The following is a 144179-nucleotide window of genomic DNA, read 5'->3' on the forward strand; positions in this document are numbered from 1 at the left end:
AACAATATGTTGTTTACAAGAAACAGACTTGAAACAGACACACATAGAGTTAAAATAAGGAGCTAGAGCAGAATCTATTATTCTTCAGCTGATGTAAAAAAAGTTAGATTACAAGGAATTGAGAAGAGATGCAAGTATTATGGAAGGAGAAGCACTGAGTCATGATTCTAAGAGTTTGTCAGCAACAGGGAAGAGAGATATGGGATGAGAGCTTGAGGGGGTGGTAGGGTGAAGCAATGGATTTCTTTTTAAAAGAGAGAGTAGATCTGAGCATATTCATATACAAGAGGGAAAGAGCCAGTAGATAAAGAGCAAATGAAAGTAAGAAAGAGGGAGTGAGAGAAACCTAGAGAGAGACAGAAAGCGATAGAAACAAAGAGACTGAAGCAGCAAGGTGCTGAAGGAGATGGAAGAGGATTAGATTAAGGACACAAACAGAAGTGGTAGCCTTGGCAAGAAGGCTGGAGGAATAGAAGAAAGAATCTGTCAAGATGCAAAACAGTTTTGAGGTATGAAATAGGGGAGACGGGGCACTCAAAACAGATGACTTTTATTTTCTCAGCAAATATAAAGCAATATTATCATTTAAGAGATATGAAGATTGAAGTAGTGTTGAGGACTTGAGGAGAGAAAAGTATGTCTGGAACGTGGGGTTGTCTTCAAGAGTTAATAAAAGAAGAATCAAAGGATTATTTTGTAGCAATGAAGGTCCAGTTAATATTAGATAACATAAATGTATAGTGGACCCAGTCATCATGTTTTTAAGATTTTCTCCAGTAGCATTTAGTAGTTTGTGAGTATGAAGAAGACTGCCCTATTATTTCCCCATTAAAAAGAAAAAATCTTTGCTCAGTTATTTACCAAATTAAGTCATCTAGGCCCTCTAGCTCTGATCTCAACCTATATTTCTAATCCTTTTCCATTTAGCATATTACTATTTATTGGGGGTACCCAATTACTTGATGATTTGAATTGTATTTATTAATATTTGACTAATACAAATGTTTACAAAGGGCTAGCTTTGTAGCAAATTAGATCTAGTATTATTGTTCATTTTATTCCCACTGACAAAGTAGATAAATCAAGAGGTGATTATTCACTTTTCAAAGAATCACCACATTTATTTCCTTTAAATAGCCAGCTCTCTTACTGAATTTCAAATGTGAACTGATAGATAAAAATTCATACTTCTTACGAGCATGCCTATGTGTCTGGAGAGGTACTATATTTAGAAGTCATTTACAAAGAGCTTCAAATGGTCTTAAATCTCAAGGAAGCATTTCTGCATATAATGCGTATCGATTTTGAAAGAAGATGTCACCTGTCCTTGCCACAGTTATCTTCAAAGGATGGCTGTGAACTCTGGCACCCTAGTGCTGCTGCTTTATCATACTTTGTTCATAGCAACAGAATAATGGTTAACTAGAACTGAGAGTACCCATAGCTTGCCTAACCCTGATGGTCTGTCTCTATTTCATCACAGGATTCAGAGACAATAATAAATCCCTAGTGTGATGGCTGGCAAGTGGCATGGTACCTGTTAGGAGTAGATCTGCTAATAAGAAAAAATTGAAAAAACCCTTATCAACATATATTTATCAATTCCCTATAGCATACAATGAAGCATGTGAAGGGTATTGTGGAAGAACAGAGGAGGTTAAGAACCAGATCCTCATCTCAGAGATTTACTGGGTAGATAAGACCAAAATACATGAAAAATTAAATAACAATACAACAGTTGACAAAACAGTATAAAAAAAAAAGATGAGGTAAAACATACTTTAACTGTTAAGTGAAATGCACAGAAAATAAATTCTATTCAGAGGAGAGTGAGATTACTTTGGGTTGGATTAATATGACAAAGCTACCTGAAGGAGATGGGATCCAACTAGCCCTTGAAAAATGGGTAGGATTTGGATACTATAATGATTCCAGTATCTTCCCCACCCTATAAGCTCAAAACCCCTGAGTGACTCTGTCAGAGTAAGATCAATACTAATGTGCCAAAGCCCCTTTTGGGAGGTAGACAGTATGACTAGAAACCAATTCCCTACCCAAATAGTATGAATTAGGCCCAGACCCCAGGACCAAGCTCCTTGCTCAATTCCCCAAATGCTTGAACCTACTTGACCCAGTGAAGACTTTATTGGGTGGGCATGTCCCAATTCATCTGGGACCCCATCAGAGTGGTTAATTCCACCCAAAGCCCCTGAGCTGACCCATTTACACCATTCTCTCTGGCCATCCCTCATAGTGTGAGTACGTCTTGTATGCATGCTTAATGTTTTCTTGTACTTTATCATGGTTTGCCAAACCTTTCTAACTCTGCCTTAAGAGAGGTAGATTGGGGTGGGAAAAGAACATAAAAACCGGTTAATTTCCATTGTACTTTATTGTTACAAATCAATTTCATATATCATATCTTATTTGACCTTTAAAATGCACCTATCAGGTTGACAGTTCAAATATCGTTTATTATACAGGCACTTTACAGATGAGGAAAGTGGAATTCAGAGATCTGAAATAATCTGCTCAGGATCACCCAGCTACCAAAAGGCATTAGGACTCTCATCCAGGTCCTCTGACTGCATGGTTCTAGGGCTTTTTTCAGTACACCATGTATTTAGGTGAGAAAACAGGCATTTTGGGTGACAAGTTTGGCTGATCCTCATGAGACAATAAAGCAGGCTAGAAATGCTGGAGACAGGCTGGGGAAGGGCTTTCATACCAAACTATATAATTTAGATTTTATTTTGTAGGCAATGATGATGCCAAAGTGGTATGTATCTGTTGTGGAAGATTTGTTTGCTGGAGAAAGACTAAAGGTTAGGGAGATAGGAGTGCTATCTAGGATGACTGAGCTAGGGTATTTTGGTGAAGACATTTTTTGTTTGTTTGCTTTTGACTGGATTTTGACGGTGCTTCATGAGTATTATAAACACTTAGTGAGGAAGTTTTCTTCTTTGGCTAGGGTGATGACAGTGGTAATAGAAAAGATGGACTGGATCAATTAATCAGTCAGTAAGAGTGTGTTAAGTACCTACTATGTACTAGGCACTGTGGCAGGTCTTGGGCAAATTAAAAAAAAGGAACAATCCCAGCTAACAAGTTTATATTCTATTGGGGGAAGACTACGTATCTATAGTATCTATCTATATGTGTACGTATGTATGCATATGCAGAATTTAAATAAATATAAATGTAATCTGGAGCTTAAGCCCATTTGCTCAAGACTCCCCTTGTTGGTGGAGATTGATTACTACTCTGTGCCTGCATGAGGGATGAGTTTGTGAAAGCTGGGGAGAGGAAGGATCCTTGTTCTGCTGACTTCCAGCGTCAAGGGAGCAGACTCGATTCGTCATTCTCTTCAGAGAGGGGTCCGCAGAGGGAAAGAAAGCCTCTAGGAAGAAGCTCACAAAGTCATTCTTTAAAAAGCAGTTAAGGAAATATTTGTGAAGAAGGTGGTGCTTAAGTTGCACCTTCATGGAAGACAAGGATTTTCTAAGGCAGAAAGAACTGGGAGTGTCTTCTGTGCATTTAGAGACAGCATGTATTGTGGATGGTGTGTTTGATTTAGAGTTTTGAAGACTTGGGTTCAAAATTCACTTCTGATATTTGCTAGCTGTATGACCATTTAACTTTTCTGAGCTGTAGATTTGTGCATCATTCACACTGAAGTGATAGTTGAAGGTTTGAAAATAGACTATAGAAAGAAAGGGAGAATAGAGGTGAGCCCTGGGCTGTAAAGACCACTGTTTTGGGGGATCAGGAAGATGAAAAGTTGGTGAAGGAGACAGAGAAGGGATGGTCAAAGGGGTAGGAGGAGAATTAGGAGAGTGATTTTATGGAAGTCAAGTCAGGAGAGTTTCAAGAGTGACTCAACAATGTCACAGAAGTAAAGGAGATTAAGGTCTGAGAGAAAGGCCATTGGATTGATGATCAGGTCAACTGGTTTAGGGACCAGGGTATGTTCAGGGTATGTTAGTGCTGTATCCTTGCTGTGATCACTGTGCTGGTAGCCTGTAGTTTTCTGTGACTTTCAGCCCTACCTTTAGCCCTTGCTGATATCTATCACAACCATTTGATCTGGGGGACAGGCAGCTCTGAAAACCTCAAGTCAGAATTTGCTTCTCAGCTGTGGTTCTTTTCCAGCTGTTTGCCTGCTTTGCCATAGCACTGCAGCAGTTTATCCAGTTTCCCTTCCTATGACTACTCCCTTAGCTGATTTACTGCCTATGGTTATCTATTCTCGTATACTCTTTCTCACATAGCAGATATGCCGAGGTTCAGGCTTAACCAAACAAGCATTGATGATGCTGTGAGACCTGAGCTTTGAAGGAGTTTTCATGGCCACAGACTCCACTAAAAATTGGCCAGCTGTATTAGAAGTATGCACTAAAGGTCACAAGGTATACCACATGGGCAAGTGGGAATGGACCAGATCAACCCATCACCACTACTGAAGAAAGTAATGCAAAACACAAGTTCTTCTGATGGTAGGTCACTACAGCCAGACAAGACATCACCCTCAGGATGTCACTGCTTCTCTAAGCATGAAGGATAAACAATGAATAGAGCCAGAGGACACTACATATGCATCTAGTATATGCAGGCTTACATGCTAACTCCTGGCTACCTCTTGCCTCTTTAAATAGATTGGTTTTCATGACTGCTTAGTAGAATATCTTCTTTTCCCCCTGGATTTATTCTCTGTATGTTAGGATTCCTTTTTGTTCAATACAAACTGAAACTGTCAGTCTTTGGACCAATATCTTTTCTCCCTCAGAGGCAGCAAATACTCTAGCCAGAAACTATTATCAGCCACCTGCTCATTTAGAGAAAACAGGGCAATTCATTATTTATGGGTACATTGACATGGTTTTTATAGTTTTACTCAACACAAAGGAAGTCTGGTAAGACCACACTCATCAGTTTAATATTTACAGAGCAACCATAATGTGAAAAATGCCAGCAGGCAACTGGCATTGGATTCTGAGGATCCAGTGAGCACAGGCCTTGGATTCTGAGGATCTGTCTGGGTGTGAATCCTGGTTCTGGCCTTTAACATTTCTGTTACTAAGGGGATGTCACTTGCCTTTTTTTTTCTTTTGTAAATAGTATTTTTCCCCCCAATTACATGTAAAGATAGTTTTCAACATTCATTTTTATAAGATTTTGAGTTCCAAATTTTTCTCCCTCTGTCCCTCCCCACCCCCCCAAGACAGTAAAAATCTGATATAGGTTATACATACACAATCATAATAAACATATTTCCACATTAGTCATGTTGTGAAAGAAGAATCAGAACAAAAGGGAAAAACCACGAGAAAGAAAAAAGCAAAAGAAAAGTGAAAATTAGTATGCTTCAATCTGCATGCAGACTCCATACTTCTTTCTCTGGATGTCATTTACCTTTCTAAACCTAACTTTCCTCATCTTCGAAATGGGGGTAGTGATTCTCCCACCTCTTACTTCTCAGGGCTATTGCAAAGCCAACATTTTATAAGTCTTACAACTGTGAGGTATCATATATAGTTTATACATATTTCCATACATATATTTTTGGCCATATAATTTCTTGTAGAATAAGACACTGCATTGTAGAGGACAGAGAACTAGGCAGATCTGAGTTCAAAGTCCCATCTTTGAAATAGACTCACTCTTTGACCCTGGCTAAGTCTCACTTCTTAGTGCTATTAGGCACTAAGAAACTAAAAAAGGCCCTCTAGCACTAGGAAACTGCTGAGCAGCTGATGGGCAAAGAGCACCCTAGCCAATGAAACAACAAATCTGCCTTTCCCCCTTCCATTTTTTTTTTATTCCAGAAAATAGCCGGACGTTGAGATTCCCTTCTAACCCAACAACATTTCCAGGCCTCAGATGATCTCATCCATAAAATGGAGGGTGGATTCAACTACACGAAACCAAATACCTGCTGTTGCTCTATCTTACAGCTTCTAAACAGCACCTCCTATTCTCCCTCCATTTGCTCCATTCTATAGTATGAGGTAGCTCTTCTCCTGGATGAGGCCAGCCTCTCTCCATGTACCCTTTATCCCAACCCTCCTGTCTTCTCCAGCACTTTGTCCTCACTATCATTTCCCTTCTTTGCAATCCTTCCCAGCTGCTTCCAAACAAATCCAGGTTTGGCCCATCATCCTTAAAAAAAACCCTTCACCAGGCCCCACCTTGATTCCTTCAAGCTACTGTCCTATATTCCTCCTGTTTCAACCAAAATCCTAGAAAAGCTATTGATACTGACGACTTCCATTGTTTCTCCTCTCCCTCACATTTCAGCCCTTAGCAATCTGATTTCAGAAACTATCATTCAACTGAAACCGCTTTCTCCAAAGTTACCAATGATCTCTTGTCAAATCCAATGGCCTCTTTTCAGTCCTCATCCTTCCTGGCCTCTCTGTGGCATTTGACACTCTCATTCCCTCCCTCTGGATTCTCTCTCATCTCTGTACGATTTCTCTTGGTTCTACTACCTCTCTGTTCCTTCTGAGTCTCCTTTGGTGTACCATCATGTATATCATTTCCCTTACTATGATAAACTCAAAGGCTCTATTCTAAGCCCTCTTCTCTTTACATACTTATCTGGTACAGCTCCCATAGGTTTAATTATCATCTTTCCATAGATGAGTCCCATATACACACATAGCCAAATATGACATATAATGCATATGTATGCATAAGTGTATATGCTCATGTGTGTATACATATGTGAATATCTATATTTATGTATAGGCCCCAGTTTCTCCAATCCAATCCAATAAACAATTCAAGTGCCTACTATGTGCCAGGTACTACTATGCTAAGTGCTGCGGATACAATTAATAAAAAAAAAGACAGTACCTGCTCTCAAGGAGCTTACAGTGTAATCAGGGGAGACAACACACAAAAGGGGCAGGAAAGGGGTGTGTGATCAAGACACCAGGGGGCATCTTGTTCTGTGGAGCTGAAACCAGGCAGAGCAGCAGATGAAAAGTGGAGTGAGCTGAGTCCAGTTCCTTTCCTCTATAAAGAATGGCACTGGCTTGGTAATTTTGGAATTTGGCTACTGTATTCCTTGGCATTTTCAATTTGGGATCTCTTTCAGGAGGTGATCGGTGGATTCTTTCCGTGACCATTTTATTCTCTGGTTCTAGGACCTCAGGGCAATTTTCCTCGATGATTTCTTGAAAGATACCGTCCAGGCTCTTTTTTTTCATCGTGATTTTCAGGTAGACCAATACTTTTTAAACTGTGTCTCCTGGATCGATTTTCCAGGTCAGTTGTTTTACCAATGAGATATTTTACATTTTCATCTATTTTTTCATTCTTTTGTTTTTGTTTGACTGATTCTTGCTCTCTCATAGAGTCATTAGCTTCCATTTGCTCAATTCTAATTTTTAACAAATTGTTTTCTCCTATTAGATTTTGTACTTCCTTCCCCATTTGGCCAATTGTATTTTTTAGGGATTTGTTTTCTTCAGTGTACTTTTCTTCCAGTTGGCCAATTGTAGTTTTTAATGACTTGTTTTCTACGGTTAATTTTTGTCCTTTTTCCAAGCTATTGACTCTCTCTTGCATACCTCTCATTTCTTCTTCCATTTTTTCTTCTACCTCTCTCATTTGACTTTTAAAATCCTTCTTGAGCTCTTCTAAGAAGGCCTTTTGGGCTTCAGATCAGTTCATATTCCCTTCTGAGGTTCCAGATGTGGGTTTGTTGACAATGTTGTCCTCTTCATAATTTCTGCCTTGATCTTCTCTCTTTCCATAATAAGAATCTATTGTATGTTTCTTTTTGCACATGGTGTTTGCTTATTTCCTGGCCTTTAAAGAGATTGGCCTCTCCTGCTGGGGAGCAGAGGGCACTGACCCAAGCTTCTTGTGTTGGGAGCCTAAGGCCTGGTCACTGGCAATATTGTAAGCAGCCAGCAAGAAATAATTTAAATATCATGGAACCAGAGTCAGGATTATACAGGACCTTGCAGCTTCTACATTAAAAGACTGTGTAGGGCATGGAATATGATATTCCATAAGGCAAAGGAGCTTGGATTACAACCGAGGATCAACTACCCAGCGAATCTTTCAAGGGAGGAGATGGATATTCAATGAAATAGGGGCCTTCCAAACCTTCCTGATAAAAAGACCAGAACTCAAAAGAAAACTTGGTCTTCAATTACAAGACTCAAGAGAGACATAAAAAGGTAAATGGGACAGAAAGAAACATGTTATTAATAAGGGCAAACTGTTTACATCCCTACAAGGGAAGATGACACTTGTAACCCTTGAGAGCTGTATTGTTATTATACCATGTTAAAGGGGTATACATAAAGGGGGTGGGTATAAGTTGACTTTATGTAATGATAAAAAAAAATCTATCAAGTGGGTTAAATGGATCCAATGTAAGTGGATTAATCTGATCTAACTAAGAAAATGTACTGAGAGAAAAGGAAAGGAGGCAGACAAGGGTAAATTACATTACAGGAAAAAGCACAAAAATCTATTACAGCGGAGGGAAAGAAGGGAGGGAGATGAGCATTGTTTGAACCTTACTCTCATCATATTTGGCTCAAGAAGGGAATAACATAATCAGTTAGGTACTAATGTTGATAGACTTAACCCTTCTCAGCAATACAAGGATCTAAGACATCTCCAAAGGCCTCATGATGGAAAATGCTATCCACATCCAAAGAAAAAAATATGGAGTCTGAATGAATATAGAAACATACTTTTCCTTTTCTTTTGTAGTTTTGTTTTATTGCTTCATTCTCATGGTTCCTCCCATTAGTTCTAATTGTTCTTTACATCATGACTAATGGGAAAAATGCTTAATATGAATGTATAAGGAGAGCCTATATCAGATTGAACACCATCTTGGGGAGAGAGGGGAAGAAAAATTTAAAACTCAAAAGCTTATGGAAGTGATTGTTGATAAATCAAAATAAATTAATTTAAAAAAAGTGAGCTGCATGTAATCAAGATTTATATAACCATATACAATCATATTTTCCTGATCTACTTTGTATATAGAAATGCTTGTTTGTTTTTTGTGTTTTAAGTGTAGAATAAAAATTAAATTAAATTAAAAAAGAAAAAGAATGGCATTGGGAGAAGTTTGATTCTGCACCTTCTAGCTCCAGGAGAGGAGGCGGAGGGAGGTGGTATCAATTGAGCTTTGAGTTAGCAGCTAGCAGGGAGATGAGATTACAAGTGATGAGCTTTTCCTGGGAGGGGCATCTTGTCCCCTGGGGGTAAAACCAGGCAGAGCAATAGATACAAAGTGAGTAAGTTCCTCTCTCCAGTCTCACATCACCAATTGCCTTTATACTATTTGGAACTGGATTTTCCATAGGTATCTAAGACTCAACATGTTCTGGACAGAATTTACTATCTCCCCTTCCCTTTATCCCACCCCACTTTTGAACTCCTCTGTTTTAGTCACTCAGCTTTACAACCCTGAGGTCATCCCAGAGTCCTCACTCCTCTACATAGGTAGCACAATGCATACAGTACTGGACTTGGAGTTAGGAGGACCTGATTTTGAATCTTGCCTCAGACACTGACTAGCTGTGTGATGCTGGACGAGTCACTACACTGCTTTGTGCCTCAATTTTCTCATCTGTAAAATGGGGATAATAATAGCATCTACCTCCCAAGGTGTTATGAGGATTAAAATGAGATATTTGTAAAGTGCTTTGCAAATTGTAAAGTGCTATGTAAATGCTATTATTATTATTATTACTATATCCAATCAGTTGTCAGATCTCATTGTTTCTTCCTCCATATCTCTCACATCTGTCCCCTTTTCTCTACTTACACAGCTATATACCATCCTAGTTCAAGGCTTTATCATCTCTTGTCTTCACTACTAAAGTAGCATTCTAATTGGTCTCATGCCCCAAGTCTCTCCTCGCTCCAGTCCATCCTCCAAAGAGATCCAAATATCTGCCAAAGTAATCTTCCTAAACCACAACTCTGACCTCTACTCAATGAACTCCAGTGGTTACCTATTACCTCCAGAATCAAATATGAAATGCTCTCTATGGCATTTAAAGCCCTATACAATCCCTACCTTTCCAGCCTTATTATACTATTTTTCATGAAATGTATGGTCCAATCAATCTGGCTTTCTTCCTGGCCCTCACCAAGAGCACCATATTTTTAGTCTCTATTGCAATGGATTTTTTTTTAATTAAAAAAAATTCTTATTTAGTATTTTCCCACAGTTACATGCAAAAACAATTTTTAACATTCGTTCTTAAAACTTTGAGTTCCAAATTCTTTGTTCCTCCCTTCCCACCCCTCTTCATTATGGCTGTTCTTCATGCCTGGAATGCACTCCCTCATTGCCTCTGACTCTTGGGATCTCTGGTTTCTTCTTTCTTTTTCAGTGAGGCAACTGGGGTTAAGTGACCTGCCCAGAGTCTCACAGCTAGTGAGTGTTATGTGTCTGAGGTCACATTTGAACTCAGGTCCTCCTGACTCCAGGGCCAGTGCTCTATCCACGGTGCTGACTCAGCTCATGTGCCACCTTCTAAACGATGCCTTTCCTGATCTCCCAACTGTATTCTCCTCCCCACTTCTTCTCTCATTACCTAACATCTATTCTGTATGTACCTATATATGTATAGGTAGGGTAGCCAGGTGACAAAGTACAAAGAGCACAGGGCTTGGAATCTTCCTGATCCATTTCCTGAGTTCAAATCTGGCTTTAGACACATACTAGCTGTGTGACCCTGGGCAAGTCACTTAACCCTGTTTGCCTCAGTTTCCTCATCTGTAAAAATGAGCTGGAGAAGGAAATGGCAAACCACTCCAGCATCTTTGCCACGAAAACTCCAAATGGGGTTATGATGAGTCAGACATGACTGAAATAACTGAACAAGGACAACAACAAAATTATGCATACCTGTGGTTCCCTCTGAGATGTAAGTTCAAGGGTAGGGACTGTTTTGCTCTGTTGTCATTGTATCCCCAGCACCTCCCACAGCCTAGTACATAGTAGGTGCTTCATAAATGCTTGGTGGAGTTTACCTCTAACCTTCTATAATTCCTCTTTGGGAATATTCTTCTGACAGGACTACCTGAGAAACAGGACAGATTCAAATCGATAATTGTGATGACGTTACTTTGTTCTTTCAAACCCTTCCATAGAACTCCAAGAGTATTCTTAACACTGTCTTATTAATGACTCATTCTCACCTATGTTCCTATGAATTGACGTGCAAGAAGGAGCTCCCATTGTACAGATCAGGAATCTTTGACACGTAGGAGGTATTGGCTTCTGGTCCAAAGCCTCCCGTGGCTCGCAGGGTACGGCCAAGACTAGACCCTGCCAGTCACGACAGCAAGGTGTCATGATGGGGCAGAAACTGAAAGCCTGCAGCTTGGATGGGACGTCATGGAGGCAGGCCTTGGTTGGGCAGCTTAAAAGATAAAGTTTGCCACCATGTCCTTTCCCCCTCCCCCTTTTACCATCCCCTTTCCCCCTTCCTCTCCCCCCCGCCCCCCCGCCTCCCCGCCTTGTCCCTCCTTTCCCCCCTCTCCTCTCATTTCCCCCTCCCCTCTCATTCCCCCCTCCCTCCTCTCCCCCTCCCGGAGCAGCTCGTGGCTCCGCCCCTTCATCAGACTCAGCTCGCGCTCCGTCCTCTCTCCCCACACCTCCGCCCGCCGCCACGCCCGTCCCGCTGCTGCCATGGTAACCATACGCGCACTTCACGGACTAACGGAATCGTCGTAATCGTTGGTACGGACCTGCGGCCCCCCACATCACCTGGACCAAGGCACATACTGTTCTCCGGGGCGCGACGTTTAGGTAAAGAGACTAGGGGAGTTTGAGGACTGCTGGGAAAGCGGGGGTGGGGTGAGGGTGGGGAGGAGAAGGTTGATCCCTCCCTCGCCTCATCATCGCCCAGGCCCGAACTCCGGGCCATAGTCCGAGGGTGCTGCGGGGTTCGGGGCTCGGCTTTGCAGGAGAGAGACAAGCGCGAAGGCCTCGCACTGCATCGTGGGAAATGTAGTTCGGCCTTTCTTCCGTCTCGCGCTCTTTTGCTGGGGGGCCTAAAGGCAGAGGACTACAAACCCCAGCGGGCGTGCCAGGGCGGGGGCAGCCGACGGGAGATGGCTATGTAGGGATAAGCATTCCCATTTTCTTTTTATCCATCTTCCTAGTGTCTATTTGGATGGTCATCTAATGCTTTAAAAAGGAAAGGTGGAAGTGGGACCTGGGTTGCTCCTTAACCCCTACTCCCTCATCCCTCCATCCTCCCATTCCACCGCAGTGGTTCTGCAGCCTCCCCTGGGCCACCGCCCTCCACACTACTAAATGAACCTTCTCCCTCCCCTCCCCCACGCCCCCAAGTGCACGCACTTGGGCCTGCCAAGAAGCAGTGACCCCTTTTTCTGTTTGCAGAGCCTTAGGTATGTCCGTTGTTGGAGGATAGAGGAAGACAGGATATATTCAAGGAGGCTTTTTCTGATATTGCAGCAGTTTAGTAGCTTACATTTGTTCTCAATTGCTTAAAGCTTTTCTAAGTATTGCTTTATAAGATTTAATAATAATCTGCTTAATAACCTGTGCCAGTCCCCGTGCCCAGACGTGGGAACAAAAGGAGAGACAAAAACAAGCAAAAAATAATAATAGCTTTTATATAGTGCCTACTATTCGCCAGACAATTTAAAAATATCATCTCATATCCCAACAACTCTGGGAGCTACATGCTGTTATCCTTATCTTACAGTTGAGGAAACTGAGGCACACAGAGGTTAAGTGGCTTGCCCAAGGTCACACACCTTTTAAGTGTGGATTTGAATCCTTGTCTCCCAGATTCTAGGCCCATCCATTCTACTGTGTCACTTAGCTGTTCACCAAAACATTTCCTAGCTCTCAGAGAGTTCAGTCTAAGACAACATGCAGACAACCACGTACAAACAAGATAATACGTACAATATAAATTGGAGGTAATGTACAGAAGGAAGATAAAAGCAGTAAGGAAGGTAGGGAAATTTCAGAGCTAGAAAGACTTTGTAGGTCATCTAGTCCAACCTCCTTCATTTAAAAGATAAGAAAACTTGGATCAGACAAATGACTTGTCAAGGTCACACAGCTAGTAGATGGCAGGTTTAGTACTAGACTTTGTCTTTCATGACTTCTTGTCCCATCCTCTTTCCACACTTAACTTTATTCCTACCAAAAATAATCATTGCTAGAGTAGGAAGGTTTGAGAGTTATTGAGTTTTCCAGGTGGTGGAATACACAAGAGATAGAATAGTCTGGTTATTAAACAGTGAATTGGTATTTTCCATCACTTTACATTAAATGAGATCACAGAGCCAGTTAGGGAGTCAGGAGAAATAACACAAAGCTATTCAGGGAATGTCTGAACCTATCACATGTTTTATCTGCTTCTGGAGCTCATATTGGTGGAGACTTAGGATTGGAAGTCAGGAGTCTAGATTACAGCCCTAACTCTTGGAACTAATAATAAAAATAACAGCAACACTGATAATTAGTAGTAGTAGCAGTAGTAGTTATTAGATAGTGCTTGACATTTGTAATATGTTTTAAATGCATGATTTCATTTGAGCTTCAAGAATCCTGTGACATAGGTTCTACAGATATTGTTAGCTCTATTTTACAGATAAGGAATAAATGAAAAAGCATTTATTAAGCTCTTACTATGTGCACTGTACTAAGTAAGTGCTGGAGATATAAAAGAAAGACAGCCCCTGCTCTCAAGGAGTTTACATTTCAATGGGGGAGACAACACTCAAAGGGGGAGTGGTGGTAAGTTAGAGGCATTTTGGTTTAGAAAGTTAATGGATGGTGATTGAGATCACAGGGGAGTACATCACAAAATCACAGAATTTTAGAGGGGATAAAGAACTCAAGAGGCCATCCAGGCCAACCCATACATTATAGGAATACTCCTCACTATGAAAATTGGACAAATTTTTTCCAGTCTCTGCTTTAAGATCTCTGAGGATGGCCCCCCTAGTCAGCCCATTCCACTTTGGGACAGCTTTATTAGGAAGCCTCAAATTCTTCTGTGCAACTTCCACTTGCTCCTGGTTCTGCCCTCTGGGGCCAAAAAGAACAATTACAGGTGCTCTTCCACATGACAGCCCTTCACATACTTGAGGAATTGTTGTAACTGCTCAAAGTGTTCTCCTCTCCCAGAGAAAAGTTCTTATTTCTTTCAACCAATGCTCATATGACATGGGCTCAAGACGTTTTACTCTCTTGGTTGCCTCCTCTGGACATTCTCTAGTTTGTAAATATTTTTCTTAAACTTTGGTGCCTAGAATGCAATATTCTAGATAAGCTACAGGACAGAGTAGATTACAGAGTACAATACAGGATAGATCTTTAAGCCTGGAGTCAGAAAGACCTGAGTTCAAGTGCTGTTTTAGATGCTTATTAGATATGTGGCCCATGGCAAGTTACTTAGTCTCTGTCTGCCTTGGCTTCCTCATCTGTGAAATGGAGATATTAATAGCACCTACCTCCCAGGGTTGTTGTCACATTATCAAATGAAATAATATTTATTAAGGGCTTAGCATAATAGTAGGTACTTAATAAATGCTTGTTCCCTTCCTTGACCTGCTCATTTCTGGAAGTTCTGCCTCTCTTTTTTTGGGTAGGCAATGGGGTTAAGTGACTTGCCCAGGCTTGCATGACTAGTAAGTGTTATGTGTCTGAGGCTGGATTTGAATTCAGGTCCTCCTGAATCCAGGGCTGGTGCTGCATCCACTGAGCCACCTAGCTGCCCCAAAGTTCTGCCTCTCTTAATGCAGCCAAAGATGTCATTAGCTTCTTTGGCTACCATATCACACTGCTGATTCATATTGAGTTTGTAGGCCACTAAACCCTCCATGTCTGTTGCAGAACTGTTGCTGCCTCCTGCATCTCATACTTGTCAGGCTGATTTTTTTTGTACCCAATTTCTTTCTTTTTTTTTATTAACTTATTTTGATTTATCAATAATCACTTCCATATGCTTTTGAGTTTAAAATTTTTCTCCCCCTTCCTCCCCACCACCCTCCCCAAGATGGTGTACAATCTGATATAGACTATACATTTACATTCATATTAAACATGTTTTCACATTAGTGGTGTTGTAAGTAAAAATTAAAACCAATAGGAGGAATTTTGTACCCAATTTCAAGACTTAGATTTACTTCTGTTGAATTTCATCTTGTTAGAGTCAACCTAATGCTCTAGTCTGTCAAGATACTTTTGGATGTGTTAGCTGTTCCTACTAGCTTTGTGTCATCTGCAAATTTGATGAACCATTATCCAAGTCATTGGTGAATTTAAATAGCACAGGGCCAAGTACTAATCTCTGGGGTACTCTCCTGGAGATCTCTTCCCATGTTGGTATCGAACACATCAATAGCTACTTTTTGAGTCTAGCCTTCTAACCAGCTCTGAGTCCATCTAATTGTATTATTATATTACTATTATATCTTGCTGTAGTCTAGTCTGCATCTCTCCATCTCCTCCATAACAATAGTGTATGAAATACTTTATCAAAAACTTTGCTAAAATCTAAGTAAAATCTATTTACAGTATTTTTCTTCTGTATTAGTTAGTAATCCTGTCAAAAAAGGATATTAGATTAGCCTGGCCTGATGTGTCAGAGGCAGCTAGGTGGTGCAGTGAATAGAGCTCTGGACCTGGAGTCAGAAAGAGCTTAGGTCAAATCCGGCCTCAGACATTTATTAGCTGTGTGAGCCTGGGCAAGTCACTTAACCACTGTTTGCCTCAGTTTCCTCTTCTGTGAAATGGGGATAATAATAGCACCTAACTTCCGGGGTTGTTGTAAGGATAAAATGAGATAATAATTGTAAAGTGCTTAGTACAGTGCCTGGTACATAGTAGGCATGTTGTAAGTATTAGCTATTATTATTATTATTATTGTTACATATTCTTGGTGAAGCCATGCTGACTTTTTCTAGTCACTACTTCGCTTTGTACATGTTTGCCAGCCATTTCTTCAATGCAGGTGTTCTTAATATGGGGTCCTTAAACTTGGCTGGAAAAAAAATACATCTTTATTTTTACTCAGCTGAAATTTAGCATTTCCTTCAGGTAAGGTTAAAAAAATATATTCTGAGAAGGGTTTCGTTGGTTTTACCAGGCTGTCAAAGGGTCCGTGGATGACAAAAAAGGTTAAGAATCCCTGCTTTAATGATTGAAATACCCATCCAGTAACGATGGTAGAGTTGATTTGATCATGGTTCATGGTTCCAAAAAAGTGGAGTGAGGAGAGGGCAAGAGGAAAGGGTCCATGGAAGTGTCTAAGGCTTCTGGTGAGGCTGTGGAGGATGGGACCAGAGAGTAAGGAGTGAAGAGAATCAAGGTGTCTGGTGCTTTCCTTGAAGTATTCTCTCTATTCTCACATAGAGAGGGGACATGCACAGAGATTGTTGCTTTTGAACCCAAGACAGGTAGTGATAAGCTGATAGATACTCAGCTATTCTTGGTCCCTTAGAATAATGGAATCCTAGAGTTTAAAGTTACCATTACTCTCCTGCAGTACCCTGTCTGCTAGGGCACCCTGTTTGGGGATCATGTGTGTAAAAGATACATGTAAATATGTAGATTACTTTTTCTCCTTTATTGGGAACTCTTAGGTCTTATCATCAGGTCAGAATAGGAATTACAGTAAAAGTATGGATATGAAATTTAATTTCTAAATATTACACACTTTTTTGGACATAGTATCAGTTCAGTATTTTGAAACATATCATCTATTACTGAGTATACTAATGTCCATTCACATTTTGTTGAAATTTGCAGAATGTTAGCATGCACAAACGTCATACATACCAGGGGCCACATTCCAATTTCTGTGAAAATTGTTGTGCTTTGCAGAATATTTCTGGCTTATTTGGGCAGAAAGGAGGCAATTAAACATTCTATCATAATAACAGTGCTTTTCATCCATGGTGAAATGTCAGCAAGTATATCTGTGACTTCTTCAAAAGCAGTTTTCTCATGCTTTCTAAGACCATATTAGATAATGTGTCCTGATAAGGATTTTTTTTTTTTTTGGCAAACATCTGGCTTGACTAAGAGGTTGTTCATTCATGGAATAGTTTTCCAAGGCAGGCTGTATAACTTCCTTTGATAGTATTTAAGATTCCCTTGTTTTTTGTTGATGTCACCCTGTCTAAAAATAGGGAGGTAGACTAAATAACCTTTTTAAAGCACATTTCCAACTTTGTAATTCTGCACATTATTAATTGGTTATCAAAAGTTCCTCTTAAGAAGCCAACTGAAATATAAACCCTAACTTGAAAGCTTTGTTTACATTAAACCTTTTCTTTGGTTCCTTTTAGTATTTTCCATAAACACTTCCTCTTTATGGTTGCCAAACTGTTTAGGTGTGGCAGGTACCCTTTGCATCATTGCTCATTAATGCTTAGTTACTAAATGCTGACTCAGATTCACTTCCAGATTAGGGTTTTTTAAGGGCACATACTCGAGGCCTTTAGCATGAGAATAGTCCAGCTCAGTATCTTGTCCATAGTAGACTCAGTTAAAATTTGTTTTAAATTCCCTTTGACAGACTTCAGCACAATGTAAATGTAAACACAAAAATAAAAAGTGTTTGTTTTACTCTGAAAGAATAATGCTTTATCTCATTTAAGCTTCACAGCAACCCTGTGAGGTATATACTACAGATGTGCAAAATGAGGCTTAGAGAAGTTAGGGACTTGCTCATGGTTGCATAACTAGTAAGTATCATCGGTAGAAGCTGAACCCAGGCCTTCCTAATTCCTGCACCCTGTGCACTGTGAGACAGAACACTACAACATACTGTCTTTCTAAGAATCCTTGGTGAACATGACATGGAATGATAGAGAACTTTAGAGGGGGAAAGGATTGTGGAGATCATCAGATGTAACAACTTCAATTAGTGTGTCAAACAAGTCAGTACAAAATTAAGGGCATTTAATAAGGCAACTTCAATGTTAGAGAGTCCCTATGTTATTATTATTGGTAGAAGGAAATAAAGTAATTTTTCCAAATCAGTTGCTTCTCTGATGATGACTGAAACAGACTAATTCTGATGAACTCTAGTGTACACTAAAGGGTATCAAGATAGAATTTCCTTTAAGATATGTTCATATCTATATAGATGTATATAAATCCAACTTTAGCTCATGCTATCATCTTTCAGATCTGATTGTACATTCCAATAGCCATTTCTAATTTGGGATCTTTCTATAATAATTGATGGTTTTGACGACTTTCTTTAATTCTGGATACTCTGCTGCCTTGACTACTGGGACAAAGCCACTTCTTCTTGGTTCCTTTGCTGGTGGCTGTCTCCTAAAGTCTCTTCTGCTGTCTTCTCTTTCTACATGGTCTTCCTTAGCAATCTCTTCCACTTATATTTCTTAAATTATTATCTTTATGAAGATGCTTCTAAAATCTGTAAATCCAATTCTAGCCTCAAGCCCAGGCTCCATTCCCACAACTCCAATTGGTTATTAGAAATATCAGCCTGAATGAAAACTTAGGAGACAGCTGACAGACATTTATTAAGCACCTACTATGAGCTAAGGGCAGGGGTGGGGAACCTGCAGCCTCGAGGCCACCTGTGGCCCTCTAGGTCCTCAAGTGCAGCCCTCTGACTGAATCCAAATTTCACAGAACAAATCCCCTCAATAAAAAGATTTGTTCTGTAAAACTTGGACTCAGTCAAAAGGCTGCACCCAAGGACCTAGAGGGCTCCATGTAGCCTTGAGGCCATAGCTTCCCTACCCCTTAGCCAGGCACTGTGCTAAGCTCTGGGTAAAGAAAGGCAAAAGACAGTCCTTGTTCTCAAGGAACTCAGTCTAATGGGAGAGACAGCATATATACATACCCATACACATATATGTTAAGTTGGAGAGAATAGAGGGAAGGCATTCGAATTAAGGGGGATTGGTATAGGTTTCTTATAGAAGATGAGATTTTAGCTGGGCCGTGAAAGAAGCCAGGGAAGTAAGGAGGTGGGGATGAACAGAGAGAGCATTCTGGGCATGGGGGCAGCTGGTGAAAATGATGTAAATTTAGAGATGGAATATCTAGTGTGAGAAATAACAAGGAGACCAGGTCGCTGGAATGCAGAGTATGTAGGGTAGAAGGGAGGGGAGGTGTACATGGTAAGAAGACTGAAAAGGTAGGAAGGAGCTAGGTTGTGAAGGCCTTTGAATGCCCAACAAGGGGTTTTATATTTGATTGTGGTGGTGATAGGGAGCTACTGGATTTTGTTAAATAGTAGGGGGAGATGACATGGTCAGACCTGTACTTTAGGAAGGTTAATTTGACTGCTGAGGGGAGGATGGATTGGAGTAGGGTGAGACTTGAGGCTGAGAGACTGACCAGAAGGCTGCTGCAGTAGTCCAGGTGTGAGGTGACTAGGACTGTCACCAGAGTGATGGAAGTATGAGAGGAGAGAACTGGGAAGAAATGTTACAAAGGTGAAATTGACAGGCCTTGGTAACTGATTGGATATGGGGGATGAGAGAGTGAGGAGTCAAGGATGATGCCTAGCTTGTGAGCCTGGGGTCCTGGAAGCATCGTGGTGCCCTAGACAATAATAGGGAAGTTTGGAAGGGGGAAGGTTTGGGAGGAAAGTAATAAGTTCAGTTCTGGATGTATTGAATTTAAGATGTCTATAGGACATGGAGTTTGAGATGTTCAGTAGACAGAGATGTGATATTGGAGGTTAGGAAGAAAGATTAGGACTGGATAAATAGATCAGAAAATCATCAACTGAAGGGTAGAAGAAGAGAAGAGGGTCCAGGACAGAGGCCTGGGGGTTAGCAGGCATGATGCGGACAAAGATCTAGCCAGAGGGACGAAGGAGTGGTCAGAGAGATCAGGAAAACCTAGAGAGGAGAGATTCAGGGAGAAAAGGGGGCAGTGTCAAAGACTGCAGAGGGGACAGGAAAGATGAGGACTGAGAAAAGCCATTGGATTTGGCAATCAAGAGATCATTGGTAACTTTAGAGGGATCTATTTCAGTTGAATGATGAGATCTGAAAGCCAGACTGCAGAGAGTTTAGAACAGTGAGAGGAATGGAAGATGGCCTTCTGAGGAGTTTAGCCACAAAAAGGAGGAGAGATAAGGGATTAGTGGGGATGGACAGATAAAGTGAACATTTTTGAGAATGGGGGAGACATGGACATATTTGTAGGCAGTAGGGAAGTAGCCACTAGACAGGGAGAGATTGAAGATAAATGAGAGAATGGGGTTGATGGGGGGGCAAGGGGCAATCTGTTGGAGAAGTGCTGTTAAAACTGAATTCCTTGTTGCCTTTAGGGTAAAATGCAAAAAATGCAAAAAAAAAAATGCAAACTGGCATTTGAAGTCTTCAGCTGACTGAATCCTACCAACCTTTCCAGTTTAATGTCAGACTGTTCTCCTTCATAAACTCTCTGTCCCATGCACACTGAATTAATATCTGTTTCTGAACCTGAGTATTTATCTATTACCTCTGTGCTTTCATACTGCTGTCCCTGATTCATAGAATTCATTCTCTCCTCACCTACACTTTTAAAAATCCTTGACTTTTTTCAGAGATCAGCTCAGGTGCTACCTTCTCTGGGAAGCCTTACTTCCATTTAGTGCTCCTTTCCTTAATTTACTTTGTCTTCTACTTAATTTTTGTAAATGAATGCCTTCAGTAGAACTTATGTTCTTCGAAGGTAGGGTTTTTTTTTCTTCTTAATATTCCTGGTAGTTAGGTCAGTACCTTTCATGTAGTAGGCAAAACAAATATTTATTGACTTGAACTTACCATCTCCCCTAACCCCAGAAAACAACTTGGCCTTTCCGCTAACTCTTCAAAAGATGAAAGAGTATAGCCTGCAAACTCTAGGCCAGTGAGCTTGAATTTGATTCCTAGGATTGGATCATCAAAAAGATGATTGGTGAACATCTTAAGAGAAAACAAAGACCCCCAGCACAGCTTCTTTAAGAATAGGGAATCACAGGGGCAACTAGGTGGTGCAGTGGATAGAGCATGGGCCCTGGAGTCAGGAGGACCTGAGTTCAAATTTGGCCTCAGACACATAACACTTATTAGCTGTGTGACTCTGGGCAAGTCATTTAACCCCCAATTGCCTCACAAAAGAAAAAAAAAAGAATAGGGCATCGTAAACTGACCTCATTTCTTTCTCTCTTTTCTTTCTTTCTTTTTCAGGATTACTAAACTAGTAGATGGGGGGAATGTTGTGGATATAGTTTGCCTAGATGTTAGCACTGTTTTCATGGAGAAAAAAGGTGGGGAGGCATCATACAATTGGATGGTTTCAGAGCTGGTTGGAGGACTAGTGGAGTACTCTAGAGATCTGGGCTTCGCACTGTGCTATTTAACAGGTTTTTTTTCCCCAGTGATTTGAATAAAGGCATAGATGACATGCTCATCTATTTTCAGATGACACGAAGCTGAAAGGGTTGGCTAACACAATGGATGACAGAGTCAGGATCTAAAAAGATCTTGATCATTAGGTTGCATCTAATAAAATGAAATGCAACAAAGATAAGGTAAAGCCTGATACTTGGTTATAAAAAGCTTCACAAGTGCAAGATCAGGGAGGTGTGGTTAGAGATCAGTTCTAAAAATGGACTGGAGTTTTTAGTGCATCTGCAAGCTCAATATAGATCAGCAAAGCTGATGAGGTCTTGGGCTGTGTTAAAAAAGCATAGCTTCAGGGGCAGCTAGGTGGTGCAGTGGATAGAGCACAGGCTCTGAAGTCAGGAGGATCAGAGTTCAAATGCGGCCTCGGACCAAACACTTGACGCTTACTAGCTGTGTGATCCTGGGCAAGTCACTTAACCCCTATTGCCCAAAAGAGAAACCAAAAACAAAAACCAAAAAAAACCCCATAGCTTCCTGGAGGTGGTGGCTTCAATGTGTTCTGCTATTGTGCTCTTGTGAAACCTTGTATAGAGTACTATGTTGAGCTCTGAACACCATGGTTTAAGAAAGACATGATAAACTGAAGAGTGTCCAGAGGAGAACCATCAGGATGGTGAGGGTCTTGATCCTATGTCATATGAGCATTGGTTGAAAGAACTTGGGGATGTTTCTTCTGGAGAGGAGAAAACTCATAGGGTAACAATTGTCCTTGAATATGTGAAGAGCCGTCATGTGGAGGAGTGCCTGTACTTGTTCAGTTTGGCCCCAGAGGGCAGAACCAGGAACAGGTGGAAGTTGCAAAGAAGGAGATTTGGACTTGATGGCAGGAAAAACTTTCTTACCAATTAGAGCAGTCCCAAAGTGGAATAGGCTGTGTAGAGAGGCATTGGGTCCCCCTCTTTGTAAGGCTCCCAGTGGAGGCTGTCAGGTTTGTTATACTACACATTAGTTCTGTCATGTTGGATTATATCTCCATTGAGGTCCCAAACACCTCCCAGATTTTATGATTCCTCTCAGTCGTACAGGCAGGGCATTGAACCCTCATGCTTGAAAGAAAAAAATCAGGAAGATTAATTTGACTAAATTTAAAAAAATGAAAGAAATTTCATCCTCCCCATAACCTCCATATCCAGGCATTTACTAAAGCTTGACATCTGACTTGTTCTTTCTTTTCTTACCCTAATCACTCTAGGATAAGTCCTTAGTTCTTTTTGCCTAAGCTATTATAACTTCCTAAATGATTTCACTTGCCATCCTTTACACATTTGTTTGTCAAATTATTTTCCCAATGTAAAGGCCTGTGTTTATCACTCCCCTGCTCAAAAATCTTCACTTTTCACTGTTGACTGTGGTAATGGTTTCTAGTGTGTACCATGGCCCTCTGGGGGACTGAAAAAAAATTTTTTTTAAGGAGTCTAGAATAGGGATAATAGAACCGTGATTTCATTAGTATGTGGAACACCCAGGAGGAATCTCCCTTGTCAGTGAAGGTTAGCACCTTCTCTGAAATTTAGTCTTAGAGAGCTCCCTGTAACGTTGAGAAGTTAAGTGAGTTGCTTTAGGTCTCCCAGCTAGCATGTGTCAGAATCAAGACTTGACCTGAAGACTTCTTGGCTTTGAAGCCAGCTCTATTCACTGTATCACGCTGCTTCTCTTTGTAAGGAGGCTGTGAATCCACAAATAAGTAAATGTATTTTTTGTAGACTGAATAAATAACACATCTGTGCTATTTAGATTAGTAAGATATGTTAAATATTTATGTAAGTCAATTCATTTGTAAGTGCTAATGTTTTTGGTCATAATTTTTTTTAATCGTTGGATATTACTAATAGGACAATTACTATTGTGTGGTTCTAAATTTTTTTTTAATATTAAAAAGATTGGGAGCTACTGGGAGCTAATATCACCTTTAGCATGCCATTTAAGGAACCTATATTGTCAGTTTTTTAAAATAATATTTTATATTTTTTCCCCAATTACCTGTAAAAACAATTTTTAGCATTTGCTGTTGGGTTTTTTTAAGTTTTGAGTACCAAATTCTGTCCCTCCTTCCTTTTTCTCCCGCCTCCCTGAGACGGTAAACAATCTTTATATATGTGTAATAATGTAAAACATTTCCATATTAGTCATTTTGTGTAAGAAGATTTGAACAAAAAAGAAAGAAAGAAAGTGAAAAATAGCATGCTTCAGTGTGTATTCAGACATCATCTCTTTCTCTGGAGGCAGCGTTTTTCATCATGAGTCCTTTGGTGTCTTGGATCATTGTACAGTTATCCCTTCATGTTGTGGGGGTTGGGGGTATGGTGCCCCTTAGATCTGGAAAATCCATGTAAATTTTTTTGGCCCAGAGAAGAAGTCTGAATTTTTTCTCTTTCTTTTATGGAGTGTTTACAGTACTTTATTGTAAAATTTGGGTTGATAATATGCATATATACATATAATTTATGCATTTCTGAGTTTCTAAACTTTTTCTGTGTCATCTGCTGGCCTTCGCACGTTGCCTGTGGCTTCTGCAAAACTCCCTCAGAATTCCCATCTACTTTCTTATGCTGACCTGCGATGTCAAAACTGAGATGGGGAAAGTTGCAATATGGAAGGGATAACTGTATTGTTGAGAATAGCTAAGCCATTCACAGTTCTTCATCGTACAGTATTGCTGTTATTGTATACAGTGTTCTGGTTCTGTCACTTCACTTTGTATCAGTTCATATAACTCTTTCCAGGTTTTTCTGAAATCATCCTGCTTGTCCTTTCCTATAGCACAATAATATTTTATTACAATCATATAACACAACTTATTCAGCCATTCCCCAATTGATAGGCATCCCCTTGATGTCCAATTCTTAATCACCACAAAAAGAGCTTCTTTAGATATTTTTGTACAAATAGATTTTTATCCCCTTTTTAAAAAAAATCTCTTTGGCCTTAGCAGTGGTATTGCTAGATCAAAGGGTATGCATGATTTTACTATAGCCTTTTGGGCATAGTTCCAAATTGCAAAACAGTTCACAACTCTACTAGCAGAGTATTCATGTCCCAGTTTTCCCACATCCCCTCCAACATTTATTATTTTCCTTTTTTTGTCATATTAGCCAATCTGTTGGGTATGAGATGGTACCTCAAGAGTTGTTTAATTTGCATTTCTCTAATCAGTAGTGATTTAGAACATTTTTTTCATCTGACTATAGATAGCTTTTCTTTGTCTGAAAACTGCCCGTTCATGTCCTTTGACTATCTATTGGAGAATGACTTGTATTCTTATAAATATGATTCAGTTCTCTATATATTTGAGAAATGAGGCCTTTATCAGAGATACTTGCTGTAAAATTTCCCCCCAGTTCTCTGCTTTCCTTCCAATTTTGGTGGCATTCATTTTGTTTGTGCAAAAAATTTTTAATTTTATATAATAAAAATTATCCATTTTGCATTTCATAACACTGTCTCTTATTTGGTCCTAAGTTCTTCCCTTATTCATAGATCTGACAGGTAAACTATTCCATGTTCTCTTGTTTTGCTTATGGCATCACCCTTTATGTGTAAAACATGTACCCATTTTGACCTTATCTTGATATATGTTGTGAGATGTTGCTCTATACCTAGTTTCTGCCATACTGTTTTCCAGGTTTACCAGCATTTTTTGTCAAATAATGAATTTTTGATCCAAAGGCTTGAATCCAAAGGTTTATTGAACACTGGATTACTATAGTCATTTACTACAATATATTGTGTATCTAATGTATTCCACTGATCCATCATTCTATTTCTGTCTTGTTTTGATGATTACCATTTTATAATACAATTTGAGATCTGGTTAAGGCAAGACTGACAGTCTGGTTTTTGTATTTCTTCAGTATTTTTTTGGGTCTCCTTTAGCAAGCTGTTGACTTGTTTTTCATGATTTTCTTGTATCACTCTCAGTTTTTCCTCTACTTCTCTTACTTGCTTCTCAAAATCCCTTTTGAGCTCTTCCAAGGCCTGGGACTGAATCATATTTTTCGTGGAGGCTTTGGATGTAGGAGCTTTGGCTTTGTTGTCTTCTTCTGGTTGTATGTTTTGATCTTTTTTGTCACCAAAGTAAGATAATATAGTCTGAGTGTTTTTGCGCTGCTTACTCATGATCCTGGCAAATTACTTGAGTTTTAAACTCTTTGTTAAGGTAAAAGTATGCTTCCAATGTGAAGAGTGTACTGTCCCAAGCTTCAGGGGTTTGTACAGCTGTTTTCAGAGGTACTTCTAGGGACCTGTAAATTTTCAGTTCTTCCAAGGTGCTATGATAAGGGGCGAGGTGTTTCCTCTCCACTGCCACACCAACTAGCTTCACCACGCCAGCGCTCCTCCAGGACCACCCCTCAGAACTGTGACCCAGATACAAGCACTGGTAAAGCAAGAGATTCCTGCCTCAGCACTGGCAAAGAGATCCCTGCAGTCCCCCTCTGATCAGTCACTGGATTCCCCCTCAGTCTGTTGGCTGGAAGCTCAGGCTCAAGACTTGGAGCTGAGACCTAGCTCCTCTCTCACCGTGGTCATAGACTTTTCCCACTGACCTTCCACATTGTTCTTGGCGTTCGTGGGTTGAGAAGTCTGGAAACCGCCACAGCTGCCCACGATTCAGTCCTCTGAGGCCTGCTTCAGGATCGCTGTGGCCTGTGTGCCCACGCTGAGCTGTGCTCCTCTCCCCTCCCAGCGCTATATACCTTTCCGATCAACCATCCAGGCTGTCTTTGGCTAGGAATTTGTTTCACTCTGTCTTTTTGTGGGTTCTGCTGCTTTAGAATTTGTTGAGAGCCATTTTTTTAGGTATTTGGAGGGCTTTGGGAGAGAGCTCAAGACAGTCACTGCTTTCCCTCTGCCATCTTGGCTCCGCCCCCTGATTCTTGTATTCCATCCATGTAGATGACTAGCTCTTCCCTGCAGTCTTTCCTTCTTCCCACTTTGTGTTCCTGCACAGGCTGTGCCCTCTGCCTAGAATTCACTCCCTCTTCCTCTCCAGCACCCATCTTTTTTCTCCTCACCTGAAAGTGATGTCTTCCCCTCAAATATTCCTAGAGCACTTAGGAGCTTTCCTTCTAATGGAATTGTAGAAAGAGCACTGATCCTGGAATCAGAAAGAATGATGAAATGATTTCTATGTGCTAAGAACTGTACTGGGGATTCAAATAAAAAAGTGAAACTTAAAAAAAATTAACAAAGGAATCTCTACTTTGAAGCATAGCAAGAACAAAATGCAGATTTTTTCCCCAACACCTTGAAGGCCCACTCTTCCCTCGTAGCATCCTAGTTTTGCTCACTCTTAGCATAGTTCCTACATAATATTGGTCTCACCAAATTCGTGTCCAGATATGGCCTGACAGTCTCATGAATCCTTATTGGCTGTCTCTGGCCTAGGTCCAGAATGTCATTCCCAAGTTAGTTTAGGGCAGTGATATTAGACTGCCGCAGAAAGCTCTTGCTGGGAGTCTCCCATGCTCTGATGGCAGAGGTTTGTTTGCCTGATCTTTAGAAACTCACAAGATTGTAACTTTCATGTTGTTCTCCTTCATTTAGAATGGAAAAGAACAAATGATCAGGTAAAAGAATGAAGGTCTGTTTTCAGAGGGCCACATGTTGTCCTCAGCAGGAAGGCTTAAGGCCTTTGCCCGTATAGCTTTGTCTCTTGCTGAATGCTGCCTTTGAAGGAGTCAGGGCAAGAGCAAACAGACAACAAGAGCTGGCACTTTCATTCTGGTTTTACATTCTGCCCCTGAATCAAAGGAGCCACATTCAAATCTCTCTTCTGATGTTTTCTACCTGTGTGACTTTGGGCAAGTCACTTCTTAATCTGTAAAATGAGGGGCCCCTCTGCATCTAGGATGCTTTGATTCTCCTGCTGTCCAAATCCTCATTCCTTCATAAAAACTCAGGCCATGAATAGTTATAGTTTTAGTTGGCTTTTCTGTTATCTCTGGGATTTTGGTTAAGCAGTATTCTTCATTTTTAAAACACTTTAGTACATGATAATTTGTCACAGAATAAGGTATATATGCTAAGCAGAAGGCAATGAGGCTTGTGGATTTCAAGATGAGTTATTCTAGGATATATAGCTTTCAATGGAAAATACTTTATTTCTATTTTAAAAAATGAACATAGACCCTAGGGGTATATTGGTACCATGGAAAAATAAAAGGATGAGGAAACTCTCTCATCGGTGTTAGGTAGATCTTTTGTGGGGGATTTTTGGAAAAGTATGAACAGCAATTGCATTGGCATAGGGAGATTGCCATCTACTTGATGAAGGGCATATTCATAGTGATGAAATCACAGATTTTTTTCACTGTATCAAAGTAATTTGAGATATTGTGAATATATTATAAAGCTTAAAGGATTTGTGAAGATAGTCTTCATGAGGCAGTGTTGTTGAAAAAATTTATTACCTAGAGGCCACATCTCTGGCAATGAGCCTCTGAGAGCTTAGTTTGGCTATTTCTTTTACGATTGACCCACAGCCTTTGGTGAGGACTCTACACAAAGCTTTAACAACAATAGCAACAATAGCCTAGCATTTATATAGCACTTTAAGATTTACAAAGTGTTTCATGTTCTCATTTGAGCCTCACAACATCTCTGGGAAGTAGTATTATCCCCATTTTACAGAGGAAGAAACTGAGGCTGAGGGAGGTTAAATGATTTGCTGAGGCTCACATAGCTAGTAAATGTCTGAGGTGGGAACCCAAGAAACCAGGATCTTCCCTACTCCATGATAGTAATTTGGATAGCTAATAAATTGGATATCATAGTCAGTATTCTAAAAGATCTGGACAGATCTGATAGGTCAAACATGATAAAGTGAAATCAAGGAGGAATGAATGTAAAATCCTTTCTTGAGTTTTTAAAAAATCAAGTGCACAAATAGAAAATGTTGTGGGTGTGAATAGACAGAAGTTCTTGTAAAGCCAGCATGAGGTTTATGGTTTACTGCAGGCTCAGTTTAAAATGAGGGCAGCTAGGTGGCTCAGTGGATGGAGTACTGGGCCTGGAGTCAGAAAGACATCTCTTCATGAGTTCAAATCTGGCGTCAGACACTTATTTGCTATGTGACCCTGGGCAAGTCACTTAACCCTGTTTGCCTCAGTAAAATAAGCAGGAGAAGGAAATGGTAAACTACTCCAATATCTTTGCCAAGAAAACCCCAAATGGGATCACAAAGAATTGGACACAACTGAAAGGACTGAACCACAATAATAGCACTCTAAAGTGAACAGTGACATGGTACTTGTATGTACCACATGGTAACCAAAAAATTGAACATGATCTTAGGATGCATTAATAAATGCATGTACCCCCAGAGCCTAACATAATGCCTGGCACATGCTAGATACTTAATGAATGCCTATTGATTATTTTGATGGCTTACAACCATGTAGTTAATGTCAGCAACAACATCAGCACATTCATGTTGTACACAGTGAAGAAGGTCAAAAAGGATTTAGGAGAATTAGGATACTATGAGTACTATTACTTTAAAGTCAATATGCAGATCTTTTGGTGGTAAGGTTTATAATCAGTAAACTAGGGAATTTGGGGACACACTATGATTACTGGAAATGCATTTGTTGGTTTCAGCTTATGTGCTTTTTAAATTCTCTTTTTCATATGTTTGAATAACTATACTAATCAATGGGAGTCAAAATAAATTTTACATGAAAAATGTTTAATAAAATTCTTTTATAAATCAGTCTGGATTTGGAGTTTTTTGTTTTTCCCTTCCTTTACTTTCTTCGTTTAAAGTCATAAATACATAACAAAACGACTTCTATATTCTTTGTCTTCTTGAACTCCTTCTATGATGATTTTAGAATTTTGAGGGAACACTTGTATAATCTTCTCTTAATAGAATATAAACACTTTATCCTTGTATGGTCTCTTCACATTGCTTACTTAACTTTACCTTTTTATGTTTCTCTTGACTCCTGTGTTTGTATTTTTTTTTTTGACAGTCAAAGATATTTATGGTAAGTAAAATTAAATATGGCAAATGTGGCCTATAACAGGATAATTATGCACACAACACTAAACAAATATAAGGCAGAAGCAGGGTAAGAAGTGTCCATTCCTCACTCAGCTGGTTTATCTCAGCAGTTCCTGTGCCCTCATTAAAACAGCCATACATATTTCTCCACTTGTCCATTTAGGAGCCCCATGGTTCCCATGATCTTGAAGAAGGAAATTGCAGATGTGGCCCAAGTCTTGCTTACTGACATCAGACAACCACCATCTCTCCCTCCTCCATATTTGGTTTTCTTTGTGCATCACCCAAATTCCTACCTTAGTAGTAAAAACCTCATTCATGCATTCTGAGGGCTGAACTCGCCATTAATTTCCTCTCTTCCCCTGTGTTTGTATTTCAAAGTTTCTACTTGGCCCAGGTCTTTTTATTAGGAATGTTTAGAAGTTCTCTGTTCCATTAAAGGTCAGCTTTTTCCTCTATAAGATTATATTCAGTTTTGTTGTGGACAAATTATCCTTCATTGTAAGCCTTTCTCATTTGCCTTTTGGAATATTGTCTTCCAAGGCGACTGCTCATTTATGATGGCAATCGCCAAATCTTTTGTAATCCTGACTTGTGGCCCTTAGTTCTTAATTTTTTCTTTTTTGGTACTTAAAAGTATTTTTTTTTCAACCTAGAACTTCTGGATTTTGTCAGTGACATTCTTGGGAGTTCTCATTTGGGGATTTCTTTCAGGAGGTAACCAGTGGATTCTATTTTCACATTTCCCACTGGTGTTAATAGACCTGGGGAAGTTTTCCTTTATACCTAGGCTTTTTTAGACATGGCTTTTAGGTAGTCCAGTGATTCTTAAATTATCTTTCCTCCACCTGTTTTGTAGGCCAATTAAAGATATGAAATACCTTATATTTTTCAATTTTTTAAATTAAAAAATATTTCGTCTCATGGAGTAATTAACTTCTGTTTGGTTCATTCTGATTTTTAGGGTATCTGTTTCTTGGATAAGGTTTTGTATCTCTTTTGCTAAGCCTTTAACTCTCCTTTCAAGTCTTTCCTTCAGTGCTCTGATTTCTTTTTCATTTTTTTCTTTTAGACTTATCATTTCATTTCTAATATAATTTTTAACTCTTAAAATTTTTTGCTCCTTTCAGGAATTCTAATTGACCTTGTGGACAAGCTTTGTTTTTCTTTGAGACTTGACTCGTAGGTATTTTGGAGTTATTTTCTTCTTCTGGGTTTGTCTTGGTCATGCCTGTCTCCATAGTAATTCTTTATCATCCGTATATTTTTTCCTGGTTACTCATTTTTCTAGTTTTTCTGAATTTGGATTTTGTGATAGGGCCAGGCTCCGCACACTTCTGAAGGGAATGATGGGTCCCTGTATGGCCCTGGTCTATATTATCTGGGATCCTCTTGCAGTATTCTTCCAGTACAGAGTGCTGCATCCTTTAAGGATTTCAGGGGTGGCTCAGGCCAGGGAGCGGCAAACTTTCAGTGTGCCCTGAGCGGTTTGATCTCTGGCAGTCCGATTGCTGCCTTCCTGGTCTAAGTTTTTTAGGCTTTTGACCCCAGTTTGGGTTTGGACAACACAACTGCAGATATGCCGCAGAGAAGAGCACAATTTGACAAATCCTGGCCCCTGCCACCGTCAGTGAAGCTGGAATACTCTACTAGTCTGATTAACTGTGGCGTAAAGCTGATCTTGCCCTTGTGTCAGAGTGCAAGCCCTGCTGGTTTGTGCCAGTGAGTTGAGTTTGAGATCCTCCTCCAAGGTCAGAATAACAACAGGGAGGAGGCCTGCCCCTGCTCCTTAGTTCCTGCCCTGTCCACTTGCCTGTGAGCTGAATTTGTGATCTTTGGCTAGAAAAAAGATCCACTGTGCTTTCTCCTTGGATATTCCCATCACTGCTTTACCTGGTGCCCTTCCTAAATCTTTGTTGGAACAGTTGTGGGAGAGAGCTGAGCTGTTCTGTTCTTTCCTTCTTTGCTATATTTACTGGGCTCGAGGTATTTTCCATAGGGGTTAATTTGTAGCTTGTCCAATTTCTTTTTTTGAGGTTAGAATCAAAGGATCATAGATTTAGAAATAGAAGGTACTTCAGAGGCTACCTAGTCCAACTGATTTTGTAGAGGAAATTGAGACCCAGGGATGTTAAGTGGCATGCCCGAAGATTGTCCAGCAGTAAACAACAACGTTCATATTTGAACCCGAGGCCCCTGAATTCAGAGCCAGAGCTTTTTCCACAATTGTCTATAAGTTATTTCCTATCTTGTTAACTTTGTATTTATATCCCTTTTAAAAAAATATATATATACACACACACACATATGTGTGTGTGTGTGTATATATATATGTATAAAATAGAAGCCATTGAACATTAATATAACTAATTAAACTCTCCAACTACTTACATTTAAATAAATTTCTACCCATAAAATATAACCTTTCAGTCACTCCATGAAAGTCTTCGTCAGGATTTTATATTTATCTTTGTTTTTTATAAGAAGTTCAGGACATATTATCAACAGGTATTGGGGTCAAAGGATATGATTATTTTTGTTACTTTTAACTGTGTTATCACATGCTACTTAATTAAATTTCATATATTTCGATATTATATAAATTGTTTGCAAAAATGAGAAAAAAGAAATTCTTCCACACACTTTCTATGATACACATACAGTCTTGATACCTAACCTAGAAAGAAACCAATCAGAGAAAGAAAACTGTAGACCAATATCCCAAATGAACTTGTCTCAAAAATATTAAATAAAATATTAGCAAAGAAAGCATAATAGCACATTTAAGAGACTATACATGATGACCAGGTTGGATTTATACTGGAAATTCAGGGTTGTTTCAATATAAGAAAGCTATGAAATAATAGATTATATTAATAACAAAAGTAATTTAAAAGTGATTATATTGATAAAAACTGAAAAAGCTTTTGACAAAATCCGACATTTATTTTGTTAAAAATACTAGAAAAGAGGAATAAATGAGCATGTTCCTTATGATAAATACTATCTATATAGAATCAATAGCCAACATTTTTAGTAATGGGAGGCTAGAGACTTTTCTTGTAAGAGTAGGGATAAAGCAAGGCCATATACTATCTACCATTGCTATTAGTTCTAGAAATGCTAGAGACGTTCTAGAAATTGAGGCAGTACGCATAGGTAAAGAGGAAACAAAACTCTCACTTTTTATAAATGACCTGATGATGTATCTAGAGAAACTAAGATAATTAACTATAAAAAGTTAATGGAAACAATCACACCAAAGTTGCAGAAAATAAATTCACATAAATCACCAGCATTTCTATGTATTATCAAGAAAATCCAACAGAGAGAGATAGGTAGAAAAATTCCTTTCATAACTGTAGAATTTATTAAATATTTGGGAGTCTATCTGCCAAGACACAGGAACTATATGACTACAATTTTACCATATTCTTTACAGAAATAAAGACAGATATAAATAATTGAAGTATTTATTGCTCATAAATAGACTATATATAATAAATATGTCAATTAATTTACTTATTCAGTACTATACAGATCACACTATCAAACAATTAATTACTTTACACAGCTAGAAAAAAATAATAGTGAAAATCATCTGTAGGAATAAAAGGTCAAGAATCTCAAGGGAAGTAATGAAAAGAAAGATGGTGTTCTAACGGTACCTGATAACTTCATACTCAAAGAGGACCAATGACATCACAATGTTGGGGTCAAGGTACATTGTGTTCGACAGTGGCTGATCAGTCCAATACAAGCTTGGAAGGCTCTATCACAGTTTAGGCACAAATAGTTCGTTTTAAAATTTGGGATGGACATGTTTCTAGATTTGCGCATCTTATGTTGCCTTTTCCTATTGCAGTTTTGCTTTGCTCATAGAGCACAGTGCCTTCTTTGATGTGGGCATGCCATGCTGGACACTGTGCCAGTGTCTCTCATGTCTCACAATTGATACTAAAGTTCTTCAAAGACCTTGAGAGTGTCCTTGTATCACTTCTTCTGACCTCTGTGTGAGCACTTGTCTTGTGCTCCATAAAATAATCTTTTGGATAAACATCTGTTTGGCATTCGGGCTATGTGGGTAGCCCTTTGAGGTTGCACTTTCTGCAGCAGAATTGGAATGCTTGGCAGTTCAGCTCAAGAGGACCTTAGGGTCCAGTACCTTAGCTTGCCAGATGATCTTCAGAATCTTCTTAAGACATTTCAAAAGGAAGTGATTTGATTTTCTGGCATGGCATTGATAGATTGTCCAGGTTTCACAGACATACAACACTGAAGTCAGCACAGTGGCTCTGTTAGACCTTCAGCGTGGTGGGCACCTTAATACCTCTTCTCTTCCACACTTTCTTTTGTATCCTCCCAAACACTGAGCTAACTTTGGCAATGCATGTGTTAACCAAACCAGCCAGCATGCACCATCTTTACATGGAATCTTGGTTATAGCAAATGGAGAAATTATGAATGCTATGAATAAATTCACTTACTATGGCAGTATATTTTCTAGAGATTTCCACATAGATCTCAAAATATACAACAGAGCCATAATCATCCAAACTATTTGGTATGGGTTAAAAAATAGAGAGGTTAATCAGTGATCAGATTAGGTACACAACATACAGAAACATCAGACATAGTCCAAAAACCCCAGTTCTTGGGGTAAGGACAAAAACTTCTCAGAAAACTGGAAATTGATCTGGCAGAACTTAGGTAAAAACCAGTATCTCACATGGTATACAGAAATAGACTCCTCTGATACATGGCTTTGATATAAAAGACCATATCATAAACACATTGGAGGAGCAAAGAAGAAACCTTTTGCAGAGTATCACAGAAGTTAAAATGGACAACTTTTATTACATAAAATTAAAAAAGTTTTTGCAAAAACAAAATCAGTGCTGTCAAAATTATAAGGGATACAGTTAACTGGGGGAAAATCTTTGTAGCACGTTACTTTGATAAAGATCTCATATACAAGTCATATAAGGAACTGATTGGGATTTATAAAAACAAGAACATTCCCTAATGTCGAAGGATATGAACTGGAAGTTTTCAAAAGAAAAAAAACAGAAATTATATATGAAAATATGAATATGAATATATGAAAAATTCTCAAAATCATTGATAATTTGAGAAATGCAAATAAACCCTGAAGTTCCACCTCACACCCATCATACTGACAAAGATGGCAAGTGAAAATGACAGTTATTAGAGAGACTGTAGGAAAATAGGTACACTGTTGATAGATGTGAATTAGTCTAGCTATTCTAGAAAACAATTTGTATTGATTCCCTCCAACCACTAAACTGTGCAAACCTTTTTATCCAGTTATAAGTCTATTAGGTCTCTAACCCCAAAGAGATAAAAAAAGAGGAACCACATGTACAAAAAATATTTTTATCATTTCTTTTGTTATAATAAAGAACTGGAAACTAAGGGGGTGCCCATCAATTGGGAATGGCTGAAGAAATTATGCTACATAGGTACAATGTAATATTATTATGATATAAGAAATGATGAAAGAGATGGTTTCAGAGAAACATAGAAAGACTTGTAAGGCCTGATGTAGAGTGAAGTGAGAAGAACCAGTAAAACAATTTACATAGGAACAACAGTGTTATAAAGAAAAGTAACCTTGAGTTTTGCTTATTGCAGTGACCAACCCCAATTCCTCAAGAGCTGATGCTGAAACATGGTACCCACTTCTTGATTGAGAGATGGTGAACTTAAGCAAAATAAGACAAATTTATGGATACAGCCATTGTGTGGATTTGTTTTGCTTGACTATATATGTTTGTTACAGGTTTTACAGGTTTTTTTCCCAGATGAGAGGAGGGGTAGAGTGGACTAACTATAAGGTAGCAAAAAAAGAAAAAAAAAAGAGAATCATTTGAGTATTTTTTAAAAATGTGAGAAGAGTACAGAGGAAAGGTCAAAAAGGATTCACATATAAGCAGGATGACTTTGAAAGTTATATATTGATTTATTAAGAATTTAGAATTTTTTACTAAAAGCTAGCCATATATTATAGAGACTCCATATCATGTACAATTGTCTTTTTTTTTCTGTTCTGTTTTATATATGGGAGTGCCTATTTTATTTGGTGTTTGTTAAGTTCAGAATAAAAAAAAAATAGGTGATTTTTTAAAAATAAGGGAAATACTGTTTGTTCTAAAGCATGCAGTTAACTGCCAGGAGTGGAAAATACATATTTTGGGTTTAAAATTTTAGGTTAATGTCTAAAATCTAGATGTCTAAATAAATGTCTAAAAAGAATAGAAATTAACACAATTTTTTGTCACTAAAATCTTATTTAATTATTTTTTCTTTCAGATCTATGAAAAAAGATGAATTTGGCTGAGATTTGTGACAATGCAAAGAAAGGGAGAGAATATGCGCTTCTTGGAAATTATGACTCTTCAATGGTATATTATCAGGGGGTAATACAGCAGATTCAGAGACATTGTCAGTCAGTCAGAGACCCAGCTGTCAAAGGCAAATGGCAACAGGTATGATAATACGCTAGTAATAGTCTTTTCTACACTGTAGATTTTAATTAAAAAATTTAAATGATGTTTTGTAGCAAATTGGTATAAATATAAAATGTTTACATTTATTTTTAAAATTGTCCCTTGAATTTTTTCATAACATGCAAGTTGTTGCTATATAACTGATATTTATGATAATATATTTTATGAGACATATTTGAGAGATTTTTATTTGTAATTCTTCTCTTGTTATTTCTTTTTAATTAGTTTAATTGTATGTGACTATATATTTTGGAAGTATATGCAGTTAAAAATTATTTTCACCTGCAGCATCAGAATTGATGGTATTGTTTGTCCAAATGATTGTCATAGATGGGTTTGATTAGGAAGCATTAATTCATTATTTCTTTTGTGCTTTTAAAAGGAAAGATAAGACATTTAGTTAATTGGTTTTAAAAACAATTACTTTATTTTCATTTTTGGTCTTTTAATGTATAACAGTAGCTTATCTTTCACTCCTCTTTTGCAAAAAAGGTAACTTCGACCAAAAAAATCTGTGTCATAGATACAGTACATACAGTTACAGTGCAATTTTTATGAGACTTGCCTCCTTGAGAAATTTTTCCAGTCTTGTGAAAGATTTCAAACAAATACAGTGAATGAGACAGTAATCTAATAAAGTAATTGCAGTCTATTTGTTTTTGTCTATTGATTGTACAATAGTGCAAAATTAATCAAAATTTGGTCTTTAATTTTTCCACTAATCCTTACATTTAAAACCTTTTAAAGTTAAGAGAATGAAGTCAAGAATTTTAAAACATTTTCCATTAAAAATAATGACAATAGTACAAAATTAATCAAAATTTGGTTTTTAATTTTTCCACTAACTCTTACCACTTAAAACCTTTTAAAGCTAAAAGAACAAAGTCAAGAATTTTAAAACAGTTTCCATTAAAAATAATATGACTTTCAAGCTTTTTTCCTAATTTTTCCATGTGGCAGAATTGGATGCTTTGAGTTATGGTAGTACTTTGTTGGGTCAAATTATTTTGGTTGGAGTAGCTTTAGTCAAATTAGATTTCTATTGTTTATACTTTGAATACTTTATCTGTATATTATTGATTATGTGGTAAGATGGCCCTTCTACCTTTTTGAAAGAATTGTAGTTTTTTAGTCATGTATGACTTTTCAAGTCCCTATTTGGTGTTTTCTTGGCAAAGATGCAGGGGTGGTTTGCCACGTCTTTCTCCAGCTCATTTTCCAGATGAGGAAACTGAGACAAATGGGGTTCAGTGACTTACCCAGATCATATAGCTAGTAAGTGTCTGAGGTGAGATTTGAACTCAGGAAGATGAGTTTTGCTGACTTCAGGCCTGGCCCTGTATCCACTGAGCCCCCTACCTCCCCTAGAGTCAGGAAGACCTGAATTCATATCCAGTCTCAGACATGTACTAGTTGTGTGGCCCTGGGCAAGTCACTTAACCCTATTTGCCTCAGTTCCTCATCTGGAAAATGAGCTAGAGAAGGAAATAGCAAACTATTCCAGTATCTCTGCCAAGAAAACTCCAAGAGTCAGACACAAGTGAAATCACTGAACAACTACTACTCTTGAATTTCACCCTTGTCCTATTGCCAATCATCCCATGCCAAACTTCAGGCCTGGATTATTCATTCTGTTCGTGCATCCTTTGTTCTTATCCACACATTGCTGAACAGAACTGGAGGAAGCCACATAGCCATGCTGAGTGTGTACATTATAAATTTATGTTCTCTAATTTCAACTAAATCTTAACTGCAGCAAGACAATCTTTTGTTCCCTCTCTAATTGATTCCCTATCTCATTCTTCATAGAGAATTTTTTCGAACCTTGTCTTCTGTTCTTAAGCCTCCCTAACTTCCCATACCCCTTCTCAGCTGAATACTTCACTTTTTACTTTACTGAAAAAAACTGAAGACTTTCTACTTTCCTTGTCTGTGACAATGAGGTAGCCCTTCTGGCCAAGGTCAGGCCCTCTGCTTGTGTCCTTGAGTGCATCTCCTTTCGTCTTTTCCATCCAACTGAAATCTGGGTATACATTTCCCCATCCCCTTAACCCTAAAAGAAACAACCTTCACTTGTTCTGACCATTCTCTCAGGTTATCCTTCTATATCTAGTTTCTCAGTAAAACTCTTAGAATTAACTATCTATGCTGATTATGTCCTTTTCCTCCCCTCCCACTCATTCCTTACCCTTTGGAAATTTGTCTTCTTACCTCATAACTCGATCGAAATTACTCTCTCCAAAATTATAGCAACAGTCTCTTAATTGCCAAATCTTATAGTCTTTCCTGGAGCAGTTAGGTGGCACAGTGGATAGAGTATCTGGTCTGGAGTCAGGAAGACTCATTTTCCTGAATTCAAAACTGACTTCATTCACTTATGAGCTGTTTGACCCTGGGCAAGTTACTTAACCCTGTTTGCCTCAGTTTCCTCATCTTTAAAGTAAGCTGGAGAAGGAAATGGCAAACAACTCCAGTATCTTTGCCAAGAAAATCCCAAATGGGGTCACAAAGAATAGGACATGACTGAAACGACTGAACAACAATAGTCTTTCCTCAATTCTCATCCTTCTTGATCCAGTGCTGGATTTCAGATTAGAAGATCTTGTTCTACCATTTAGTAGTTCAAAAACCCTTTTAATAATGCTTTGTTAATTTTTTATATAACTCTTACTTGCCAGTGACTTCTCACATAGAACTCTCCCTTGTAACCTCAGGTATGCTGGCAGATGTTTAATTAGCAGCTCTCCAGAAAAAAATGTGCTTATTATACACTTTCCAGTTTAATCTGTATTATTGACATTTTCTCCATCACTTTCTTCAGTATAGACAATCAACAAAACAATAAATCAAGCTGTGATTACCGTGTGATACAATACAATACACATTTTCATTCTTTCAATTTCTATTTTGCCCTCTGGTTCTGAAATATCAGGGCAGTTTTCCTTGATGATTTCTTGAAAGATTATGTCTAGGCTCCTTTTTTGATCATGGCTTTCAGATAGTCCAATAATTTTTAAATTCTCTCTCCTGGATCTATTTTCCAGGTCAGTTGTTTTTCCAATGAGATATTTCACATTGTTTTCTAATTTTTCATTCTTTTGGATTTGTTTTACAGTGTCTTGATTTCTCATAAAGTCACTAGCTTCCAATTACTCTATTCTAATTTTAAAAGAAGTGTTTTCTTCAGTAATCTTTTGGACTTCCTTTTCCATTTGGCCAATTTTGCTTTTTAGGGCATTCTTCTCCTCATTGGCTTTTTGGACCTCTTTTGCCATTTGGGTTAGGCTATTTTTTAAGGTGTTATTTTCTTCAGTGTTTTTTTGGGTCTCCTTTAGCAAGCTGTTGACTTGTTTTTCATGATTTTCTTACATCACTCTCATTTCTCTTCCCAGTTTTTCCTCTACTTCTCTTACTTGCTTCTCCTTTTGAAGCTCTTCTAAGGCCTGGGACTGATTCATGTTTTTCTTGGAGGCTTTGGATGTAGGAGCTTTGACTTTGTTGTTTTCTTCTGGTTTTATGTTTTGATCTTCTTTGTCACCAAAGTAAGATAATATAGTCTGACTGTTTTTGCGCTGCTTACTCGTGATCCTGGCCAATTACTTGAGTTTTAAACTCTTTGTTAAGGTGAGAGTCTGCTTCCAATGTGGAGAATGTACTGTCCCAAGCTTTGGGGGTTTGTACAGCTGTTTTCAGAGGTACTTCTAGGGACCTGAAAATTTTCAGTTCTTCCAAGGTGCTATGATAAGGGGTGAGGTGTTTCCTCTCCACTGCCACAACAAGTTCCACCATGCCAGCACTCCTCCTCTTCCCCGCCCCTAAAAACTGTGACCTAGATCCAAGCAGGGGCAAAGCAAATGGCAAAGATATCTCTGTAATCTCCCTCTGATCAGCCACTGGATTCCCCCTCAGTCTGTGGGCCAGAAGCTCAGGAGGCAGCCACAGCCCAGGGCCGTGCTCGGGAATTTCGGCTGAGACCTAGCTTCTCTCTCTCACCGCAGTCACAGACTTTTCCCACTGACCTTCTAAGTTGTTTTTGACATTCTTGGGTTGAGAAGTCTGGAAACCATCACAGCTGTCTGTGATTCAGTTCTCTGAGGCCTGCTTCAGGTTCGCTGCAGTCTGCACTCCCACGCTGAACTGCGCTCCTCTCCCAGCCTGGCATGATATACCTTTCTGATCAACCATTCAGATTGTCTTGGGCTGGAAATTTGTTTCACTCTATCTTTTTGTGGGTTCTGCTGCTTTAGAATTTGTTTAGAGCCATTTTTTTTACAGGTATTTGGAGGGGTTTGGGGGAGAGCTCAAGCAAGTCACTGCTTTTACTCCGCCATCTTGGCTCCACCTCCCCAAATTCACAATACACATTTTCAAAGTATCTATTATGTGCCAGGTACTATGCTAAGCACTGGGCATACAAATAGGAAAAAGAAGGGCAGGTCCTGTCTTCAAGGAGCTTACAATCTGTTGAGGGAAGACAGCACACAAAAGGAGGCAAGAAAGTGGAGGTGAGGGGGTTGAGGTCACCAGAGGGTACCTGGCATGGGGGCATAATGTTCTGTGGAGTTGAGACCAAGGAGAGCTGCAGATGGAAAGTAGAGTAAGCTGCCAAATCCAGATCCAGCCCTCTATAAAGGAAAGCTTTGAGTGGATTTTAGTGCCCCACCCTCCAGCCCTCTAGTCAGAGGGGAAAGAAGGCTGAGGCAGGTGGGAAGGCATTGAATATGAGGCTGAATTAAAGAGCATGATGAGGAAATTATAGCATTTGTAGATTTCCAATGAAAGAATGCCCACACTGAAAATTTAACTATGATTGGTTGTAGTTGACTCAAGCACACTCTTACTTGTCATAAGTAAGTACAATTATTGACATTAATTTTTGTATCACTTGCTAGTATTGTTACCTTAGGCAAGTTGTTTACTTCTCAGTTTGTTTCCTTATCTATAAAATGAGGGAATTAGACTAGACGATCTCTAAGTTCTTTTCTAGCTCCCTGAATTCTATCCCCTTAGGATGTTAAAGGGAACTGATTTCAACTAGTTTAGAAATCATTTGTATTACTGTGTTCTCAAAGCTAGTCTGTTTCCAGCCAAAACACCAATAAAGAACCAGCCAAACTCTTGGACCTGTTGCAGTTTGAGAGGTTGAGACCCCTCAAAGACTGGAGTACTGGACGGGGTCGTCTGGAATGAATTCACAGACTCAAGCATTCTTTAAGTCAAGATGGCAAAGATTTATTGTTATGCTTTTCAGTGGGCAAGAATTCTTAACGAACCTGCAAAAGACTGAGGATGGAGCTGGGGTTTATATGGAAAAGGGCATGGGAAAGGAATGCCAGAGATACTGATGAGGTAATCTAAAGGTCCAGGTGTCTTTGGGGAGCTATGGATGGGAGAGTACAGGGAGTATACCAGACAAGGGAGGGAGATGACAGAGGTATGAATCTTTGGAGTCTGGCAGGAGGAAGAGTCCTTGGGCTGGGCAAGGCACCCCTTTCTCCCTGTCTCGATGAGAGAATGCTCTGCAACATGGGAAAGCTTTCTCACAAGACAGGAACTTACTAAGGAATGGGAGGTTTCCAGAGACATGATCTGAGGGCTGGGGCCTGAGCAGCTCAGCACTCTCTCACCTAGCTTTGTGTAGCTGGGTGAGAGATAAGGGTCATGCTGGGGCCCATGCATGAGTAATTGCTAGGCACAGTGTCCTTGGGCTGGGGAGTGATTGTCAGAGACAGTGTTTCAGAGACAAGGGAGAAATTGGGGTCCAAGTACAAGCACAAGCACCCAAGCACCCATCAGACCAACTTGGACAAGCCATGTTCTAAGGACCTTGAAGATTGGTTTAGATAGGTTTGTTTAGAGTCTTCCTCTCAAATTCAGCCTCTTCTCTCCCCAAGATCTTTGAAGATTCAGAATTATTGTTTGGTGGGTCTTGAATGGTCTCAGGGTGTCTCAGAATACGAACTCCAACCCTGGGTCTGTAGGGTAGCAAGTATGTACACATGTTGAGGATGCTACTTTTAAAATAGTTTCCTTAGGAGATTCTACTGCTAAACCTATACTCTAGAGCATATACAAAATAAGTACAAGGTGATGGGGGAGGTGGTCAGGAAGGGCTTCATGTAGAAGGTAGTCCTTGAGTCATACCTTAAATATACCTAGGGATTTATACCATACCTAGGACACTAGGGATTCTAAGAGGCAGGGGTCAAGAGGAAGTGCCTTCCAGGGATGGGGGGACAGCAAGTGCTTCAGTATCCCTGTATTATCATTGCCTAGGATAAAGGCACAGATGGCATGGTTTTCCAATTTGCATATGACACAAAACTGGGAAGATTAATGAGCGAAATGGATGAGAAAGTCTGGATCCAGGCATCTAGACAGACTAAAACATCAGTCTGAATCTAATAAAATGTAGTTTAACAGGGATAAATATAAAATCTTCTACTTTGGTTCAAAAATCAACTATACAAATGCAAGACAAGAAAGACACAACTGCACAACAATTCATCTGAAATAGATCTGGGTTTTTTTTTTTTAATACTTCAAGCTCAATATAAGTCAGTAATACAGTATTGTGTTCACTTGTATGGGGTGTTCAGGGAGGATCAGCATCTCTGATGTGAGGACTTGCTGAGCCCTCTCAGGGCTGCTTACCCGTTTTTGGTGTCCACCTCCACCCCAACTCTCACCTCTGGCTTCAGGGAGCCATAGCATGTGCAGTGGCCATACTCTGATAAAAGTGTCTTGGCAGATAGGCCAGACCAGTTTGAGGGTAACTGATGGGCCTCAAACACGTTGGTGATTTGAGGTATGTCCATCCCAAACACGTGAAGACTTCCCCCTGTGGGAGTGGATGAGAACAATTTGTTCCAATGGCCGTGAAGGTGGCTAAAGCAGGCAATGTGGAACTCTTAGAGCTTGGTCATATATTGAAGAAGCCAAGGTCACACACTGCATCCTCTCAGTCATCCTGACTTTTGTCTTGCCGTTGGACTTTGATGACTGGAAAAGAGAGTGAGGCTGGTGACTGTGCAGCTCTGTTTCATTTCAGTCCAATTCATGTGCAAGTCAAGACATCACCCCATGATGTCATTGTCCTCTTTGAAAATGAAGGATGAAAAGCAGCACTTGCTTTCAGTAGAGCTAAAGTAAACTTGGGGGGAGTAATTGAGGAATAGTGAGGTGATTTTTTTTATTTGGTCCACATTTGTGATTTCATCAGTGTAAGGACCTCTCAGTGAAGAACTTTTTTTTTAAATTATTATTTTTAGGCAGCTAGTAAGTGTCAAGTGTTTGGTCTGAGGCTGAATTTGAACTCAGGTCCTCCTGACTTCAGGGCCAGTGCCCTATCCAGTGTGCCACCTAGCTTCCCCAAGAACTTCTACCAGTGCAGATTGTAAGTGCTGAGGGCCCTGAGACATTAAATGATTTGGCTAGGTTCACATATGATTTGTCATCAGTGAGACTTGATCTAGCTCCCAGTCCACTGTAACACTGCCTTAATGAGGTGATGCTCCCATTTTCCTCTATTCTGAGGTCAAAACACATGTAGAATATTTTGCTCCATTCAGAAGTACATTGATAAACTGGAGATTATCCAGAGGGTGACAACTAGGATGGTGAAGGATCATGAGGGTTCTTAGGGGGAACATGAGAGTTATCTTCAAGTATTAGGAGAACTGTCCTGTAAAAGAAGGATTAGACTTGCTCTGCTCCAGATAGAAAAGGTAGGAGTGATGTGTGGAAGCTGTAAAGACATACGTTTTGTCTTGATGTAAGAAAAAATTTCCTAACAATAAGAGCTCTGCAAAAGTGCATTTGACTGCCTTAGGAATCAGTGGGTCCACCACTCTTGAGATCTCTAAATCAAGGTTAGGGTAACCAGCTTATCAGGTATAGGGTGTCCTTCTTCTGTGTGGGTTGGACTAGATGTCCCATGAAGTTCCTACCACTTCTGAAATTATATAATTTTTCTAGGTCAAGGATGGAGAGAGATTATTCAGTAGGAACAAATGATCAATAGTATCAGAAGCTGCTCAGTGGAAGTAAGATGGGAGGGAATTAAAGGCATATATAGAAGCATAGGCCTTGACAAAAAGAAAAGCCACCCCTTTGTTGGAGATTGGAACAAAGGAGGATAAAATGGGGAATAATGTAGAGGGAGTTTTAGGTGTAGAACAGGAGCAAGATGGAGCTCGTGACAGATGGCCATTTTGTTATTGAAGTAGGAGGGTGAATTATAGGGGAAAGCGATGTTAGGAGGCTTGCGGAGATAAAACACTTGGAATAGCTGTGGAGGTGGAGGAATTGTTAATCAGAGAAGAATAAAAGTATTTCCGTGTTGTAGTGAGGGCCCAGTGGAGATAAGAGATCACAAATTTGTAGCGGAGAGGTAATGGACAGTGAGGATGGTTGTGACTTTGAAGGAGTGGAAAAGGTAGACGGGGTAACTCAGAGTTAGAGCCACATGGACAAGGCATGCCAGAGTTGGTGATAGATGAGGGGGTTAGGAATTCAAGGACAGAGGACAACATAGAGTTGAGCTGGTTAACTATAGGGTCAGAACTTCAAAGAGAGGAAAGTGAGACCACAACAGTGCTGATGAACTCTGAGAGCCAGGAAGTGTGAAGTGTCTTCCTCTTTATCTGTTTCTATTGAATGCCCTGCCATCTTTCCAGTCACCTAGGTTGGCATTCTTGGAGTCCTTCCCCACTCTTCTCTCTCTCTCACCTCTTAATGTCCAGTTGATTGCCACGTCATATCTCTTTTGCCTCCAAAATACATCTCTTCATTGGTCCCCTTCTTTCCACAGCCACTCTAGTTCTAGCTCTTTATCTCTTTCCTGGACCATTGTAACAGACTTTTAATTGGTCTCCTCCCTGGTCTTTTTCCTTTCTCATCTGGCCTTCAAAGAGGAACTAAATTGACAATCCTAAAGCACAGATCCAACCTGTTACTTCCATGCTCAAGAATCTGCAGCTTCCTATTTCTTTTTAAGATCAAGTACAGACTCATCAGCAGCATTTAAAGCCAATCATAGTCTGACTCCTGGCTTATCTTCTTTGGTTTATTGTACATGACTGTTCTTCATGCCTTCATTGTTCTAGTCAGACTGGCTCTTTACATTTCATTGCTTGATTGTCTTCTGGAATAAATCACCTCCTCACTTATTACTAGGAGAATTCCTAGCTTCTTTCAGAGCTCAGTTCAAGTGCTGCCTCTTGCATTCTGACACCAGTGCCCCTCTTAGGTAAAAGTGCCTCTCTCCTGCAATTATTTTGTTCTTACTTTACATCTATTTACATTCATTTCTTTGGGTTCATGTTGTCTCAAACCCCCCTGCCCTACTAGAATATAAACTTCTTGAGAACAGAGTCTTCTTTTTCCTTGTCTTTGTATCCTCACCACATAGCACAATACATAGAATTGTAGGTCTTGTGTTGGAAGTGACCTGAGGACCATCGAGTCCAACCCCCTCATTTTATTTATTGATGAGGAAACTGAGGCCCAGAGAGTTTAAGTGACTTGCTGAAGGTCACACAGGTAGGATAGGTCCTCTGACTCCAGAGCCACTGCTCTTTTCACTATACCACAGTGCTGTGATAGCAGATACTTAACAAAAGCTTGTGGAATAATTGAATTACAGGTTTAGGAAAAGTGAATGAGAGATGGAAAAATAGGAGACTGTGGAAAGAGGAATTCCAGAGTTTTGGATCTTGAAGTTGGGACAGTTATGGGTGAGAGTCACAGCAAGGGTGTTCCCCACCACCTCTATGTATGATGGAAGTAGAATAAAAGTATAGGTTTTGAGAGCTGAGGAGTCTGATGAATTGGAAGGTAAGGGTGTACATTGTATACATTGAAGTCCTTAAGTATGAGGGCAAGAGCTGGAGTGGAGAAGAAGACTGTGAGCCCTGAGTATTAAACTTTTTGAGAACAGAAAGGAAATGATCTTGGGGATGGTAAATAACTGCAACAAGATGATATAGAGGAATATCATCTCAAACAGGGAGAGGGTGCTGAGTGATGATGGCAGAGAATAGTGGGTGGGAAAACAGTAGCCATGAGGAAGGAGCAAAAGGTATGCTTGCTCCTCCTAATGGCCCACTGTGTAAGGGTACGTGAAAGATGGTTTTTCCAGTCTGTGAGCAAAAAGACAAAAGAATGTGAGAACAAAGATGAAGGGAACTGTGTTAACAATAGAAGAGGAAAAATTTAATTTTTCATCATATTTTATAGGTACATATTTATTCATCCAGTTTTATCTCTGCTGTAAGATCATTTTGGTTTCTAAACTACTTTTATGTTTCCATTCCTGTGGAAACTAGCCTGTGTCTTCATTTACAGATGAATGACCTTCTGGGTGGCACAGTAGATAGAGTTTTGGACTTGGAAGCCAGGAAGACTGAAGTTCCAAAACCATCCCAGACCCTGGCAAGTCTCAGCCTTAGTTTCCTCATGGCACCTACCTCCCAGGCTTGTTTTAAGGACTAAATGAAATAACATGTGTAAAGGGCTTTGTAACCTTAAAGTACTATATAGCTAGCTAGTTATTATTCTTATGTAATAGTATTAGCTGTACTAAAAATTAATCCATAAATAGTATGTCTTGCAAAATATCTTTGAAGACAGTGAGCCTGGAGCTCAAAGGAAATCATAGTGAGTTTTGAAGGCTATTAGAGTATGCCTTAAAGAAATGGCCTTGGGAGGCAGAGCCAAGATAGTGGAGAAAAGGCAGGGACTCACTGAGCTTTCCCAAATTCCCCTCCAAACAACTTTAAATGATGCCTCAAAATGAATTCTGGAGTGGCAGAACCCACAAAAGGATGGGGTGAAACACTTGTCTAACCCAAGACACCTTAGAAGGTTGGCAGAAAAGGTCTGTTGTACCAGGGTGAGGCAATGCCCCCAGAAAGGTAGTAACAGGCCTTGGGGGCAGTTGATTTTGTGGTAGTGGCTTTCAGAATCCTCAGCCCACAGACAGTAAGTGGTTCAGACAACTGGTCAGAAGGAGATTGCAGGGGTCCCATTTCTGGCACTAGGTGTGGGACTTTGTTGCATTGCCCATATGGGTCTGGGTTGCAGTCCCAGGGTGAGGAGAAGCATTAGTACACCAGAACTTGCTCAGCAGGGGAGCAGAGAACCTGGTCACAGTTCCAGGGTGGAAGAGAGTGCTTATGGTACCTCATAGACCAGAGTACAGGCCAGTAAAGTAGTAAACACACCTCTCCTTGGATCATGCCACTTTGGAAGAACTGAAAACTTATAAACCCTCCCCTCCCCACAGAACTATCTCAGAAAACAACTGCCCCAAAACCCTGAAGCTTGGGACAGTGCCCCCTCTACTCCAAGAGCAGAGCCTAACTTAAACGTAAAATTAACAGTCAGGAAATAGACTGGAAAAATGAGCAAACAACAAAAAAAGAACTTGTTCATAGAAAGTTACTTTGGTACTAGGGAAGATCAAAACACACACAAACTCAGAAGACAACAAAGTCAAACCTGCTATATCCAAAGCCTCAAAGAAAAATGTGAATTTGTCTCAGGCTCAAAAAGAATTCCTTGGAAGAGGAAAAATTGGGAAAAGAAATGAGAGTGATGCAAGAAAATCATGAGAAAAGTCAACAGCATGATAAAGGAGGCACAAAAAATACTGAAGAAAATAACACCTTAAAAAAACAGGATAGGCCAAATGGTAAAAGAGGCACAAAATTCCCCCCCCCCCTTTTGAGAGAACTTTAAATATTTTACAGTTTGGGCAATCAGTTTTTAAACCTGACTTGGTGGCAATGTCACATATATTTATAAAATGAGGTAGCCATATTTTAGGAAAACAGAAGAAAAACTGGAAAAGGAAAAGCCAATAAGCAGACTTGAACACTGAAGCAAACTTCAAGCATCTCTTTATTTTGATTTTTTTTAAATAAGGATGACTACTCAGATGATCAGGAATGTATGTAATTGAATGAAATTAAGCAAAAGAAATGACTATGCATTTATAAAGGATGACATGAAAGGAATTTTGTAGCAGCACCTAGGATGAGGCTAAAGGAAGTACAAAAATGTAGCAAAAGGAAAGAGACAAAGTAGATTGTCATCCACAGTAAACATTTTCGAATGGACATTTTAAAAGAGAACAGGATTATTACAAGCAGTCTAAGTGAATGCAAAAGCCTTGGCTTTGAGAGCTTTGTATTTTGTAGATGGGACAAAATATGACAATCCCAAGTAATTAGGCAGAAGAACCAAATCACTTGCATTTGATGCATTTTGTTTTTAAAATGAGGCCTTGTTTTTTTCAGCTTCTTCTGCAGTTCTCTGTGAAGATTGATAAATCAGTTTTTACCTGTTTTCTTAATAAAACCTGGTTTTGATATCTTGAGTTGATGGTTTAGTGATTTAGATGGGCAAAATGTCTTTGTAACAGAAAACTTATTTATAAAATTTTTAAGAAGTTACATTCTAAAAAAAAAGAGGCATAAGAAGAATTGGCCACATGGAAAAAGATTTGCAAAAATTCACTGAAGAAAAGAATTCCTTAAAAAGTAGAATCGGGCAGATGGAAAAGTAGATACAAAAAGCACACTGTAGAAATACTTCCTTAAAAATTAGAATTGGGCAAGTGGAAGCTAATGACTTCATGAGACATCAAGAAACAATAAAACAAAAGGAAAAAATGAAAAAATCAAAGAAAATGTGGACTATCTCACTGGAAAAATAATTGATCTGAAAAATAGATTAAGGAGTGATAATTTAAGAATTATTGGACTACCTGAAAGCCATAATAAAAAAAAAGGAGCCTAGACATTATCTTTCAAGAAATCATGAAGGAAAACTGCCCCAATATCTTAGGTCCAGAGAGTAAAGTAGAAATTGAAAGAATCTACCTATCACCTCCTGATAGAGATCCCAAAAAGAAAATTCCTAGGAATTTTACAGCCAAATTCCAGAGCTCCTAGGTCAAGGAGAAAATATTGCAAGCAGCCAGAATGAAATAATTCAAACATCATGAAGCCACAGTCAGAATAACGTAAGATTTAGCAGCTTCTACATTAAAGGGCTTGCAATATGATATTCTAGAGGGCAAAAGAACTAGGATTACAACCAAGAATAACCAACCCAGCAAAAATGAATATAAATCTTCAGTATTGAAAGAATTGATATTTAATGAAATAGGGGACTTTCAAGCATATATGATGAAAAGACCAGAGCTGAATAGAATTTTTTTTTTAAGGCAGTTGGGGTTAAATGACTTGCCTAGGGTCACACAGCTAGTAAGTGTCAAGTGTTTGGTCTGAGGCTGGATTTGAACTCAGATCTTCCTGACTTCAGGGCCAGTGCTCTATCCATTGTGCCACCTAGCTACCCCTTCTGAATAGAAAATTTGAGTTTTAGATACAAGACTCTAGAGAAGGATAAAAAGGTAAACAGGAAAGATAAATCATAAGAATTTAATAAGGTTAAAGTTCAGGCTACAGATTCCAGCTCTTGAGTTAAACCATTTACATTTCTATTGCTGTTGTTAATTGTCCTTTGTTCTCAAAGAGGACCAATGACATCAGGAAAGTGGGAGACCTTGGCCTTTTTAAGCTAAGGTTTTTCCCAGGAGTCAGTTTGTCTGAGGCAACACCCATTCAGTGAATTAAGGCTAGGTAAGAAATGATGCAAAAGATGGCCTAGTTTGACTACTCAAAAAAAAAAAATCTATCTGGGAGGGGAAGACCTTCAGGGTTTCTATGGGAAGGTGATACATGTAACTCCTAAGAACTTTATTATCATCATGATGGTAATTAAAATGAGTTACATAGACAGAGGGGCATGGATGTGAGCTGAATATGATAGAATGTTATCTAAAAAAATAAAATTAAGGGATGAGAAAGAGGAATTTATTGGGAGAAAGGGAGAGGGAGAAGTAGAATGTGATGAATTATCTCACATAAAAGAGGTGTGAAAGAGCTTTTACGTAGAGGGAAAGAAGGGGATGTAGATCAAAGAGAGAATAACATACATACTCAGTTGGGTATAGAAATCGTATATTACCCTACAGGAAAGTAGGAGGGGAAGAAGATAAGAGAAAGGTGGGGTGCTAATACAAGGAAGAATGGATTGGGGGAGATGGTAAAATAAGAGCCATTCCCCAGTTGATAAATGGTCAACGGATATGAACAGGCAGTTTTCAGATGAAGTAATCAAAACTAGAGTAATATGAAAAAATGCTCGAAATCACTGTTAATTAGAGAAATGCAAATTAAAACAATTAAGGTACCATACACACTTATCAGATTGGCTAATATGACAGAAAAAGAAAGTGACCGATGTTGGAGGATATGGGAACACTGAGACACAACTGCCCCATTGGTGGAGTTGTGAACTGCTTCAACCATTCTGGAAAGCAATTTGGAACTATTCCCAAAGAACTGTAGAACCATGCATACCTTTTGACCCAGCAATACCACTGCCAGGTCTGTATCCCAAAAAGATAAAAAACAAAAATAATTATAGCAGCTTCTTTGCATGGTGGCAAAAAATTGGAAATTGAGGAAATGTCCATCAGTTGGAGAAGGACTGAACAAGTTATGGTATATGATTGTGATGGAATACTATTGTAGTATAAGAAATGACAAATAGGATGCTCTCAGAAAAACTTGGAAAGATTTACATGAACTGATGCAAATGAAATGAGCAGAACCAGGAGAACATTTTTAACAGCACTATTTTATGATGATCTACTGTGAATGACTTAGCTATTCTTAGCAGTACAGTGATTTAAGACAATTTTGAAGGACTTATGATGAAAAAATGCTATCCAACTTAGAGAAGAACTGATGGAGTCTGAAAGCAGATTGAAGCATGTAAAAAACTAATTTTATTTTTTTGGGGGGGGTCTGTGTTTTCTTTCATAATGTGACTAATATGGAAATATATTTTGCATGACTGCACATGTGTAACCTATATCAAATTGCTTGCCTTCTCAGTAAGGGGGAAGGAGAAGGAAGGAGAGAATTTGGAATTCAAAATTTTAAAAAATGGATGTTAAAAATTGTTTTTATATGTAATTGGGAAAAATAAAATATTAAATAAAAAAGAAATGACCCAATTAAAGATAAAGTTAGATTAAATTAAAAATTGAAAATGTAATTCACAGTGCTAAAATTTGGGGTCAACAAAATTTTTTTTTCCATACAAAGTTTATTTAAAAGGTTTGCGAAGTTTTTAAAAACAAATTTCTTATTTCACTGGAAATTGTTTATCACTGCTCAATTATTTACTTATATTAAGTTGTACTTTATGTTGAGTTGTGTATTAGTGGTTATTATATCCTTTGGTAGGTAGTGGAGGCATTAAATTTATGATTCAAAGTATATTACTACAATATGACTCCCATTGCAAAGTTGCACAATTTGTTTCACTGATGTTTTATTTTCATCAGTGATGAGAATAAATGTTTATTTTCATCTTGATTTATTTTTAAACTGTTTCTGTGGACTACTATCTTATTTTAATATTAATTTGTGTTTTTCTTTTATTTATTTTAGTTTTCAACATTCACTTTTATAAGATTTTGAGTTCTAAATTTTCTCACCCTCACTCTCTTTCCCCCTCCCTAAGACAATAAGGTTATACATATACAATCTTATTAAATATTATTCCACATTCGTCATGTTGTGAAAGAAGAATCAAAACAAAAGGGAAAAATCACGAGGATGAAACAACAAAACAACAGCAACAACAAAAAGAAAATAGTATGCTTTGATCTGCATTCAAACTCCACAGTCTTTTCTCTGGATGTGGATAGCATTTTCCATCATGAATATTTTGGAATTGTCTTAGATCATTGCATTGCTAAGAAGAGCTAAGTCTATCAAAGTTGGTCATCACACAATGTTGCTGTTATTGTGTATAATGTTCTCCTGATTCTGCTCACTTCACTCAGCATCAGTTCATGTAAATCTTTCCAGGTTTTTCTGAAATCTTCCTGCTCATTATTTCTTATAGAACAATATATTCCATTACGTTCATGTACCACAACTTGTTCAACCATTCCCCACTTGATAACCATCTCCTCAATTTCCAATTCTTTGCCACCACAGAAAGAGCTGCTATAAATATTTTTGTACATGTGCGTCCTTTTCCTTTTTTTATGATCTCTTTGGGATACAGATCTAGTAGTGGTATTTCTGGGTCAAAGGGTATGCACATTTTTATAGCCCTTTGGGCATAGTTCCAAATTGCTCTCCAGAATGGTTGATCCCTAACAATGCATTAGTGTTCCAATTTTCCCACATTTTCTGCAACATTTATTTTCCTGTTTTGTCATGTTAGCCAATCTGAGAGGTAAGAGGTGGTACCTCAGAGTTGTTTTAATTTGCATTTCTCTAGTCAATAGTGGTTTAGAGCATTTTTTCATATGACTATAGATAACTTTAATTTCTTCATCTGAAAACTGCCTATATATATTTGTATCTTTTGACCATTTATCAATGGGGGATGTGGCTTGTATTTATTCAATTATCTGTATATTTTAGAAATGTGGCCTTTATCAGAGACACTGGCTGTAAAAATTGTCTCCCTGCTTTCTGTTTCTCTTCTAATCTTGGTTGCATTGGCTTTGTTTGTGCAAAACTTTTTAAATTTAATCGAAATTGTGTGGATTACAATCTTAACTGAGAAGCATGATGGGGTAGTATAATGATCAGAATGTGGGACTGGAGTCAGGAAAACCTGGGCTTAAAATCTTTCCTCTTGATGCCTACCAGTTGCCTAGTGGAGAATTTAAAATGAACCAATATTTTTGAGCTCAAGATAACTCTTAAATTAGGGAAAAGTTGGGAAATTACAGATCTTGATATATTGGTTGTCTGAATGAGACAAAAATATTTTCTAGGGTTTTTGAATATGTCACAATGATTTATATAATGCAGTTTTATTTTTTAAATTAACAGAAATCTTTTCTCTCCCTCCTTGTTGAGTTGTTTCAGTCATGTCTGACTCTTCATGACTCCATTTGGGGTTTTCTTGGCAAAGAATTGGGTTGGTTTGCCATTTCCTTCTCCAGCTCACTTTATAGATGAGGAACTAAGGCAAACAGGGCTAAATGACTTGCCCATACACCTAGTAAGTATCTGAGGCTGAATTTGAACTTAGGTTCTCCTGACTTTAGGGCTAGTGCTCTATCCACTGTGCCACTTAGCTGATCTCTCTCCTTCCTATCCCCACCCTATTGTGGGGGAAAAAAAGAAAAAATTCCTTGTAACAAATGTGCAGAGCAAGATAAATTCTCTCATTGGGTGGTTTCAAAAAGTATGTCTTATTCTGTACCCCTGAGTCCATTTCCTCTCTGTCAGGAGGTGGGTAGAAAGTTTCATCAGTTATTTGAAATCATTGAGGGTCATTGCATTGATTTAGGTTTTTACAGCTTTAAAAGTTATTTGTAAACCATTTTCCTGGTTCTGCTCTTTACATTCCTCATCAGTTAACAAAAGTCTTCAAAACTGTTTTTCTTATATTGATGTTGTAATATAAATTGTTTTGGTTCTTACTTTAGTCTGTCAATTCATACAGATCTTCCTATGTCTCTTTTAAATTACCTGTTTCTTCATTTCTTACACAAAATAATACTCTATTACACTTGTTTAGCCTTTGCAAAAAAAAAAACTCTTAATAGAACTGCACTTTTAGAAGTTTTGTAAATTTTAACACGTATCAAGTCTTATAAAACAAATGTTGTTTTTTTTTTTTTAAGGTTCGACAGGAGTTGCTAGAAGAATATGAACAAGTCAAGAGTATTGTCAATACCTTAGAAAGTTTTAAGATAGACAAGCCCCCAGAATTTCCTGTGTCATATCAAGATGAACCATTCCGAGATCCTGCGGTTTGGCCTCCTCCTGTTCCAGCAGAACACAGGTAGCCGGTGGAGCCTTCATTCTATGCTTTTCTGATTCTTGTTATGATTAATGACTGCTTTTAAGGATGAAAAGGATATATGTCTGAAAAAAAGAATGGAGTAATACTTTTTGATATTATTGTTAGTAAAAATGCCTTTTTTTGGTTAGCAATTTCATATATACATATGTGTACATGTGTATATATACTGTATATATTTATCATATTCACATGTGTATATATGTATGTTTATCAGTTTGCTGATTTTAAAAAGATCCTGGTAAGAAGGTGTGTTAATCATATAAAAGTGTTATACTGTTCATATTGCATACTTTTATAGGTGGTCCTTTTGTAAAGGCAAATCTTGCTTTGAGTATAGTCACTTAGCCTTATTTCAGCTGTATTAATGTGATAAAGAACTATGCTGAAACAATTTGCTTATCTGATTATCTTACTTTGAATACTGCCTCTTTTTTTGACTTGGAGATCCTCAACCATAAGGTCCATGTGTTATGGAATAAGCCAGAGTCTTCAAAGATCAATGATAATGCAGCCTGAAAAAAATCACTTAATACATGTCACTCTTTCTTTTTCATAGATTTTTATGAAGTATCTTTCAAATACCTTGCTACAACCCAGACCTAATGTGTCTATGGTATTTCTCAATCTGCTAGTCTAGTGGCCCTATCAAAAAGGAAAATTCGGTCAGATTGGTATGACTTAATAAGCTCATAGTGTCATCTTTTTCTCTAACTGTTCAAAAACCATCCCTTTATTTTTTAAATTCAGTTTTATTTTCAGTTCCATACTCCCTGTCTTTCCCAGCACCCTCCCCTGTCCATTGAGGAGGCAAAAAATAAAAAACTTATTACAAATATGAAGTCCTACAAAATAAATTTCTGCATTAGCATGTTCAGGAAAAAATAAGAAAAAGAACAAAATATGCTTCAGTCTGTAGTCTGAGTGAGTCAACTGTCCATCTGGAGGTAGATAGCGTGTTTTATCATGAGTCCTTTGGAATTGTGGTGGGTTATTGTATTGATCAGAGTTACTAAGTCTTTCATAGTTGATTATCTTTACAGTATTGTTGTTACTATGTAAATTGTTCTTCTGGTTCTGCTTACTTCACTCTGCGTCAATTCATACAAATCTTCCTAGGTTTTTCTGAAACCATCTCCTTCATCATTTCTTACAAGTCAACAGTATTCCATCACAATTATATAACACAGCTTTTTCAACCATTCCACAATTGATGGATAGCCCTTCAGTTTCCAATTCTTTACCACTACAAAAAAGGCTGCTGTAAATATTTTTGAACACGTGGGTCATCCCTTTAATAATGGGTTCTCCAATGTTTTTAACCAGAAATTTATATCAAGCCTACCAGTCTATGAATTAGAGCATCTGTCTTTTTCTTCTCTTTAAAAATTGGGACATTTTCTCACCTCTAGTTGCTTGGAGCCTATTTCATTCACTTTCTCTTAAGGTCACCATTGTTTAGCAGTTAGATCTGCAAGTTCTTTCATTACCGTGGAATGTAATCTGTTCAGCCAAGGTGATTAGAATTCCTTTCTAGGTACCAATTCCTCAGTTACCTTGGTTTTCAAATTTTATGATGTATTTTCATTTTGTTTTTTAGTCTGAAGATTATTCTTCTTGGTAGATGAAACAGAAAATTAGAGTTGAATATTTATGCGCCTCTCTCTCTCTGTCTTTTGCATAGTCCATTCTCATCTCACCTGTAGCAAGCAAAGGTTCTGTCTATTCTTTTTCCCTCCAACATAATTCAAACCCAAACTAAACAGACCCTTTTTTATTGTCCTATTTCTGATGTGTCCTTGTGGCATGAAAGTGACGCTGGGTTCCTGCAGGTTATGCCAGTAGAGCACAAGCTCTAGCAGACTCCACATGCTCAGACTTTGAGCACAGCCCTGGAGACAGTCTTGAGTATGCTGTCTAAGAACTGACTTAGCTAAGACCAGAGACACTTGTAGGTTGGTTTCTGGGTGAGAAATTGTTGATGGTATGCTTCCCCAGTAGTGGTGGTAGAATTATGGAAAAGTGAGAAGGGGCTGCAAAACATAATATTTTTTTTGTTGATCTATAAACGTTACTTTAGTTGTAGAGACTCTGAATGTGACATCTTTGTTCAATGACCATTGAATTGATATACTTTAGAAAGAACGAAACAGTAGCAGTAATAACCCTTTTGATAAACAAAACCAAAAGATTGAAGGAAGTTGCAGCCATTTGGGAGGCTAGCTCCTAGGCTGGCCTTGGAAAAGACAACAAAGAAATTGGTGGAGTTGTTCTTATTGTAGAACAAGAAGCATCATTTCATGGGATATATGGTCACCTTAACCTGTAGTCCTCATGGAAATCATAGACAAGAAGGCACCATGAAGATAATCACAACTAATATACTGGTATCTACTGCAGAGGATACAGTAGAAAAAGTCTGCTAACAGTTTGACAAGATCCTTCAAACCAAGTCAGCACACACTTTTTTCTTTTAAAAAATATTTTGTATTCTTCCATTATAGTCATTTCCCATTATATCATTCTCCTCAATTGAACTCTCCCTTTTAACTAAAAAACCAAGTAAATAAAACTTGCTGACACGGTGATGGCATTCAACAGTGTTTAAACTTGGTAACTTTGATTAGAAAGCTGGCACAGAGGAAATGATGGAAAGTATTTTGGAAATTTCTTGAGTTTGAGAAATAACTGAGGCCAACTCAGTAGCTTCTCCAGTTCAGTTATTTTTCATTTGTGTCCAACTCTTTGAGACCCCATTTGGGGTTTTTTTTTGGCAAAGATACTGGAGTGGTTTGTCATTTCCTTTTCCAGCTCATTTTACAGATGAGGAAACTGAGGCAAATGGGGTTAAGTGGCTTGACAGGGTCACACAGGTAGTAAGTGTTTGAGGCCAGATTTGAACTGAGGAAGACGAGTCTTTCTGGCTCCAGGCCCAGCACTCTATCCATTGTACCCCCTAGTTGCCCCTATATATTCTGTCTTCTCACCTATGTATTATAAGTACTTTCTTCTAGACAAGAGTTGAAAGATTGTGGACATGGTAAGCACCACACAACCTCATAAATAATAAAATGGACTTCCTATTTTCTTATTTTCATGAAAATGAATATCATTGTCTATGTTTAAAGATGATATATTATTTAATATTACAGTGCTTCTTTGGTGAGATAAGTGATTACTGAAAAGATAATTGACCTAGTAATCCATATTAAAAAAAACTGGATGTGTAAAAATGTGTTTTGTCTTGATTATGAAATGCAACTGGATGGCTGATTCACTATATCTGTATATCAGTGTGTATATTTGGGATAGGCACTGTAGATGGGCAGGGACTTGGGTCGGGAATTAAATAGGAAAGAGAGATTAGATTTGATTTAGTTTTTTGTAAATTGGGTAGTGTTTTTAATGATGCCAAGCTGCTCTTTGGTATAAAGACCTGTCTTTTCAACATAAATGTTCTGTGATTGTAAATCTTGGAACATCAGTTTTTGATGCCTTACAGGTGCAAATGTTATTCAGTAATATTTTCAGTATTATTCAGTAATTATTAAATTATTCAGTAATAACCCACATGCAGGAACTATAAGGATATGTTTTAGGAAGTACAAAACTGGAAGAGGAAGCAGACAGTCACATGGAATGAGAGAGATGACAGGTGTGTAACTCAGGTACTCCATTAGTAGGTGCCCTGAAAAAGTAAGGTTTCCAGCATGTTGGGTGCAACCTACCCGGAAAGTATAGAGAGTAAATGAGCAGACACAGTCAGCTTACAGCCTTTGGCCCTGGAGGGAATACTCACAGTGATGGGGTCACAGACTGAGTATAGTTTTGAAGTAGAATTTCTTCTAAGTCATGCCTCTTGGTGGGCTTAAGCTTCCCTGATCCTCTTCTTAAAAGACTTTATTCCTCTTTTGTATCCATTTTCACTCGCATGTATGCTCTCACATTCATGTTTTTGCTTTGTCCTTTTGAAAGCTGATTTGTTGATGAACTTTCTGTAGCCATATCGATTGGTCTTTTAGACACCTTCCATTTTTTTCCTCCTTGGAATTGATTACAACTCCATCACTGGAGCTTAATTTGTGAGCGCCTTTCATCTTTCTGGAGCTGACAATATTTTTTAGAACTCTGTGGCCTGCTTAGTTTCTGAGTTTTTTGAAATGAAGTTTAGAAGAGCTGCTGTGAATATTTTTATACCTGTAGATTCTTTTCCTTTTTCTTTCATCTCTTTGGGATACAGATCTAGTGGTGGTATTACTAAGTTATAGGTTATGCATGTTTGTTTGTTTTTTTAGCTCTTTGGATAAAGTTCCAAATTGTTCTCCAGAATGGTTGGCTCAATTTACAACTCCACCACCAATGCATTAGTGTCCCAATTTTCCCACATCCCCTCCTACATTTATCATTTTCCTTTTCTATCATGTTAGCCAACCTGATAAATGTGAGGTAGTACCCCAGAATTATTTTAATTTGTATTTCTCTGATCAGTAGTAATTTAGAGCATTTTTATGTGACTGTTGATAGCTTTGATTTCTTTTTCTGAATACTGCCTGTTCATATCCTTTAACCATTTATCAATTAGGGCATATCTAGTGGCTTTTGGGAAAAAAAATTTCTGTGTTTATTCAGATCAGTAAAATAGTAGATGAGAGTAAATACTCGTGACTTGAAGTGGATTTAAACATTCAATTACAGGCTTTAGATCCTATTTTAATTCTTTATTTACACTTTCCCCCTTTAATTTCTGGTTGTATTCTCAGAACATTTTAAGTTTTAAGACTAACTAGATGGCAAAAATGACAAAATATTACCTGTAATGAAATTGATCATTTTCTTTTGCTGTTTAGAAACTGACTTAAACTCTGTCATATGTTGTGGGCATTATCTGTTCAAAGTGGCATTGCTCTAATATCAGAGGTAGAGTGCAATGCATTGTCAAAGAACTCACAGGAGAGAAACATTAAGCCATAGGAAAAAAAAAAAAGCTGAGAGGACCAGAGAAAGCCTAGTAAATAAGAATCTTTTGAAGAAATATTGAGCAGAGAGCTAATAGAGAGATATATTAGGAAAATTGTGCTGGAAATCCAGTTCCTTATTTTCTATAGTTCTTTGATGTGAAGACTGCTTCTTTGACAGAAGTCTGTTTTGACTTCTAGAATTATGGAAGTACAGTGTGCCATCCATGAGACCAACTCCTTTTCTTGTTTAGCGTTTCACTAGAGGCTGAAGTCTGGCTTATTAATAGTCTTATCTCTTCATTATCCAAACACTCATTCTTTTAACTTTTGGCTCCAAGCACAGCTTGAGAAGAATAGAAGAAAAAGTGCCACATTTTTGGGAAAAAATAGACTTTAAAATACTGTTATTTAAATGTCGTAGCTTTAAGTGGATAGTCCCAATTTTTTCCTTAGCGGAAAATTTTCCTTTGTTTAGATATTTACTTCTCCAGCAGCCTAAAATTTTTAGTGATATATTCCTTGAATTTCCCTGTTACCTCATTAGAAACTTTTATCCTTTTAATGAAAAATGACTTTAAAATGTGGTACCTGGCTTGTATACCTCTAGAATATTTAGATTATTTAGAACTTATGGTTTACATTAAAATGTTAAATTACCTTATAAGCATTAGTTATTTTAAAAAAGACATAAAACTCCTCTAGTCACCAACATACCTTGCTGGTGCCATAACCTTGCAATAGACTCCTTTCTTCTTCCCTTGTTTATTAACTCAAATTTTTGTAAATTGATACAGTTTCTACTTTAATGTCTAAGTGACTTTACCCTTGCAGTTGCTGTTTCATCTTAGTGACAGTTGTTGATAGAAGTTATTTGGTGAATATCCTGTGTATCCCTGGCTCATAGGTTCATACTGGATCACAGAACTAGAGCAAGAAGGAAACTTAGAGGTCTAAGAGGTCAGCCTTCTCATACTACAGTTAAAGAGGCCCAGAGATGTTAAGTGACTCGCCCCAGCAGATTCGTGATTTGAATTCAGATTCTTGGAACTCCAAGTTCATTGGTCCTTTGTACCATAATGTATATTGATGTTCATCTTTAGTAGCAAGAAACTTTTCTAGGGGAGCACTTAAAACTCTCTGTTTTGCACACACATCTGAAAGCTGTCACTCAGTTCTTAATTAATACTTTGTCCAGTGATCCACTGATAAACAAAAGAGATAAAAAACTGAACCAAGAAGGCCACACATCTTCTGGGAAGCTGACAGGAGCTGGTGGGTGTGTGATCAGTATCTACCTCCAGCCAGACTGAACCAGAGATTTACAAATTTGGCATGTTCTCACTGTTCAGCAACCTGAGACACCAATGGATGAGATATCTGTTTTCCCATTTAATACAGTTTAACTCATATAGAGCTGGATCTTAGATATTCACCCCCTGAAGAGGAAACTGACATTCAGAGAGGTTACCCCTGGTCTTGTGGTAGTAAGTAGTCTTCATTTATTTGAGTTCAGGTTCTATGGCTTCAAGTGCAGTGTTCTTTCCACAACATTACCCTGATGAACATTAAGTGGCAAGATAGGCTCACCTGACAGAAATAGAGTCTGTCTATGATAGCATTAAAGCAGTGCTTATCACAGGCTGGCTCTGTTGGTGTGAGGAAGAGATGGAGCAGTATATTTAACTAGTTGTTTTATAATTCTGTGAGGTGGGACAGTCACAAGTGGAAAGGGCAGAAGAAAAGTTTCTGGATTTCAGTGAAGCACATCTTTAAGCAATAGGGCAAGTCAGCTGACCACTGGGATAGCATGGCTGCTGACAGGCCAGTCTAGCACATAACTCTATGGAATAGAGTCTCCCCTTTGGAGCAGACTTGAGCTGGGCTGTGAAACTAAAGGAAGGGGGAAGATTCCTTAAGAATCTGGCCTGCTTGTATTGGCGTCACAAATATGGCAGGCTCACTAGGAGTCTGGCCCACTTCTGTTGATGTTACAATAAATTCACTACTTGGACTGAAAGAAGGCTTCAGTGGTTGAATTCTTTCAAGGCAGACTCCCATCCTGTACCCTTGCATTTCAGGGTTCCTAGCACTCCTAGACTGCAACAGTACAGAGTAAGTTTGATCCAAGATCAAACTATGGCCTACAATCGTCCAGACATAAAATTAATTTGTAACAGCTTAAGAACAACATCTAATAGATGTTGTCCCACCAAATATCTAGAATCTTCAAGCTACATGGAATAAAATGTTTCTACAACAGAGAACCAGTGAATATATCAAAAGAATATACAAATAGGATGAGGTCTCAGAGTTGTTACAAGTATGCTTTTGGTGATGTTGAGGTTAAGGGGTTCAGGAGTGCTGGGACCCCAATATCACAACATGCAGATCCTGCCCAAAAGAATTTGACCTAAGCCTTCTTTCAGCCAAAGACAAGGTTTATTAGAATATCCGCCATATTGGGCAGACTCTTAAGGAGTCTGAACATGGGTAAGCAGTGGCTAGATTTTGAGAATCTAAGTGTCTTAATGGAGACAGGATGGACACCATGGGAGGGATCTAGGAAAAAAATGAAGAAAAAAATAAAAGAAACTAAAGGAAGAGCTGTGGACAATAAGTGACCCTTGTTAACTTGAAGAACATAAGGTGCCTTATGTGGCGGAAACTTACAGATCAGTGTGAGTGATCTTGGAAAGTGGTTGGAAATAAACTGTTAAAATAATAATTTTTTAAATAATAACTTTTTCCATCTTTCAGAAGAATGTTAACCATTTGAATCCAAACCCAGCACTTGATCTTTTCTAGTAATTAAGTACAATTTGAAACACTAGCAATAGGACAACTTAACATTTTAGTGATGTTCCTTGTATTTCCTAGTTTATTAGAAATTTTATTAGAAATTTTAATAATTTTAATGAAATACTGCCTAAAATCTAGTATATAATAGTCAGTAGTAAACATTTATTGATTGCCTGCTCTTGTGCCAGGCACTGTGCTAAGCACAGGGAATACAAAGAAAGGCAAAAGATAGAAACTGCCTTCAAGGAACTTACAATCTAATGGGAGAGACAGCATGTAAGCAACTATGTACAAACAGCTATATACAGGATAAATTGGAAGTAATCAACAAAGGTAGAGAGCTAGAAGTAAGGGCGATCAGAAAAGGATTTCTGTAAAAGGTGAAATTTTACCTGGGACTTGAAGCCAAGGAATCCAAGAGGCAAAGAGGAGGAGGAAGAGCATTCTAGGCATGAAGGACAGCAAGAGAAAATGCCTAAGGTTAGGAGATGGAGTATTGTATGCGAGGAACCACACGGAGGTGAGTGTCACTGGATTGCATGATGGAGGGTGGAGAAGGGAGAGATAAATAAGATGTAAGAAGACTGGAAAGGTAGGAAGGGTCCAGGTTATGAAGGGTTTTGAACACCAAACAATGGATTTTATATTTTGTGAGGTGATAGGGAGCCACTAGAGTTGATTGAATAGGGGAATAACATGGTCAGACCTGTGCTTTTGAAATATCATTTTGGTGGCTGATGGAGACTATAGTGGGGAGAGACTTGAGGCAGGGGCATTAACCATCAGGATATTACAATGGTCCAGGTGTGAGGTGATAAGGGTCTATGTCAGGGTGGTGGTAGTGTCAGATGAGAGAAGAGGGCTTATGTGAGAGATGTTACACAGGTAAAATCAACAGGCCTTGGCAACAGATTGGATATTGGGGGTGGTGGGGAGAGAGTGAGGTGTCAAGGATGATACCTAGTTTGTGAGCCTGGGTGACTGGGTAGATGGTGGTAGGAACATTAGGAAGAAGGGAGGGTTTGGGGGGAAAGATAATAAATTCAGTTGTGGACATGTTGAGTTTAAGTTGTCCTGCATGAGATGTCCAAGAGGCAGTTGTAGATGCAATATTGGAAAATAGATGTTAAATCTGCATAAGTAGATTTGAGAATCATTATCATAGGGAGGATAATTGAATCCATGGAATTTCATGAGATTACCAAGCAAAACAGTGTAGAAGGAAAAAAGAATAGATTTCAGGACAAAGCCGAAGCCTAAAATTAGTGGGCTTAATCTGGATGAAGATTTATCAAAGGAGAACTGAGGAGCAGTCAGACACATAGGAGGGAAGCAGTAACACGAAAACCTGTCAAGGAGTAGAGGTGAGTGACAGTGTCACAGGCTTTCAGAGAGGTCTGAGAAAAGGCCATTCTCTTCCCCTTTCTCTTCCTTTTCCCCTTTTCCCCCTCTCCCTTTCTTTTTCTCCCTTTCCCCTACCCCCTTTCCAAGTGATGGCAGGAACAAGAGTAGCTGTGTGTAGCTGAAGTGGGGTGCATGAGTAGGTCATTGGAAATGACCAGTTTGAAGAAATGGGAGACTGGAATGTTTGAGGGAGTAGTAAAATGTATATTGAATGGGGCAGCTAGGTGGCGCAGTGAATAGAGCACCGGCCCTGGATTCAGGAGGATCTGAGTTCAAATCCGGCCTCAGACACATGACACTTACTAGCTTTGTGACCCTGGGCAGGTCACGTAACCAAAAAAAAAAAAAAAAGAAGGAAATTGAAGTTCCCTAATAATGAGGACAGGAGTTGAGGCAGAAAGACTGTGAGCCAGTCATTGAGCTCATTCAGGAAAGAAGGGACATGTCCTGGAGGTTGGTAGACAACAGCTACCAGAATTTTTGGGGGGTGAACTCTAAAGGAAGAGAGGACACTGAGTGATGATGTTAGAGAGTCTGGAAGTAGTGACAAGGAGCAGGGAGTATTATTTGACCTTGACTTTGACCAGAGAGTTGGGGGGAAATGAGTGAAAGTGTAACCAGTGCTGGAAAGGATGATCATGTCATCAAGGAAGACTGTGTCATCAGGAGGGACCCAAGTCTCAGGGAGAGCTTGAGCAAAAGAGTGGAAAAGGAAAAGCCAGGTTTGTTTCCTACAGAGCAAGTATTCCAGAGAACATAGTGGGAGGAATGGGTGGCGTGAGAGTACTGCACGGGTGGGAAGAGGATGAGACTAAGGGGTCAGTGAGTGAGTAAGAGAATATGGTCTGAATAGTGACAATTGGAAATTCAGTATCCCTGGTGTAGTGAAAGTGTGACCTGGTCGGAATTTGTTAATCTAGATTTGCTAGCTAGATCTAATTTACTTTAAATTGTTTACTTTAAATTGTTGAAATCCCTTATATTCATTAGATGGTTATTTTAAAAACATTCAAAACCCTGTAATTGTTAGTTTACCATAACTTTGCAAATAGATTCCACCCCAAGCTATTAGATTACTAGTGCATACAGTATTCACTATTTTATTAAAAATGGTTTTGGGGTGGGGCAGCTAGGTGGTGGTGTGGACAGAGCACTGGCCCTGGGGTCAGGAGGACCTGAGTTCAAATCCGGTCTCAGACCAGACACTTGATATTTACTAGCTGACCCTGGACAAGTCATTTAACCCCAATTGCCTCGCCAAAAAAAAAAAAAAATGTTTGGAGAGAGAGGATTCTGGGAAGATGGCAGAGTAGGTCAGAGAATTCCAAGCTCTCCAGATTTTTCCCACAAGCGAGACAAAATAGCACCTCAGGACAAACATAGAGTGGTAAAAATAAACAAGAGTTGAGGCAGAACAGTAGTCCTCCTGGGACAACTGGAGGAGAACTGAAGAAAAATCCCAGGTCTGAAGTTTGGTTCCTATGTAAACACCTCCAGGCTAGTTCTACTGAAACAAGTTGTGAGCCCTGGGGCTAGCTGGGTTGGGAGGTACCCTCGGCCCCAGCCACAGATATTTTCAACTCCTGGACATTGTGGGGAGTTGGGTGTCTGAGCAGGGGAAGATTGAGGGAACCTCTGCTGATAAGGTTCTCCAGGCCCAGCTGTGCTGCCAAGAAGTGGCCCTGGGCAAGAAGGGACCAGCACATCCCAGTGAACGCAGAAGCTGTGGGGCAGGGATGCTGCTTGTTGTGGACACTTACAAGAGGGCAGAGTTCTTGGTCTTGATTCCAGGCTAGAGGGGAGAACTGGAGGAGGACTTGAGGCCAGACGCACCATTCCTCATACCCCAGGACTAGAGGTGATTACAAAAAGTTGCTATATCAAACAAAAACAAAAACAAAAACAGATGAGCAGGAAAAGGAGAAAGAACGCAACCATAGAAAGTTACTTTGGGAATAGAGAAGAGTGGGGTTTGTCTTTGGAGGAGGATACTGAAGCAAAAAAAGCCTCTCTTACCCCAAAGAGTAATGTCAGATGTTCACTTGCCCCAAAAGAATTCATTGATGAAATTTGAAAAGACTTTAAAAATCAAATGAGAGAGATGGAGGAAAAATAAAAAAAGAAAAATCCAATAAAAACAAGATTATGAAAAGAAAGTTAACCAACTAGAATTGGAGATCCAGAATTTTAAGGAAGAAAATGATTCCTTAAAAATTAGAATTGGGCAAGGGGAAACTAGCGAAGTTATAAGAGACCAAGAAATAATAAAACAAAATGAAAAGAATAAAAAATAGAAGAGAATGTGAAACCTCTTATAAGAAAAACAGCTGATCTGGAGACCAGATCACGAAGAGAAAACATTAAGAGCAATCGAACTACCTGAAATCTATAATCAAAAAAAGAATCAATACTGTAATACCAGAAATAATTAAAGAAAATTGTCCCGAAGTGTTAAAACAAGAGAGGAAAGTAGAAATAGAAAAAATACACTAATCATCACCTGAAAGATCCTGTGGGGAAAACCTATAGGAATATCACAGCTAAATTCTGAAACCCCCAGCTCAAGGAGAAAATATTATGAGAAAAAAGAAAAAAAAAATTACTTATGGCAGAGTCACAATTGGAATCACACAAGACCTAGCAGTGGCTACATTAAAAGACCACAGATCTTGGAACACTATATATTGAAGAGCAAAAAAACTGGGATTACAGCTGAAAATATCATACCCAGCAAAGTTGAGCATAATCCTGAATGAAAAAATGGACATTAAATAAATTGCCAGACTTTCAGGACAAAAAGACTTGAACTTAATAGAAAATTTGACCTGCAAAATCCAAGAGAAACATCAAGGTAGACATCAAAGGTAAACGTCAAAGACTAATTACAAGGGACTGAAAAAGGACAGACTGTTTACTTTTTATATGAGGAAATGTATGCTGTCTCTAAGATTGTAATTAGTAATTGGGTAGTTTGAAAGAAAGATTGGAGTAGAGCTGACTATGATGTGATTTTAAAAAGTAATACTGTCTAGGAAAAGGTAAAAAGAGGAATTATCTTATACAAACCAAGTAGGAGAGGAAGAACTCACCCAGAGGAGTTAAGTGGAGGAGGAGGGCTAGTAGTTCTGGAACCCTACCCTACTCTCATTGGTAATGGGTTAAAGAGGGAACAATACATATATATCTAGAAGGGTATAAAGGTCTTTTAAATTCAGAAAGAGGTAAAAGGCTAAGGTGATGGGGGGATTTTTAGAGGGAACCCTACTCATATCAGATCTGGGTTAAAGAGAGAATAATGTGTACATTTAGAAGGGAATAAAAGTCTTCTAAATTTATAACGAAATAAGAAGGTAAGGGAATAGGATAAGGGGAGGTATAGAAGGGTGTCCAGATTAATGGGCATGAGATATATATTTGGAAGGCTATAAATGTCTTATAGATTCAGTTAGAAATGAGGGCAAGAGGAAAGTGGGGGAGAGGATAAGGTTAAATGATATGAAGGCAAGATAGTGGGTAGAAGTAAAGTAGAGGAGTCAGGATGGATAGGAAATAAGAGATACACACAAACATAAAATAAAGATCAGGAGTAGAATTTATTAGGGGAAAAAAAGCAGGGCTAGTAATCATGATCTCAGACAAAGTTAAAGTTAAAATGGATTTAATCAAAAGAAAAATAGGGAAACTACACCAAATGTCAACCACATTAATCAATGTTGGTTTTGACTATTTAAAATAACTAGACAGTGTAAAGTTGGAATATTGCTCTGGTGTAGGAAATGATGGATCAGTGGACTTAGAAAAATATGGAAAGACTTGGATTTAAAAAGAAAGATGTTATCCACCTTCAGAGAAACAGAGCACAAACAAGGATAGTATGGTCTTACATAGATACATATGAATATATATGTGTATGATTATACATATCTATGTATATATATGTATATGTAAGTGCATGCATGTATGTATATCTATATGTATGTCTTTATGTGTTTGTGTGTATATATGAATGTGTATGTTATGTGTGTGTGTGTGCACTTAATTGTAGCCTTCTTGGGGGAGGGGAAGAGGAAGGGGGAAAAAAGGACAAAGCATAGCAGAAAACAAAATAAAACCTACAAGGAAGTAAAGAAAAGATGGACAGCTGTGAACATAATGTGTAGTATTTATTATATAGGATTTCTTGAAATGGAAATTTATTGCTTTATATTTTGAATTCTGTCATGTTCTGCTGTGCACATGGCGATTTTTTTTCTTTTCTTATTTTGTATTTAAGTTTTGGTATTTTAAGTTTTTTTTTCTTTTTTTTATGTTGTATTTAAGTTTAAAATAAAAAAAAATTAACAAAAATGGTTTGGTTTGTGACAGTGGGCTTTAGTAATCTGAACAAAAGTGCTATGTTGGTGTCTTGGGTCAGTTTGTCATATATTTTATGTATATTTTGCTCCAAGGATGTGCCTTTTATAAACTTCTCATCTGTTCCTCTTGCTCCATTCATTGAAGAGTGGCATGTTTGTACTCACATTCCAGGCCCTAGGCAGGGAAATGCTCTGATGTTTCTGCAAGTGAATTAAAGCTCCTGGCTAAAAGAGGGGTACCAAGGGCTAGTGCATGAGAATGAAGTGGATACACATGGGATCAAAAAAACATAGATAGAGGCAGAGGCAACAGAGAGGTACTGATGATAGATGTACTCAAAGAGAAACACAGGCAGAGACACAGAGAAAGGCAGAACCAAGATAGAGTAGAACAGAGAAACAGATTCATTACTGAGAGACGAGGCCTCATGATTATACTTATTAGACTTGCAGAGATGTATCAGAGATGTATTTCACATTACACAAAATAAACTTTGCTTTTTTGTACCATTGGTTATTAAAATTCTTGGTTTAGTTTGAGAATTTGTGTTAATTTGAGGGGTGGATATGCTTTGATTTTTACAAGTGATAAATACGTTTATTTGACTGTTCTAACTTCCCCAAACCTCAGAATGTGAATTTTATTTACTTTCCATTTTTAATTTTAATTTTAATGTTTTTAATTTTAATGTTCCCTCAACCTCAATTCCCATATCTAATCAGTTGCAAAATGTTGTTTATCCTTCATTGACCACACGTCTCCTATCAGTTACATTCTTTCTACTTACACAAGCCCTCATCAGCTCACCTTTGGATTTAAAAAAAAATATTTATTTTTAACATTCATTTAAAAAAGTTTGAGTTCCAAATTCTTTCCTCTCCTCTAGCCTCTTCCCTACCAATTGAGAATGCAAATGATATGATATCAGTTGTACATGTGGAATCACAAAAGACAACTTTCTATAATAGCCATGTTGCAAAAAAGCAAGAAAAATGAAGAAAATGAAAAAATTATACTTCAGTTTGCACTCAGATTTCATCAATTCTTTCTCAACAGATGGATAGCATTTTTCATAATGAGTCTTTTGGAATTGAGTTGGATCATTTCATTGCTTAGAGCAGTTGATCAGCAATACGATATTGTTGCTACTGTGCAAAATAATTTCCTGGTTCTGTTCTCTCACTCTGTGTCAATTTATATATAGTTCTTCCTAGATTTTTCTGAAACCAGTCTCCTTGTCTTTTCTTATACCACAATAGTGTTCCATCACAATCATATAACAAAACTTGTTCAGCTGTTTTACAGCTGATGGGCATCCCTTCAGTTTCCAATTCTTTGCCGCCACAAAAAGAACTGTTATAAATACTCTTGTACATATGAGTCCTTTTCCTTTTTCTTTGATCTTTTGGGGAAACAAACCTAGTAGCTGGGGTCAAAGGGTATGCATAGTTTTATAGTCTTGGGCATAGTTCCAAATTGTTCTTCAGAATGATTTCACCTTTGGATTTTTTCAGTAGCTTCTTAATTGATCTTCTTGTATCTGGTTTCTCACCTCTACAACCCATCCTCACCCTGCCGACCCCATGTCTCCCACCTCTGCTACTGGGGAATGTTCAATGGCTCCTTTTTGTCTTCAGGACAAAATGTAGAATCCTCAGCCTGGCATTAAAAACCTTCCGCAGTACAACTCCTTTCTTCCTTCACATTCTCCATTGCAGTCAGACTGGCCTGCTAGCACTTCTACAGTGTATCCCATTGCTCCTTGGTATTTTTGGACAAGTGATGTTCCATCCCTGAGTCTAAAGTGGACTCTTTCTTCCTTTCCACTTCTTAGAATCTCAGATTACTTGGTATTTATTTACTTGTGTACATGGCGTGTGAACCCCAGGACAATGTGTAAGTGCCTTGAGAATGGGGCTGTTTTGTTTTTGCTGTGTGTCCCTTTGATTGTGTAGCACAGTGTACTGCACAGAGTGGAGACTTAAAACATATTTGTTGAATGAATTCAATAGAAATGCTACCATTTGGCATTTGACTAAGGAAATTTCTGGGCTTACTCTTAACAGTGGAGAAGAAAATCACCTACTTTTAGTTATTGGGAAGAGTAAATGTGTAAATTGTTCGTTGATTGTTCCCTACTTCTTGTCCTTCTGCAGTTTTTGAAGCATTCTTTTAAGTTACATACTGTTGGTTTAGGAAAAGACTGAATAAAATAGGCTTCCATGGAGCCATTAAGATTATTTAATAGGGGAGAGTTAACTTTGTCCTCAATAATAATATGATTATAAATTAGGTAACTGTCTTCTTTTGGTCTGTCTAATGAATGTAGCTGTTTGTATTGAAAGGACTTGAAAGAAATTTTCTTTTTAAAAGAACTTTTAAAAAATTCATATTCCTGACAGGTATGTACATGACTTAATAGAAGAGAAAGACATAGTTGAGATATTGAGTGTATTTAGTAGTGTTATTAAGATAACATCAAAGATGCTTTAAAAATATATACATAATATATATTTTACTTTTACTAATGCTTGTTTTTCTCTTTGTCAGGGCTCCACCTCAGATAAGGCGCCCAAATCGAGAAATGAGACCCCTGAGGAAAGAAATACCAGGAGTAGGGCCTCGGGGACCTGTAGGCAGAGCACACCCTATATCAAAGAGCGAAAAACCCACCTCCAGTAGGGACAAGGATTTTAGAGCAAGAGGGAGAGACGACAAGGCAAGAATATATTTTTCTAGTGATCTCACTGAAAGCCTGTGCCTTTTGGTAGATAAAATTTACTTTTATTAGCTTCTTATGGGTCTCATAGGTTCTCATGTTTGTTGCTTTTGTATAGGTCGAGTAAAAATTGTGGTTTGATTATAAGCCCCAAGAGGGCATTGTAATTTGAATACTGAGTTATATTTCAAGCACTTGAAAATTCAGTGAAAATATCTTGAAATGGAATCCAAAGAATAGAATTATAAATGGGGAAAATAATTTCCAAACTTCTGTTGAATATGGATTCTTTTTCAGCATATACTTAACATAAAGGAGAAAATGAATTTTTGAAAAATATTTGCAGAAAAAAGTATTCTGAATTATAGTGAGTTGTAAGTGAAAAATAATTGTAGGAAAATAATTTTTAGGAAGAAATTCATCTATATAAAGAATAACATGAGAAAGATGATTAACAGATTTTCATAGCAAAACCAGGAATTTTTTTTCTAGTTGAAGGAATTTTATTTGCTTGAAGCTGGTTTTATGCATTTGTTTACAGGAGAAATCACTAGTAAATAAACAGACTGCTTCACAGCAGCTTTTATTGTCCTGCAAATGAACTTGTGAAATCTAATTCTAATGGGAGGCAGAACAAAATGGCCCAATATTCTATTTCATCACAAGTATCAATAATTCTATATGAAAAAACAAAAGTATTAAGGAACAACAGTCTTTATTGTCATTTGTTATTTATTTAGTCTTTTAATAACTTAAGGAGGTGATAAGAAAAATTTAAGCAAACTTCCAAGGGACTTCAGATTAGCTATAGTTACCATGTTTTTTAGTTAGGATTTATTTTTTCAATGGGGTAGGAAAATACCCCTGTGGAAACAGTACCTTTCCATGATTCAGTTGAGCAATTGATTTGGGATTTAAAGTCTTAAAAAGTTGCCTTGGACCAGAGATATTAAATGATCTGCCTGTGGTCACATAACCAATGTATATTAGAGGAGGCACTTGAACTCATGTCTTGATTTCAAGACCTGGCTTTTCTTCAACACGCTATACTATCTTTCGGTAATGCTTAACTATGGAGAAAGAATTAATTGAATTTTTTTTTTTTGGCTAGGCAATGGGGTTAAGTGACTTGCCCAGGGTCACACAGCTAGTTAAATATCAAGTGTCTGAGGCCGAATTTGAATTCAGGTCCTCCTGACTCTAGGGCCGGTACTCTATCCACTACACCATCTAGCTGCTCCTGAATTTTTGATGCATGAAAAATATTCACGAATGCTAACAGTGAGGCAAAAGACCAAAGTTGGTTAATATATGTATTGACAAGAAGTGTTAGCAAATTCATCAGTTATGATCCCTTTTTACATTTCTTATCAAGGGGAATTATTGACTTAAGTTGTTTTTTCTGCCTTAATTATAATTTTAGTTGTATAGATGCATTTTGTCTTATATCACGTTCATTTCTTAATATATTCTGTATATAAAAATGTTGCTATTTCCCCCTCTTAGCCAGCAAGTCTTCCCTTGTTTGCAGTAAAGATAAAAAAAGCAAGTTCAGCCAAACCCTCCTGCATATCTGACATTATCTATTCTGCCTCCATTTAAATCCTTGTTACCCATAAGTAAATGATAATGTATTTGAGTCATCACAGATATGCTTGATTTTCTTAGTTTGCTAATAATAATAAATATTCAGGATCAGTGTCACTTCCATATGCCTACACTGCTAGAGAAAGTATAGCTTACTTACATGAACAAATAACTAGCTTTCATAATTGAACTATAAATAATACCTTAATTCACAAATCTATTCATTGATTGTTTCTTTAGCTGGTCAGTATTCAAGCTCTTATTTTATATTTTTACATATGAAGAATGGTAGGGACTGGACCAATGATTTCATTGGTTTAGAGAACTCCCAGGTGAGGAAGCTTCCTCTGTACAATCCAAGTCAGCACCTTTTCTACAGCATTTTTGTCTGAAGTTATTTTTAGGAACAATATTGATAGAAATAATATTCTAAAATTTGTTTCAGTGCCTCACTGGGGCACTGAAAATAAATGAAGTAATACTGTTTATATGCTTGTAAAACACTATATTCAATCTGTTGTACTCCATGATAATGATTATTAGTATTATTATTATGCCCATGTTTCCCTTTTGAGGCAAAAGTCTCATAAATAAAGATATACACAACTTCCTTGTGCCGCCTAATTTTTCTCCATGTTCTCTAGGGGTCATACAGCTGGCCTTTGCAGCTGGGAAAAGGGGCCTAAGTTAGACTTGCCTCTGCTAGTAATCTTTTGGGCAAAAGGCAAGGCCTTGTAGCACGACTGGCTTTAGAACCCTCCAGGCTTCACCTTAATTTCATCCAACTTGAGCCAAGTATGAATATGCAAACTCCTTTAAATTCCTCGGACAAATGAAAATAAAAAAAATCAAGTTTTCCACTCCAGGCCCTATAGACCTTAAAAAGCTGATGTGAACAGAGAAAGCCAAATTTTCTTGGAAGCTTAGATATTTTAAGCTTCTCTCAATTATGATTAACTTTTTCTGCCCAGCCATTCAGATTTTGAGAGTTACCAGATACCATCATTTACTACTGTGAGACTAAGTCCAAGCTTACTTTCAGTAGAATTTTTCAGTGGGTAAAATTTCCTTGTTCTAAGCAGCTTTTGTATATGAACTAGAGAGCTACAGTTACATCATGTATTGATCTATGGTTTTTTCTAGTGTCATAGAGTCAACATAGAACCAATTTACATTTACAACACTTATGAATCTACTTTATTTTTATGTTCTGGGAGATTTGTGTTCATTATTTTTTTTGATTAATGTTTGGAAGCCAGTAGAGAAATATACTTAGAAGTAATACACTCTATTACTTTTCTGAGATAAACTGTAGAAAAAAATCAGATGGTAGGTGGAATAAGGAAAAGTGATTACTAGATTCTTGGAATAAATGATACTATATTATAAATATAAAAAATTAAAATGATTATTTATGGTAACCATATTGGTTTTGGGCTATTTATTACTTTATGATTAATTAAATCTTTGATATTTTATGGTAAAATGGGTGGCATTTCAATTATAATATGATGATTGAAACTCCTATATGGTTTAAAATAAATTTCATAATATAGTTTACTGATAATGTACAGTTATGTTTGGAAGGAACCTGCACTACTCAGCTTCAGAGACCATATTTATTATCCTCAAATGGTTATTTGTGAATACATGTTTGTCTAAAGTAGTATTTTTTAGTGGTAAGTGTACTTAAACTGGAGGAGTTCTTTTGGCTAGATTGGAGATATTTTCCAAGAGTGGAAGATTAGTGCCGTTCTAGGACATGTACAGACTAGGCATGTCTTTTTATCTATTCCTAGAAAGACCTTATTTCATACATTTAGTCTTAAATTGTCTTCAAGATTTTATCACTGGTGGAAGTCTTTCAGATACCTATTCTGATTTGCATTCCTTTTGGCATTGAATTGTTAGGTTAGATAGTTTCTATGTTCAAATAGCCCTCTGATTAAATTTCTGATTTTTTCTTAGTAGACTTAAGTATAGGATATATTGGAGTGAGGAGAGACTTGAGGCAGGGAGACATGGAGGAGGCCCTTGCAGTAGTCCGTGCAAAAGAGAGCTTATGAGAGCCTGAGCCTGAACTCGGAGAGAAGGGGACAGATCTGAGAGATGCTGTGACATTAGAAACAACATTTAGCAGTGCGTTACATACGCAGAGAGAGAGCAAATGAAGTCAAGGATAAGACTAGGGATGTCAGCTTGGGTAACCATGAGAATAATGGTGTTCATGACATGGGAAAAGGGGCTAGTTTAGAGGGAAAGATAAGAGTTCTCTTTTAGACATTTCAGGTAGGAGATGCCTCTAGTACAGCCACTTTGAGATGTCTAAAAGGCAGTTGGTGATATGAGACAGTTCAGGAGAGGCATTCGGGCTAGATGTCTAGATCTGGAAATCATTTGCATAAAGATGATAATTGAACCTTTGGGAGCTGATGACATCACCACTTGAGATAGTATAGAGGGAAAAGAGAAGAGGTCTGGATAGAACCTTAGGTGATTTCCTGGGTGTGACATTGAGGAAGAGCTAGCAAAGAGACCGAGGAGTGGTCAGACAGATATAAGGAGAAGCAGGAGAGAGTAGTGTCATAAAAACCAAGAGAGGAGAGAGTGCCCAGGAAGGGAAGGTGATCACAAAGCATCAGATGCTGCAGAAAGGTCAAGAAGGCTGACTCCACATAAGATTCAGATTAGACTGCAGTCTTGCACCATAAAGCATGTAAGAGAAAACATAGCCCTGAAAATTTTTAGAGGTGTATATAACCAATAAGCTACCTCTACCACACCCTAGTGGAGCACAATATGTACCCCTAATGAATTGACCTATTATATGAGATTGTTTGTAATAGCTATTTAAATATTGCCAAATGTCTAACAAGTACACGCATTTTCATTTTATTAGAATCTATATACTAAGCTACTCTTCCTGGCAATAAGCCGGCAGGTTGCTGCTTCTGTTTGAGATAAAGTGTATTCATCAGCATAGAGAAGGATGCTTATCTTTCCATTGTTTATGGCTAGAGGATTCCATCTAATCATCTAATGGCTGACTCAGGTTATTTAAATGCCAGTTAGAAAGAATGAGGGTAGGTGGTGCCATAGCCCAGTTTTACTCCATTTACAAGTGGAATTTCATCTGACGAAACACAATTCTGTCTACTGTAAAGTGCTGGTAGCTTTGTTGAGATGGACTTTGAAGAAAGGATCTATATTGAATTATTCAGCTTGATTCATATTCTGTTTTTAAAGCTGCTGAGATCATTGAATGCTGTGAAAATCTTATATTTTTAATATGTTTTCTTGGGGAGATTAAAGGAAGTATAGCTCTAATTAGTAGAGTGGTTATTCTTAAAGCATTCTTGCTCCTTATGCAGTGGAGGAACTGAGAGTTACAATTTGCTGAGAAGAAATCTGTTGATAGAGTTTTGAAGGAATGTCCACCTGACTAAAAGGTTTGTAGTTTTGAGATAATAGTGTTTCCTCTTTTGAAGATGAAAGAATGCTATCTGAGGAGTTAGTTATAGTAAAAAGTTTGACAGGGTTTGGGGCCTTGCTATTCAGAGCAAGATCTAATCAATTTTGATAACAAAAGACAAATAAGTTTCTTTTGTCCTTTCCCTTACTCCTTTCTTTCCAGCTGTGCCACCTCTCCCCCATTTCTCTTCCTTCCCCCTCCCTTATCTGACTTTCCCTTCCTCCTCCCTCAGGCTATTCCTTTTTCCTCCATTCCTCCCTCCATGACTATATTTCCCATTGTTTAGCTCTTGAAAATCTAAGGTTATTATACTGGATCTACTTGGGCTCCCCAAGCAGAAGTTTTATCAGTTTCTATTACCATTCTTCATTGGCTTCTAAAGACCTCTGGAGGTTCCCTCTTAACTCTAGAAGCAGATGACCTCCAAGAATATGAGGCTGAATTGTTATAGAGTATTATTTGCATCTTTGCTTCAGTGTGACTCTGTAGTATAACTTTGTACTGATTATCATTATTACAAAATCTGATTCCAGAGAGCATCTAGACATATTTGGTACACAAGCATACCTGAAATATCTTTTAAAAATAGTATTTTTTTTCCAATTGCATGTAAAGATAGTTTTCAACATTCATTTTTATAAGATTTTGAGTTCTATGTTTCTCTCCCTCCCTTTCTTCCCTCCCCCTGCCCCAAGATGGCAAGCAATCTGATGTAGATTATACATGTACAGTCATGGAAACATATTTCCACGTTAGTCATATTGTGAAAGAAGAAACAGAACAAAAGAGAAAAGCCACAAAAAACAACAAAAAAAGTGAAAATAGTATGTTTTGTTTTGCATTCAGACCCTATAGTTCTTTCTCTGGATGTGAATACTTACATCATGAGACTTTTGGAGATTTCTTAGATCCTTGCATTGCTGAGAAGAGTTAAGTCTATCAAAGTTAGTCATCGCACAGTTACTGTTACTGAATACAGTGTTTTGGTTCTGCTCACTTCACTCAGCATCAATTCATGTAAGTCTTCCTGAAACCCACCAGCTCATCATTTCTTATAGCACAGTAGTATTTCATTACATTCATATACCACAACTTGTTCAGCCATTCCCCAGTTGATGGGCATTCCCTCAATTTCCAATCCTTTGCCACCACAAAAAGAGCTGCTATAAATATTTTTGTGCATTTTCCCATTTTAATGATCTCTTTGGGATACAGACCTAGTAGTGGTATTGCTGAATAAAAGGGTATGCACAGTTTGATTGCCTTTTGGGCATAGCTGAAATGTCTTTAACTCTTTGTTACTGTTGACATGTCAACTTTGGAGACAAGAAACTTGTTCAAAGTTGGACCTGATTCTATTGCATTACTTCAGAGAAGCAGTAAATTGCTCACTTTTGGATTCCAGCCTCCAAGGTACTGTTTAGTTGTGGCAGAGGTCATTTACTAAATCAAACCCTAGTGGCTTGAAAAAAGAGCTGAAGTATTTCTCCAAAGGGAACAGTTTATTCCCTTCTCACCAATTAGGATCAGGTCTGTTGTTTATCTCAGAAGATGTATTTGTGGAGTAGGCTCACACTGTCCTATTCTTTTTCTGCTAAGATTCGAAACTTTGTGGGGTTGATTCCCTTTGAATATTTTCTTTCCTTTTAATATTAGAAAATAAGCAAAGAGCTGAAGTCCCAGGGAAGCACTTGGTTCTGCCTACTGAAATGGTTCCACATTTTGAGCTGTCTTTGGGAATTAAATATAATACTTTTAAACTCTTTCATAGACTCTATTAAATCTTACAGAATTCAGTGAAATTGGGCATATAGTATGTAATTTTTAAAAAACCATCATTTATTGAATAAAAAATTTGGTATGTCATTTTGTTTCTACTTAACAGATAACTTTAGAAAAAGCAATTTTGACAACATAATTCCATAGGAACAGTATGGTGGATTTTTGACATGGCTCAAGACATTTATTACCCTGATTGTTGAGGTCATTTTTTTGGTTCTAGGGGCTTGTGGCCCCTTTCTGGTGTTAACCTAAAACAGTATCACAAATCCATGAGACATTGCATTGCAACTAGATTTATTACAAGAGAAATAAACATGCCCTAAGCCAGGGCAAAGAGTTCACAATCCAAACAGAAGCTTGCATATTTATGAAATTGCTACAAAGAGAAGAGGAGAAACAGAAATCTCCACCTAAATGGGAGTGGCAGGGGAGGAGAAATCATGAATAATTAAGATGGCAAAAGCAGCATTCTTTTCCCTTGGGAACTACTAGACCATGAAGATATGATGGTCTGCTTATCTCCAAGGGTCCCAGCTGCACAAGCACTTTCCTAGTCTAGTGTAGACTGACTGGCGCCTGTCTTGACTCCCAAGGACACACAGAGATTCCAGCTTAGGGTGCAAACAACAAATTATGTCAGCTCAGGGAAGGGGAGGGGCTTCGTCCTTGACACATTTAGGGCCTCCTGCATATTCTGGGTCCAGTGTTTCCGGAAAATATGGCAACTCAAAAAGACAAATACAGGGGACCCTTTAACACTGGGGATGGTGGTGTATGGGGTAGATATAAGGCCTCTCTCTTCAATATGCAGCAGCTAGCGCATAAATTTTGAACTGGTTCTTTAAAATTTGGACAGCCTTCTCCATGATAAAATTGATGCAGAATATGTTCATGGTTCATTCACATCACAACTATGAGTGTGATGAAAATCCCATACTCCAATAAAACCAGAGCTAGGCTTCTAAAGATCTCTGGAGGTTCCCTCTTAACTCTAGAAGCAGATGACCTCCAAGAATGAGGCTGAAGAAGTCCTTAATAAGAATGAGTAGGTTTTTCTATTTTTCTTGAACTAGACTGTTTGGAAGGTGAGCATGAGTTATCATAATGTGATAGAAATTGGGTTCAATAGGTTATGTTTCAGTATTATGTACCTGGTTATTTAATTCTTTTTTCTTTAATATTTAATTCTTAATTGTTGATTTTACTTAAATTTTTTTCTTTATGTCTGTAGGGAAGGAAGAATCTGCCAGATGGTGCAGGTGATGGGGAAATTCAAAAGTTTGATGGTGCTGGATATGATAAAGATCTAGTTGAAGCTCTTGAAAGGGACATAGTATCCAGAAATCCTAGCATTCATTGGTATGAGTATTTTTACCTGTTGTAAGCTTTTTTTTGTATATGGATGATTTGCTATGACTTTGAAATTTGTAAGAAAAAATGTTTATAAGTGTAATAGGTTTCAGATTATAAATTCATCGATAACAGATAGAATGTATATATAAATATATATATATAAAGTATGTATATATATAACAGATCGAATGTATATATAAAGTATAAATACTTTTTGTAGTACTTATAACTATAATCAGTATAAAATATTACTTTAATATTGATAACAGTGTTTTATTAAATAATTTTTGTCTTTAGCTACAAAATCTTTTCATTGTTATTCCACTGAAAATTAGTGTAGGCAATAGAATTTTAAAATGGGCTTATATGTGTATAACTGAATAATAAAAAAAGGAAAGGACATATAAAAGCTGGTGTTAACTGTGAAAACTAAAACAGTTGTAAATGTTTTGTAAAACCCTTCTATTTTTTGCAAAGGGATGACATAGCTGATTTAGAAGAAGCAAAAAAATTACTAAGGGAGGCTGTTGTTCTCCCAATGTGGATGCCTGACTTTTTCAAAGGGATAAGACGGCCTTGGAAGGTGAGAGAATTCAAGTAATACTCTTTTCATATGGATACTAGTGGTTAGTGGGTATGTTGTGGGTATTGAGAGGCAGCACGATAGAATAGTGAGCCCAGAAAGGCAAGAATATTAGGAAGTTCCCTTCCTTCCCTAGCCATCAAATGAGGCTGAGAAGTAGTCAGACAGAAGGAGAACCAGAGAGAGCAGTATCATGAAAATCCAGAGAGGAGAGAGTATTCAAGAGGAGAGGGTGATCATCAGTATTAAATGCTGCAGAAAGGTCAAGAAGGCTGAGGACTGAGAAAAGGCCATTTGATTTGTGGTTAAGAAATCACTGGTAACTTTGCAGAGAACAGTTCAGGTTTTGTGTCATGAACCTTTTTGGCAGTCTAGTAAAGCCTATGCATTCTTTCCCAGAATATTTTTAAATGCATAAAATAAAATACATAGGATTATAGAGAAAACCATTTATAGTGAAGTAAAATTCTCTCTCTCTCTCTCTCCATACATATATATATATATGGAAAGGAAGTGGAGTCACTTAATGTAGACAGTTTTCTTTTTTTATAGTTAATTAATTTTTAGTTTTCAACTTTCACTTCCATAACATTTTGAGTTTTAAATTTTCTCCCTCTCCCTCTCCTCCTCCTTCCCTAAGATGGCATGCAATTTGATATAGGCTGTACTTATACATTCAAATTAAACACATTTTCACACTAGTCATGATGTAAAGAAGAATTAGAACTAAGGGGAGGAACCACGAGAAAGAAGAGATAGAACAAAACAACAAAAGAAAAGGAGAGCAAATAGTAATGCTTCCATCTGCATTCTGACTCCAAAGTTCTTTCCCTGGATATGGATAGCATTTTCCATCCTGAGTCTTTTGGAGTTGTGTAGACAGCTTTCTTAAAGAGTTTAGTCACAAAGGGGCTGAAGATATAATAGGACAATAACCGGTTGGCCTCAAAGGATCAAGTGAGAGGTTTTTTAAGGATGGAGAGATGTAGACATGTTTGTTCAGGGAAGAAGTGATTGAAACTGGAGGAGAGTAGGGATGATAGTGGAGGCTGGCATCCTCATGTCCAGGTATACTTCTCTCACCCCTCTACACTTTCCCTACCCAGTGAAACATTTCTAATAACAAAAAGTGAAAAAGAAAGTTCAGCAAAACCAGCCTGTGAACTATTTAAGAGCATATACAAGCTTCCACAACCCTAGTCTACTACTGCAAAGAAACGAGGGTGATGCATTTACTGAACCTTTTTCTGGGACCAGGCTTGGTTGTTATAAGTCTACATAGTTCTGTTTCAGGGTTTTTGTTCTTTCCATTTAAATTCTTGTAATCATTGTATTATTTCTGTTATTTCACCATGCATCACTTAATATGTCTTCCCATGCTTTTCTAGGTTCATAATCTCTTATAGTACTGGAATATTCCATTATATTCACATACCACAATTTGTTTAGCCATTGTGCAATAACAGTACCTACTCTATTTCCAGTTCTTTGTTGCCACAAATGTAGTGCATCTTACTGTATTCATGGGTCCTTTCTGTCTTTGGTCTCCTTGGAGTATATGCTTAGTAGTGGGATCTCTGAGTCAAAGGCTGTGAACAATTTAGTCACTTTTTAAAGCATAATTTCAAATTGTTTTCTAGAATGAGGGGCCAATTCATAGTACCACCAACAATGTATTTCTATTCTTGTCTTTCTGTAGCCCCTCCAACATCTACTATTCCTGGCTTTTGTCATCCTTTCCAATTTGCTGAATGTGAGATGAAGCCTCTAAATTGGTTTTGTCATTTATCATATAATTAATGATTTGGAGTAACTTTTCATCTGGTTTTTCAACCTTCTTGGCTCCCTCTTTGATTTTCTGCAATTCCACCTCCACCAGTCCCCCACCCAAACCTACTGGATAAGGAGAGAAGTTCTTGCTAGGGAAGGAAGGGAACTTACTAATATTCTTGCTGTTTTGGGCCCACCATTCCATTGTGCACTTTCCCAATACCCCCTACACTCTTTTTTTTACTCCACCCTCACCAATCCCTTACTTGAACTTTGTCAGTACCTCCCCCCCCCAAGATTTCTAGCTACATACTGCTCCCTGATTTCTTAGGAAGACACTGTACTGAGGCTGAACCTCAAAGGATGATGACAACCTACTTGAACTCATTCCTTCATGATTAACAAACTAGATTAACAAACTTCATACCCTTACCCCAGGGATCCTCCAGCTGTCATTGTTCAGACACCATTCTTGCACTCTAAATCAACCCATCTCTTCCATTGTTTTCTTTGGAGTGTCTATGCCATAGGTAACAAACTTACTTTCATCCTGAACCTTTTCCTTTTTCACTCCTTTCAACTTCTTGCACTCATTGAGACCTAGCTCCTTCCTAATGGCACAACTTCATTGGCCATACTTTCCAGGACTGGTTGTGATAAATGTGATAAATGAAAGCATTTATGCCCCTAATTCACTGAAAATAGTGGGAATTGCCATTTTCGGGCTCTTACTCTGTCATCATCACTTAGTTACCTCTTCTCCTTTGAGGTTCACTCAACCTCTATTTGCCGTCCACTCAAGATTCTGATAGCTGCTATCTACCAAATGCTAGAACACTCTCCTTTTTTCCTCAGTGAGTTCAGTGCCTGACTCATGGTCTTACTCTCCTCCCTAATGCCTGCCCTCATCCTGGGAGACTTCAACATATACTTTGATACTCTTTCAAACACCTTCACTTCCTAGTTCCTCACCTTACTTCCTGTGTTCCATGTTCATGAGCTCTGGAATTCCCTTATGTGACCACTATTGTTATTTCACCTTTTCCTCTGCCTTTGCGTCCACTACCCTGGTTCTTCATCCTCACCTTGACCTCTAATCCCTCAACCTCTCAGTTATTTTTTCTAAGCTGTCACCCCTGAAGTGGCTACATTCTCCTCCATTTCTTTCTAACTAGTCTTGAAGTTATCTTGAAGAATCTTCTCTCAGGACTTCAAGTCATCTTGGCTTCAAGAGCTCTTTCAGTTTTTCACAGTTTCTTGAGGCTTTTCTTTGAGCCACAGGCAGTCTAGTTATTCACATAGGCTGTTTTGAACTAAATAAAAAGAGTAGTATTTTCTGTTAAGTTATTTTTTCATCTGTTCTCCTTGACTTCCTCTTCTGTTCTTACATGGCTAAAACAGAAGAAGCCACATGTATACTATCTACCTTGATATCTGAGTGTATAAGATTATCGTTCCCTGAGGACACAGACTATTTTTTTCCCTTTTTTTTTTAATGCCTTGTACTTTGAACAGTGCCTGGCACATAGTAGGCAATTAATAAATGCCTGTTGATTTGACTTGCCTTCAAACCACTTATAGTTGAGTAGATTTCCATTTTCTTTCATATACCATCCTCTCCTTTTTCGTTTAGCTGTAGCTAAATAATAATAGGAAAGATTTGTAGATATAGGATAATAGGATAATATAGGATAATAGGATAATGTAGATACAGGATAATAGGATGATAAAAGATAATAGGAAAGCTTTGTAGACCATCTGTTATTCCTCAGAGGGACCGTCTAGTCCATGATATTCAGATTTGTCTTGTTTTCCTGGAGCTATTGAGGTTGATTAATTTGAAGTAAAAAATAGAAAACATTTTACTATTTTTGGCCAGCTACTCTAGCTTAATGGTTATTTATTGGCATGATATAGAAGAAGCAATCTCCTCAGAAAATAATTTACAATTTTCTTTTCTGGTTTTACATGTAAAAAGAAAAATGAATGAGGATGACTTTTGTAGTCAGTTATCTAGTTTTTGATTTGGGATTTATGTTCAGTTCTTTTGGGGGTCACTTGTCATAATAATGGTCGTGCTACTTGAGAATTATGATTATGTCCTTCTGAAACTCCAGAAGATATAATTCCTTAGCTGTCATCAGCTGTCTCTGCTTTCAAAGTGGACACATAGAATGTGACTTACCACAGGTAATTATAATTAAAAAATTATCATAATTTTCTGAACCTCCAAGAGGTTAAGACACTTGTTTTCTGAATAGGTTTTTTTTTTCCCAATAAATCAGTTTTTCACTACTTCCCAAATCAAGGTTACAATAACATAATAAAACCCTGTAGTGACTTTGTCAAAATATTTGTTTCCTACAGTGCTTCTTAATATTTGTTAGCAAATAGCATTAATGGAAAGGGAAAGAAATGCAATTTTCTATAAATATTATGTAAAGAAAATTTAGATACCCAGAAATTAAGAATTATATCAAACTTATTTAAGTCAATCATTGTCCTTCCTTCCTTGCTAGATTCAAGAATGGAAGACTGGAAAACTCATGATACCATTAATAGAAACTGGAGACTCAAGAGGAGAACTGATTTGGGGCCTGGAAGGGGTCCAGATTGGGGACATGATGAATTTGTTTTTTTATATGTTGGCTTTGAGTAGGAGAATGGGCTGTTGACAGGCTGCCTGGCAGGCTGTTGGAAATGTGGGAGTGAAACTCAGATGATAGGGTCAGGTCTAAATAGGTAGATTGGAGAATTATCTAAATAGATAGAATAATTATATTTGAAGTGATTACATCCTTTTAGCTAATAGAAAGCTCTCCTTGTTTCTTCTTAGGTCCATCTTGATTTTCTTTTAGGTCCTAGGAATATGTTAATTTTAATTTGCCTAACTGGTGAAGGGTTCCAAATAATTAATAATTGATGAAGGACAACACTTGAATAGTACTCAGAAGGTATCACAGAAAATATTATTAGTATGAGGAGCCATTGAATTTCTTACCACTTAAAATATTTCCTAATATTTAATCCTAGCACAGTAAATAGGAATTCTTGTCCTGTTTGTAGGTGATAAGTTTTAGGGATTTCCTCTGAATATAAAAATCTATAAATACTATAATGTACCAGTGATAGGTGAAGCAACATTCTCAATTAGGGGCCAAACTTTTTTTTCATTTAGTATTTTATTTTTCCCCAGTTACATGTAAAAACAATTTTTAACATTTTATTTTAAAACTTGGAGTTCCATATTCTCTCCCTCCCTTCCTCCCCCCACCCTCCCCACTTTGAGAAGGCAAGCAATTCAATAGAAGTTATACAGGTGAAGTCATGCAAAGCATATCCATAATAGTCATGTTGTAAAAGAAAACATAGACCAAAAAAAAAACCTAAAGAAAAATAAAGAAAATTTTAAAAAAGTATGTTTCAGTCTGTATTTGGATACAGACTGGGAATGGATAGCATTTTTCATCATGAGTACTTCAGAATTTTCTTGGATCATCGTATTGCTGAGAATAGCTAAGTCATTCACAACTGATCATCTTACAATATTGCTATTACTTTGTACACAGTACATTTCACTTTGCATCAGCCCATGCAAGTCTTTCCAGGTTTTTCTGAGAGCATCCTGCTCATCATTTCTTATAGTACAAAAGTATTCCATCATAATCACATACCACAACTTGTTCAGCCATTCCTCAATTGATGGGCATCCCCTCATTCTAATTCTTTGCTAGGGACCAAACTTTTATAGGTTAAAAAAGATAAATTAGCCACTTCTATAGGTTCTCTTCCTGATGTGTAATAATAGAAAGAACTGGAAGGGGTTATATATTGCAAATGTTCATATTTGTCAAGTTCATAATTAAAAATACAACTTAAATGACAAAAAAAACCCAACTGAAATGACTTTGAAAAGGGAGAGTTGTGGAAATATATATTGTGTACTTGTTGCATTGACTGCATATGACCTTAGTTATTTGTGTCTGTACAGTACATTATTAGTATTCAGAATTAGGAAATCCTTGATCACTCATGTTTTGTGTATAAATAGTACTTAAAATGTAGCTGACATTCATATAGTGTTTTAAATTTGTCAGAGTACTGTACATTTGTAATCCTGTTCTATCTTCAAACAGCCTTTTGAGTTAGGTATTACCCACCATTGAGGAAACTGACATTCAGAGAACCTAAGGTATTTGCCCAGAATCACACTGTTCAGATCAGAGATGGTGTTTAAACCCAGTTTTCTCTTAATTTCCAGTCTTATCTAATAAATAACACTGCCTTCATTGTAAAAGAAATCTTTGTATGAAAACTAGTATTTCTAAGCCTTAGGAATGGTCACGAATTAGAGCAGCAATCAATTCAACCAAATTCCATTATAGGAGGCAAAATTTGAATAACCCCTTAAATTGACTGGAATGGAATTTGACCTTGATATGACTTTTAAGCATAATCCAAGCTACATTGAAAGAAATTAGGTAGTAAACAAAAAAAAGCATAAATTCCTTATTGGAAATCCCTGAAATTTTACATGTCAAATCTTACAATAAACATATGTCTAATCCCATATAAAGAAGTGTCTGACAGAAATAAGGACATTAACATCAAATTCAAGAATGCTGTCATTTGAAAAGGCTGGAGAAAACAAAAATTTTAAGCAGTGATATTCCCAGGTGTTTTGTTTTAGTAAATAGCTTTGCCTGTTAATTTCAAAGGTAAGGAATAACCAAAATGATGTTTGCAGCAGAGATCATATTCAATAGCTCTTTCATTGCTAGTAGTATTTCATGTAAGTTACTGATTTACTAGCATATTATACTGTAATCAAATTAAAACTAATTTGATTTTGTTTGAAATACAGCATAATTTTCCCTTACTGATGCCTTCTAAATTCATAAAGAGTTTGTATTTTAATAGAAACTGTATGTAGTATGAACATTTTTGTGGACAATATGTTTTCTTTCTTCTGAAAGGGATAGATACTTAACATATTAGTGAAAAGTGCATAAATCTGAAATATGCTATTGCAATGGTCTGATTATTTTCATTAAATTATTAAACAATAATCATTCATGAGTAGCACTCAAGAATAAAAGGTTATTTTTGTTGTTCGGTCATTTCCGACTCTTCATGGCTCCATTTGAGGTTTTCTTGGCAAAGATAATGGAGTGGTTTGCCGTTTCCTTCTCCAGCTCTTTTTGTAGATGAGAAAGCCAAGGGATACAGGGTTAAGTGATGTGCCCAGGGTCACATAGCCAGTAAATGTCTGAGGCTGGAGTTGAACTTGGGAAGAGGAGTCTTCCTCACTCCAGACCTGGCAGTCCATCCACTGTGCCATTTAGCTGCCCTAGAATGAAAGGTACAAATGTGCTGTCTGCCACATTCAGTAGAGATGGGCAGATTCCTCACAATATGCATACTTGTTCCCCTATCTTTCATTCTTTTTGTGATTGGAAGGAAATTTTATAATCTCTTCATTTTCCTTTTCTATAAAATGGTGGTAATCATTGTACCTATTATTATTCTGTGAAGATTGAATTTAATCTTTTAGTGAAAAATTGTATAAGATAAATTAATTCTTGGCAGTACTGTGATCAAGCATTTTATGGTGTGGTAAATAGTAATATTTCTTGTGGAATTTTAGGGTGTGTTGATGGTTGGACCCCCTGGCACTGGTAAAACTATGCTTGCAAAAGCTGTTGCAACTGAATGTGGCACAACGTTTTTCAATGTTTCCTCCTCTACTCTGACATCTAAGTATAGGGGTGAATCTGAGAAGTTGGTCCGCCTGTTGTTTGAAATGGTGAGTAGAGAGTGATATTTTCAAATTTGTGTCATTTACATTGCAGAGAATGATAGTCAGTTTTTAATTTCATTTAATTTCATTCTTCCTAAAATTTGTGTCCCCCCGACTTCTTCATAAATGAATCTTCATAGATGAATCATTAATATTGATCACTTTAAAACATACCAAATGAAGTCATATTTTAATACTTAAAACCCTAGAATGATTGTATTTGAGGTAGAGAGGAATATATTATGCCTTCGTATTCTATCTTAAAAGAAAGCTTTTGATGACACCAAACAAAAAACCCAACCACCACTTTACATTTATATAACATTTTATGGTGTAAAAAATACTTTCACATCTCCTGTGCCTTTTGATGTCCACAACATCACTGGGGGGAGCTAGGATAGGTATAGTCTCTGTTTTATAGCTGAAAAAACTGGGACTCAGACAATTCAGGTTCATGCGCAGGGAGTAAATGGTAGGAGTAGCCTTTGGACAAGTTCTTCTGACTCTTTCAACAAGGGCTCTTTGCCCTGCTCTCTCATCCAGTGAAGGCTAGAGAAGAGCTCTTGTTATTTGTCCAGTAGATAAATGACTGCAATTTTTTGCCTCTGCTGCTTTAGGGATGTTGTTGTTGGAGAGTTAGTGGATGAGGAGCCGCACTTGAAGTTCACAAGACCAGGGTTTAAATTCTGCTTCAGACTTGGTTTTGTGATCCTAGGCAAGTCACTTAATAATGCTGTGGTCTTCAATTTTCTAATTTGTAAAATGAAGGGGTTGAACTCGATGACCTCTAAGGTCCCTTTCAGCTTTAAATGTGATTCTTTTCTATAATCAGAACAATAATTTTTTTAAATTCATAAAACCAAATAAAAATTTATAGCATTGACTCTTTTTAGCTAACAAAAATTTGAAAAACACCTTTTAAAATTAAATTATGTTTTATTTTAAAGGTTTACAACATAACTTTAATTTCAGGAATTGTCATTTCACAGTGTTAATAACTAGTTCATACTATGCAGTATGACATTAAAAGCATTACAGTAGGGAGTATATCTAATCCATCTTCTCAGGCGACTAAAGGGCTATGAAATAGCTGTTTGTGAACCTTTCCTGCCTCCCTACAGTTTTTAACTTTTCTAAAATATTTCATCTGTTCTCTCTACAACAATTTTAAAACTTTTTTCGAAGGCAAGGTTTTATGCTCCTACAACAATCTTCATTGATGAGATTGATTCCATCTGTAGCCGCAGAGGCACTTCTGATGAACATGAGGCAAGTCGAAGAGTCAAGTCTGAACTGCTCATTCAGATGGATGGTAATTAATGTTTAAGTGCTTCCTTAAGCCTAAGCTGTTTTCTTGTTAGGTTTTATATTGAAGGCAGCTTTTATTTTTATTCTTTTGTTGAAATACTGTCCAAAGAACATTGTTAAACAATTATACAAGCAAGTACTATTTATATGTTCTCTGTGTCCTTTGCAGTATTAGGCACTGTAAAGTATACAGAAGTTTAAGACTTGGTCCTTGTCCACAAAAAGCTTAGTATTTCCTCCTTGTTAAGATGTTGAAGGAAGTAGAGATCCAGGATATATTTTTCTTTAAAATCAATACAGCTGCTTTCTCTTTTGCCCTGGCATGTTTCATGCTGGTAACAGATGGTGCAGTGGTAGAGCCCAAACCATATTGGAAGCTTTTTAATTTAAAAAAAAATCACCAGTTGTAAATTGATTTAGTCTTTTATTGAGCAGGTGAATTGTTGAGTGGTGAATTAAAAAAACTCTATTGTACTATTTGACTATTTGTAGTTTCCAGGGAAGTAGAAGCTTGATAACACATAGTTATTTTGAATTTTGATTGTGCATTTTCTGGGTAGTGTTGCTGGTACTAAAGCTATTTTGTTAAAAAAATCTTATTCAGGAAAATCAAACACCATAAGCATGCAATTAGTCTAACCTTGCCAGAACATGACACGATGGTTCAATTAATGAGTAACTACTAGGTTCATTTTTAACATATTAAGGTTTTAGAAGTCATAAAGAAATTTAAAGAGCTTCCTGGAGGGAAAAAAAAACAAAGAAGAAGAAATAGAAACATTTAGAACAAAGAAAAGAAGAAAGAAGAAATAGAAACGTTTAGAACATCTCCCTTGTCTATCACTCTCCACTTCCTACCTCTTTTCTTCTGGTTAACATTTACTGTGGAGAAAATATAAATGATACTTCATTTTTTCTTCCAATATGAGTCTTATGATAACAAGTTGCATCTTTATTAGTTATCAGTAGCTGATGTAAGCAATAGTCCTGCTTCTGCTCCACATGCAGTGGAATCCTATCCTAGTGTATTTTACAATACACATGATAAAGGACAGAATAAAACATACTATTTTATTTTTTGCTAGGTTACTAAAATTTTAAAAACTTTTCTTTTAAAAAAAATGCAACAGGGGTTGGAGGAACTCTAGAAAATGATGACCCTTCTAAAATGGTTATGGTGTTGGCTGCTACCAACTTCCCGTGGGACATTGATGAAGCTTTGCGAAGGAGATTAGAAAAAAGAATTTATATACCTCTACCGACAGGTATGATTCCTATTTTTTGCTATGCTTTGAGCGTTCTGTGTTCTTGCTTGCAGCTTTGTTATGATACCATCTCTTTAATTATGTTTCTTCATTTCTAATGTTAGTGCTTTTGAAAAAAATCTATATAACTTTACTATGTTAATGTGCTGTAGATGGAACCTACCATGCTGGATATTTTTAAGTGAATTCTCACAAATTTAGGACAGTTATGATATTAATATGCTTGGCAAGAAATTTCACATTTAATATTTAGTCCTTTCTTTGAACTTCATTTGAGTGATAATTATACATTTTCTTGTAATGTTTTCTGAAATATGCTGTTATGGAAAATGAAGTTTCATCATGCATATGATGAAATACTCATCTCAGTTCTTGAGTTTTGAAACGTAATTATTGTAATATGCTATTTACTTAATTTTATTACAACTTCAGGACTCCAGAACAGAACTTATTGCTTTCTAACTTGAAGATATACTCATTGTACCATCTATGCTGTTTCCTAGTTCATTAATCTTCTTAACTTCGTTATCCTTGACATTTGAAGTTTGTGTGGCTTTATCTTTCTCTCAGAGTAGTATAATACTTAACTCATTCTTTGATCTCTGAGGGTGATATAATAGTTATTATAGCCTAGCATTTATAGAGCTTTTAAAAGTTTTAAACACTTCATGTGTTGTCTCATTTGATCCTCAGAAAACCATATGAAATAGGTGCTATTTTTGTATCCATTTTACAGAGGAGGAAATTGAGGCTGGGAGAAGGTAGGTGACTTGTACAGGGTCACCCATTAGGGAGTGTCTGAGGCTAGATTTGCTTGTTTGCATTCATATAGTGATCAGAACTAAAACTGCATGTCACATTGTTTAATTGTGTACCTCACAGAGTTTCTCACTTGCTAGCTATATTTTAGACCATTTGCAACAAAATTTGATTGGTTTACTTGTGTTTTAAATATTTAGTAGAAGTTTATTTCTAGTAGAGACTGCTAGTTGGCATAGTGGATAGAGCAGTAGACCTGGAGTCAGGAAAGCCTGAGGTCAAATTTAACTTTAAATTTGTGTGACCCTGGGCAAGACATTTAACCCCTGTCTGCCTCAGTGTTCTCACTTGTAAAATGGGGATAATAATAATACCTACTTCCCAGGGTTGTTGAAGATAAGATGAAATATTAATAAAGTGCTTTACAAACCTTAAATTGCTATATAAATGCATTTATTATTATTGATAGTTATTATTGTTGTGATTTTAAAGTTGTGTCACAGTGGTTCCTAATAGGAAAGTTGAGTTGATTTAAAAAAATCTACCTGGAAAAACCCATACTTTTAGAGTTTGAAACTTCATTTCATTGTAGTGGTAAAACTAAAAAGTAACTGGAAGAGAAAATGTCTTTGGAATGTAGTTGTTGCCAGCAATTTTATGAACAGCTAAGAGAATCTTAGATACTGGGAAAGAAACAGGTACTACCTACAGCATAATAAAAAAGGAACTTAGAGTGCCAGCACCTTTGGAAACCAGGAAAGAAATTATACTTACTATTAGACAGTGAGTTCCTGAAGAGCAGGGATCATTTTTGGGTTGTTTTTTGGTGGTTTGGGGATCTCTTCTTTGTATCTGTAGCACTTAGGACAGTGACTGGCATGTAATAGGTGCTTAATATACACTCATTAACTGACTGATATTTGGTTGACCCACAGGTATCTTTGTATGCATGTATTCACTTAGTCAGAGTGCCTGAAGTTCATTTCAGTTGATCACAAAGATTTGAAGCAGTATATCTTAGAGCTATACAGACTTGAGAATTTCATTTGGAAAATGTTTGAAAAATCTCCTAAAATGGTGATTCCCAAAGGGTGGTCTAGGGACTTTGTGGTCAAAGAGAAGATTGTCCAGTCCCTCTGCTGTGTAACAACTCTTAACACACCTAAAGAGAGCTGTCATGTGCCCCTCTCCCTGCTCCTCTGAGTCTTCTTGTCCCAAGGTCCTTCGCTTGTCTTCATGAGGGATGAACTCAAAACTCTGTTTGCACTTACCCAGACACTCTCTGCCTAATAGATATCCTTTCTTAAATGTTAATGATCATCCTGAAAAGAAAGCAGTGATCGCCAAGAACCAAATTGGTGTCATTAAGAATAGTTCATGCCAGAATAATATTATTTCCTTTTTTGACAGATTTTATAATTTAGTAGATCAGGGAAATGCTGCAGTTTACTTGAATTTGATAAATTTGCTTGATAAAATATCAAATGTTATTCTGAAAAAAATGATTAGTTGCATTCAGAACTGTTTGAATGCCAGATCCAACAGTCATGAATAGTTAGCTGTCATTTTGTAAGGTGGTATGTAATGGAGAGTTCCTGAGACTTGTGCTTGGCTTTGTGCTGATTGATAGTTTTATCAGTGACATAGATAAAGGCATAGGGGACATGTTAGTCAGATTTGCAAATGAAAAAGTTGGGAAGAGATTGCTAACACTCTGGTGGACAGAGTCTATATCTGGAAAGATCTGGAAATGCAGCAACATTGTGTTGAATCAAAAAAGATGAAATTTAATGAGAATGTAAAAGTATTGCGCTTGGATTTAAAAAAAACCCAATATTATAAATACAACATGGGGAAAGTATGATTAGGCAGCAGTTTATCTTAAAAGGTTCTGGATGTTTTAGTGGACTGCAGGTTCATTGTGTTGTTACATAGTGTTGTTACAGCCAAAAAAATGAATGCAATCCCAGTTTGCATAAAGAGTGTTCGGTACCAGAAAGGCAGTAGTCCTGTGTGTTGTGGTCAGACCACATCTAGAGCAGGACTTTCGGTTGGATATCACATTTTAGGAACAACATCAATAATCTGGATAGAGTCTAGAGGACGGTAACCAAGATGATGAAGGACCTTGAACATGTAAACCAGAAAGATATGTTAGGGATATATTGTTGAAGAGAAAGCTCAGGAGGTAGAGGATAGCTTTTTTCAAGTGACTGATGTGCTGTCGTGTATAAGAGGAGTTAGTCCTCTCTGCTTGTCTCTGGGGGGAAAACTACTTGTGATGGGTAGAAGGTACAAAGGCAAATTGAAGATTAATGCCAGGAAAAACTCTCTCTTAGACTAGAGCTTTACATATGTGTAGTGGGCTCCTCCACCAAATATTAGTCAGGCATTTTATAAAGAACATTGTTCAGGATCTTATTGGACTTGGTGGCTTCTGAGATCCCTTCCAGCCCCGAGATTCTATGATTCTGTAAAGGAGAGAGCTAAAAGAGAAGGTCGTACATGAAAAAAAAGGAGAGGAAAAGATGGAGAGAGACTGGGTGGGGATCTCAGGGGAAAGGGGACCATAAAAAGGGAGACTGAAAGAAGGGAACAGTGCTTTTGATAAAAGTAGGGACTAGAAATAGGGAAAGGGGAAGAGTCTGGAAGGAACCAGAAAAACAAGAAGGACCACATGGAGAATGTCATTTTACCCAGAGAAATCAATGAAAATCTCCCAAAAGAAAAGAGAAAATTCAAGAATGGTAGAAAGGTCAACAGAAATCAAAATACTGAACTCAGAAGTAAAATGAGCTTTTAGTTTTCAATAGTCTAACTTTACAATTAAGATAACTTGTGTTTTTCCTCTCTGTTTCCATAGATACTAACCTAGTCTAGGCTTTCATTACCTCACATTTGGTTAACCACATCAGCTCCTATCTGACCTGCTTGATTACAAGGATTTTACCTTCTCTTACCCCTCTACCCACAGACACTCCTAAAATACTGAATTACTCTCCTGCTCAAAAACTTTCATTGGTTTTATTTCTTATTGCATCAGATCCAGACTTCTTTGCATTGCATTCGGGATTCTGCATGATCTGATCTCACCTTATCCATACATGGCAGCATTTCCCATAGCTCCTCAACCTGCACCCTCTCTTAACTTCCCCTATCTCTCCTACACACTAGGTGCATGCCTGCCTCCATATCTTTTTCTCTATGCTATTGCTTGGAATATCCTCTCTGTTACCCTCTACTTATCTAAATCAAGCATAGTTTAAGTCTTATCTTCTCCCTGAAACGTCAGTTTGCTTTAGTGATACTGTAATTTGTTTTGAATTCCTGTTGCACGAATGGTGCCATATGTTTATCATTGCTCTCCCCCCCCCTTATTCTCACATGTTAATTTTGTTTTCCTAACTATAAACTTCTTGAGGGCAGGAACCTTGGAGTTGCCTGTGTATTCCCTTATAGTGTCAAGTAGACCTGCAAATGATAGCAGAGGCTTAACATTTGTTGATAGATTAATTCATTGATGCTGTATGAATACCAATGCTCAATAAGCATGGATGTTAATTAAAATTTCATATCTTTATAATTGAAATAGCTAAATGTGAATCATCACATTATATTAGTAGAGCCTTTAAATATGAATTCACTGATGATAGAACACACCTGTGAGTTTATTAAATAGCCCTAATCCATTTGTATAAAGGTGATAGGTTTCCTACTTGCTGTCTCCCAACAATCGTTGATAGAACCATGAGTACAGATTAAATGCTTTAGAATCCTAGTTATATACTTGAACCTTTGAATGAGTTAATGTGGAAAGGAAATATCAAAGGATATAAAAAACAGCATGCTTCCCTCAAAACTTCTCTTTAGCACAGTAGACTCAACTTAAGTAAATACTGTTGTTACATTCAACTAGATATGTAATTTTACAGTCACCCAACTACATAACCTCTCAGCTTTAAGGCATAAAACAAAATGCAGAGTACTTTGAATTGCCTGGATATGGCTGTTTACTGAGGTAGCACTTCTGGAACTAATACAGCTTTTACAAAAGTAGTTAACCCTCAGATTTCTCATAGCATTTGTTTGGACCCTTGTCACATGTACCATAATGCTAAGTGTGTGTCTTATCACTTCTCCCATTACATTGTGAGTTCCTTGAAGACAAGTTCTGTTCTTTGCTTCATCTTTGTGTACCCTGCAGGTGACACACTATTGAATATGTTAGGAACTTCATGTGTTTGTGGAATTAATTTTAAAGTGGGTGACATGGTAAGGGGAAAACTTGGAAAACTAGGAATTTAAAAATACTTTCAAGATTACATTTTATTTTGGAAAATAGTTTTATATTTGGATCTTAGTTATCATGAGAAAGAAGGCTTTTTTTCCTTAAGTGTGAAATTTGTGGAGTGCTCTGCTGCTGTGCCCTGTGACCGTGGTAGTGCCACAAGGAGGGTAGTTTCCATATGCACTTCTGTTGCCACAGAGACACAGGCCTCTGAATCTTCTTCCCTAGGAAACTTAATTTTAACCCCCCTGTATTGTTGTTTTCTAGAAAAAAAATATTGATTAAATGAATGAAAAAAGCATTAATTAAACTCTTAGTATGTGCAAAGTGTTGTTCTTTGCACTGTGTATGCCAACAGAAAAGCAGAGGCAAGCCCTGCCCTCCTGGAGCTCCCCTTCTAATGGGGGAGGCAACAGAGAATTTCAACTCAGATGGAAAAGCCCTAGGGTCCTTTGGCTGTAGCATCAAAGCAGATGATAATGCATCTTTTAAAATGTTATTTCCACTGACAAAATCATGTTAAGTTTCTGATGTTGAACAGTGTGGTAGGACCATGGATTTTGGTGGCAATAACATTGTTTTCTAGGTCTTTAGTAGTTGTGACTGCAGTACCTGCAGAAGCAGTGGCTAGGCCACAACTACACATGAAGCAGAGTGGTTTCTTCTGTCACATTTCTGACATGTGCTGCTATACCTTTTCTAAAGCCCTGCTCCATTAACTCAGTGTGGCATGAAGGTAGCTTTTAGCTCCAGTGCCACCTTCAGCAGCAAGCCTTTCCTCAGCCACCAGAGCCTTCTCTTTCACGATACTTTCCATCTACATTGTATGGATCTTATTTGTACCTATTTATTTAGGTCTTGTCTCCCACAATAGGATGTGAGCTCTTTGAGAAAAGAGAGTATTTTTGCCCTTCTTTGAATGCCCAGTGCTTAGCAGAGTAACTGGCCCATAGTAAACACTTAAACACCCGTTGATTTTGGCTATATCTACATTGGAGTAAATCATGCAAAAGAGGGAACTCAGATTCCCAAGTCTTTTGGGAACAAAGAAATAGAACTCTTTAGATCCTATTAAATTGAAAGTGTTTGATTATAAGTCCTGTTGATGGGCTATGTATGTCTCATGTAGGGACCAGACTAAACTCTGAGAAGCTTATCACCAAAAAATGAGCTGCCAAGTGATGACTTTTTTTGGCCATGGCAACTCATGCAGCCATCTGTCACAGCACAGAGGTCATGGTTTCCATCAGTGGAGGGAGAATTTACATGGATAAAATAATGGATCAGGAAGAGAAAGAGTATAGAGAAATAAGAGGTCCTAAGACAGAACTTTGGGGGACACTCATAGTTAGGGGGTGGGATATCCAGTAAAGGAGACTGAGAAGGAATAGTAGACAGGTCAGAGGAGAACCAGGGGGGAGCAGTGTCACAAAAGCTAAGAGAGGAAGGAGTGGTTGATAGTATTACATACTGCAGATATATTAAGAAGAATGAGAACTGAATAAAGATTTTCATATTGCTTAGTTTTGTAAAATTGTTTTTTTTTAGCAAAGACCAGTTATTTTCATTGCTCTCTAGAAGCCCAAGTAGCGTTTCATATTTTTTTTTACTAATATTTACATTTTTATAGAACAGTTTGAAAGTTCTTTAAAAAAAACTAAACAGTTTCCTTTAAGCCTGTGCTATTTCACATTGAGGCTATTCACCTTGAGCTACCTCTTTCCCCCTCTTCCTCATCTTCTAGCACTCAGGCATCTTTTGCTATTATTTCCTCCTTCACCTGTTCCACATGATGAATTGGCCTTCCTCCATTCCAAGGTTATACCTTTTACCTGTTCAGGTGATCCTATTCCATCTCATTTCCTACTGCCTAGAAACCTGCCCATGTCTCCCTCATCCTCAAAAATCTCACACTTGAACCTTCCATCCCTGGTAACTATCATCCTATACATCTTCGAGCCTTAGTGGCTAAACTCCTCTCAAAGGTCTTCTACAATAGGTGCCTTCACTTTCTCTTCTCCCTCTCTCTCCTGTCACTCTCTTCTTCCCCATTTACAATCTGGCCTCCTACTTATCATTCCACTAAAGCTTCTCTCTCCAAAGTTACCAGTGATCTCTTGGGTCCTTTGATACTGTTGATCACTCTCTCCTTTATACTCTCTTCTCACTAGGTTTTTGGGATACCACTCTTCCCTGGTTCTCTTCCTACCTATCTACCTGTCTGCTCCTTATCTGTCTCCTTTGCTGGATCCTCTTCCCAGATCACACCCTCTAACCATAGGTGTACCTCGGAGTTCTGTCCTGGGCCGTCTTCTCTTCTTCCTCTGTGCTACTTCATCAGCTCCCATGGGTCTAATTCCCATCTCTGTACTGATGATGCTCTAATCAGAACCTTTCCTGTTCCAGTCTTTCTGCTGATCTGCACTCTTGCATCTCTACATGTTTTTCAGAAATCTCAAACTGGGTGTCCACTAGACATCTTCAATTCAGTATACCCAAAGCATAACTCATGATTTCCCCCCCTAAACTTTCTCTTGCTCCTAATTTCCCTGTTATCGTTGCGGGCAGCATCCTCATTCAGTCTGTTGCCAAGGCTTGTTGATTTCACCTTTGTAACATCTCTTGAATATGTCCCCATTTCTCCTCTAACATTGTCACCACTCTAGTGCAAGGTCCTCATAACCTCACACTTGGACTATTGCAATAGCCTGCTGGTGGGTCTACCTGCCTCAAGCCTTTCCCCACTCTAATCCCTCTTCCATTCAGCCACCAAAGTGATTTTCCTAAAACTCAGGTCTTATCATGTGACCTCACTACTCAGTAATCTCTAGGGGCTTCCTTTTGCCTCTAGGAGCAAATACACAATCCTCTTTGCTTGGTATTCAAAGCAGAACCTTCATAACCTAGCCTCCTCCCCTCTTTCTAGTCTTCTTATACCTTATTCTTCAACATATACTCTTTAATCCAGTGACATTGGCCTCCTGGCTGTTCCACAGACAAGATACTCCATCTCTCAGTTCCAGGCACTTCTCTGCCTGTCCCCTATGCCTGGAATGCCCTCTCTCCTCTGCTCCCATTACTGACCTCTTTGGCTTCCTTTAAGTCTCAGTTAAAATTTCACTCCCTACGGGAAGTCTTTACCAACCCCTTTTCATTCCAATGCCTTCTCTCTCTCTTAATTATTTCCTATTTATCCTGTATATAGCTTGCTTTGTATGTATTTGTTTGTTATGTTGTCTGCTCCATTAAATTATAAGCTCCTTGAGGGTAGGGTCTGTCTCTTGACTCTTTTTGTCAGTGCCTAGCATTGTGCCTGGCGCGTGGTAAACATTTGACAAATGTTTATTGATTAATTGATAGCTTATGGGTATATTGCCCATGAATCAGGCAATCACCAGGAATTAGTTAAGTGCTCACATGGTGTCAGGCACTGTTATTAAAGCTCTGCATCTACGTGTTGTGAGATGTCACGCAGTGGCACCGTTTCAGATATAGAAGCCGTGGCAGTGAGTATGGGTTCCTGAGTCATGATGTCGTGAATCAGAGCCACTGAATTGATTGTTCTCTGTACTGCACTACACTTCTTTCTTTTCCCAGGTCTGCGACTGTGATAGCGCCAGAGTAAAAAGGTTTGTAAAATCTCTAACCAGAAATTTTCTTTCAGCAAAAGGTAGAGCAGAGCTACTTAAGATCAATCTTCGTGAAGTTGAATTAGATCCTGACATTCAATTAGAAGAGATAGCGGAGAAGATTGAAGGCTATTCTGGGGCTGACATTACGAATGTTTGCAGGTATTTCTTTAATTTTTAAAAAAAAAACCTTAGTAATTATTTTTTAAAATCTAGAAAATCTAAAGTAAAAAAGTTTGCCTATGAGTTAAATATAATTATCAATATAATGTCATGATACTGTTTTCAGATGAATTCCTTGTTTGTATTGGTTGTTTACAACTTAGTGTCATTGTCCATAATTAGAATATTCTTCTGGTAGCCATATGGCTTCCTGCCTGCTGGAGCTTCTGGGATTCATAGTGACAGAATAAACTCTGAGCTCTGAGGGGCTGCATGCTAATCCAGTGTTTGCTACAGTTTGGTCACTTGCACTTTCCCCATTTACACCTAAATGATGTTACTTAATAATCTTAATGGCTATATGAACCCTAAGTGAGGAAATTAAAGCTGGCGTAGCACTTTGAAACAAATGAACAGAAATTTTGTTTTATAAGTTTTTTTCCTATAGTTTTCCCATTGTTTTAAGTGACACAAAGGTCTCTGAACCATTTTGTATCAATCGGTGATAATAAAGATTTTCCTGTTAGTTTAAAAAAAAACACCTTAAATCATGTGCCTATATTGATTTCAATATCAATACAATCATTACTTTGTATGTATATTGTAACATTAAAACACAGAGGTTTAGGTGGCAGCATGGAGACATAGTGGATAGAGCCCCGGACTTGGAGTCAAGATGTGTGTCCAAGACCCACTTAACACACTGCTTACCTGGGTGACCTTGGGCAAATCACTTCACCTCAAATGACCTCAGTTTTTTCATCTGCCTCTTGGGTTCCTTCTGGCTCCACTTCTATAGTCTCCTGATAGAGGTGTGGTAGAGATAAGTGTTTCTGAAATACTATTGCCAAGGATTTCTTTTGGCATCTGTTTAAATTTGGTGAAGGTCTTTCTTCCCAGTCAGTGCTCTTACTTTCAAAGTATCAGTGCTCTTTACATTCAAAGATGCCTGTTCTTTTCTCTCTTTTTTCCTTCAGTCAATTGTTGCTAGGTCTAGTTTTTCTTCTCCTCAGAATATCCATTGTGACCCACATTCTTTTGGGCTTGGTGACTAAAGTAACCCTCTGTCTGAGCAGCCAGTTCACAGATATAATTGGGGTTGAGAGAGAAGCTAACCCCTTTACCTTTACCTTAGTTCTAGAGATTCTGCCATGAGGACATCCACAAGGTTGGAGAGTGCTTTGGCTTTTTTTTTTCCTGGTTGGATTTATGTTACAAATAAAGAAGGAGCTGGCTTTAACCCATCTGGTTAAGTTAAGTCATGGACAGGTACTTTATGAATTCTCATGATTTCATTGTCCTTCAGATATGGATTATTCAAAGCTTAGCTCAGAGTGAGAGAAAAGGAGTATTTCTCAAGATTCCTGCCATAGAAAATAAGGCTGTCCAGAGCATGCACTTTGGGTTACTTTCATCATATTTCTGTTTTGCTGATCTGGAAGACACTCCATAGTTCAGGCAGCGTGGGAAGAGCATTAGACACAGAGGAGCCCCTGGGTTTGAGTTCTTGATACCTTGATCGATTTGAGCCTATTGCCTCTGTGATCCAGGGCAAGTGACTAATCTCTCTGAACCTTAGTCTCCTCCTCCATCAGTGAGGATCCTGTTTACATGAACTGTCTCACTGGAGTGTTGTGAGGAACATATGAGGGGGTATTATATAAATGGCTTTTTTTTTAATTAAAAAAATAACCCCCTCCCTCCTCAAGATAGCGCACTAGACTACACATATACATTTCTATTAAACATATTTTCACATTAGTGATGTTGTAAGGAAGAATTAGAACCAATAGGAGGAACCACAAGAAAGCGAAAACAAAACAGAAGAAAACAAAATAGCAGAGTATGCTTCGATCTGCATTTAAACTCCATAGTTCTTTCTTTGGATGTGGATAGCATTTTCCATCTTGAGACCTTTGAAGATGTCTTAGATCCTTGCATTGTTGAGAAGAGCTAAGTCTATCAGTGTTAGTTATTAGTAGATGAAGAAATTAAAGCCATCTATAGTCATATGAAAAAATGCTCTAAATCACTATTGATTAGAGAAATGCAGATCAAAACAACTCTGAGTTACCACATCACACCTATCAGACTGGCCAACATGACAAAACAGGAAAATGATAAATGTTGGAAAAGATGTGGGAAAATTGGAACACTAATATATTGTTAGTGGAGTTGTGAAATGATCTGACCATTTTTGAGAACAATTTGGAACTGTGCCCAAAGGGCTATAAAATGTGCACACCCTTTGACCCAGCAATATCACTTCTAGGGCTATACCCCAAAGAGATCATAAAAATGGGAAAAGGACCCACATGTACAAAAATATTTATAGCAGCTCTTTTTGTGGTGGCAAAGAATTGGAAATTGAGAGGATGCCCATCAGTTGGGGAATGGCTGAGCAAGTTGTGGTATATGAATGTAATGGAGTACTATTGTGCTATAAGAAATGATGAGCAGGCAGACTTCAGAAAAACCTGGAAAAACTTCTATGGACTGATGCTGAGTGAAGTGAGCAGAACCAGGAGAACACTGTGCACAGTAACAGCCACATTATGCAATGACTAATGTATAAATTGCTTTTTAAACTGCATAGTTACATAAAAGTAGGGTGTAGGGATCATCACTGGACCTATGATTTCATTGATCTAAGGAGCCTCTAGATAAGGACACTCCCTCTACCAGTGCATGTGGGCACCTTCTCTGCAGCTCAATCCCAGAAGATCACTGAAAGGCCAAGTGATGTGCCCAAGGTCACATAGCCAGAAAGAGTTGGAGTCAGGCCTTGAACCCATGTCTTCTGGCATGGAGACCAGTTCTCTATCCACTATGCCATGGTTGCTTCCATTTATAAATGAATGCCATTATTAGTTTAAGATCATAGGATTTAGAGTTAGAGAGACTTTCCAGATCAAATATAAATTTTGAGTTGGAAAGGATCTTAGCAGTTACCTGGATCAGCATTCTTATTGTATAGGGAACCAAGTCCTAGAGATAGAGTAACTTCCCAGCCTCACATAGGTAGATAGTGCCAGATGTCAGAGCTGAGCCTTGGCTCTTCAAGGCTAAATTCAGTGCTCTTTCCACTACATCCTCTGCTTCTCACTGTTCCTTCCTAATATTATTATTTTTATTGTTGTGAACCCCCATCCTGCTACTAAGGTAGAAAATACTCCTTAGCCTTTTAAAACAGGTACTTTCTTGAATGTTCTTTTAGCACAGTCATTCATCTTTCTTTCTTTCTTTCTTTTGCTTTTTTTTTGGTGAGGCAATCAGGGTTAAATGACTTGCCCAGGGTCACACAGCTAGTAAGTGCCAAGTATCTGAGGCCTGATTTGAACTCAGGTCCTCCTGGACTCCAAGGCCAGAACTCTATCTACTGCACCACCTAGCTGTTCCCATTCATTTTGTTTTTACCATGGGCAGCGGTTGTTTTGATGTATTTTTATGTATCCCCAGGGATGCTTCTCTAATGGCAATGAGACGGCGCATCCATGGCTTAAGCCCAGAAGAGATACGAGCCCTTTCTAAGGAAGAGCTGCAGATGCCTGTTACAAAAGGGGATTTTGAGTTGGCGCTGAAGAAAATCTCTAAGTCTGTGTCTGCTGCAGACCTAGAGAAGTATGAAAAGTGGATGCTTGAGTTTGGGTCTGCTTAATTCTAATGTTGTTTTCTCTTTGTTCTGTTAAGGCTCATATTTTGTTTGTAAAATGCGAAAGAAATGACTAGAAATCTTTTCAAAGATTTGAATTTTTCGTTGGGGAGATTCCTCTTTCAACATCTTTTCATTCCAAGGCAAAAAACACAAACTGTGAAGAATAGAAGATGCAGTTGAGGGAAAAGGAGAACATCTGGAGAAAGTGAGATCCTCTGCATGTTTGGGTCCTGGGCAGGTGTTCCCAGCTTTTATTCCATGGCTTTCACGTTGCTGGTCAGTTTGTCAAGGAGGCTGAGGTGGTGAAAGAACTAACAAAGTATCCTGTCTTCTTTTGGAAGAAAACTGTTTACACTTAATGTAGAGGGAACTGTCTTTCTAAATTCATTTCTCTATGCCTCGTGGAACTTAGGCATTTCTCCTAACTACATTAAAGTACATAGGGAACTAATCTAACAAGTTAGCTTTTAAAATAAGAAAGGTGTGTCAAGGTGGGCAGTCCATATTTTGTTGCTAAAAAACGTTTCTGAGTCAGTTTTTGGTGGAAGCAGTGTGTTTCAATCTCTATCTCTGTTATCTCTCCAATATAGGCTTCCCCTTTTTCTCAGAGCTTGTAAGTACCACAGTATAGCTTTGTTGGCTGTCCCTGCCAGAACAATTTAACCGTTTTTAGGTCTGTTTTAGGTCTTTAGTTAGAAACATCTTTCCACACCCTGGTCTTTGAGTCATCAAATCAAGGGTACATTTTCATGTTCTGACTTTTCTTGCCAGTGCATATCAAATTGAATATGGAAAGGATATGAAGGAAATTTTGAATCCTTCAAAAATAATATGCAGTTATTCTTAATATCTAGATTTATTTTCATTTCTTTCATTGTATTCAGACAAGTGCATCCTTCATTTTCCTCACTTCCACCATTGTTTGAATTCTGATGTTAGATTTTGTTTGGCAGTCTAAACTATTCCATCATTTTCATGAATTGCCCACATACGTTTGTGGCTAAAGCAGAAGTATTACCTACCTCAAAGGGTTCTTGTGTTTTGTTAAGCCTTAATGCTTTGTATAAATGTGAGTTGTTACTGGGTTTTTTTGGGGGGGGAAGGAGGGAAAGATAACAATCAAGACCTGTGTTTTTATTGGTGTAGGGAACTTCTAGTGAGGAAATTCCCTCTTCCAATGCAGATCTGCTTATGTTTTCTTATTTATGGTTAGAAAGGTGCCAGGAGTCACTGAGAGGTTAAGTTACTTTCCTAGGGTCACAGAGCTACTATTTGTCAGAGGCAGGACTTGAACCCAGGGCTTCTTGGCTCTGTGTTTGGCTCTTTATTCACTACACTATGCTGATTTTAACTTTTTTTTTTTTATGCTAGCCCTACTCAAATCATCAAGGTGTAGAGGTGGCTTTTCCCTGGCTATGCTGGCAGAGTGCAGGCTCTGGCAATTTGTTTCAAACTGCAAAGGCTTCAGGTGTGGTCCCAGTAAGAGGCTTGACCTGCTGTCAAAGGCCACCCCAGCTAGGTGGAGATAAGAATTGTTTGGCCATGGTGAACCATGGAGAAGATTGACATAGAAAATGGCTGTCAGGCCTGTGTGGCTCCCTTCTGCCTTTCTGGTCAGATTAGTGGAAAGGGGGCAGAGAGTGCCAAGAATCAGATAGTTCTTAGACTGTCTACACATAATCATTTTACTCATCAGTTGTTTTAATCTGCAATCCCTGTCTAATGACAAGGCAGTTGTTAGACTCCTACAAGAATGGAACCACATCCATATTGACATTCTCACTGGCAGAAAGAAGTCACATCTGAATGAAAGAAGAACTTTGGGTTCTCCTTGGATAGTTCTTCAAGGGAGTTGACAGATTTGGCTTTATCTTGTGCCCAGGTAATAAGAAATGTAATTTTGTGGAATACTTGGGTTTCTCACATATACATAATACTCATAATAAATATAAGCAAGTAGACCACCATGAAATGATAGAGAAATTTCATAAGGAACTTGACAAGATTCTCCACATTAAGTCAGTGTCCCTCTTGATTCTTGGTAACTGTACAAAAGTAGATATAGGGGAAGATGATTAAAAGTGCTGGAAAATAAGATTCAAATTCAAGGAATGAAAGAAACCAACAATCGATAACTGATCAGAAGCCTTGTGTTTCTACTTCATGAATATTTTCTTCAAGAAGAGAGGTGTAAAATGACATATGATGAGCATCAAACAACCTAGAAAAAATAAAATTGGCTATCTCGTTTAACAGACAGAAAATGCCTAGTTACTTGTCAGTCACTTTAGAATCCCTTATCTGTGAAGCAACAATAATATCAGCTGGTTAGAGGAAAGGACAAAATCAGTAACAAATTAGAAAAATGACAAGGATGAAAAGGTACAATATATAATTCTAGTAGCTCCAACCTGAGTTGTTTAAATAAACTGTTGCCTGAAAATAAAAAGGGCAGTGGTAAAACTAAAGACATTTATTCCATTACCATTTATTGCAGAAGATTAACTGATATAAAATAGTCATCATAATAAGAAAAACAAAAGAACCCAGAAATAGTTTCAGCCAGAAAAAAACTTGATCTCTTTGCTAAGTTGGGGGGATATGGCAGCTTTAAAGGCAACACCATTTTAGTGTATTAGCTTGTCTGTAAAACACAATGGAGATGATGATGGAAGAACCTGAGTTGTTTAAACAAACTGTTGCTTGAAAATAAAAAGGTCAATGGTAAAAACTAAAGACATTTACTCTGTATCACTTCAAAATATACCAAAAATCATTTGAATTAGAAAAGGAGCCCACAGGGAACGTGACATTAGACCAAGCTATGCCAAAGAGATAATTTAAAAAGCATTTGTTAATGAAAATGGAAGAACAATAAATAGATGTGAATTCAGAGATCTACCAGTGTTTTTATGTTCAGTCTATTCTCTTTAGCGATAGTAGTGGTACCATTGCATTTGGATTCTGCCACCTTGGTGCCTCATATATTATGTTAGCATCATTGAGACTAACGAAGATAAAGTTGGGAAGAGCAGGTTAACCTGACCAAGTACATAGAGAATAAATTTGAGCTATGGTAGTATAGTATTGAAGACACTTAAGTATCAATTTGCAAGATACTAAGATATCTCAAAAGAGGGGAAGATGCCCAAAGAATGGAAAAACATAACATAATGTTACTGCCATTGAAGGGAAGACATCTATAACTACCAATATGCCTATTCTTTTATCTCTGTGAATTCTGTATTAGAATGGTCTGTGCATAAATTGAGCATTCCCTTGACAAGAACAAGAGAGACGAAGAGGTAAGTTATTTTGCAGACATTTTCCACAGTAGAATATATCTTCACAGTTAACAAAATTGACTCAGATGTAGGAAATGTAAAATCCCATGATGTTAGTTGCTCGTTAATTATAAAAATTTTGACTTTTGAGGAAAATTTTGAGTAAATACGATCTTAAAGGGTCTCTTCAAATGAATTTCTCTGTACATGTTAAGATCATATAAAATTCTACATCATATGTGACCACAAAAATAACTTTGTTCACTGATGTGCTCAGTATCACTGTCAAGTGAGGCACAAAATAAGGAGCCAGCTGCACACAAAAGGCATCATGGAGTAAATTCTGTACAAATTCCCATAAAAGAGATCATGCGTTTCATTGGAGAGGTTTTCTCCATCTTCCTCTTTGGAACTGACATTGTGCTGATTGCATGGAGTTATGATAGGACCTTCTCAGGGAGGTCTGTTTTTACTCCAAAATATCAGCCTAACCGTCCACTCTAGCAAAACAGAGTGATGAGGAACACAAATTGTTCCTCTTGCTCATGCATTTTGATAGGTAGCTCAAAGGCATAGTTGATAGATACTAGGCCCAGAACTGTAAAGGAGAACAGATTGGGCTGAGTCACATATAGAAATTGTGCAATGCTTTTAGTGATCCCAAGCTGCTCACTGCTACAAAAGCTCATTTTAAAATACTAGTATTCATGCAATAATTCTATATGACTCAAAGTCCTAAAACCCTGTGATTTGAGAAGAATAAAAATTGCTGGCAAGCAAGGGTTAATGTAAAGATGTAAATAGATCACAGTACATTATCAACAGTAACATATATGAGGCTTGATGAAAAAGACACTAATAAGTACTCATACTGAAAAGGGAGGGGAAGTCATGTAGCAGAGATGAGAGAAGGGCTGAGTACTGCATTGTTATAAGTAAGGTTTTAAAAAGCTATAGGAAAACCTCTAGCATATGGGATAGATCCTTCATGGAGGATTTATGGAAAGCCACAGACAAGAGGATCTTAGAGTAAAAAGGTATGAGTGTTGCCATCTGTACCATGGAGAACTACAGTGACGATCAGAGATCCATTGAATCTTATTATTCTTAATCTGGGAGAACAGCTTACTTTTGGAAATCACAGTGTTCTATATAAGGAACATAAGTTTGTTTGAAAAGTTAATCTATAACTTCTTCTGAATTAGAAATTGAATAGAAGTCTTAATTTTCCTCAGTTTAGCAAGATGCCTAAAATAGAGAAAGTAGCTAGTAGAAGGATTAGCTTAGACATATCTATGTAGGTATGTAGATATAGGTAGATAACATAGTTTTTTGTGTGGATTACTTTATCCAATTTTCATAGGTAACCAGTGCTTTTCTCATATTTACATCTGATGATAAATTTATATTTAATGTTGGATGGTACATCTTGGTTAAAAGCTAAAACCAAAAAGCAGTACGACTTCAAAAGCACTTATTTTTATACATACATACATATATGTATATATAACACACACATAAATTGTACATATATATGTAATATGTATATGTATTTATAGAAAGAGACAGACACACACACACACACACACACACACACACACACACATAGAGAAAGAAAGCTCTGAGTACTTTGCTGGGTGAGGAGAGACTTCATTTTTTTCTCCTTACCATGAGCTATGAAGTCCACATGCTCTGTTTGGACATTCTTTCTGAGGCTACTTGATCACCAGTATTGATCATTTGATGCTCAATTCTTGTATTTTTTCCATTACTTTATCATTATCTATGGCCCTGTGAATTTTACTTCTGTGAGGCACAAATATTACAGGAGTCCAAATCACAAGGGGTCATGATTTTATTACAATTGAATTCAACCTAAATTTTTTTGTCCTGACACTTTCTTATTCTCAATGACATTGATTTTTTCTTAAGGAATTGTATGGGCCCCCTTGGGTATCCTGCTGTTGATATCCAGTTAATTGTTTCTCTCTTTCCCTTCTAAATAACTTGAGGTGATCACTAAGTCTTGTTAGTATTTTGATTCTCAAAACCTTTATGTGAAATTTCAGTTGTGCCAGATAGCTTGGTAGGATTAATTTTAATTAGAGCTTATACTACCTTTAGCCTTTTGTAGATTAATTCTCTGTGTTATTTCTTACATGTTAGACTTCTTTTTCAGAATTCTAGGTGGATAATATTATTGATTCTAACTTTTCTTTATTAGTCAAGCAGTATTTGGAGTCTCTGGTCCCTTGCTTCCTAGAAGCTTTTCTTTCATATCTTACCCAAGTCAATTGTGCTCATTTATATCATTTCCTCACATTTTGTTCCATCAATACATGGTGACCTATACATTTATCTTGACCCCAGTCAGGATATGGAAGAGAACTCTAACCACTCTTCCTCACCCTTGGTTGCAAATTGCAGATAAATTCGTCTAATCACAGTTTACATTTTTCCTGGGATCAAACTACAATGAGATACTCAGATGAGATAGTAAGGGTTATTTATACTGTGTTCTAGCAACAGATGTATCAAAAAGTTGTGAGGATTTGGATCCTTTCATTCATCTGAAACTGTTAACAAGAATTTCAGGTTCTACAATATATTGATTTTAGAATTATATTTTAATAAGTTCTTTTTTTAAGTTCCAAGCTATTTTTCCATTTATTCCTTCAATAAATATTTATTGAACACAAGGTATATGTGAGGCACTTTATTAGGCACTGTGGGTAATAACAGAGTTATGTGAGAGATAGTCCTTGTCCTTTCTTGCACTCTTTCCACTTGGACTTTGTAAACTTGGCTTCTAATTCTTTAAGAAGCTTTCAATCAACAGCTTAACTTTGTCCATTTCTACATTACACAAAATGAAGAGTGGGGTCAGTAGATAACTGATAAAGTTGACCAAGGTAGATGACCAGATTAGATAACTCAGAGAAAACTGAATCTATAGCTTAAATTTAACAAATAATTGTCGCTCTCTCCCTGGGCACCTGGTTGATGCCAGGGTAATCTAAACTTTATATTCTGAGTGACCTGGATCAATTTGTATAATTTCCTTAAGTGTCTCTATATAACATTGCCCATCTGCTAAGTCTTCAGCCATTTCACTGTCTGAAAATGAAGAGAATTATAAAAGAATAGCTAGCTAATAGAATATGTTTTTGCTTTCCTATACATTAACCTAGAAGACTTGTGTAGTCTGTTACTTGTATGAGTATACTTTGCCTGCCCTTATTTGAAGTTGTTATTGCTGATAACTTTCTTTGTGTAGTGATAGATTCTGTCTCCTACCTCTTCATCCTAGCAATATCATCTTAGAATATGCCCTGGGTTAAAGGTGCTGCAGGCAATGTTATGTTGTTGAGAGTTTTCAGAAAAGACTGAATAGAAAAAAGAACACAGGGTTATCTTCTATCTTATGCCAGCCTTAGGAGTGTGTGTGTGTGTGTGTGTGTGTGTGTGTGCACTCTTTTAAAAAGTTCGCTTAACTTTGATTTGTTTTTATTCTGTGGTTCAGGATTTATTTTCTGCAAACTACCAAAATGGTAATGACACAGGAGAAAAAGAGATATTTGAGTTATTGGAAAGCTGAAGATCAGGAAGATAAAAATACTCAAAGAAAAGTTTAATCCTAATCACCAGTAAATATTAATAAGGATATACATCTTTTTGTTACTCTGAGTTGATTTACATGCATTTTAAACCCTCAGACTTTTCATACTTTTCTCTTTACCTGAGACATATGTTTTTCATCTTGTTCCCTAAAATATATCCTGGGTGCTGCTTATGGCAAACAGGGTATTGTTTTTAAATTTTTCCCTCCTTAGTCTATAATTTTTTACCTTTTATTAGTTTCTAGAATAAGCCATCGCTTCAAAAATGTTATTAAATGACAAGGTGTCTTGTCAGCTAAATGGAGAAATCCCAATGTTAGGAAATTGATTTGTTGCTTTTCTTATGTATACCTACTATTTCCTTGAACCTGACCCTGTAATTACCCTAATATTTCTTCACCATGACTGTTAGTTATTTGAGTAAACAAATACTTACAGGATTCCTTTGTCAGTAACATTTAATAATTTGGCAGAACAGATGGTGAGGAAGTACAAGACCTTTCCATTGTTGCCATCAGCCCCAAGGCAGTTCATTCCTCCAACAGCTACCCAGTTTGCCTATTGCTTCAGAACTCCAAAGTGCATATGACTTTCATGTTATAATCTGAAGTGACTACAAATGGCTCTTTACAAAAGCATGAACCTTTGCACATTTTATGCCCAAAGTCTACCTCACTTAAACTAGGCCTAGATTTAAAGGGAGAAAGATGGGAGAATTGTAGAACATATGATATTGAATGTCCAAGGAATTACAGCACCATATATGCAGATTTATTTCCATAGAGCCTTCCTCTTCCCATTCTGCCCCAATTTATTTTAAAAAATCCAGATTCTCCTATTTACCTTGGGTTCTACCATTTCTCCTAGCCACTAGTCTCAGAGACTACAACTTAAGCCTACATAGAATGTCAGCAATAACCTGACATTCTTTTTTGTGGGGACAACTCATTTCAGTTAGGCTGAGACTTTATGTTTAGGAACAGTTTAGAGATAGCTAGGTTTATGTATATATGTATATACACCCTTGATATTCATTGTACTGACTACATAAACGGTAATACTAATTATTACTGTCTCCTATGCTCAGACTCATTCGTGGTTTGGCAGTTGGGGGCAGCCTTCCATTAACAGTGTGATAGGCTCTATGATGGGGCAGCTGTAATCTACTGAGATAGTCTGTAAGTGTATTTTCAAGAATTTTTGTTTCAGTGTTTGTCTCTCAGTGTTTTGTACCTAATTTAAAGGAAAAGATGTCTCTAAATTGTATTTATTAAATGTGTCTTTCCTAATATTTGTATGCTGCTACTTTGTTAGTCTCATGAGTTTTGTTGTGTTTGCGCTCAGGTTGTATTTTGCTAATAAATTTTGAGAGTTTTCTTTAGTAGTCTGTCTTTTTCTTCTGGTTAATCCTCGATGTCTAATCGGGTACCAAAGCCCCTTTGGGAATAAGGAATGTATATTAGAGAATTTTCACTCCAGGTATAATTGCATATTTTAAACTTGACATTTTATATCTCCCTCTTATTGGGACTATCCTGCAGGAGACAAAAAACATGCAATTTGCATCACTGATGCAGGTAAGGGAAGAGAAGCTTTTCAATTCAATTACACTAAATCATTAAAGAAATTCAGGAACAGCTTATTGAAATAGCACCATCCAGGAATGAATGAACTGTTCCATGTAAATGAATTTTCCAGATGACTAAAACTTACCCTTTTAGTGCTATTTTTAAAAATTAACCACTTTTGATAGGAATCTTTCTGAAGTATATCACACACTTCCTTGTCTTCATGAACAGATCATACTGAACATAATTTAAACCTTTCTTGATGACTCAAGGTTATCATTATGAATATCACTGTATATATCACTGTGTTATAATACCCTGATGCCTTCTGGATGTATTGAAGAAAGAACTATTTGCTTTTATGCTAAATGACTCTAGACTGCTATGCCTTTGGAGATATCTGACTTTCTGTAATTTTCCTACTACTTTTCCCACTGCTGTACTATCACCTGTCAATTCTTGCAGATATCAGTCTAGAAAGCCATATGCCTCCACTTTCCTTCTAATTTGCTGCTTCTTAAGGGAGGGAGCATGGTTGTAATGAATAGAACACTGAACTCAACTGTAAAATGAGGTAGTTGGACTACAGATTTGTAAGGGTCTATTGAAGCATTGACATTCTCTGATACAGGCTAGGAAACCAGATAAACAAGCTTGTTAGAATTACGTTTATAAGCAAAGTGATTAGAATTTGTGAGAGATGCTTATGAGCTTCTCTATGAGTAAACTTTATGAGCATTTGTACTTGAACTTTGTAATATCTCTTTTGGCTGTTTGGGAATGTGATACAAGGGAAGGAATGCCAGACTTGGAATCCAGAGAGCCAGATTTGAATCCTGACTTTAACATCTGCTAACTATGTGGCCTTGAGCAAATGACTTCATTTCTCTCAGTCTCTGTTTCTGTAAAAGGGGGAGGATAACATTTGTACTACCTATACTGTAGGTTCTTGCAGAAAGGACTTTGTAAACCTTCAAAGTGCTATATAGATGTGTATTACTATTTTCTTGCTTCCTGGTTCTCACTTGTGTTTCATGTAATTAAAGTTGCTGGATAAGTAAAATATTACTATTAGAAATATGATCATATGATTATGCAATCATAATCAAATTATAATTATGAAACCATGCAATTGTGGAGTTAGAAGATGTCTTAAGATGATCTAAGTGAGATATTGGAAGAGGTATTTGGGGAGAGCGGTTTTCTACTTCCCTTGAAATCATCTTTGGAGGGGGATCCTCCCACTTTGCCTAAATAGGGATGACTCTTGTTGCATTCATGCCACCTTCATTTAGTAATATAGCTCAATGTTTAGAATTCAGAAGATGAGGGAACTAGAAGCTTTTAGTTGGAGTGGGCTTGGAATGGGGGTGTGGGGATTCTTAACTCAAACTCAAGTGCCTACCCTTTTTTCCCCCATCACTAATATGGGGAAATGTGACTAGTTGCCTAAGGGATATGAAGTAATATCCCCTTAGTCTTGGTTGGGAAAGGGAGAAGATTTAGAGTTTGCCTGCCTTTCCCACCCTTTACATCCTTCTTCTTTTGTCCTTCCTCTCATTCTTTCACTTTCCTACAGCTCTGCTCCAGATTCAGTGCATCAGTTGTTCCCCCTCTGCCCTCCCCTCCCCCCATATAATTTGGATGTGGTCTTGGGGCTTGGAGGTCCCTGCAGTGGGCATGAGTTCTAGACTATCTCTTCTATTATACAGAACAATGATTTCACCAGTTCTGTCAGTTTATGGGGGGCAGCTAGGTGGCACAGTGGATAGAGCTTGGAATTAAATAGTGGCTTGGAATCAGGAAGACTCATCTTGATGTGTTCAAATCTGGCCTCAGATACTTACTAGCTGTGTGATCCTGGGCAAGTCACTTAACCTGAGCTGGAGAAGGAAATGGCAATCCACTTCAGTATCTTTGCCAAGAAAACCCCAAATGGGGTCACAAAGAAGTGGGCATGACTGAAACAACTGAATAACAACAACAACAACAATAATCAGTTTAAACCAAGACCCAAAATTCATTGCCTGCTTAGCAGACAATCTTTTCCGTAAGGAGAACTCATTCTAGGGCTTACAGTGATACATTTGCCTAGGCTCTATTGTTCACGTAATTGGGGAAAGGTTAAGGCCAGAGGCCTCTGTAATACATACCCATTTCATGGGTTTGACCCAGCAAGGACTCCTCCAGTTATATGCTAAGGCTCTCTCTTTGAGCTTTTTCAGAGGAATTTTCACATCTCTTCTGTTAATCCTTACAATTTTCCCCCAACCTTAATTTAGGGGTCAGCTTGAGTTTGGGACACTATTATGAGCTAGTATAATTTTATAGGTAAGGAAATTGAAGCCTAGAGAGACTGCGGCATAACATGTCAGGGCCTGGAGTAGAACCCAAGTCTCATTCTAATTCAGTGGTCTTACAACATAAATAGCATTTATTAAAGGACTACTGTGCAAAGTACTGTTGGAGAGAAGAAGTTTGGATGAGACACAACCCCTGCTCTTAAGTAATTTATGGACTAGCAGAGAGATACAATATAAACATAGATTGTTATGTGTATTAGAATTTCACAACATGCTATATGAGAGGAATATTCTCATTGTCAATAAGAATGTGTTCAGGGAAGGCTTCCTAAAGGAGGTGACAGAAATTTAACAGATGAAGAAGAGGAAGGGGCATTCCAGGCATGAGGATGGCCTAAGCAAAGCCCAGCAGATAGGAAAGTACAGTGCATACAGGGTTTGACTCTTTGGGCTGTAGAGCAGTAAGAGACGAGGTTGGAGTAAAGGCAGAAAGGCACGTAAGAGACATTTGCAGTAGTATCCTGGTGGTGTCAGTTGGAATGGAGAAAAGGCAATGGACTTGAGAGATGGGAGATTAAGACCTGCTGGAGACATGTTTAAAGAAAGAAACTGCCAATGAGTCAGCCAGTGTTTTTAACAGAAGGCTCAACTCTTCAGACTAATGCAGAGTATCTATCCAGTTTAATTACAGTTGAGAACCAAGGATAATAATTTTATGTGCAAGGTGATCAATATATAAGAAAATATTTTGGAATATGTTGACTATACAACCCATTTTCTGAGCTTGAGAGTCACTCATGCTTTTTAATTTTTGTCATTATGAAATCTTTTGCTGTGCTACTTAATTTTGATGACTCCCTCTCTTTCATCAAAGAGATAGTACTTGTTTATAAATAAGGGCTATATGGAAAGTGGGAATATTACAGCTCTCCCTTCCTCAGGATTAGTCAGTCCTGAGTTTCTTTTACAAAAGAAGGTATAGTAAAGTGACCCAACCTTTGTGAGTGCCTTAGATAAGTTTGAACAATCCATTTGAATCAAAAATATGGTCCCAATAGTTGCTTATTTGTTCATGTTTAATTGCCATCGGGGCGTTAAGAACCAGATGACAACTCTCCTAGCCATTTAGATGTAGCCTCATTCTTTGTTAATAGTTATTGAGGCTCTCTGTACAGGATGAGGATATTTGAAGTGCTACCCAGAGAACACAGTTAAGTGCCTTGGCTTTGTTCTGTTCGAAGTGTTTGAAATGTCTTTCAATATGATAGAACTTAATTCTTTTTTTATACAAGTAATTCATCATGGCATGACTAGTGTTTCATAGCATAAATCCTGCACTACAGTGCTAGTGATTCTGTTATTGTAATGCAATTAGAAATGGGCAAACACAACCCACAATTTGGGGTTTGTGGATTATCTCAGTCTATTTTTCAAACATTTTGAAACATTTTGTAACTTTTTTTCAAATGTATTTTACCAACCATATTTCCCCTTAATTTTAAAACCCTTGTGTATTTTAAGGGAAATTTAATCCGTATGTTTCTAATTCATTGGCATTTAATTCATCAAAGTTGTTTTGTAAGAACAGGTTAGAAGCCTTAGGAACCTTTCTCATGAATTCTGTCTGCCTTTAAATGGCCCCACCCTTCCAAAAACAAAAAAACAAAACCTTGAAGTCACTACTTTTCTCAAGTTAAAGGAACATAGGTAAAACCTCTTAACTTGGCTTGAAACTCAAGAGTCCATGTTTCTAAACCTGAGTAAGTACTGAATTTGGCATAATCCATTCTCATGCCTTAAGAAAGAGCTCTCTTCAAAGCTAATATGAAAAAGCTAGCTGGGCTAGCAACAGTTTGTCCCTTTGAGAGCATAGAATACAGACAATTTCATAAGTTTTGAAGCTAGGTGGGAAATTAGAGATAAACTGGTCTGTCCTTACCCCAACTCGGATTTAACAAATGTGGAAATGGAGGTAAATAACTTGTTAGCCCAAGGACCCACAGATCATGGTTTGAAACTGCCCTCTGCTTCCAAATCCAAGACTCCTGTTACATCATACTGATATAATTGTAGCATTTCCCCACATTGAGATAAAAATTGAGGGGGCTGATTGACAAGATACCAAATTCAGAAATAAATGGGCAAATCAAGCCAACAACTATTTGCTGCCTGTTATGTGTCTGTACTGTGCTAGGTGCTATTTAAAAAAAAATACAAATTTTTGGTACAAAACACTAAAAGAAAGCATTTATGAATAGAAGTTAACATTTTATTTCTTTTCATCCACTTCTGTATGCAAATTGTAATAACACATCATTGGTTTATATTTATAATTTATTTTGAAGTGACTGTAGTTTTCATGTCACATCAGAAATATTATTTCTATAGAAGATATGGTTCACTAGGTTTCTGTTGCTTAGAACTGGGTCTGTATGGATTTCATAGAACAAGTAGATCATGTGTTATCTTCTTAGTAAAACTAAGGTCATTATAGTGAAGGTGAAAGGAACTATGTTAAAATCCAGTTGGGCACAAACCATAGTGACTTTGGGAAGTCTTTTTTTGTAAATATCCAGAAACAAAAGCAGAGACTCCTTTGCGTTGGGAAGAATCAGGTACAGAAATGTTTCGGATTACGATCAGTGCTATGTTTGATGCCGGTCTTAAATAAGAGATGTAAAAAATACATATGTTCTAATCAAATGAAATAAATCCTCAGTCTCTCCCTTTAAAGGAAAATACATTTTCTTCTGGATCCTCAAGTGTGGAACTATCACAGAAAACCTGTTTTACTGCTCTTTATCATCAAAATAAACCTATTTCTTTTACTTGTTTTATATACGTTATGAAGGAATTTAGTATTTTCATATCTATATGTGTATATGTGTTTATATATGTCTATGTACAAATATACACACACACACATACATATTCATACACACACACACACACACAAATATATCTCACATTTCTTTTAAGAGCACACGTCCCTTAAATTTTCCCTGACCCCTGGAGTAAAGTGATCTGGTTATAGTGGCAGGACCCTCCACATGTCTCTGTGGCTATTCCATTCAGAACAACCCTTCTGATAGCCAATGATAACGTTCAATTAAAGATCTATAAGCAAGGTTAATTTGCTAATTTGCATCTCATTTGACAGGAACAAAAGGTAATAATAATAGTAACACATTTTATGGTATTCAAAGAAATACAAAACAATTGTGAATGGTGTACTTATTACAAATATCACCATTTTACAGATGAGCAAACTGAGGTTGTAACTTGTTCAGTCATGTTGCTTTATATCTAAGTCTTACATAGCCTGCTATAAATTTCAAGTCTAGTGTCCTTTTCATTATACTACTGTATCTTTCAGAGTGAGAATACTCTGAAACCCACAATCCAAGTAAATCAGGTTTGACAAGATGAGTTTGCCTAACAAAAACTGCTTTCTTTTGTACTTGTTGACTGACCAACTAACTGGTGGGCCATAGGACCTTAGAGTTGGAAGGCATCTTAGAGATGATCTAATCCAACTCCTCTCCATCCCGTTATACCTTATCCCACTCCCATTTTATAGTTGAAAAAATAACCAAAGTGGCATCTCTAAGGTAGCACTGTGGGGCAATAAAGAATTGCCCAAATGCTGTAGAACTTTGAACTCTTGAATGCACCTTAACTCCACAGTACTATCTCTCGCCCATTTGAGCTTATCCTGTCCCTCCTTAAATGTCTGTTTTGCTTCTGACCAATACCTCCCTTAATCCACTCTTCCTCTTACCAGCACCCCTTTCTTTTATCCTCTTCCCTTAGCTGGGCTGTAAACTCAACGGCTAAGGCTGTGTTTCTTTTGGGCCTCCTACACTTTGCATATGCCCCTATTCTCATCCCACTCAGTTATTTTCTGACTTTGAACAATCCAGATTTGAGACTAACTTGACTTCTCTTTCCCACTTCTACCCCAGTTGTGACCTTACATTTCTTCTTCCCCCTCACCCTCAAGCACTTCTCTTTACCTCTATGTATTATATGAATACTTCCCTGTTCATTTGTACAGTAGCTTGATGCTTACAATTCTTATGACTATGTGTGTATATACATATATGTATATATGGTGTCTGTTATAAGCACCTCTTGGGTAGGTGGTAGGCCAATGCAATTTTCTGGGTTTAGTGCCTAGCAGAGTGCTGTGCACAATTAAGCAATTAATCATGTTAATTCTGGCTGACAGATTCTGCCCACATAACCAATCCATTCAAAAGCATGGGCTGCAGGGCTTCCTTTGGAGATACATAGCGCCAAGTATGGCTCATTTAACAGAAGTTTCAAGATCACTTGATTGGAATAAATCATTTAACCAAAATGGAGACAGATGTGAAGACAGAAGATAACTAGGTTCCACTTATTAAAGGAATAAGACTAAAAGCATAAGAGACATAGTAGATGGGAAAACAAAGGGAAAGGGATATTGGTTGATCAAAGGTGAACACTGGCACAAGCTGAATGATGGGCTCTATGTCGTTCATCCAAGGCCCTGCTTACCTAGGTTTGGAGACTCTCACCACCATGTTGGCCTCAGGGAAATAGGAACTCTTAACACCATCTACTAAGCTATAGAGGGGTTAGGACCTTCATTGGTGGAAGTAGGGTTCACACTAAGATAATCATAGATCCTTGAAGAATTGAAATATAATCATTAGCATCCTTCTAAAATTACATGTCAAAGCAAGTTAATAACTTTTGAGTTTCATATTGACCAACCCATTACTTTTCAAGAATGAAAATAAAGCATTTATTGAGTATTTCCTATGTAGTGGGCACTGTGCTAAATGCTGGGAATATAAACACAAGCAAAGAAGACAGTTTCTATCTTTAAGGAACTTTTGCTCTAATTGGGGAAGATAATACATAAAAGGAATCTGGATTGGGAGTGGGAAGGGGGCTGTGGGGATAGGTTTTGAGAGAGGTGGAATTGAGGCTATTGAGAAGGTAGAAAAATCCACAGTGAAGAATGGAGTTAGGAGTGAAATGACCATGTTCTGGGCACCCTATAAAATGGTGGTTTGAAGCATAGACCAATCAGAAAAGAGAATAGAAGAGGGTGGAAGCATTTCCAAAAGTAGGAAGAATGTTAGTAGGAGGTTTAAGAGTCCAGTGATTGAGGAATGAAGCCAGACTTTCTGGTTAGGAGCTTATTAAATATTCAGAATCAGAATTCATTTTCTTTGGAGGAAGAGATATGCTTTAAGTTTTCACCCACAAATAATAAAGGTTCAAATTGTTACTACAATTGGGAGCTAAGGCAGCTGATCAGTAGGAGCAGGAAGGTAGCAGCTGCTATCAGTGACCTTACTGAGGGCATCAGCTTCTTTGACCTTCTGAAGCTGAATTTAGGTAGTAGATACAAGAAGCAGGGGAAACTAGGTCGGGTATTTCTAAATTGGCTATTGTACCCTGGCTGAAGAACTGATTGTGTTGACAGGAAAGAGAATAACAGATCCAGGCGAGACCTTATCGAGGCAAAGCAATGTCTGGAGGGCGGGGAACAGAATCCTATGTTACAGAGTGGCTTTTCTGTGTCACAGGGAAGGAAGGAAACAAGTTATTGTTATTATTAGTATTATTATTTCCCTTACTCCCTTATAAATATTATACAAAATAGATCCACGTAGGATACTAGGAATAATTTATCTTAATGACCATAAATGCGCCCTCTTAATACTCGTTAATTATTATGTACAGGGTTGGATGGACTTTATGTCTTTCCTCCCCTACTCCCTTTTCAGCTTCCCTTTATTGATTGTCTTTCCCATTAGATTGTAAGCTCCATGAGGGCAGGGACTATCTTTTCTATTTGTCTCTCCAGACTTTAGCACAGGTTCAGGCACAGTGGAGGCTGCTTAATACATTTTTATTAATTGACCAAAGCTTGTAAGACTTTTCCCTCCCTTTTTTAAAAACTCAGAGTGGATGAAGGTGGCTTTCTGTCGGGTTACTCTACATGTGCATGTTGTTTTCCCACCCAATCCGTTGGTCAGATACGTTCTTTTAGATCAGAAGTTAAACTCATGCACCTTCAGTAGCATAGGCTACAAATATAAGTGCATTTGATGTCTGTACTTTAGGTCTTGGTCTTTGACACTTTTCGCCTCCTTTTATGTACTCAAAGTTTTTTTTCTCTCTCCTTGGCCTCCTTATAAAGGAAAAGAACCTAAGCCTGCCCTCCAGAGGCCAGTTTGCCATACTCCAGACTATTCCTTTTGCTTTCTCCCAATCAAAACTTGTTCTTTGTCCCATTCTCTCAAGGAAGATCATTGCATAGCTATTAATTTGTTAAACTCATTAATTCCAAGTGGTAATGGGTAATAATGGCTTCATGTTATTCCTCCTCGGTTAACATTTTTGTATATTTTTTTCTGATGATACACTGTGTTAGTCAAATCAAGTGATCCTAATGGTTCCATTGAAGGCTAGTAAGGGAAGTAATTTTAGCAGGAAGATTTTTCAAATCATCCCACATAGCTGACTATTTAGGCTTGCTGTACTCTGAACCAGTGGTGTCTAATTCAAATAGAAGTGGGACCACCAATCCTTGCATAGGGATCCCTGCAGGCCATATACTGACCTAAAAAACCACAAACTGACATTGTCTCTGTTCTATTGTATTTTTATTGATTTTGTTAAATATTTCCTAATTACATTTTTGGCTCAGTGGATAGAGTGCTGGGTGTGAAGTCAGGAAGACCTGAGTTTAAGTCTAGCCTCAGACACTTATTAGCTCTGGGACGCTGTACAAGTCACTTAACCTCTGTCTACTTCTGTTTCCTCAGTTGTGTAATGGTGATCCCAGGGCTGTTGTGAAGATCAAATGAGATAATATTTGTTAAATGCTCTTAGCATGGTGCCTGGCAGATAATAGGTGCTGTATAAATGCATATTTCCTTCTCCATTCCCTTCTGCTTTACGAACCACTGGGCCTTTCCTCTGACTTACAGATGAAATGTTCTATATGTGTTATCTCTTCCATTAGAACACAAGCTTCTTGAGGGTAGGGACTTTGTTCCTTTTCAAGTTGTATTGCCAGGTGTTTTGTACATAATAAGTGCTTAATAAATGTTTGTTCATTTGGCAGCCATTTTCATTTAAGGGGTAAATATTTCTTTTTGTGGCTTTGTTCCCAGATATAATAGATGTTGATAACAATATCTTTTTGCATGTTCTTGAATATAATTCCATTTTACTATGCCCAAGTACAACCTGTTAGCTCATCTCAAAGCTGTCTATAGGGTAAATTTTTTTTTCCACTTGTGAAGTAAACCTACTTTGTAAATCAAAAGGGCTTCTTAATTTACAGTTGTATATTAAATTCACACATTTCAGATTGAAATTCACACCTTCTATTTTTCATTACTCCCACTTAATAGCAATTTCTTTTGGCTAGTGCCCTCAGGCTATAGAGAGATGAAAAAATAGATTTGGACTTTTTATTTTGACTACATTCACAGATTGTAAACTAATTAGTTCTATGAGTCTTGCTCTTGAAATAACATCCATACTGCTCTCTGAACAAGGACCACTAAGTAGGAGCAGGTTTGACTTATCATGTTTATTTTACCTAAGTTCTCCCATCATTCCTTGTATAAAACTTCTCTTTTCCTCTTCTAATTTGCTGCCTAGAGTTGATGTGTCCACCTATCAGATATTGTATTCTATCTTAGGAGGGCAGGTAGGGGGCAAAGCAGATAGAGCTCTGGGCCTGGAGTCAGGAAGATTCATCTTTTTGAGTTCAAATCTGGCCTCAGACATTTACTAGCTGTGTGACCGTGGGCAAGTCACTGAACGCAGTTTGCCTCAGTTTCCTCATTTGTAAAACCAGCTGGAGAAGGAAGTGACAAAGCGCTCCAGTATCTGCCAAGAAAACCCCAAATGTGGTCACAGAGAGTTGGACCCGATTGAAACAAATGAACGACAAAATTCTATGTTAGAAGTGGCTATTCTGTCGGGGGTAGTGCCTTCAGATTAAGTACTAGGCAAGTTTGCAAAATGGATTCAGGAGTGAGAGGACATGTCAACTGTGACCACATAAGAAGTCATTCCATGCCTAAGCAGGACACCTGGAAGGTGGTAGGGTTTGAAATGAGAATCTGAAGCACGTGATTATGAAGATCTCATTCCCTTGACCACTTTCCCTCCTCTGGTTCAAATTGTGATTTGGAGGTAACCTTATGTCCCAGCCCAAGGGTGGGGAACCTGCGACCTCGAGGCCATGTGTGGCCTTCTAGGTCCTTGGGTGTGGCCTTTTGACTGACTCCAAGTTTTACAGAACAAATCTTTTATTAAAGGGGATTTGTTCTGGGAAGTTTGGATTCAGTCAAAGGGCTGCACTTGAGGACCTAGAGGGCCACATGTGGCCTCGAGGCCACCGGTTCCCCACCCCTGTCCTAGCCCAAAAGCTCTGAGCTATGCTAAGATGACTGGGCAATTCTATCACAGCTCAGGTAGTTGAGGGGTGGGGTCATAAGTACTCACATCCCTGCTAAGGTTTGATGTTTCCAGAATGAGAGCATTTTTCCCCTTTAGATTGGCATCGTGAGACCATCTGAACTATGGACTAGGGTCTTGACCATCCACCTGCAAGGGGTGACCATAGTGACTGCTTTCTATTATTATCAGCCAGTCAGTAAACATTTGTTAAGTGCCTACGATGTGCAAGGCATTGGAAATACAAAGAAAGGTGAAAGACAGTCCTTTTTCTCAAGGAGTTTACTGTTAGCTAAATGGTGCAGTGGATAGAGAGAGTGTTGGCCTGGAGTCTGGAAGCCCTGAGTTCAAGTCCAGCCTCAGGGGCAGCTAGGTGGTGTGGTGGATAGAGCACCAGCCCTGAAGTCAGGAGGACCTGAGTTCAAATCTGGCCTCAGACCAAACACTTGTCACTCACTAGCTGTGTGACCCTGGGCAAGTCACTTAACCCCAATTGTCTTAAAAACATACACACACAATCAAATCCAGCCTCAGACACTTACTAGCTATGTGACCCTAGACAAGTTATTTAAACTTTGCTTACCTCAATTGTAAAATGAGGATAATAGCAGCATCTACCTCTCAGGGTTGTTGTAAGGATCAAATGAGATAATATTTGTAAAATGTAGGCACTATGTAAATGCTTATTTCTTCCTTCTAATTGTGTGAGAAACAATGCACAGATGAGCTATATACAGGGTAAATCAGAAAATAATTGACAGAAGGTAGGCAATAACATTAAAGGGGATCTGCAAAGGCTTCATGAAGAAGATGGGATTTAAGCTGTTGCTTGATGGAAATGAGGAGGGAGAGCCTTTTGAACATGGGGGCCAGCCAGGGAAAAAAGCCCAGACTGGGGAGATAAGAGGCGTGTGTCACTGAATCACAGAGTATGTGGTGGAGTGTGAGGTCTAAGAAGGCTGAGAAGGTGAGGGAATGGGGCAGACTAGGAAAGGCACGTCATGAATGCCAAACCGAGGATTTGTGTTTGATCCTGGAGGTGAGTTTAGCACACCTGTGCTGTAGGAAGATCACTTTGACACCTGAGTGGAGGATAGATTGGAGGGGGAGAGACCTGAGGCCGGAGGCAGACCCACCATCCTGCTAGTGCAATAATCCAGGTGTGAGGTCCTTCCCCAGAGTGGTGGTGGTGTCCGAGGAGAGAAGGGGGCATGTCCAAGAGATGTTCTGGAGGTAAAATTGACAGGCCTTAGCAATGGATTGGATTTGGGGGGTGAGAGGTCATTAGAAATCCAAGGTGGCTCCCAGCTTGCCAGCCCAAGGGATTGGCAGAATGGCAGTGTCCTTGAGAGTAATAGGGAAGTTTGTAAGTGGAGGAAGGTTTTTGGGAGAAAAATAATGAGTTCAGTTGTCTCTCTCCTGAGACTGTTATCAGTGTTAGTCATTCACAGTTGTTTTTTAAATATAACTACAATCCACAATATGCTAATCATTATGTAGAAGGCCCTCTACAATCTGCCAGCCACCTGCCTGTCTGGCTCCATCTCTTCTGTCTCCTCCATGCACTTTACTACTCCTGTTTGCCCCAAAAAACTTACACTTTCCCTTCTCTATTCCTTTGCTTATCCCTTTTCCTACACCTGTAGGCCATTTCCCTCCAATTCTTTCTTAGCCTTCTTCAGATCTAATTTTTTAAGAGGTCATTTCTTTGCTTCATTTCTTATTAAGCCTTAATCACTAAATAGGCTTTGCCTCAGTCAAACTGAGACCTGTTAAGGATGTTAGCTTAAAAAGGCCAAGGTCTCCCACCGCATCCTGGGCCATCACCAGTCGTCTTGCCCTATATCTTGCCACTAGACCCAGATGGCTCCAGAGGAGAAAGTGAGGCTGGTGACTTTGCACAGCCCTCCCTCATTTAAATCCAATTCCTTTGCATGTCACAGCATCACTTCCCTGATGTCATGGTCCTCTTTGATAATGAAGGGCAAGCAGCAATCATTCTCTACTGGTGTGGAAACAAATTCCTTCTAACACATGTAGGCATCTGTTCTGCAATGTGTATTCTTAGAAAGTTGCCTGGGCATTGAGAGGTTGTGACTTGTCCAAGGTCAAATAGCCAGTGTATGTCAAAGGTAGGATTTGAACCCAGATCTTCCTGACTCTGAGGTCAGCTCTTTAACCACTTTTCAACACAGCTGATTTTTCATATAGCATCCAATGACTATTTGCTGAATCACAAGCAGCTGATGGTGGCTGTGAGTCATGTAGCCAGAGGCTTCAGGATATCTAGCCCAAGATGAACAGCCCTCTCTACTTCCTAGGCAGAGAGGGAAGGGGGAGTGATGGGGCAGTGTAGCTCAGAGCCCTGTGAATTTGAGTTTGATGTATTCCTTCTCTTTTGTGTTGGAGACTCACGGGAATTGAATGAGGTTTGGCTCACAGTTGCTCTTGAAGGCATGGGAATTGGCTGCTACTTGAGGATGGGTGCCAAGGACATTTAATACCTGATCCCCTTCCTTGTTATAATCTTGTTATTACTGTCTAATTAAATGCCTTTTCACTTTGAATTTATGTATCACCTGAGACGTTTAGGTACAGGTTTATAGCTATTGAATCAAAATAATACATGGTCCTGGAAAGCAGCAAGGGGTCACTGTGTGAAAAATCATGTAACATGAAGGGGTGGGGCAGATAATATCTAAACTCTCTTCCACTTCTAAATTCCATGATCTGTCACCAGAACATATATATCACTGGTTCCGACTTGTGAGAGCATGTATTTTAAGAGGGGCTATGAATACATAGGCAGCTAGGTGGCACAGTGGATAGGGTGCTGAGCCTGAAGTCAGGAAGACTCATTTTCCTGAGTTCAAAACTGGCTTCAGATACTTACTAGCTATGTGACCCTAGGCAAGTCACTTCACCCTGTTTGCCTCAGTTTCCTCATCTGTAAAATGATCTGGAGAAGCAAATGACAAGCCATTCCAGTACCTCTGCCAAGAAATGGGGTCATGAAGAGTCAGACACAACTGAGACAACTCAACAACAAAGGAATACAGGTGCTCACCCTCTTTTATCAAGCCCTCCATGCATACACATAAACCTCACACACAGACATATACTCACTATTCTCCATGTTCAGTTTGAGCTCTTTGGTTTGGTTTTCCGTTCTTAATTTCCATCTGTCTTGTAGACTTGTGGGCCTATGGGAAAAGATAATCACTATTTTGCTAATTACAAAAGAATATGCTTTGATTGTTCCTGAGTGTCCCATGCCTGGGAGAGAGATAGAAAGCCGGCCTCGGGTACACAGTCCTGGAGTGAAGGATGCCTCAAATTTACATCAGATTTTCAGCCACATTCTCATTAGTGGGAACTTGTTTGGCTTTATTATTGCAGCATCAATGGGGCTCCAGGAGCTATTAAATCCTACGGAGAAGTCAAAGTCACTGCCCAAGCAAATTACATCTCTATTTTATCTGCAGTCTGGATTATTTGATTTAAAATATAACCTGTATGAAATCATTGGGCATAGAACACATTTCCATTTCATCCTCCATTTGGAAGAAGAAAAGCATATGAATTTGCAGACTAGAGAAGTAATTTAGGCTCGGTCCTCAATTCTGGTCCTGATGGATTTCTGGCGCTCAGTTGATGCCAAATAGCAAAACTGAACAAGTTTCCTCCCATGAGGAGGCAGCCAAAAGAAGAGCTTGGTATTTGGCCTTAGTAAAAGATTGACCTTCCCCTGCTTTCCTCCTCCATTCCTTTTACAGTCTGCTGCAGTTCTGAGTCCTGCTGCCAGGAAGTTTGGGGCAGGGAAGGAAAGGGGAAGAAATGATCAGGGTCATGAGAAACTACATAGTTTAATGGAAAGAGCACAGGTTCAAGACTCAAAAGACACGGGTTCAAATCTCATCTGGCATATCACCTGTGTCACCCTAGGCAAGTTACTTAACTTCTATCTACCTCATTTTCCTTATCTGTAAAATTGGTGTGTGTATAATAATAGCATTTACCTCCTAGAGTTGTTGCATGGATAAAATGTGGTATTTGTAAACACCCTAAAAAATAGCCTAACCCAAATGGCAAAAGAGGTCCAAAAAGCCAATGAAGAAAAGAATGCCCTAAAGAGCAAAATTGGACAAATGGAAAAGGAAGTCCAAAAAAAAAAATTTCTTATGCTGACCCGTGATACATTGAAACCACGATGGGGAAAGTCACAATGTGGAAGGGATAACTTTACTTTCTTAATGCAACCTCTGGTTTCTTCCATAGTAAACCCTGTCTCTACCCTGTCCTTCCTTAACTCTTCTCACTGTGACACTCTCCCAGAAATTTATTCTTAGATCTAGAGATAGATGCAACCTCTGGGACCATCTAGTACAGCCTCCTTATTTTGTTGTTGTTGTTTTCGTTCAGTCATTTCAGTTGTGTCTGATTCTTCCTGACCCCATTTAGGGTTTTGTTGTCAAAGATATTGAAGTGGTTTGCTATTTCCTTCTCCAGCTCATTTCACAGATGAGGAACTGAGGCAAACAAGGTTAACTGACTTGCTCAGAGTCACACAGCTAGTAAATGTCTAAGGCTAGATTAGGAAACTAAGGCCCAGGAGGTTAAAAGAAACACAGTGCTATTCAGAAAACAACTGTAAGTTTAAATGGTACCCTGCTAAAGTAGATGTAGATGATGATGATGATGATGATGATGATGATAATGATAATAATAAAACTAGCATTTATATATTTATCTGATACTGATAAATCTGATACTGACAGATCCAAGCACTGGTAAAGCAAGAGATTCCTGCCTCAGCCCTGGCAAAGAGATCCCTGCAATCCCCCTCTGATCAGCCACTTGATTCCCCCTCAGTCTGTGGGCTGGAAGCTCAGAAGCCAGCCGCTGCCCTCAGGGCGGCTGAGATCTAGCTTCTTCTCTCATTGCAGTAACAGACTTTTCCCACTAACCTTCTAAGTTGTCTTTGGCATTTGTGGGTTGAGAAGTCTGGAAACTGCCACAGCTGCCCGTGATTCAGTCTTCTGAGGCCTGCTCCAGGGTCAGTGCGGCCTGCGCGCCCACGCCAAACTGTGCTCCTCTCCCCGCCCAGCGCAATATACCTTTCCAATCAGCCATCCAGGTTGTCTTGGGCTGGAAATTTGTTTTACTCTGTTTTTTTGTGGGTTCTGCTGCTTTAGAATTTGTTTAGAGCCATTTTTTGTAGGTATTTGGAGGGGTTTGGGGGAGAGCTCTAGCAAGTCACTGCTTTCCCTCCGCCATCTTGGCTCTGCCCCCCATAAGAAATTAAATGGGAATTTTTTGAGAGTTTTGCAGAAGTCTCAGATGACATGCGAAGGTCAGCAAACAACACAGAGCCTATGACCAAATACTTAACCCAAATTTTACAATAAGGTACTGTAAACACCCCATAAAAGAAAAAGAAAAAAATATCAGACTTCTTCTCTGGGATGAAGGGATGACCAAAAATTTTTATGTGGATTTTTCAGATTGTGGAGGTGCCATGCCTCTAACCTCCATGATGTAGAAAGGACCCTGTACTGAATTTGGAATTGGAAGACCTGGGTTCTACCCTTAGGCACAATGTCTAATAGCTGTGTAACATGGGGAAGTCACTAAATATCTTTGTGCCTCAGTTTTCTTATCTGTAAAATATGGGGGTGGGTTTGGACTCATAAATCCAGCTTGGCATTCCTCTGTAAGGAGCTCATGAAAATGGAGTCAAAGCAGAGGAGGATTCACAGGGCCAGTGGGCAGGCAGTCTGGTGATGTGTCCCAATTATAGCACTAGGTTTTAGTTGCAAAGTGATACCTTCCCTTATCCCCTTTTCTTTAAGCTGGGAAGCTAGCAGCTGGCTGTCTATTAATAACAAACTGCGTGAATCTGGGCTAATGATCACACTTTGTACTTTTAGTCTCCCTTTCATCTGATTTCAGAATGATTTTGAAGACATAGCTGCATTCATCATTATCAGTGTGGTAGGCACAGAAGTGTCAGTTTGGGGGGATCATTGTTGGAGACTAGTAGTCTATTTACCAATGAGCTTCTCTTAGGTGGGTCTAAAGCCTCCTGCCTCACCATCCCCATCCTTCAGCACTGCTTCTGCTGCAATGACAACAGCCAGTCCAGCACACACGTCACCGAAGAGCTGGGTCACTTCTGACCTCCTTGAGCCCCTGGTCAATACTCTTGGCAGAGTCAGGTGGAGAGATTGGAGATCTGTTCAAGGCTAAATATGTTGACCTCTACAAGCAAAAGGAAGCCTGGGTTAGTCCTGACTCCAGAAATACTAGATGTTGTTGTGTAAAAATAAAATCATTTCCATTTATGTGAATGGTTTGCCATTTGGCATGATGAAAGCAATGGGAGGAAAGGTAAGCAATGTATGTCCTAAGCCTGGTTCTGCTACCCTAAAGTAGCAGAACCCTAATCTTGAACAAATTACTTAATGAAACTGTTCCTATTTCCTTGTTAATAAAATTGAATTAAAATGAAAACCTGCCTTATCCATGTCACTGGGATATTCTGGGTGTCAAATTTGAAAATGGTTATGAAAGCATATTGTGAAGTACAAAAATGTAAGGAATTAAGGCATGGATTCTTAAGCTGGGGGTCCATGAACTTGTTTTAAAAATATTTTTATACCTGTAGTTCAATATAATTGGTTTCCTTTGAACTTTTATGTCTCTTATTTTATGCATTTAAAAACAGGATTCTAAGAAAGGGTCCACAGGCTTCACCAGACTGCCAAAAGGGGCCATAACACAAAAAAAACCCTGGCTTAAGGGTTTATTATCATGGAAAAACAATACTATGTATAATAGGAATCACACTCAACTTTGGAATCCCTTATTACCTCAACATCACTGTGGGATGTTTTAGGTAGTCATAATAACCAGACAGGAACTACAATTAGGACAGGTAAGAAATCAATCAACCAATTGACCAATCAGCATTTATTAAACACCTACTATGTGCCAGGCATTGTGGTAGGTACTGGGAATACAAAGACTCTGCCCTCAAGGAGCTTCCATTCTATCAGGGAAGATAACATGTACACATAAAAATAGGTTCAAATTAAATATGGAATAATTATAAGGGTAGTTTTGGGAGGGAGAGCCCTAGAAGCTTGGGGGGATCTTGAAAGGCTTCATGTTGGAGGTGATAGTTGAGCTGATTCTTGAAGGGATTGAGGTGGAGGTAAGGAGTGAATTTCTGGCACGCAGGAGGGACAGTCAGAACAAAGTGTCACATGTGAAAAACAGAAGTAAGACTACTTTGGTTGGACAAGTTGAGTGTATGAAGGAAAGCGATGTATGTAGACTAAACCTGGAAAGGTAGATTGGGGCCAAGCTGTGAAGTACTTTAAATACAAACAGAGGAGTTTATATTGAATTCTAGGAAGCCACCAGAATTTATTGAGTAGGGAAGTTTCACGGTCAGATCAGTGCTTACAGATAATTACCTTCGTAATTCACACGGTGGATGAATTACAGAGGGGAGAGGTTGGAATCGAGGGAATCATTAGGAAGCTATTTGCTGTAGGCTGGGTTGAGAGGTTGAGGACCTAAACTACACTATTGGCTGTATGAGTAGTGAGACAGAGCTGGATGCAAGAAGTTTTGTGGAGGTAGAAATGACAAGATTTGGCAATTGATAGGTGTGTGGGGTAAGGGAGAGTGTGGAGGTAAGCATAATCCTGAGTTTGCAAAACTGGGAAACTAGAAGCACGGTTGTTCCTTTACCTCAGGCAGCTAGGTGGCATAGTGAATAGAATGCTGAGCCTGGAGTCAGAAAGGCTCATCTTCCTGAGTTCAAATCTGGCCTAGATTTACTAGCTGAGTGACCCTGGGCAAGTCACTTGACCCTGTTTGCTTCAGTTTCCTCATCTGTAAAAATGAGCTGGAGAAGGAAATGGCAACCACTCCAGTATCTCTGCCAAGAAAACCCCAAATGGGGTCATGAAGAGTTAGACTTGACTGAACAACACCCTTAACAGAAGTAAGAAAGTTCCGAAGAGGGGTATTTTTTGAGGGAAGGATCATAAGATCTGTTTTTGGTATGTTGAATTTGAGATGCCTATACGATATCTTGTTGCATATACCTAATAGGCAGTTGGTGATGCCTGACTGGGGCTTAGTAGAGACAAAAGGACTGGAGATATTCATCTGACAGTCATTTGTATAGAGATGCTAACTAAGCCCTTTGGAGCTGATGAAGTCTTCAAGGGAAAGAATAAAGAGAAGAGAAGAGGGCCCTTGGACAGAGCCTTTAGGACATCGTATGCATCCTGAGCCAGCCAAGGAGAGAGAGAAGGAGCAGTTGGATAGATAGGAAGAGAACTAGGAGAAATCAATGCCTTGAAAACCTAGAGAAGAGAGAACATCCAAGAAAAGATGGTGGTCAACGATGGTAAATATAGCAGAGAGGTCAAGAAGGATGAAGATCGAGAAGAGGCCATCAGAGTTGACAATTAAGTGAACACTGGAAAATTTGGAGAGAAGAGTAAATAATAATGAAAATAAAACAGAAGTATTCTTAGCCCTTTCCCGCCATGCACAAATGAGTACGGTCTTCCTAAGATTCCCATGCTGGTGGGGAAGGGAATATTTCCTAGAAAACGTCCAGGTGAGGAAGGAGTATATGGCTTCTCAACCCTACCCCTCCAGTTCTCTTGCTGTTGCAACTTGATTCATTTCACCGTCATCATCTTCTAAAGCTCCACTCGGCCTCCAAAGTTTCTATTTGCTGCTTCTCTGCTGAGTTCTCACTACCATATGTTGGTGCTGTCATTTTCTGCTGTGGCATCTTTGTTTACAGAGGAAGTATTATTACTTTTTTGTAAGACTGTTCTAGGCCAACATGTCTTCAGGGCTAGTCACCATATTTTTAGCTTTTTAAATAAAAATTTTTAATAGAGGAATGCTTACTTCAAAGGTATAGACAGAACAAAATATAAACTTCTCCCTGCCCCACTCCCTACCCCATTCCTCAGGGGCATAGTCCCCTGAACGCCACCCTGGTCACTGGAAGTGAAGGGGATTGGCTTTACAATTTTGCTTAGTTCCTACATAACATTAGTCCTACCAAATTCCTCCTCCCTTTGGTCTTAAAGGATCCTGGGACCATGGCTTCTTAAAGCTTCCCTGATGGGCCAGATGTAATATCTGTCCTGGAATCCTGGGTTCCAGGATTTTTGAGTCTCTAGTCCCTGGGTCAAGAACTCCCCTTGGATTCAAGAAGACAAACAAAATAAGAATAAAACCTCCAGCCTGTTTCTCATGGCCACCTGGCCCCAGAAGAAGGAGATGGTGGCTCTCAGGCCTTTCTGCCCCAGCTTAGTGACCCATTCATTCACTTCCCCCATCTCCCCTTTTTTTAGAGTAATTATTTTTTATTGGAAAACAAATACACAACTTGGAATGGATTCAAAGCAAATTGTGCCATAAGCAGATTTTTTAAAAAAAAAGTTTAAATAGCAAGAAACCACAGAAGAAAATGTTTTTTGGTACAAGACTGGCAGTACAAAAAAATAGTGTATCAGCATCTGGAGAATACGCCCATTTTGCAATGGCACAACTTTTAAGTTCATATTGTTGATTGTCCATGGTCCACAAAGAGGTTCAACTCCACATTTCAACAACAACACCCTGATAACTCCCAAAGAAAACTAGTTCTTTAAACAAAAGAAAGGCATAACCCAAATGTTCCCTCATTTGACCAACTCTAAGGTTAGAAGTGCAGAAGGGCTTAGATATATCCAGAATAAGACACATGCAACTTGTTTCTTGATTGATTTTCCAAAATAAAGTTTTGGGACAATGACAGTGAGATAAAGGGAAGAAAAACATGGAGTAATGAAGCCTTAATTACTAGACATGCACATCCTTTTGATGTTAGGACCCCTCCGGACACCATTGGAAAGATATAACTCAGGTAGATTTCAAAATACAGGCAGTTCTAGCTATGCAACTTATGGAAAGAGGTTGCTCCCAGTCATGTCCTAGAACAAGGTAGAAGAATGTTCACATTTGTTCCAGGTCTCCTTCCTACCTCAGAAGCAGATCTCCCACATGGATACCTTTGTCTTAGATGATGCGGGTTTTTCTCCAACTTCCATTACACTTCCATTTGAAAAATGTGCTCTCCCTGGAAAATAGAGAGGGTTGCATTTTGAACATAAGTCTATATTACAAGTTCAGAGTAGTCCTCTGGGGTCTCTGGGGAGGTATCAGCATTGCCTTTTCACTTCCTTCTCTAGTGCCATACAGGAAAGAATATAAAAACAGTCAATGTTGCATGTTCCTATATGATAAAAATCACAACATCCCCAAATACAAGGTTTTGTAGATTCAACAAACAAGCAACATTTCACAAGGCTTATCAAGTATTTTGTTTGTTTAGTACTCAACAGGCACCTTACTTGATTCTCAAATGACCTTTCCCAACCTGCAAGCAAAGAAAAAAAGCTAAAGCTAAGAAAATTGGCTTTCTGTCTCAGACAGAAACCTAGTCCACAGTGAGCTTTCCAAACCACATGGAGTGCTCTCTGTAAAAATTTAGGACCTGGGTCAATTAAGCATCAACTCTCTCTAAGATGAGAAAATTATCCTGGGTAGAAATTTTTTCTTGATTCCCTCAGTGGAAAAGGCCATTCAACTGGAGTCTAGACAAAATTCTCAAATATCCCTTTCTGCACACCAACATTTTCTAGGGGTTTCTGTACCATAGCCAATTCCCTTTGAGCACCAAGCAAATTTCCCCTGGGTCTTTATTCCAAAGGGCACCAAAATTTTCCCCCACTGGATCCCTGTCACTGCCAGGGCAATCCTTATGGAATTGTAAACTTATTCAACAAGACAAGAAGATCAGTGAGTTCAGTTAGCAAGGAAGTAAAGAAAGTCAACTTCTTGCAAATTCTAGGTGTCCTTTTCTTTTTTTTTTTTTTTTGGTGAGGCAATTGGGGTTAAGTGACTTGCCCAGGGTCACACAGCTAATAAGTGTCATGTGTCTGAGGCTGGATTTGAACTCAAGTCCTCCTGAATCCAGGGCTGGTGCTCTATCCACTGCACTACCTAGCTGCCCCTAGGTGTCCTTTTCTTAAGAAGTTACTTTCACAATAAGACATGTAGTCTAGGTCTGTTTATATAAAGAAAAAAATGAGTATTTCTCAAGGCTATATTATTTTGATGATGCAAACTCCATATTTCTCACATTAGATTTGATATCAATATTTATACAAAATTCAGTAATGCAGCAAGTAAAGTTTCTAAATATTTAAAGAATCAACAAATGGTCAAAGGACATGAAAATGCAATTTTCTTTATTTTCTTTTTTAATTTATGGAATAAAACAAGCATTTCCATAACATAGTATAATAAAAAAAGATGATTGCACACGAAACTGCAAATCTGCTACACACAACTTGCTATTCCTTTAAAATATACAACAAAATTATTATCTAAATTTCTTTTTTTCTCCCCCCACCCTAGAAATGGCTACCATTAGACACAAATAGGTATATATATACATGTATGTATGTATGTATGTATATATATACATATGTGTATATATGTATATATATGTAAACTTATTCTATGCATACTTCTATTTATCAATTCTTTCTCTGGATGCAGACAGTGTCTTTCTTCATATGTCTTTATGGTTAATTTGGGTATTTATAATAAGCAAAATAACTTATTTGCTCAAAGTCATTCTTAAAACAATATTGTTGTTACTGTATACAGTGTTCTCTTGGTTCTGCTTATTTTGCTCTTCCATTACTTCATGCCAAGTCTTTCCATGTTTTTTCTAAAATCATTGAGCTCATCATTTCTTATAGCACAGTAGTATTCCATCACAATTATATACCACATGCGATTTTCAAATAAATAACATGAAAAAGTGCTCTAAATCACCAATGATTAGAGAAATGAAAATTAAAACAACTTTGAGGTTCTATCTCACATGGATCAGACTGGCAACACTGACAAAAGAGGAAAATGACAAATGTTGGGGGGGTTATGAGAAAATAGGCACACTAATGTGCTGTTGGGGGAACTGCGAATTGGTCTAGCCATTCTGAAAAGCAATTTGGAACTATGCCCAGAAAGTTATCAAAGTCACCTTTAACTCAGCTGTATACCCTCACTAAGTTTATACCTTAAAGAAATCAAAGAAAGAGGAAAAGGCTTTATATGCATAAAAATATTTTAAGCAGCTCTTTTTGTGGAAGCCAAAAATTGGAAACTAAGGGGGTGTCCTGTTGGGGCATGGCTAAACAAATTGTTGTATATATATATATGTGTCATGGAATATTGTTATGTTTTAAGAAATGATGAAATGGACAATTTCAGAGGAAACTAGGACGACCTCTGTGAACTGATGCAGAGTGAAGTGAGAGGAACCAATTCAGGGGTGGGGAACCTACGGTCCTCAAGCCCGGCCCTCTGACAGAATTCGGTGAATGTAAGCGGGGCTGTGACCTCTCAAGGTCCACCAGCGCTTCTTAAACTGCGGGTCGAGACCCTGCGCTCTCAGCTCCACAGTTTAAGAAGTGCCGAAGGGGTCCCGAGAGCCCTGATCTAGACAATACGAGCTATAGGTCAATGATTTTTGGGATCGTGACTTCTCTTTCTAAATGCTCACAAACCGTATCTTTAATAACGCATTCTAGGATTTTGCCAAGAATTGATGTCAAGATCATTGATCTATAACTCGTAGATTCTACTTCCTTCCAGTTTAAAAAAAAATGGAAACAAACTGTACTCTTCTTTGCTCTTTTCAGTCCTCCAGCACTCCCCACCCTTCACCTTTTCCACGGCATTGCAGTAATCATGGACAGTGGCTCACCAATCAAATTGGCACATTCGCCAATTCTTTTGGTACTTGGAGATGTAGTTTGCCGAGGCTACTTAAAGTCCTTGAGGGCTTATTATCTCTCTTATTATCTCATTTTGTGTTTCAACATCCTATTTATACTGCCCTTGTGTAGCCACGCAAAACACACAAAATACCTGTTCTGGACACTAACCCTTCACATACATGAAGACAGTTATTATCTTTCCTCTTTTTTTATCTTTTATGATCTGCCCTCTGAGTCTTCTTTTTTTTCCAGTCTAAACAAACCCAGTTCCTTGTGTGATATATTTTTTTAATCCTTCCCACTACTCTGATGGTCCTCCCATGAAAATACTGGATGTTGTTAACTTCTCTCTTAAATGTAGCATTCAAATGGTCTGGCCATGGCAAAGTACAGTGGAGCTTGCCTCCCTCCTGCATCCTTCCCTTTAACTGACTATTGTATTTTTATTTCTACTAATGCTGCTCAAGATTTCATTTGCCTTTTTGGCAGCCATGACACACCATTGACTCATAAGAGTGCTATTGTTAAGACCTATTGTTAAGCCTGGGTCTCTTACAACATATATTTGTCTAGTTGATTTTCTTGAACTCAAATACAGGACATTGCATTTATCACTATCCATGTTTGTGTTGTTAATTTTGGCTTACGTTTACAGCTAATTGTGATGCCTTTAGGTGCTGACCTTTTCATTTCACGTATTATTAGCTCCCTTTCCCAGTGTGGTGCCATCCATAGCTTTGATAGGTAACCTGTGATTCATGCAGAATCACAGAATCATAGATATCAGTAACAGAAAGGCCAGGTTGTTCTGAGTTCTACTTGGGGTTTCCAGTGATCTCAAAAGGGTCCTGAACCAAACTGGGAACACCATTCTCACAACTCAGATATAGATGGTGTGCTTATCAAATCTCTGGATGATATAAAAATGTGAGGGACAATTAATACACTAGATAACAGAGTCAGAATCCAAAAAATGTCAAGAACCTAAAATGATGAACTAAATGTAATAAAATACAGTTGAATAGTGACAAATATCAATTTTGATGTTTGGGAAAAGAAGAAAAAGAGGAGATAAGTGTAATGGGGGGGTGGTCAAGTCTAGCCCTTATGAGTATGTGTAGTATGGCCAGCTAACAGAATTCCCACATGACCTTCAGAACATTGTTCATGCATTGTTTATTCTATAACTGTTCTGGTCCACTAATAATATAGGGAAGAAAAAGACTCTCTCCATCTCCTTTTCCCCCCTCCCTCCTTCCTTCCATGTCTCCCTCCCTCTCTGTCTCTCTCAACTCCTCAGGAACCCTCTAGAACCTTAAGGGTAGAGTTGCAGCCAGCCTTGTTTTGTGGAGACCCAGCTTATCAGTGTGAGTGTGAGTTGAGATAGGGATTCCCCTTAGCTTATGAAGGGTACATGTAGAATATGAATTTGAAAAATTACATTTAGCCATAGGCAGACTAGGCACATTTTAGCTCAATACAAGCAAAAATCTCCTTAAAATTTGGACTTTGTCACCTATTCAAGGTAACATCAATGTCTTCTTGAAAAAGCGCTCAACTATTCCTTCAAGGAAGGATGGAATTTTAGATTCTTAGCTCTCTATTGCTGAGGAGACTGAATTATATCAATCAATGCACACCCCCCCCCCAATCTGAAGTTTAGGGAATAGAGCAGCCAAAACCACAAATGTGAGAACCCAACAATTTGCCTCTTGATGAATTCACATTTATTAGCTATTTTTATTTGGGCAGTTACATAAGCTTCCTTAGTAACATGGCCAATATAGAATAGCCAGGAAGTCAGCACCATGGTTTGGGTCAAACTAATATGGTTATGATACTGACTAACCTGAATTCATCTTCTTTCTAGTTGAAGCCCATTTCTGTTTGTCTTGGTCCCACAGTAAGGAAGCCTGGCTTTGAATCCCTCGTTCGACCCTTACTAGCTCTCTAGCCATGGGCAAGTCATTTGACCTCTCTAGGTCTCAGTTCATATTAAAACTAGGGATAACAATACCTGTAGTACCTGTCTTTTAGGACAGGTGAGATAATGTATGAAAAGCAGTCTGCAAACTTGAAAGCAGAATATAAATGTCAGTTATGATGACTGCGACCTCTGGATTCAGTTTCTGGTTTTATTCAGGAGACTTCAAAGTATAAACAGTCTAAATATTATCTTGAAAGAAGCTTATCAGACCTAAAGAACTCACTATACTTCATCACAGTCCCTGGTTCACAGGGAAACAAGGAAAGGGTGGTCAAATTGAGAATTTTCTGGGGAAAATGAGGAGATTTTGCCTGAAAATGCCTGCTTTAAGAAAGAAAAATTAGGAAAACTAGGGCATATCTTCAAGGTTTAATCCTTCTATATAATACAACACCTGTTCCTATTAAGACTAGTAAGCTGGATGGGGGGAGGGGGAGGATGGGGGGCTCCACAGTGCAAAAGGAGTTTCTGGTCTCTATGGTAACAGCACATTAGATTCTGAGGCCTGGCACACCTGGTATTCTCAGGCTGATCTACCATATGGTGCCTCACTTTTCATTAAACACACACTCTTTCACACACACATAGACACATATCCACATCAACCCCACTCTCAATATCCCCATCACTGGAAACAATTGAAATGTCTACTGTGGAGGTTGGTAGTGCTTCTCTGAAAGCTGCCTCATCAGATGAAAGGCAGGCTAGAACAACAGCCCTTGCATCAGAGAGGTAGCCGCAAAGAAACACCTGACGAGCACACTTGCAGTTTGTCTCTTCTGGCTGCCTGGCACAGGAATGTGTTTTTTTCCAGTGGGTTGTTAAACCAGCAGCCCCATTCATCACCATGCCCAGAATCAGGCAGCATCCTTTCCTTGACCATGACTCATCTCCTGATGCCATTTATAAAAGTGGCTTTGAGAATTCTCCCAACAGAAAGATGGCTATAAATGCCCTGCTTTGAACTAGTTATGGAGGAAGGGGGGGGGGAGTGTGCGGGGGTAGGTTGGAGGGGAAGAGGGAGATTTCCTGGTAGGATTTTTTACAAAGTCAGACAGCCTGTAGCTGCCACATGACAGAACCAAAGCGCTAAGGCCACTCAGAGATTTCCTGCTCTGCTTTAGAAACAGATGTTTAAGAACTTAATGTTGAAAGAGATGTCAGGAATTCAGGACAAAAGTCACCATTCTTTTCTGTTCAGCATATCAAAGCTCTCTTTTTCCATAGACACCTTATTGATTTGATTTCTTCACACCAAATTCCAGGCACACCTCCCTAAACCAACCCAGAGGACTATTTGGCAAGAGCCTTATTCATACATAAGCACAATTCTTGGTGTTGTGTGTGTGTGTGTGTGTGTGTGTGTGTGTGTGTGTATACATGTATATATGTGTGTGTATACACACATGCTTTACAAATATTATCTAATTTTGATCTCATCAAAATCTAAGTATTAAACAATATATATGAATATATGTGTATATATATGTGCATACACATATATACTAGCTCTGTGTATGTATATATACATACTTTATAAATATCATCTAATTTTAATCTCCATCAAAATCTGAGTATTAAATAGTTTATGTGTGTTTATATGTATATACACCCATTTTATATATACTAGCTGTGTGTGTATGTGTGTATATATACCAACAAAGCAACCATATATATGTATATATACATATATATCTTAATATTTGGATTTTGATAGGTACATCAAAATTAGATAGTATTTGTAAGTTCCAGTACATAGTAGGCACTTAATAAATGCTTATTTCTTTCCTTACTCCTTCCAAGGAGAACCTGACCTATGGAAGAGAGAAAACTAGTGCTAGATGAGCTCTGGACATGTTGGGTGGAGGTGTTCATGCCTGGTGAGGGGATTCTAGAGGAGAACAAAGAAAGAAGAAGGGAGAGGAGGCAGCAGCCGTGTGGCCAGGGCAGCATCTGGTGCGTGCCACAGGCGTAGCTCCCTTAAGACCATGAGAGATGACCTCTGTCTAATGGATGAGCCATGAGGTGGGTGTGACTGAGTGCTTTGTCTCTGCTGCTGGTCTGAGACAAACAAGCCAGCCGCAGAAATGAGCCAGACCTAGCATGCCCCAACCTTACTTCTGTTTATGTTTTTCTTAAATTTATTCTGTTAATACATTTGCTGAATTGAATGTTATTTCTCATAAACACTTGTGGTTGACCTTGTTCTTATGTTGCAGGTGTCCTTTTGTGTGAGGCATGAGGGCACCATGGGAGCCACATTAGAGAGAGGGACCTTTCCTCATGCAGGGCTGGCTGAGAGCTCCACCCAGAGCCCATTGTCAAAGAGTTCTGTTTTCTAATGGTTTGTGGGGGGTTATAAGTGGGAGCCATTTTACAACTAACCTTCTAAATACAGAATCACTATGAAGGCAGGGCACAGTGGATAGTGCACTGGGCCTGGAGTCAGGAAGATCTGAATTGAAATCTAGTCACAGACTGGCACATAATAAGCACTATATAAGTGTTAGCTATTTATTATTATTATTATTATTATTATTTAGCCTCTGTTTGCCTCAGTTTCCTCAACTGTGAAGTGCTTAGATAAATGCTTCTCTTCCCTTCTCCTCTTTTTCTTAGAATATTAACACTGGAGATACTGGCACTGGTCAGCTCCATCCCAACCTCTGTTGGCAGTAAAGCCACCCAAGAAGGGGGAAACCTGCATCCTGGGAGCTTTGGATTTTGGACTGGAAATGGGACCCCCACCTCCACCATGTTTAGAATTTTGTTTGTGCAACTTAAAAAAATGTCAAGATGTCTAGAATAATTGAAAACAAATTTCTAAAGCACATTTTTATATAACTATGTTTGTACAGATAGGTCCTTTCCCTCTGTCTTTCATCTCTTTGGGGTATAGGCCTGGTAGTAGGATCAAAAGATCAAAGGCAGAAATGATAGACTGAAGATGCAGGATATGCACTTTTTGTACATGGTCAGTTTGTTTTGCTTGACTTTGCATATTTGTATATTTGTTATTGGGATTTTGTCTTTTTTTTTCTTCCTACTAATGGTGGGGCAAGAGGAGTGAAAGGAGGAGAAAAATAAATGCTCATTAATTAAGAAAATAAATTCTTTTTAAAAAATTCAGACAATACTCTTTTTTGAGAACTATGAAGGACAGTGCCTGATGAAGAAAGACAACCTAATGATTTTCTTAAGGGCTTATCAACAAGTCAAAGTGTGGAGAAAACTAGGATGAAATTTGCCTTCCAACTTTCTAAATAATGCTTGAATTATTTTGAATTGGATGTAACATATAAGGCAATTTGATCTACTGTTGATCAAATATATTCCTGAAAAAATGTCAAAGTTGTCAGATATAACCATGTATCTTTCCACCATGATCAATTGTATGCCTACTGCCTTGAGGCATAAGCCCATGAAATCCTTTCTAATGAAGTTACATCTAATTAATGTGCCCATGTTAGAATTTGAGTATGACCCTCATCCTTCAAAATGTTGAAACCATGCTTAAAAGACTAACAATAACCAGTAAAACCAGTGAATGCACATGATATGTTTGCAATATTTTTACTTTATACAATAAACAGGTAGTGTGGGGTGGTAGGTAGAACACTAGACCTGGTATCAAAAGTCCTACATCTGGGCCCTGACTTTGCCATTTCCTAGTTATATGACGTTGGACAAGTCACTAGCTCACTGGACCTCAGTTTCCTCTTGCATCTAATGATGAATAATATAAGAAATATAATAAGAATAAAATACAAAAAAGAATAAAAATAGAATAAGAAATATACTACCTGCCTCAAAAGGCTATTGTGACAATAATAATAATAATTAACATTTATATAGAGGTATATGATTTGCAAAGTGCTTTACACGTAGTCTCTCCTTTTAGCTTCACCACAGCCCTTTTAGGTAGGTGTTGTTACTATTATCCCCTTTTAAAGATGAGAAAATTGAGACTAAGAAAGGCTAAATGATTTTCTCAAAGTCATCCAGCTAATAAATGTCTGCGATGAGATCAGAACTTAGGTCTTTCCAATTCTGAATCCAGTGTGCCTATCCACTAGACCAGTTGGTCTCAAACTTTTTGGTCTCAGGACTCCTTCACACTGTTTTTTTTTTCTTGTAGGAAAAAAATCTAGCTGTATTTCTCTTTTTTTAAAAAAAACTTATTATTTATTTTTAACATTCATTTGAAAATTTTTGAGTTCCTAAATTCCTCCTTCCTGCCCCTCACCTTCCCAATGAGAGGGCAAGAAATATGATATTAATTATAAATGTGAAATCATGCAAGACATATTTCTATATTAGCCATGTTGTGGAAAAATAGCAAGAAAGATGAAGAAAGTGAAAAAATTATGCTTCAATCTGCACTTAGACTTCAGGTAGATAACATTTTTCATCATAAGTCTTTTGGAATTGTCCCAGATCATAGTGTTGCTTAGGATATCTCAGTCATTCATAGTCGATTATTGTACAGTATTGCTGTTGCTGTGTACAATATTCTCTTGGTTCTAGTTTCATTTTGCATCAGTTCATGTAAGTCTTCCCAGGTTTTTCTGAAACCATCCTGCTCATCATTTAAGAAATGCTGTTTTCTCTCATGATCATATACCACAACTTGTTCATCTGCTCCCCAATTGATGGGCATCCCTTCAATTTCCAGTCCTTTGCCACCACAAAAAGGGCTGCTATAAATATTTTTGTACATATGGTGGTGATAATGGGCATCCTTGCTTCATGCCTGATCTTATTGGGAAGGCTTCTAGCTTATCCCCATTATAGATAATACTTGATGATGGTTTTAGATAGATACTTAGCATTTTAAGGAAAACTCCATTTATTCCTATGCTTTCTAGTGTTTTTAATAGGAATGAGTGTTAGATTTTGTCAAACACATTTTCTACTTTTATTGGGATAATCATGATGTTTGTTGGTTTTATTATTGTTGTCAATTATGCTAATAGTTTTCCTAATATTGAGCCAGCCCTACATTCCTAGTATAAATCCCACCTGGTCACAGTATATGATCCTGATGATACATTGCTATAATCTCCTTGCTAGTATTTTATTTAAAAATTTTTTACATCAATATTCAATAGGAAAATTGATCTATAGTTTTATTCTTCTGTTTTTGCTCTTTCTGATTTAGGTATCAGAACCTCCTTTATACTCTTAAAGATTATTGAGGAATTGTTTACACTTGTAACCCCAATTCCAAAGCCCGTTGGTATGGGACTCTCTCCTTCTTGGTGGAGACCAGTACCCTGCACCTGAGTATGGCAGAGTTGCTAAGAGTGAGAGAAAGGAGAACTCTTCCATCTTTGGGTTGGGTTTGAGTTCTCTCCAAGCTTTCCTTGGAGACGAGTCTCCTCAGACTCTATAGTCACTTTGGGCACTTTTGACTTCCAGCTTCAACAGAGAAGACCAAAGATGCCAACCCCATTTCAGGTTGCTGAAGGAAAAGACTTTGGGAAGAAGGCAACATGAGTCCTCATGTCCCTACCCCCAGCTTGTTACACGAGATACCTCAGGGAACTTGTACTTGGGTAAGATCTAGGACTCTCTTGCTGAGCTGAGTTACCTCCATCCCAGTAGGAGAGATCCTTCGCTCTAAGTTGTCTGGTATATATTCTCACGCTTATTCTGATTTCTGTTTTTGCTATTCAATTTGGATAAGTGTGTTTCTTAGCTCCCTGCTATGTGTGTTCGTTGTGGAACTGGAATTTGGTGGGATAAAGGCCAAACATTGGGGGTTGATATATCCAAAGCATAATGTCTTGTTTTCCCCCAATTAATGAAATGGTGACCAGAAGTTAGATAGAACCTGAAAATCATATCCTCTAAACTAACAATATTTCAGGGATCAGAGCGATATAATTCTAATCCAGAAATCTAATAATTTCTCTCAGAGCAGACTGGCGGCCTCTGGTCCCAACTTCTTTCTTCCCCTCCTTGCAGGTATTAAAGTCTCCCTCGGGGACTTTCTCCTTGGAGAAAGGTTGGGGAAGAAAAGGCTAGAGATGTCTATTCTGCCTCCCAGCCAGAAATGGCACTCTCATACTGAGTTTGGGGGGACATCCCTCACAATACAGTCTTACAAAATTATCAAGAACCCTGAAGAACTTTTGTTTATGTGGGTTATAGCTACTGATATTTACTGTATTAGAAATGAGAATGGGTGATTTAAATATAAATATTAATTCACTTAAAACAATATATGAATATATATAGTATATTATACACGTATACATTATATTATATACAAAATCATGTTTGAACACAAGTTTTTATGAGAAACACATTTTTCAAAAGAAAAATTAGCGTGAAGAGTGGCGTTCTTTTGCATATTTCTGTAAATCTCTTTAATGTCTGGCTTAATAGAAGGCAGTTGGATTCTCATAGCTACTTGTGCATTCAATCTGTTGTGTGTGATATGTTGTTTTGGTTGAAATATCTGAAGAAAATCTAGCCTTACACAGATATGTAGTTGGAAAAGGGAAGAGTATATTAATAGACAAATAAGATCTTAGCATTATTATGAGAATACTTTTGACCTCAAGGACCCCGAATGGGCCTTGGGGATTTCCAAAGCTCTAGGAGCATGCTTTGAGAACTGCTACAGTAGGCCGAGCTATCTCTTTTGAGATAATGTATATTAAAAGCACCATGTGCACTGCTATTATCCTTGAAGCTTCTTTGTGTAGGAGTACATCATTTTAAAATATATTCTATTTAAAAAGCCCACATAAAAGAAACCACATCCATAATTAATTAATGTGTTGAAACCCAATCAAGTCAATCATAATGTTACTGATGAGGTAAAGTTTTAGAATGAAAGGATGAGATCATCTCTGGCATTAGAGATATGAGTTTAGGAGGCACAGGAGCTCCTGTAGTTTAACATTTGGCATGCAAATTATTTATTTAATGAATCTTGAGTGTATTCATAAAAAGATCACTGGCTTTTTTTTATGCTTTTTATCTGTTACATCATAGTAACTTCTGAATTCTTTCCTCCTTTCTCCAGACTTTTCTATTATAGTAAAGAACAACAATTAGGCAAAACTGATCTAGAAACCAAGCGTCTGCCAATGTAATTAATAATGATAATAACAATAAGTAGCATTGACATAGGATTTAAGGTTTGTGACGCTTTACGTATTATCTCATTTGAACCTCACAAGAACCCCATGAGATAGGTGCTATTATCATCCCCATTTTACAGATAAGGAAAGTTAAATCTGAGAGGTTATGTGACTTACCCAGGGCCACATAGCTAATAAGTATCTAAGATTCAGATACTTATCAGATACAGATTCAGACTTGGGCCTTCATGATTCCAACACCAATGTGCTAACTGCTGCACTACCTGACTGCCTGATAGGTACAACATTCCACATCTATAGTCCTCCACCTCTCTGGGAAAAAGAGTGAGGAACGTTTTCTCATCTCCCCTCAGAATCAAGATTCATTGGTACAATTATAGTGTTTAATTTTGTTTTACTGGTCTTCTCATTTGTATTATTGTGGTCATTTCATATATTTTTCTGGTTATGTTGACATTACTCTGCATCAGTTCATACAATTCTTCCTATGTTTCTCTGAATTCCTCATGCTTGTCATTTCTTATGGTGCAATAATATTCCTTCACATTCATATAACAAATTTATTTAGCCATTCCTCAATCTATGGACACCTGTTTTGTTTTTAGTTTCTTTGATGCTACAAAAAATACTGCTATGAATATTTTGATATACATGGGACCTTTTTATTTGTCTTTGACATGTTTAGGGATATATGTCCAGTAGTGGGATCTCTGGGCCAAAGGATATAAACAACTTAGTCATTTTTTTAAACGTAATTCCAAGTTAATTTCCAGAATGTCGGGTCAATTCATAGCTCCACCAAGAGAATATTAGCACACTCCTCCAGCATAGACTATCTTCATTTTTTAGCATCTTTGTCCATTTGCTAGCTGTGAAATGAAACTACAGAGTTAATTTAATTTTCATGTCCGTTTTTATTACTGATTTGGAGAAATCTTTCATATGGATATTAGTAGCTTAAAGTTCTTTTGAGAACTATTTGTTCCTATCTTCAGACCAGCTATCTCTAGAGTGATGTTTGTTAGATATTTGTGTTTATTCCTAAAATATCTTGGATATCAGACCATTATTAGAGATATTTGATGCAAAGATTTCTTTCATAGTTTCTACTGGCATACAATTAATGATTCCTGTTCTTTCTATTTTAATGTTTCTTGAGTGTCTAGATTTAATTTACAAGCCTCAAGTCTATTGAATTCAGTAAGCATTTACTAAGCACCTACTATGTGCTAGGCACTGTGCTTGGTGCTAGGGATATAAAGACAAAAGGAAATAGTCCAGGGCCTCAAGGAACTTATAAGCTACTTCATAATGACTTGAGGGTTTGCAATGGGTCATTCACAGACTTTGGCTGATTATCACTTTTGACTCAAGTCATACATTTGCTACGCTGTTGATGAGGCTTAGAAGTAGA

General features: G+C 38.1%; 1 protein-coding gene across 1 annotated transcript; it reads left to right on the forward strand.

The window, feature by feature from the left end:
* The first annotated feature begins 11661 nt into the window (after positions 1–11661).
* KATNAL1 (katanin catalytic subunit A1 like 1) lies at positions 11662–102657 on the forward strand. Its single transcript, XM_027835178.1, has 11 exons — positions 11662–11806; positions 35756–35931; positions 53696–53856; positions 69942–70110; positions 78183–78310; positions 78782–78887; positions 86305–86463; positions 87643–87769; positions 88896–89030; positions 97742–97868; positions 101328–102657. Exons 2-11 carry the CDS (start codon positions 35770–35772, stop codon positions 101524–101526), a joined length of 1473 nt encoding a protein of 490 aa, XP_027690979.1. The 5' UTR covers positions 11662–11806; positions 35756–35769; the 3' UTR covers positions 101527–102657.
* Positions 102658–144179: the final 41522 nt, after the last annotated feature.

The sequence above is a fragment of the Vombatus ursinus genome, unplaced genomic scaffold (genome assembly GCF_900497805.2).
Source record: "Vombatus ursinus unplaced genomic scaffold, bare-nosed wombat genome assembly UNPS02014813.1, whole genome shotgun sequence".
Lineage (NCBI taxonomy): Eukaryota > Metazoa > Chordata > Mammalia > Diprotodontia > Vombatidae > Vombatus > Vombatus ursinus.

What these genes read in the sequence shown, in the direction of transcription:
- KATNAL1 (XM_027835178.1), top strand. Translation starts at nt 35,770, where the DNA reads ATGAATTTGGCTGAGATTTGTGACAATGCAAAGAAAGGGAGAGAATAT. An exon ending in CCTGTTCCAGCAGAACACAG is followed by an intron (nt 53,857 to 69,941) that starts GTAGCCGGTGGA and finishes TCTCTTTGTCAG; the next exon opens with GGCTCCACCTCAGATAAGGC. An exon ending in AGAAATCCTAGCATTCATTG is followed by an intron (nt 78,311 to 78,781) that starts GTATGAGTATTT and finishes TTTTTTGCAAAG; the next exon opens with GGATGACATAGCTGATTTAG.